At 44.8% G+C, this 144,179-nt stretch overlaps 1 protein-coding gene across 1 annotated transcript; it reads left to right on the top strand.

The window, feature by feature from the left end:
* Positions 1–58,952: 58,952 nt before the first annotated feature.
* Klu (zinc finger protein klumpfuss) lies at positions 58,953–120,997 on the top strand. Its single transcript, XM_076766744.1, has 2 exons — positions 58,953–60,026; positions 113,113–120,997. The coding sequence occupies exon 2, from the start codon at positions 113,197–113,199 to the stop codon at positions 114,766–114,768; it is 1,572 nt and encodes a 523-aa protein (XP_076622859.1). The 5' UTR covers positions 58,953–60,026; positions 113,113–113,196; the 3' UTR covers positions 114,769–120,997.
* Positions 120,998–144,179: the final 23,182 nt, after the last annotated feature.

Raw genomic sequence — 144,179 nt, 5'->3', positions numbered from 1 at the left:
AGTATCCATTTCGTTAGCGACTACCGTTCGGCTCGATTGGTTATCGAGAATCGATCAGGAAGGCTTCCGGTTGTCGGATGTTCGCAGTCATAGAAATATCTCTCCTTGCCTCTTCGCTGAAAGATACGACGTTGATTGCTCGTCGTAGAGGACCTCGCGGATGAACCGTGCGAGTCGACGACCTCGAGGGTGCTCGACCCTACGGAGGACGAGGAGCAAAAGGGAAAAAATGATGGAGAGGCGAGAAGAGGAGAGAAGGACTATCGAAGAAAAGTGGATTTCCAATGGATGACGCGATCCTTTACAGCGAACGTGTTTCTTTGTCATTTATTCCCTCTACAACAGAAGCGTAAAAGATACAAATTTCCCTAAATGCAAGGTCCACCGCGAAAAAGTAGGAAAGGGCTAACGGGAACGTTCGGAATCAGTGAAGGGAACGGAGGCGACGGAACGCACGGTCCTCGTGGTTCGTCGAACTATAAAAAATATAATTGAGGTGCGATCAACACCCGGTGTAAATCACCGTGGCGCGCACAAAGCGAAATTTTGTTCATCGCCGTGACTACGACCGAAAGGAATTTTAATTGCTCTTCAATTATCCTCCTTTCTTCGACCCGCCCCGTAACCAGCGAATAGAGATTCACCAGTTAACGTGCCCCTGAAAACGAGCAAAATCGTATCAGAAGGTATGCAAATACCGTCGTAACAACACCTTAACCCCTTGACATACGATTTAATTTCAAATAATTTTTCAAACGTGTACTATTTAATTTTGTTTAAATTTGTTTTACGAATGCCTCATGAATGTAAAAATATGTTGATTTTAATACATAAGACTTGATGACGAGTAAGTAGCCTCATGATTGTAAAACTTCATGAACTCACCAATAACTTGTAACGAGTCAGACTCGTCACTTGTATGGCAAGGGGTTCGATTAAACGCATAGGGTATGAATTAGCGCCAACTTTTTGTACATTCGTCGTGGTATCTAATGCAGAGAAAGCCCCAACTGTTAGAGAAAAATTTCAATAATAGATAAATGGATATTTCACTTCTTTTGGGTGTACCACGGTGTTTTATCGTCCACGACGAGACGTCGAAGTCGCGAGACAGCCATCGATGGACGTTCGCGTCGATTTTCACGCGAGGCAAGCCATCGGGGACGAAGGAATCCGGGAACACGTTGTCGTGCCTACTTCAGTGAGCAGAGAGGATCCTCTTGCCCTCTCCCCCCGCGTGTCACCCGGCCCAATAAAGTTCCCTCCTCGGGGCAGATAGGAGCGGACTTTTTAGATAGGAGGGACATCGTAAAAATTAGGAGGACCGCAAAGGCGCCGATCGGCCGGACGAATCAACTCTTCACGTTTTTATTTATTTACGAGCAGTCGAGAAGAGGAGAGAGACGAGACGCCAGCGCGTCAGATAAAACGCCGTGGCGAGGGCCGGTCAGTTTAGTGGCGTGTTCGACGAAGCCGAGGGAAGGCAGTTCGTTCCCCCAGTCAGTGCCTTTACTCAAGGTGAATTTGTCGATAACGTCCCACGCCTACCCGTCCGAATAATTAATCACCTGTTCCCGATGAACTGACGTACCGTTAGAGATGCCTGCCCTCGGGATACGTTGATCTTCTAGCGGGTGAAAAACAATTTTAGGAACATAATGATCGCGCAACATCAAAGAAACAATGAGGGCCCCGTAACCTGGAGATCGCTTATCGCGGATCGATGAACGCGAACGTAAGCCCGCCCCGCGTCTCGCGAAACAGCTAATTCACGTCGCGACTCGCGAATAAATTGCAATTATGATAAATGTCCCCGTTAGCGAAACGTTTCGGTTTCATTTATTAGAAAGTAATCGATGTTTACCGGAAGATGATTACACATTTATAGAATATTTCGTTTTGTGAGTTTTGGCCAGTTTTATTCGATTTCAGCCAACCGTGCGCCGATATTATTTACAGCTGTAATTAGCCGAATTGTGTTTCCAATAACAAGTAGCGCGTTTTAGGGTGCTTTAAAATCGAGCACAATGTAAAACCAGCCAGGCAATTTATGTGTCAAACGATTCCCTCTCCTTCGTTTTATTGGCCCGTAAAGGGTAGAAGTTTCGTCCGGCGCGTTTCAGAGGCTTCCCTTAGAATGCCAGGCTCGTAGGACCGCGTTCGAAAAATGAAGTAGGCGTGTGAACGAGAGAATCAGCTACGCGAAGAAGAAGAGGACAAAGAAGAAGATGAAGAGTAGGAGTAAAATAGGGATGAGGGGGGTGTGTCCGTGCGGCGGCTACCTGCAAAACCACTCTCGGACCAGCTATATATCGCGAGTCCCTCCCCCGCGCGGTATCGCTTTAATTTTAAATTAAAATTCATGAACGGGTTATTACCTTTTTACCGGATCGAGTTACGCGCTTCTTCTCTTCGGCGTCTATGCGCGCACCGCCTCAAGGACGTTCGTTTAACGCCACCTTCGTACGTACTCGTGAATACGCAAACACGCGTTATCCCTTTCCACGTATGGCCGAGCGAGACTGGTTTCGCTCTTTGCTCCAAAATTGAAAAATGTTTAATAATATGGTAATCGCTGGGAATGGGGCGCACCTTGATCGCAACGTCCTTCGAATATTTTGTCAAAGTCAACTTTCTGGACCTCCGTACGCGCGTGAAACCGGACAAATATTTTTGGACAGCTTTTTTTAATCTTTTTCATAACTTGAGATTTAATAATAGAATTTCTAAGATCGAAAGGACTTTTGCGGAAGCGACGACAATGCAGAACGTAGGCCACGAGTAATCCCGCGTAGGTTCGCGCAAAGCTGCTTACACCGAATTAGGGTAAACCCCTTTATTTTGTTTCCTATTGTACGCCGAGGACACAGAGACGATATCGCCTCTCGTTATCCCCGATTCTCGATCGTCGGCCGTGTTTACAGGCTCAGCCACGGTCGAGAGAGGTTCGCGTGTTGCTCGAGTTTCATTACGGGGCCCAAATGAATCTCTGAGACGCGGCCCTAATTAATGACGCGGTACGCCTCGTCCCGACGAACGCGAACCAACGGTCTTGCTCGTGAGTCATCGGGAATGAGATTTACGGTGGTTCGGCAGCGCTAATAGAAATCCCGAAAATTTTCTGCTCAGTCATCTTTCGTCCGTTGTACGCGGTGTTACCACGAACGTTGTGTGTTTTGTGTTTCGAACGGTAGTGTTTTCCTAAGTGGAAGACGCGATCCTTAACGGGGGTAGTTTACGATCCAAAGTCTCTTCGCGATAGAAGCTTTTAAAACTTTCCTACGTTTCCTTGCTACGAATAATTTGAATAATAAATATTTCAATCGATCGTTAATTTGCTGAGGAATTTTATGATCACAGTGTACATCCCGGGGACCGTTATAGTTTGCATCGCGTCGTGTGCCAGGAAGTCTGCGTGCAAAAACGGAGGGAACCGAGTGTTGGATGAATGAAAAGGAGGCTCGTTCAACGCCGGTGTTCGACCGGCACGTTCGACTCGTTCTCCTTTAGACTTTTCTGCTGGTAATTGCCGGCTAGTTCCAATAATATCCGCGATAATGCCGGGGTTTGCTAAACGCCAGTTAAGAGGGCCGGTGCTCGCGCTAGAAACGTCCTTGGTATTCGAAGAAGCACGGTTGCCACGGCAGGAATAATCATTTCGAAACAGAGACCAAGGCTGTCGCGGAAATGTCGTCGTTCGTTCGACGAAGGTGGCTGTTATCCTGAAAGAGAAAAGGAGTAATCGTTCCCTGCTTAGCCTTCGATTTGAAAATCGTGACCAACGATGGCTGACGTCCGTCAAACTCGATCTCGTTCCGTCGTTTCCATGCTTAAAGTGTAATTGGGATTAATTTCAGATTTTAATGCAAAGTTACCGAGCATATTTCCTACGCTGTAATATTTTTTAATTTTCGAAACACGATGTCCGTTTGCAATTGAGATTCTCGTTTAATGGGAGGGGTAAATAGTACGACAGTTTAATGGAAGCATAGATTTGCGTCGGAGAGACGTGGTAGTACTAAAACGATGTTGCAAAACCAGATTGAAAGTCAGGCAAAGCGTCGGAATTGCGACAGTGTCGTAGGAGTTGGTTATAGCACAGCCTTCTAAGAAGTTTGGATAGGGAAGGAGGTCGACCGATAGGACGAAAAGAATTAGGAGTTGGAAAAAACCGTATATGTTGGGAAACGAACCTGAGTTTGTAGATGTTTATACGTAACAAAGGATCCGAGGCAGTAGGTTCCAAACGTTTTGGAAAGCTAAAAGGACCCCTACAATAAAAATCTGTACGCCCAAGATGAGTGGCAGGTTTAGAATTGTGCGAGAAAAATAAACGTCAGACGGTAGACTTATATAAATTGAAAAATAAATTTTAATAAACACAAGCTTCCAAATTGTACGTACCCATCCTGATGTAAGAAACTGTGAACTAATAATTTCAAATGAAATTTAAAAAATGACAAAGCGTATGCGATTTCAGAGTTACGGATTTGTTATTGGCGTGCTTGTCGATAGTGGAGGGGCAACTGGACGAAACAAACAGCGTGCACGTCCATCGTGTCCGCATAATACGGATGCCAGAAAGTGAAACCGTCCGATCGCGAAGAAGGGAGAACGAGGGCCGCGAAAACTCGTTCTTGTATCGACGGTTAAGCGTGTCTAGGAGTGCGTGGGCGCGCGTAACGCGCGTACCAAGGGAGGCAAAACGCAGCCGGTCGTTTTCAGATATAATGAGTGCCACTTAGACGGCGTGGGTGGTTTGAAAATGCCTCGAACAGCCGATACGGCCGCCACGGACTGTAATTCGAGCCTCGGTCAGGTGCACCGGCTCGATTACCTTAATTCTCGAAACTCGTTCTCATCTCGATTTACGAGGCCTCCGCCGCGGAGGAAGGCATTACCTGCTCCTTTGAAACACGAGCAGAGTATCCCCTTCTTTTTGGCGCTACGTCGCGTTCAAAATTTGTCGCCAAAGGTCTTCGTGCGAAGGAGGTCACGAGAGTCTTACGTTGGATACAGGTTCTTTCGGTTTCCGGCGTTACAGGCTTAACAATGCGCACAAAATTGTGATTTATTCCATCGAGCGTTTCTTAAACTACCCCAAAACACCTAATACTTTGACAGCCGTTGTCGCGAGTACGTAAGTTCACTATTTTAATCACCGTAAATCAGCTCTTTAACTTATTAGCATCGACGTATGCTTCATTTTAGTCTACAATGTAAATATCAGAAGTTGTCTCAAGCTATTCAACAATTTTCTGCGGCCATCAAAGTGTTAAGTATTCAAGAGTTACTAGTGTTTTCTATAAAAAGGTAAAAGGGTGATCTTACTAACGGGATCAGAAAATAAAACGTCGCGGTTTTGTTACGCGAGGCAAAATCTCAAATTAAGTAGCCTATAGGAGCAGTAATTTTGAAACTTTTTACAACGTGGACCACTCGAACAACGCGTATAACTCACAGGGCCTAACTCCTCCCATAACCCCCACCCCTTTGACGACGGGTAATATTTTACCGTCAGGAGTAACAAATGCCTCCCCCTAATTGTAAAATTGTGAATTAGAGAACTTCGCGTTTACCGTCGTCCCATATAGATTCTAATTAAGAATCGAGTTTTTTATTTTACGCATAATATCGATAAAAAACGTTTGTCAAAAGTAAAACGAAACTAAAATTGAAAGCTCGTAAATGCATTTATTAATATTAATATTTCTCAGGTAGACAACATTATGCGTAACTCCAATCATCTAAATCAGTCCGAAGGTAATTACGTACGAAAGCATTAATTGCCATTCGGTTCGGAGCGACTTGAATTTCGGTAGGCGGTGTTGGACGGTTATATTTATATCTAGCCCTGCACGCCATATTTTATTCGATCCAACGATTCGTATTGTATACGACTACGCGCCATAAAAGTGCACTTTTATTATTTTTTCTCGACGGTTGTTATCGAAACGAATTTATTTCGTTTAACCGGCCATTAAATTAAATACGCCAACGTGTCGGATAAAACTTGTCGCAATATCGATCGCGAGGATACGCGAAAAACGGTCTCGCGAATAAGTCAACGTAGCGAGTACGAAAATGATTAACGAGAGAGGAAAAATTGCGACCGCGCGGTAACCTAACCCAGAAACTCGTTTCGCGGAGACACGCCCTAATTTACGGGAGGAAAAACGCGTAATAACGGTCGGCAAGAATCGAAAACTCTGCTGGAACCGTTTCAGCTAATTCTTTGGGAAGTCACGTAGGCGGGTCGAAAACAATTTTCCGATAGATTCGTTCCGATCGAGCGGCTCGCGAATTCGCGTAACAAGCCCTGAATAGAAACGAACGAAAGAAAAATGGCAGTCTCGTAACGACTCTCCCCTCGTTCCGCGTAGTGACATTAACTGCGTAGTAGATTAACCATGGGGAAATAAGCGCCGTACGCTTGGCTCCGGATTAATCCATACGTGCACGCTCCTACGAGCATGGTCGGGGGATCGTCCCGGTCCGGTGGAAGGCTAGGAGAGAGAGCTTGTTAAAACTTTAGTTAATCACGGCCTGGACATCGGTCACACGTTGTCGTACTTAATTCGCGATGCCCCGTTGCTCGTCCTCTCTCCTCTCCGGAGCTTCATCTCCGTCTCTATCGTCCACGGGAGCTCGCCTCGTACCCCTTTCCGTTCCATGGGCATCCTACATAGATGTATCTCGGTCTTCGTATCGCGGAGCTGAAAACTCAATTACAGCTTAATGAATTGGCGCGGACTGGACACGGGGAGAGGAACAGGGACCCCGAAGAAGGGTCCAGCGCGAGGCGAGTTCGACTCCGTCTCTTTCCCTCGGACGGCATCTCGTTCATCGCGACGGCATCGGCTGGTAACGAGCCTGGCCGCGCAACTTGCACGTACGTTGCATCGGAGATACCAGATACGAGATAGTAAGATCTCGAGAATCGATTTTCCCTTAGCGGCTCCAAGATCGGTCCGCGAGGGATCGACGCGCACGCGGTATCGATCGCGCGCGATCATCGCCTCACCGCATCGAACGATCCATCGGGGAATCTATCTCTGGACGCGAGAGACCATCCAGGGGGATCGAGAGGAGTCCAGGACGGCGAATCAAAGCAAGCACATTTCTTCTTTTACGAGATGGAAGTCATATGAAATCAATAATAAAAAAGCTATTTATAAATATCGACGTATAATAATTTTGGCTCGCACGACAGAGAAACGTCTACTTAATATGTGTATAATGGCAGCTGCACTGGTTGCATATTCTTTCGTTTTCATAGAGGAATATCGGAGGTTTCTTACAATTTGCAGATACATGCATTATTATTACATATTACGTTACAGTGCAATCGCGTCGCGTTTGCCTTTGTCGTAGATGCTTTTGGACGCGAATCACGGGCTTCGTGGCTTGCATGAAAAGAGGCGAAGATCAGATTACCGGGCATTGAGTACAAATGGGATTGTATGACCGAATGTAGTAAATCGTTTCATTAAATTATACGTGCGTAGCATTCGAGAGTCTGTGGGCGTGGTGAGTCTCAAGCGTGAATTTAGTGTGGCAGTCGAATTAAGTATTGCCAGCAGCATCGTTGACTGCGATTCTTGTCTTCCCTAATCGTATGCAAGGGAAATTCGGATAATTTTCTAATACCAAGAACTCTTTTTGAAATATTGTTCTATATAATTCTATCATGACTCATGTGTTGCGCAAACGTCTCAATTAATTACTCCTAGGACGAGGGAATAATTTGTGGTTCCGGCGCAAGAGGGGAGGCGATATTAATTACGCCGACGCGAGGAATATATTCAGTCGTGCACAGAATTGTAAGAACTAACAGTCAGTCATAAATAGTCGGTGAACGGTGAACCATAATTGATCAAGCATGTCACGGTACCTCCGTCATCGTTAACACGCTTATGACACACCGTGAATTGCACGGATTCAGACACTTATTCTTTACAATATTTACAACTAGTAATAAACGTATGTTGTCGAGTACGAAAATTAATTCAGTCGTCGAAGTGTAGACGCGCGTAACGAGTAGCTTCTAACGCGAGAATTATCGAAATTGTTCGAGCGTATAATTGAATAATAATAACGAACAGAGAACGTTCGTAGGACGCTTAATTCGATGGTCAGATTTCTCTATCGAAATCGATCGCATTGAAGATCTCTAAATCATCCGAACACAATCGATAAAAGCGACAGGCTGTAATATATGGTCGTCATGAAAGAACAAGTTTCTCAATTCGAGCTCACGGGCTGAAACTCGCGACGTTAGGGTATCTGGGATCAGGTTTAGCATTTCCCAGCGTTGACAGCGTGTTCACCCTCCCCGGTAGTTAAAAAAAAGGAACGGTAGTTCTATAAACCACCTCTGTTATCTTTATTGTTCGAAACATTGGCTCGAGATTAGCGTATAGCGTAACTTGGCAAGGCTCGTAGAATGAATTACAAAATAATAATTTAACGATCCGCAATAAACGAATTGTTATGGCCAGGATATTTATAGACGAACGATATCTCGACTGCATTGGATTCCAGAGTAAACTAGCGACATAAACACTATTTTTGCACCTCCCATTAACGTAATGGCCGATTAATCGTTTAGAAACTTCTTGGTGTCTCGCTAGAATGGATATTTCGATTAGTATCGACTGAAAGATTCGGTAACTTCGACGACGCGTAGAGCAGGCGTTCCGGCTGGTAACTTCAACGCCAGGCACGAAGTATAACCCGATCGTTGCTCCTTCAGTTACAAAATAGTCGCCATCTTGCAACGAAACGCATACGTTATCGGTAATAGTTTCGAATATATTCGATAGAATCGATTTAAACAGGACACGACAAACGTTCCCCACTTTTTCGCTGTACACACTAATATTAGAATTGATACTACATCTTTCCCCAAAACCTAGATCGACGCAAAGCCAATCGTTCCCATATTCGACAACAGTTTGAGGTCGTAAAAAGAAACTTTGGGCAAATATTTCACCTCGTATTACGGTTTCATTACAATTATTGCTTAAGTGGGCCGCCGTTACCCACGTTTACCCTAATTTGTACATCTGGTAAGTCGAGTCAGGCCCGTGAGAACATCGTCGAGCATGTTCATCGCGGTGTTCGTACGCCGGCTGACCCGGCTGCAGACTTTCGAACGTATCCGAACAAAAATACGAGATACCTGTGCGCCGAAAACCGACAAATTTCGGGGGATGGTGCCCGCGAAATTGCCGGTAACTACACTCCGCGAGGAACGATCGTGGAAAGAAAAGTTATGCGCGAGAGGATAAAAAAGAGGCGCAGCTGGTTTCCTCTGAGCTGGCACGAAGAAGCTTCCTGTTGCTTGCTCCCCCTACCCTCCTTCTACGTTCTCGACAACTCTCTCACCTGGGGATTTATTTTTCGGCGAAGTGAAATTAAGTTTTATATCCGGAGGCTGTAACGAGGCTGCCTCGTCGGTGGCCGCACGAACGGGTCGCGAAACTACCGTGCGATGATGATGACTCGCGCCGCGTAAACCGGCGATTTTCAGCTTCCTCGCGACGCGTAATCCGAGTGAACGAACCGGACGATAAAAACGCATTCGGGTTAAATTCACTCTCCGCGGTTAATTAATGAACGAATATAAATCCCGCGATAACACGACTTCTTCGACTGCTTTATCTCGGACGTTGCCCGGAGATATCGATGTAATTAACGTATCGACGCTATCATCGCGTCATCGTCACAAATTTCCGGTGTTACGTGAGCCCAAAAATTTTCTGATCTTTCGCGATAGACGGTCTCGAACGTCGCTTTAGAATTTTTACTACGTATCGTTTCGGACAAAAAGCGATCACCTTTACTAATTAATTTTTTATACACATGTTTCACTTGCTGCAAAACTATTATAAAAACTTATTGGAAATTTTATGCTGTTTTGACTAGTGACATATTGGTCTATTTATTAACCAACTGACCCTATAGCATATCGAGAGTGCCACTGTGAAAACTTCCATGAAAGTTCCAATGATCGTCGAATTTATTGGGCAAATGTTTCAGTGAAGCGAGAAACCAGTCTTTAAGGGATCAATTAAAGAAACTAATGACGAAGAAAATGTATACTTACTTCTTATCGCGGTTGTTCCAGTTGGACGCGGGCCGCGATAAAAGCTTGAATTTACAGGTCCGGCTGGACGAAAGGCTAGTCAAGGACGAGAGTGATTTCTAAGAGATTATAAGCTTGTCCAGGGAACTATAGGCGTTTATTGCAAGCGCGTTAAAGGTTCGTGGCCATCGCGTGGGCGGCCACCGATAGAGTCTACATGCTTCTCGGCATGTGCAAGCCAGACTTCGTGGTTGCTCGACTTTTTCGATTAGCCTCCTTCCTTCCCCCTTCTTCCTCTCCGTCTTTTTTACCTTCGTTCTCGTTGTTTTTTCTTCCTGCTCGCGGGGGAACGATGCCTGCTGCGCGTGGGAGGAACGTACGAGAGGGTCTGCTCCGGAGAGTCGAATTTTAATAGCCTCTGCACACCTTCGGAACCCTTCTCGAGGTCGATCATGGCCTCGCTTTCGTTCGACCGAGACTTTAATCCTGCTTGACCGCGAAAACGGAGCTTCTGGTTCATATCTGTCGCGGTCAGGCGAATTTTAATAAACTTAATTCCGTCTACGTTTCGTTCGTAAATTAATAAGTTTTATTTCGCCAGCATCGGAAGATTCCTTGCACTTTGCAATTTTTCGAGACGTCGTATTCCTAGCAATTAGAAAAACACGTTTTATAAATCTGAATCGTAAGTTACTTATCGTTGAAAGTTGGCGTACGATATCGGCGAAGCGAATCGCTGAAACGCATCAGATAAGGCTGATTTATAACGATGCCACGGATAGGTAATGCCAAATATTGAAATTGCTTCACTTAAATGCATTCACGACTCTACGCGAACGAACAGAGCCTGTCGTACACGGAGCCGCTCTATGAATATTGAAACAGCAATTTCGTGATTCTACCATGAAATTTATTTAAATGTCATTCTTGCCAGATCCGACCCCTGGTCTACGCCAAAGACCTTCGATCTAAATTCGTGAAACGATTGACAAAAATTTCTTCGACGACGATCGTATCGATTCGATCGAGCCGTCGAGTAGGAAAATATCGTAGGCGTATTCTTTCCAGAGTGGCTATTACAGTAGTTCCGCGTCGCTAGTAGCGAAACGCTCGCGAGCGGAATCGATTAACGTCGAGTTCAAGGCACTCGAAAAATTTATGCACGCCCGTCCTCCTACACCTCCCGAATGGCGAAGTGGAGCATCGACTGCGACCGACGTATGAATATGCAACACGCATCTATAGAGCCCGTCGAGGACCGTATAAAGGCGCGCTTACACGTGTGGTCCGGTGACGAATGCGTGCAGGTACATCGGTAAGCACATGTGTAAACCGTGCGTGCTTTACACGTGCGTGCCGAGGGTGGGGCACGTGGGTGACTTTCCGTTCCACCCACACGTCACGTTCGCTGCTCGCGTCGTGAATGGCAATAAATAACAGCGAACTCCTCGCGCGAGCGATCCCTCGACTGTCGTTCAAGAAATTGAAGCTTCTTAATTAGCTTGGGATCGTTGCGCCGACTCACGCGTTTCACGGCATAAGAATTCGATGAATATTTAAACGCCGCCGAGTCCCCCGGTGACATTATCGCGAACGAACGCCGGAGACTGGCAGAAATTTCATCTTGATTAACGTTTCGAATAATTATCCTCTATTCGATTCTACCTCCAGATAAATTGCTCGTCGAGATAGATGCACTTTCGACGATGTCGCCGTATTTCAACCTATTCGATTTCTCTGCTATACGACAACGATCAAGTGTGTGTTTTTCTAATAATTTCTCCAATAACACAAGAAAAAAAATTCTAATATTATCCACGTGTAACTCCTGCAAATTTCAACAAAATATATTAGTTACAAAAATACTTATCACGTGATATAGGAAAGTTTTAATAAAAATGCCTCGTCGTTAATGTGTTAATGGAATTTAAGCAAAATAACGAACAGATTTCAATCCAGTAAATTGATCGATGAGCTTCTTCGTGGTAATGGAGCAAGACAGAACGTATTACGAAATATTAAAAAGCAATATGGAGTAAGGGAACAATACGGGGCTAATAAGGAGTGCATCAGAGCAGAGAATGGTGGTTGATCAAAAACGGTCTTCGCAACGAAGATCGAAAGTCACGGAAGAAAGGAGAAGTTAGGGCGAAGAAAGGAGGAGAGGCATACGCGCCGGCTGACAATGGGACCGCAAGAATAAAGAGGATAGGGAGGGTATATCTGCTCGAACAACGACAATGCCCGTGCTCTTTTATGCGTCTTGCGTTGGCGATCCTCTTGTTCGCATAAACTGCATCGAACCAGATAGGCCCCGATGGCCGAACCCTCGATTAAAACTATCGATCGATACCTCGTCGCGCATTCTCTCTCTAAACCCCGTGATACTTGCGATACACGCAGTTTACGCACCATTTTAATATTCGGTGGGCATAGTCTTTTAGAAATTACTTTTTTCAAGAACTCTTCCATTCTTTAATCGTTTTTTAAATCCTTGATTGTAACTCTTTGTTATTGTGTCGTATGTATAATAGCTATGTTTTATTATACATATATTTACAATAGTATTTCATTCTAGGGACCCCTGTTACAAAACTTTTAGTTTTTTTTTAACCTTCTCAAATATAAATACTAGTGCAACGGGTTAATCTATGGTTCGTTTGATTTGTAACAAAATTTTCCATAGATAGAAAATTAATGTTTGCAGTGAGGGGGCGCAATGGCTGCCTTCTACCCTCCTCGACGATTTCCTCGATCCTAAACTATCGATACCACGTTTTCTAACCCTCGTTGATACCTGTCCTGTTTTGTGTATTTCGCAGAAGCGCTCGAAAGATCGTTGGATCGAAGCGGACGTGCCTCGTTCGCGAAATCACGAAACGAATCGACGGGCCCGGAGAAACGAGTTTTTACGGCCGCGAGTGAATCGTCGAACGAAACCGCGACATACCGTTAATTATTATTAATGAAATACGTCGAGTGGCGAGCACGAGGGGCCACGACGGAGAGTGAAATTGCAGCATTAAAGCCTCGCCTCGCGTCTGTAATTAAATTACGGGTTTTTGTCAGCGGGATGAGTCAGCCTTTACTCTCGCGAACGGTTCGTGATTCAACTGGCGACTCGCGTTATGTCACGCGAGGGAGCGCCGGATTTATACACGAATCGTCGTCGTCGTCGTCGGCGTCGTCGTTCGGTCGGTCGGTGCTTTTATCGCGGCGCGTTCAGGTTTTCAGGGTTGTTGAATCGCTTTCAGTTATCTAAATTGCATCGGAATCGATGTCGATGCCCACGGTTTCCACTACGCCGTCATAAACCAACACCTGTTGATACCGGACGCGTGTGCGGGGTGGTCTCTCGAGCGTTCTCGTTCCGCTCGCGAGCCAAAAACTTTTTTTTTTTACCACCGAACGGAACAACCTCGTAAGAGTAACGAGCCCTCCAATTTAGACAGGTTCTCTTTTATTGCACCGCGTAAATCAAAATACCGTGACTTATAAATTTACACCACCGAACGACATCCAGTATATTTAAAACGCTTCGACTCCGGTAGACTCGATAAAAGAAAGTTTATTTGCAAAATTTCGACTCGATTTTGAAGCTTCCTTCGGTACCGGAAAAGAAATAAACGTACACGGTATAAACGAGTTCTCTTGATACGTTATCGTACTTGGGTGCGATTCGACTCCCGATACACGGATATATTGGCAATCAAGGATCGTCTCAAGCAAAGCAACAAAACACGATTAATTAAATAAATTTCATTATTTAAATGTTTACAAAAAAAACTGGAACTTTCGAATAATCGTACTAACCGGTTGATCGAGTCGATGTTTCAACGTCAACTTGCTATCCGGCGCAACAAAAAGCAGGGGAGTAAAATATTGTCTCACGATTCGTTGTAATTTATCGTTTAAATTACGTTCGATGCAACTTGCATCGTCGTTTTTACAAAATTAATCCAATTTACGTTTAATCGCTATTTTCTAGGGTTATGACCAATGACGCGTAACACCTAATAACGACTTGCATTAGAGAAACGTAATAAAAAGTAACAATTAAAAAGCCTCGAAACGGTTCGCAGAACCTTTCACGACGGGCGTGTAGATTGCACACGTACATCGTGGATGTCGCATTATCGAACAGCTAGTCCATTGAGAATAATTTATCACACCCACACACGCCAGATATCTCTTCTCAATTATCAATCCGCAAGACCGCGCGTTGAAAAAGAGAATGACGCGACGCGCGGTTGATGAACGAGCCGCTTGAAATATCGTTCGTAAACGACGCTAAACGATCGACGATAATTAGCTAGCGCTTCAATGGCTCTAATTAAATCCAGAAGCTTTGCTCCGTCGCGTCACGAGCCCGATCAGGTTTACCTTGCGATCGATTCGTAAGTTACACTCCATTTGTATAAATCGTGAAAAATAGTTTCTCGCAATTAATCAACACGTTCTTCTTCGATCTAAAAAATAAATTGTGTGATTTTTTTCTGCAGATATTCATAACCCTAGAAAACATCCAACGTCTCTTCGAATCGCTATAACTTCGATAAAAAGGTCGTATATAGAACTGGAGACTTTTCCTTTCCGAGATATAAACACGTTTTATTTACGATGGAGCAATTTAGAAATGCTTGAGACGTCCTTAATGAGTTCTGGATTTTTCTCGACCTGTCTATGTATCTGCTTTTCAACTCCAGGGGGTCGAGCATGTCTGCTTCGGTTAATTGTACCAGATGGGAAAAATCCAGTTTCTCTAAGCCGACGATGCGCCGAAGAAAATGATACTTTTAGCGGGGCATCGTCTCTAAGAAAAGGTCTTTCGATAGAGACGTCGATCTTCCGCGGTGTTCCCGTTAGCTCTTCCATACACGAGGCGAATATCTGCCCACTCGATATTGAAATAAGCCATCTTAATAACACTCTTAATTATGAAACGGTTAAACACAGACTGATTTACTGCGATATACATTGTCTCGACTGTGAAACGTTTAGACATACATTGATTTATTACGATGTGAAACGTTTAAACATAGGCTTACTATTCTACCCCCGAGCAAGCCTTATAGATTCGTTTATCGCAAGTAAAAATTATAGTTCCTAATAATAAATCAGTTAATAAAAGCAGACATTAATAAATTTACGTAATTTTATTAGTAGAAATGAAGAGACACGTATCGTTTCGCTGTCACAAAGTTGAGTATAGATGCAACATATTTATGACAGATTGTAAACGCCTACGAATAGATTCAATTAATTTCTTAGCGATAGAACGCGAGATATTTCCACATAATTCCTTAATTATAATTTTGTGTGCTGAAAAATTATTTTGTCTCGAGGACGTGGCATATTTTCCACCATTCCTGCCAAATAGCATTGTAGAACGTCTTTATACATGTGCTGATTTATAGCACCATTAATATGATAAATCTCACCTGTTCCATAGGATGTCATACATCCTCGTATCACGATGGAGCCTCCGTCGTGTTTTAATGTTTGCTTTACACGCTGACGCTCGAGACCTTCCTCCCTTTTCCAATACCAGGTTTCGCCATCCATATGTACTCGATTGATTTTTATTTCGATCGATCGTATCGCGTCCAATCTCTCGTTTCGCAAAATGTCATCTATATTTCTTAATCGCGGGGAAAATTAACTACAACTTCTACCAAGTTATTTTTCTTACTTTCCCCTCGACGAACGATTCTTTGTCCTCCTTTGTCGCTGCTATCGCCGTAATTGCAATCGTTATATCGAAAGTCGTTTCACCGATATAAAAAAAGACGTACGATTGTCCACTTAACGAAAAATAATTGTCTATGACACGCTTCGAGCGGCGAGTAACGCCGTTCCCATCTTCTCCGAACCGGTCGAGTACGGTCGTTCGAGTTTTAGTACGTCCACTCGAGGTAGAAGGCACGCCATCTCGGATCCTTTGTGGAATATTTCATCGTCTGATTAACGCTCCGGCTCTAATCACTCACACGCGCGTTTCTTCTTAACGGGCTCCACGGCCGGTCGATGGTTAAGCCGCGTTCACAGACAGAGGCGAGTACGCGACGGCGCGCGCGCCTGGCACACGGGTGCCTCCGCTAGTCCGTCGTGCAACACTTGTCACGCCGCGATAATCTGACACTGAATAATGAACTGTGAATAATTACGCGAGGCGAAAGGCGCGCCACCGGCTCGTCTGGTCGTTCGATGGCCGGTTTCGATGCACTGGTACTCGTGGCCCCGCGGGGACCATCGGGGTTGTGGGTGAGCCTTCAAAGTCGAGGTCACTGGGCGGCCTTCCAAGGTAACGAAGAAACTCAAGACGCGAGCGTGGAAATAAATACCGGTTCGCGAAAACGAACATCTGGTTGAAGTCTTCGGCTTAGACGTACGTACGAAGACATGCGCCTCCCCGTTCTCCAACCGACGAGAACTCGAATACAGATTTCCCATAATCGATGGGGTTTCGTCGAGCTGGACAATAATTATCGATAGCAACTGGTGGAATAATTTCGTTTAACTTTAATTTCACCGTACTTTTATCGAAACCTCTTCAAGATGTATTATTCCTTGCAAACAAGGAATCCCGGCAATCTTTTTAACAAGATTTCTATTTTGTTATGCGTTTACCGTTATCATCGATGAGCAATATTATAAAATCTAAGGTACCTTGCATTGGCTTACGCGGTATCGCGTTAGACTAGCTTGCAAGTTATACGTCTGATCACACCCAAGTCGTAAAGATACGATAATATCTACTCTGGGCCTGGTGCAGTCAACCGAGGTGTTCTCCAAGGGTCACATCTTGGTCCGTTAGTCTTTTCCATATTTATTAACAACATTATTAAAATTTTCATGAACAGTTAGAGCTCACCGCTTGCGAATAACTTGAAAGTCTCTGGTAGAATAACCTCAGAATTTCCATTGTCTACGATCCAACGTTTGCAGACTTGAAACCTGACGACAGGTTATAGTCAATAGTTCAACACAGTTCGAGAATCCCACCCCCTAGAAATCATAAAGAAAAGTATTGAATTTTCGACGATCATTTAACATTGGTCAATTTGGTAGTTTGGTTTTCGTACCGTAATAAATACACATTTTTCCTGAAAATAGTGCAGGATAAACGTAGGAGATACTACGCCAATAAATCTGGCCACCGGTTCTCTTGGTCTTCCACGACCACGTGTCCCGGTGATGTGTTTTCTAAGGATTAACACCCTTGACGAAAGAAGAACTATGTTTGTCCTTACTCTTCTCTACAAAGTACTCGATGGTCGCATAGCGAGCTCACGATTCCCCGAGGAAATTAACATAAATGCGCCAGAAAGACGAGTCGGGCATTTTCTTTTGTTCGAACGTAAGTTTCGTACCTCTCGATAAGGACATACAAATTCTATTGCCGGATTATGCAATTTAAGAGAGAGTCTATTACACGCATACTTGGAGAAACAAGTAGATTTCACTTTTCGATAGGCAGCAGTTAGTCGTTGGGATTAAAACATTTTTTAAATAACATACATAGTTACGTATACTTATTCGATGCATCCTTTCTTTTTAAATAGGCAAAATGTGATCAGAGGGTATTTAAAAAAAAATGACTCGTTTGCCTTGATTTGGAATTCTTATTTATGATTTTCTGAAACAGTAATGGAAGTTATAACTCGCGTGCGTGGAAGGTAGCACCGAAAACGTTTTCAATTATTCCTGCAAATATTCCCACATGTATTTTCAACGACTTCAGCATCTCATTACTGTGACGACAATGGTCATTAAAATCGACGTAGAAGCTTATAAATACTGCAAGAACCAAGATGTCCACCGTGCGCGTATCGAAGGGGAACAGAGCGTCTGACGCACGTAAACGTAAAAAACTACAAGCAAAATAGGCAAATCTCGTCGCGACTCTGCACGTCGATGAATAGCTGACCAGAGACAAGTCATTCCGTATTAATAACGCGAACCGTAAGTCGAACGCGAAAGGGTAAAACCAGAGGAGAAAGGACCTCGAGCGAATTCGTTTCGTTTCGAGTGAAGGATCGGTGCGAGCACGTACGCCGATGATTTATTTGTGAATCAACAAGCGCGTCTAGGAGCGAGGCGGGTCGAAACGGCGCGGGACGAAGACGAAGCGAGTCGACTCCGCCGACTCATTAATTTTCTCTATTAATGACTACAATCAGCAGCTGCGAGTCTGCTTGGTGAGCGCTTAATTCCGTTCTCGATTACGAATGAACCACGGGACGCGATGTTGACGCTTGACGGCCATCGAAGCCAGGCAATCATCGAACGGTCTAAGATCTCTATATCAGCCGCGTAATACCGTCGATGAGCAACCCAGTCGAAGATTGATGCAGATTAATCAATCCCATCGAGTGTATCGCTTCCGAATAGCTGATCTGGATTAGAACTTCGAAAGACATTCTTTTTACGTTTTGGTCGAGTTTCTTAAAAGCGTTTTCTCCTGGTTATTCGAGATTATTAAGATTCCAGAAATTGGCACGGTTATGGGAATCGAAAGGCAAGAATATTGATTTTAAATTTTAACGAAAAATTATTGACTGGAGGCCCCTTAATGCAATTAGAAAATGTGCAAGGCTGACGTACAACGAGCAACCCTTAATAAAGCGGCGTTGTTCAAAGGCGGGACCACCTCGTGGTATTTTTAGCACTGGGCCAGCAGGAGGATAATCTTGGCACGGAGGGGTGGTAGAATGCATCACCCTGCTCCTCTCTTTCGCAAGCGGACTCGTCCTTCGTTGGTTCCTTCCTTCCTGTCCTCAGCTGTCCGCGTTTCCCACAGTACTTCTCGAAGGGGTGACCGTTGTTTTGGATACGGATAAATTTCGACCTCCTCTCGACCATGAAACTTTTCCCCTCCGAGAAACCATTGTCGGTTTCCACGACGCGCAATTTATCTGGGACATGTCGTAAAAGTCTTCGATTGTGTTTGCGTCCGGTTCCCTGAAGCGACCGGTGAAGTTTCAAGGGTAGACGGAAAACTCGTACCCCTTTTCTCCGCGGACACTCCGGTCCGGTACACGCTGGAACTGATTTTTTGATGCGTTGGAACGATACCACCCCTTCAGCCTCTTCGTACCCGCAGCGTCGCTTTCGATACACGCCAGTTTCATAGAGTTTCTATCGTTGTAATATGAATCATGTGTCCTTCTTTTATGGACTGTTTTTTTAGGGTGATAGAATCAATTTGTATCATAAACACTTGGACAAGAAGATCAGTTCTCACGATCGGATAGTACCATCGACCTTCCACTTTTCTTGTTTCCATATCGACGTCTTTCAATAAATTGTGTAGGGTCAGTTGCTCTAATATGGAATACTTTTTTTTATACACTTGTTTTATTTGCTTGCAGAACTTTTATGAAGTCTTAAATAGTATGAATTTATAGGAAATTTTATGCTCTTTTGACTGGTGACAGTCAAATTTAAAATATAATAACGTTTTAAGAAATGTTTACTTTTTTTACTGAAGTCCTCATTTTCCATATTAGACTCACAGTGCTCGTAATATGGAATAATGTGTTTATATTTAACACAAGGCTGATGCAATTACTTTATTATGTATAATACTAGATCAAAGAATCTCTAAAATATTTTGAAAATACGTAACTCGAGGATTTTTAAGTATACCAAAGTCCCGGTGTCCCCGAGATCGAAAGATTTAAATTTCTTTCGAATTAAAAAATATCTCCAGTAAAGACCAGGGGCGTTAGAGAAGAGGGAGCGTCTCGAGTGGTGAACATCTGTTCCGAAATTCCTTCACCCTTGCATCTGTCCCCCGTGACGTAATCTGACGTTACACTCGGGTAACGGGTCCCTTTTCCGTGACGTCAGAAGGGAGGAAAAGAGAACAACCCCCAGGTTTTACCGCGAGACGAGCGCGCGAGGGAAAATTGGCGCGGGCATACCAGAACACCGAAACTCTCGTCGTTCCATGAAAACGATTGCCGGTCTGGATCGTTCTTATTCTCGATAAAGTAGCGGGCAGAATTTTTGCCGCCTTTAAATCGCGGTAGTAAACGGTCGATCGGGGTTGGCTGCGCGTCGCGGCGGCCGCAAGAAAGCCGGCAAGTGTTTGCACGTTCGAGTGTTCGTACGAAGCGGAATGTCGTTCGGCGAAGCGACGGTACGCCGAAGAAATCGTCGAGGGAGAAGAGGAATCGAACGATTACCGAACGTGACTCCTCGAGACGGCTGTAGTAACTTATGTTAGAACTAACCGGCAATAAGAATAACACAGGAATTCTGTTTTTCCGTTCGACGCGAGAATTGAAGCGTCTCCCGCGTTCCATAATCGTCACTTTCGTTTCGATCGCGATCGATTGATCGCCACGATTCGAAACGCTCGCGCGAAAGCAACGCGATCGTGATCGAGGCATTCGCTTGTACTCCGGCTTAATCGTTAAATTTTTGTTCGAAACATGTTTTTATGCAATATGTAGTTTGCAAGAAAAATTACAGTCGACTGATTCGGTTATATTCAATTTGGATATTTGGGGGAACAGACAGGTTTTATAAAATTTTACCGTCTAATATAAAAATTACAATATTTGTGTTTACATTAAATACAGTAATAATAATAGGCCTTATTGCATATGCTTTTAAAAAGGATTCAAAATTTGACAAAACTACGATTTAAACTCTTCCTTGTTTCGCGCGAATTGTGACGTCTTTCGATGTCATCGATACTCGTGACACGAAGCACAAGAACAGATCGATTTACTCGCCTGTAATTGCTCATAATTGCTCGTCCTCTCTTACATTCTCGCAGCATATTCTCTAGTGTTGCTTTCACACCTGTTTCTTCGCTGTATATAAAACGTAAATAATTTCGCAATGAAGTTGTCTCTGGATATAAGTGTCGAATGATCAACTGTATCAAATGCGTTGCAGAAATCGGTATAAATAACATAAACTTGCAAACCTTTTTCAACTGAGTTTGTCAAGTGGTATTGATATTCAAGGAGATTGATTATAATATTTTTGCAGAGAAAAAACAGTTTACGGGAAAATTATATTTACAAAAATCGCGTGTCAATTGTTCGAATAGCCTGGTGCGTGAAAGAGAGGAGGGAGGAAGTTTTCTCGTGGGCGTTTACGAGGATCATTTATATTTTTTTGCGTTCGACGATATGAACCGGGAGCTCGTTAATGCGCGTGCACGCCGGAACATAATGCGCCATCAGGCACGCTAATAGTTGTTTCGTAGCGACGACAACTCGGTGAAATAGGTCCTGTCGCGGATCGTGAACACGCGGAGTCGTCGCGTCCGTGTAAGAGCCTGGACTGCCCACGCGTTCGGGATGATTCACGCGACGCCTCTTCGAGGAGCCCGCGGAATGGTAAAATTCCCCGCACTTTTCCCTCCCGGGGCCATCGGTTTCATAAATGGAAAACAGAAGCGCCGCGAGTGCCTCTCGTCTCTTGTTCCACGGTTAAGTGGAACGGGAACTCCGGGGCACGGCTCGACGTAAAGAAGGTTTACACGCGTCGTTGGGCAGTTTCAGCTACAGGCAGAAAAAAAAACCTTAATCGACGATACACGACGACGAACCAGTCGTGAAGTATTGGATGAAATCGCCGTCGCGATCATTTCGCTCGGCGTATACGCGCGGGAATATTTCTCGTGCCCCAATGAATTCCCGGCGTCTACAAATCTCAATTAACCGACCCGGTCGAAAGTATTATCAACATTAATCACGGACGCCCTACCGATAAGACGCGTACTCGCTCTAGATCGTAGTCGAGTTTCACGACCACCTAAACGATACCTCTGGTCGCAACGACGCTCGAGCCTTCCCTTCCAATTAACTTATCTCGGCAATTGAACGGAGCCTGGCACCTCGCTATCTTAATCCGCGCGATCGTTTCGCGCTATTCGACGATCGGTATATTCAAGGACGATATTCCACGACGACGACGCCTCGGGGCCCGAGATTACCCCGGGGGATCGGTCGCGCGAAGGTCCTCCCCGGTGCTCGTCGATTTGCGCACGGACGCGTGTAACTCTCGTTGTAACGAGCACCGTTACCACGTCGTAACGGCCAAGTAATGGGACCTCTTACTAGAACAATGGCGTTGGCGACACGCCGCGTACAACGTCGGTTAGACACCTTTGCTCGTGGGCAAACAGACTTCTTTTGCCTGGCGTCCTTTCGTAAGGAGACACCGATGCGTGGCAGACGCGCCATTGTGTCCCGAGCGTTGTCAACCACCCACGCGACCGAGATCCTTAAAACCGCGATCCGCGAAGCGCCTGTTCCCCTCGCGAGTTTAATCCGTCGCTTACATCGAATCGACGGCTCGCATAAACGGCCATTTTTTAACTCTTTGCACTCGTATATCGCCATCCTACATTTTATTATTATACGCATATTTACATTAGTGTTTCATTCTAGGGACCCTTGTTACGATGTTTTCTTTTAATTTCTGCTTAAATGTGCGTGTAAAAATAAAATTAAATAAATAAAAAAATACAATTTAGTACTAATCTTATCGATAGACTGTGTCTCCGGAAACAGGTGAGCAAACGTTTGAGACTTGGTTTCTGTTAAAATCATCGATACAAAATGTCTACTTCGACGAACGCTATGACTGTGTTCGTCCATAAATATCGATACACAATGCGTAGTTACGCGTCGAGAGCATAAAACAGCGAGCATTAAAAGGATATAATAAATCGATAAAAGTGATCTACGGCCACGCGATGAAAAGAATCGAACTTAATAAGCATTCTTCTGCCGTTGACATCGACGTACAATGTACGGTTCGGTATAAAGGCTCTTATAAAAGCGCAGGATTTAAACGCGTTAAATTTTTATATCTTCGCAAATCACTTTTATCGGCTGTTATTGTCGAAAACAGAGAGGCGCAGGTGTTTCGAAGAATCGTTAACGACGTTCGGATAGACGTTTGCGATTCGAGGCTGCGCCAGCCTTCGGATTTCCCAGCAGCCCCCCCTCTGTCGCAAGGTGGGGTAATGACGTACCCTGTGCAACGAGGGTGTGCCACGAAAAAAGCCCAGCCACCTCGGGTTCCGTCGTGGCATGCACCGCTAAAGCTGCTTACTTGCATTCCCACACGTGCTCGCCCTTCTGCGGGATACGTGGCTTGGGGGGGTAGCGACATACCCCACGTGGGAGTGCATGCTTGAAAAATTCCTTCACAATACTCGTTCCCCCACGGCCTGGATCCAAAGAAATATCATTGTCCTCCGCGTAACGCGTTCAGTTATGCATTGTTTGAGCGCGAAAACCTGAATTCCCATAAGAACCTTCCGGGCATCCTAGGATTACGAAACTATTTTTCGAATTCCCTCTAGCGCCCAGCTCTATTGTATTACGAACGTCGTTTCGCGAGTTTGCGTATTTGCAAACTTTTGGTTTCTCTCGAATCTCGAAGAAGATGTTTGCATGTGTAGAATATAGTCCTGAAATGTATCCCACATACTACGAGACACACTGTATAGTTAAACCATGAGACGATTTCTTTAAGTACAGCCTTCTACCTCTGATACGAGTGTTTCGACTTCGATTCGGCAGAATTTTGCAACAGCAAGGATTAATAAAACGATGAAACGACCCAGAACCATGCAAATGTAGCACAGTTTTAATATCTTCGTTTTAAATCCTGACGAACAGCTGTAAGCTTCGAAAAAGTATCTCGGGGATCTCCAAGATAGTCGAGCACGTCCCGGGGTCCCCAGGCGGTATTTTTAGCGGGAAGCAGCACCCTCGTGAACCCTCGTGCTCGATGTATCCTGCAGGACGGATCCCTCGTATTGTTCGAGCAAGGACGATGACGTGGCGCAAGTGTGTAACTAGTGACGTAAATGGGTCTCCACCGGCTTTTTGGCGGGAAGGAATAAGGTGTCCCGGTTCGGGGTACGCCTGCGCAGCTTGCGCGATTCCCACACGAGGAGGCTGCATGCTTCGAGATCCCCCTGGTCGTTCCTCGTTAATAACTCCCTCCGCGACAATAGACGGACCGCTTCTCGTGTTCTTGGGGAGGGGGATGGCGACTGGAAGGAGATTGCCAGTTACCACCTGGAGGCACCGTGCGCTTCAACGTGGGAGCCCCGCGCCTATACCACCCCAAACGAGAGCCCAAGCCTCTATGGCGCGCTCCGGAGATTCTCGTTCGTGGAATTTATGGTAAATGTCAGGTTGCGGAAGCCACCCGTGTCGGGTGAACGTTTCGTCGTCCAACGCGAAACCGCGTTCCCGCGAGATCTGCCCACCGGCTGACATTCTCGGGAATGAACGTTCCGGGAGACAAACGATAAACAAATCTCGATCGAAAAATAGCTGGGGAGGGGACCTTGGGTGGCGAACACGAAATACGCGTACTATGCATCGCCGAACGACAATCCGAGGTCACGAGGCTCTGACTCATCCCGATCCTTATCGATCCTGTCGACTCTCTCGTTGCACGAGAAAGGTATCCGAGACAGGTAACCCTCGGTTGCTCGGAGATAAGTCACTGCATGTCTAAGCGTCGGACGATTATCGTCCTCGTCGATCGTGCTTGATTATCTGCAATTCAAAATGCCACGAAGACGACGACGACGACGGCGCAATAGCCGAGCGAGAACCATCCGCCTTTATGGGGGAGTCCCGATGCCACCGGGGCGCAAACTTTCCACTTGCCAATCAACCGCTGTTACGACATCCTGACCAAACCGTATCCCCTTCAGGACGCGAGGCTGGGAACGCGCCATAGACTTTCTGTCGCGCGACGGCGAGATCGAGACGACGAGATCGCTCAACCACCAGAGGACACAGCGCGACGTTCGATCCCGAATACGATGAAGAAGTCGTATTTACTTTCAGGGAACACTCTTTCGACATAGCTATAACCCTCTGCTGAACATCTTTATTTATTTATGGGTAGAATCCCTTTGTATACAAAATGTAAAAAATACCAAACTACTTGATTAAACCGTTGAAATTAATTTAATAAAAATTCGATACGTTCCTAGCGTAAAAAGCTTCGTATAGAACGAGTCCCGAGTCGATTCCACGCGACGAACAACGGGGGATAGTTTGTTTCACGAGTCCAGCAACGAGTCCCAAGGAGGCCCGTTGTTAACGTGGTTCATTCTTAGATCGAGACCAATAGAATCACGTCTGAATCTTTTATAAGTAGGAACAATTACGACTCCGTAGTCGGGGCGGCTTACAATCGCATTGTTGGCCGCGGAAGAGCGACAATATTGGAACTTAATTAAAATACTCGACCGCGGGCGCGTAGAACAGACCCTACGGAGGGCGGTCGTGGGAACGGCGCGGAGAAGGAATTTTCGAAAAAGGATATCGAGAAACTTTTTTTCTCTTTTTTCGTTCCGCCTGGCTCGGTCCGCGACGGGACACGTAGCAACAGTTCTGAATGCCTCAGGGTCGCCGGGAACCCTTTACCCGGCAGCGACGACCCCTTCGAGACGCGAACGTCTCTAATTTGCATTCGCATGGCACAATCGTGGTCTCTTTTCTCGCACGTGTTCTCTCGTCGTCCTCCTCCGTCGTCGATGTACACGGAGCAAAACGTGACGTCACGAGGCTGGAAGGAACCACCCCGTGCCGGAGGAGAACAGCTGCTCGCGATTTCTCACGCGCCCCGAAAGCCACCGCGAGACAATTGAACTTGATTCCGGTTCGCCCGGGGTGGTTCCTTCAAAGCGTACGTGAGACGAGAAGGAGGAGAGGGAGAAGGTCCACCCATATGGGCACGCACCTTCCTTCCATGCTTCAACCAGTATTACTCTCTCTCATTCTTTTCCTCTCTGTCTCTAGCTTCCGGAAAAATCGATAGACAGGTGGAGCAGATGTAATCAGAATCTCGCCCCTCGCGGGAAGACCGATCGAACGGTTCTTCTAGATGGAGGACTTTATTGTCGCGGATTACTATCCAAACGATGTTCTCGCCTAGCGGTCATCTGTTCGTCGCGAAATATTCTTTCGGAGGGGAATGAAACGATCCACCGCTTTGATGTTTTCCACGAAACAACGAGTTTTGGGGGTTCCTTCGAGAAATGGGCGATACGAGGGATTTTTCTCTCCATAGGATGTACCTTGTGTTAAAAGGATGTTAGTGTACGGAGATCCACTTCAGCAATAGTAATTATTAGGGGTGTGCGAGATCGAGACGAGTCTTCGATAGTATCTTGTTAATCAAGAATATCGAAAATTTCGAAAATTCAAAGAGTTTAAATGAATGATAACAAGAATATAAAAAATAAATGCCAGGAATGTAATTAACTATATAATACTTTATTTAGAATTTAATAAAAATGTAATAGGTTACACGTTTATATGAACATTTTCATTATTTTAGATAATGAAAGATAAACATTAACATATACAGGGTGTTCGGCCACCCCTGGGAAAAATTTTAATAGGAGATTCTAGAGGCCAAAATAAGACGAAAATCAAGAATACCAATTTGTTAATGGAGGCTTCGTTAAAAAATTCTTAACAATTGAATTCGAAAATTTAAAATCATTCTGAAAAAATTATTTTTGGTTGCGGGGCTGAATTCCAATCATTTTTAGTGAATACACATACCCCCGAAATCCTACCCACTTTCTAGAAAAAAATTCGAGAAGGTGTGAAATTTTTCGACGACAAAAAAAATTTTCAAATCATTCTAAAAAAATTATATTTATTTACAGGGATCAATTACAAGCATTTTTGGTCATTACACATACCCCCGAAATCCTACTCAGTTTCGAGAAAAAAATTCCTTACCGAAAATATAATTTCTGGCCAGAAATGTTTGTCCGAATTTTCATGCGAATCTTTAAAACGTCATAACTTCTGAACGGATTGGACGATTTTAATGTTTAAAAAAGCAAACTACGCGTATTTTGGTGGAAAATACGTACAAATCGCAAAAATATTCGAAAAGTTGGTCCTTGACCCCGCAAAATGAGAAAAACCCCATAAAAATGGTCCAATTTTCAAACAGCCATAACTCCTACAATTGTGAATGTATTTCAATGAAACGTTTTTCTGAAGTAGAGCTCATGGGTACCTACAAAAAAGTATTAAACAACTTTTCTGTAGGGCGTCAAACAAAATTACTATAAATGAAAAAGGAATTTTCAAGAAAAATCGACAGGTAGGTGCCTAAATTTTTCGGCGAAAAGAAAATATTTCAAATCGTTCTGGAAAAATTATTTTCGGTTGCGGGGGTCAATTACAATAATTTTTGGTGAATAGACATATCCCCGAAATCCTACCTACTTTCTAGAAAAAAATTCGAGAAGGTGTGAAATTTTTCGGCGAAAAAAAAATATTTCAAATCGTTCTGGAAAAATTATTTTCGGTTGCGGGGCTCAATTGCAAGCATTTTTGGTTAATAGACATACCCCCGAAATCCTACTCACTTTCTAGAAAAAAATTCAGTACGGGCAGAACTTTAAACGTTAATAACTTTTTAACGAAGCCTCCATCAACAAATTAGTATTCTTGATTTTCGTCTTATTTTGACCTCTAGAATCTCCCATTAAAATGTTTCCCAGAGATGGCGGAACACCCTGTATATGGGTGATATGATTCTTCACTGAGGAGTTAAAACAATTAATTCTCAAGATTAGATGTTAGACAAAATAAATCCATATCTCTTGGATTTTAACAAGTCTCAGTTGTCTAACAACAAAGTTTCGTTTCCGTGGACAATTTGAGGGGTCTGGCAGTCAACGTGTTAAGATATCTTTGTGATAATACGTACCGCTAGATATTTAAAAAAATGGAAGTCCAAGAGAAAGGGTAGCACAGCGAACGCGGTGACATTCTAGGCGCTTTCGAAATTTTGTAAGAAATATTCTAAGCCCCTACTCCATAAATGTAACGCTCAATCGGCGTATTATTCGCGAGGCGAGCTCTCGGATTCAGGATTGCCGAGAACCTTGCGGAATATTCTGTCACGATTCTTTTTGTAGGCTACGCGCGCAGAAGCGCGTTCCTCCTCGATCCAGGATCTGGATCCTGATCAAGGTGGCCCGACGGCAACCCGGCGTTTATCGATACCGAACTATCTCCAGACGATTCGGCGGTTCGGTCTCATATTCAGAGCAGAGGTCCTTGCATCCTGATCCCGCTGTTTGGCTTGGCTAGATATCCTGAGGTAATATGCATTCGCCGGCCAACCGAATGAATTATGCAGAATCCGAGAGACTCGATCCGCAGTCTCTCTTTATGCATCGATCTCTCTTCCTTGTCTCGTTTTCCTTTCTTTTTTTTTTATCTCCGTGCGTCGCGCGCTCCTGCTGACCTAGAACCTAACGTCTAGGAGTCGGCTCTCGTCTTCGTTCCGTAGAAAAATATTTTTCGAAAAAGTCCGAAAACTGTACTCGTCTTCTTGCAAAAGAACATTAGACGATAGTTGATAAATACTTGTCTGATATTTAGGTGAATAAAGGATATTGGACACTACAGGATTAACGCCTTGCTGCACAATAACGTGTCTTCTCGTCATCGAGTCTCTGAATCTATTCTTTTTCGTGACCATTGTACGAACAAATTTAAACAAAATTAAACAGTATACGTTTTGAAAATGATATTAAATCGTACGTAAAGGGGTTAACGATGTATTTTATAATATAATAACAGAGAGTCTATGCTGTTGGTATTCGAGTACTCATCGCGATGGATTAAATGCGATCGCCAGAAAATGGATAGTCGTAACAGGTGAAGGTTAACGATACTGACGCAAGATGTGATTAGGTTATCACGTTAGAGTCGTGTCATACCTTTTCGTTAAACACGCCGGACACGTTGAACCACGCAAGATAGAAATCAGCCGCGAGATCTGACGGAAAATGAACGCCAATACACGGACGGCCGCCTGAAAGCAATTAATTTCCCTCGCGACGGGCGACAAGTCGGCGTCTCTTTTTTTCTAACAACGGTTACACGCATGTTTCTAAGCGAATCTAGGTCCTCCCCGACGGTTGAAACTGCACTCGATAGACTCGCGGTATCTAAATTCATTTATTCGGCCGCGTCGATCGACGCAGTCCGATTTCCGCAAACGATGCTAATGCCGGGCAAACCGGAGCATAACAATTCGTCGGTTTGCAATTGCCTCCCACCACGGCTTTCTACGCGTCCCGAGATCTCTGTCAAAACCATTCTATGCGTCGCCGAATATCCGTCTTACACGATTTCGATTTTGTTCGCCTCGACGTATATATTTGACCTCTTCGTATATACAAGGGGTCCGCTTCGACCATGGATCGGGGACACAAAATCAGCAAAAACAATTTTTCATATAAAAACATGCGTAGGAATACGTCATTCTTTGGGGAAATATTTTTTATCGCGTTTGGAAACCACCGTATTAAATTCGATAACTCGTTGAACCCCTTTGATATTATACACTGTATGTGATTTACTCGCGATGGTGTATCGTTACAGTTTAGCAGAGTCGCCAAATAGTTCGCGAAAGTTTACCTAGAAAATGGATAGGTTGTGCAGGTCCTACGCGTACCCTAAACTTACATCCACCGAATTTCCCCGATGTTTGAAAGATTGAGCAATTGTACGACACAATGACTCGCGTTCGGGCCGAAGGTGGCCATTCGAAACACTTTCTACAAAGGTAAGCAGCTGCACGAATTTAGAAAAATACATAGCTATAACACGAGAAGAAGATCAAATAGGGGACTTCTCTCGAGCAGAAATTTTCCTTTTTGTCTGAGAAAGTTACCCTCCAAAATGTTTGGAAATCTCTGTTTTATAGGTATTCGAATATTGTAATAGATTTGCTACAAAAATGGGTTTTATAAAATTGCAATTTTTTAATCATTTTCTCTAACGCTAACGATATATTTTAAGGAAACTGATTTGCATCGGCACCCTGTATCACGGTCGGAAAACAAAGCGTGAAATTATTCAGTTTACACCTGTAACATAAATTCTTTCGGGCTCATGCGTATGCATAACGCCTTGCAGAGATCGTTGCCGATAAAATTAATACAAACGAGTGCCAGTTAGCACACTTCTTTTTTTCCATGCCCCTCCGGCCCTTCGACCGCGTACGACTTTTCCGTAACTGTGTCGTCGAAATTTCTGTAATACGTTTCATTCTCTCTTGTTCTTATAAATTTATAATCGAGTGCCACATTTCGTGTGTCTTGTTTTATCAACGGTTTTTCTTTAGAGTCGTTGCGAATCGAACGTTTCGATCCTTTGTCAATATTATATTTCGAAACGGGGGCGTGACCCCTAAGGGTGGCGTTTTACAACCCAAAGGGGTGGGACAAAAAACTTTTAACGATCGTAGAAATATACGTTTCTCGTGCCATTTTAAACCCAACACACTTTGCAAATGGGAATTTGTTAACGAGAAGGAATTAAAAAAACAACCGATGTCTCTTTTGAATAAAATAAGTACGTAGTATCTTGTTGAATATGTAGACGCCGTTTTACGGACGTTTGGATTTAACGAAGAGCCCCTCCCCCAATTAGTCTTCTAAACCTCGGTTTTACGTTGTAAAATCAGTTCTCTTTTTCTGGGCCGCGTTACATCGAAACTGTGTAAAAAAAGACCGCGCAAAAAGAGAATCGAGTGTACGCGACACGGTCGAGTGGCCGGCTGCGATCGATCGATCTTGACCACAGCGCGTATAATGTCGCGAGAGAAGGTGCGGAGCCGCAATATTCATGCATATTAAGCCGCTCTCTAACCCGTGGCTGATTACCGCAACGCGAAAACGGTTAATTGCCAGAGCGCCGACAACGCTAGAAGGGCAATAATTATCGCAGGTGTCTGCAACTATGTTGCTTCTCCGATAATCATTTATCGGAGGAACGGTACTTTGGATTCTACAGTTCCTGTCCAATAAATCGCGTCGTCTCGATGCTATCTATCGGGCACCGTACATCTCGCTAGGTCCTGTTTTCCGCGAACAGACAACGCACGCGGTCGTTTATTTGCCCCGAAAAGACGACCAAAATCATTTCGTCGATCTGATAGCAATTAATTTATACGATATATTAGTTCTCGAATGATAACCCTTAAGTGGACTCTCAATCTCGACTGAATTATTTTACTTAATGTTGATTTAAAAACCATTTAAAAAATAATCAACTAATGGAGGATTACATAAATTTTTAAACTTGCAGAGAGCCGCAACAGCTCCAATAATCCACTTAAAGGTTAAATAATACGTATCAGTATCTTAAACGAGGGTGCAAGACGTTAGAAAACTCATCCTTTCGATCTCTTTTGGTTTTATTTGCCATTCTTTCGGAGTAAATGTTCGAGTGCTGAAAAAATGGCAAATCTCGAGATGGTCAAGGTTATCGAGGCGATTTGCACGGTCGCGCTGGTTCACACTTATCGTCTCATGAATTTCTTGTAGACTCTGGAAAGAGTCCATTGACTTTTAGATGCTCGAAATTAAAAGCGAGCGTCATCGAACGTCGTCAGGATTTTCGTCGATCCGTTTCTAACCCAGACGAATAGCATAAACGGTCAAGGACCTACTTTGACTGACAGATCGAGCAGACGTCTAGCGGACTCGTTCGCGACTTTCCGAAACATCTGGCGCGAGAGATTTCGAGATCATCGATCACTATCGCTCCACGAGCGATCGGTAGAATATCGACAATCATCGTGTAATGAATTTGCATCCCGTAACGATGGCATTTCGTATTCGTTATCGATCTGTAGAAAATTAAGTCCGGTAGACCGAGTCGTCGCGTTAGAACCGACACGAAAGAAAATCCTGGAGACATTCATTTTCCAACATCCTTGACTTTGTCCCCTTCCATTGTTTGAACGTTCGATTCCTTCGTTTTCCTTCCTATATTTCGTTTAGTATCGAATAACAGGGTTAACGAAGAAGAAGCGTCGATACGTTTGTCTCCGGTGCTGATGAAACGTCACAATTAACGAGACCATTAATGAATTTGCTCGACCGAGAGTCAGGTGGATACCGATGCCGAGAGATACTTCCAGCTTCTACTCCGGCCCGTTAATGAAACGTCCAATTGTCGCGATGCTGATTAATCGTCGGTCTATCGCCGGGGCGAGATCTCGCTTTAATTTAATTGCCATCATCGAGCAACTCGAGGAAGCGACCTCCTTCTCGCTCTCGGTCGTTCCTTTCTCCCGGTCGGGGAGAACTTCCCGGCCCCCTTGACGCCGGTGGTTAATTAACCGAAGAGCCCAGCAAACGAATGAGAAATAAACTTTCAGCCATGACGAAGGATCCCTCGAGCTTCGATCGCCGATACGACGCGCCGCGCGATTTAACACTTCGCCTACCGGTCTGTTTAGGTCCCGATACGCCGCACAGTGTTCCAAAAACGGCTATTTAGACGAGAAACAGTCCAATTTTTGGCCATCTTCAATCATTTTACTTTAGATGTTAAACGGGTGTTAAACTCCCAAAACGGGTGATTTTTCACGAATTTCTTTACAGAAAGATATCAACGGTATCCAATCAAACTCTTTTTAGCATCTATTCTTGAAATACTCCTTTTCAAGTTTTGTTTATTATCTACCGAGCAACACTCGACGAGCAACAGAATTTTATTTTCATTGTTCCTATTTTCTATTATTTTCTTCATTATTTACATAGATTATATAACTAAAAATGTCATGCAACAGTGAAACTTTCGTAATCAATACATTTATAATAAACAAAATTAATGTTAACAATGTTAATAATCGTTCATATACTTCTTTTCAAGCTGAAATATAATTTTTCGCGTGTAAATCGCCGTTTTCGAACACTGTGCGCCTCGACGATCGACAAGTATCCACGGTCGTTTCTAAAATTCTTCTCATTCGAAATTCTACGACCGTGGACGTTTAGTTTTCGAAACGGAAAATCGCCGGAGGGTTAAGGTCACCGGGACTTTCGAACGTCGAATTTCGCTCATCCATAATTCGTTGGGACGCGTCCGCGGAAAACGCTAGTCGCGCAGCGTGGCTCAGAGAACTCATAGAAATCCTCGCGGAGAAAAGCAAAAGGGAAACCTGTCCACGAAGAAGACTTCTATTCACGGTGTCGACGAGCGAAACGGCCGCGACCGAGTGACACGGCGGACAGGTTCGTTTGTTTATATCGGGCAAATTAGATTAATATTCCGCGAACGTACCGAGGACGATTCTATGGATTTCACGCGTGCCTGCCATGCAACGGTCGGTTCCGCGACTCTTGGTCTCTTTCTCTCTTCTAACAGACATCGTCGAGCGCAACAGGAGGATTACACAGTGTCGTTGGTCGCGGCTCGACAACGCGACAGCGACGGAAGATGAATGCTCCACGCTTTCGCGAACCCGCTCCCTGGGCGGGACGCGTGTTTCCTCGGCCCGCGAGCGCACGCATCTATGATGAATGCTCGATGTTAACTGAAACAATAATTCAGTTAAGACTACCGCTACTCTCGCCCCGACGCGGCTCTTTCCATTATATATTGCGCCAGCGCTTGCTTCGCTTATTGTTACGTCGATGTAATGGATTCCAAAGACCGTTCGAGTAATTCACGTACAACGTGATATTACTCGCGGAGCTACTCCAATTCGTTTTGTACGTCTAAAAGATAACGTTCCTGCTCGGTGCCAAATGTTCGCTATCTGGAATCTGCCTTAAGAAATATTACGGTGAATAGGAATTTTCAAACCGCTAGAAATTCTTAACCTGCTTTTTCTCGCGAATTTAGAATGTCTAATAAAAATTACTGATCACGAAAAATATTAAAACTAGTCTATGGATTCTAAGGAAAAGGTATTAATATCGTCTACGAAATAGTTGAAATTCCTATAGATTAGACGGAAATATCGGGAGGAAAGAAAAGGCTATTTTTTTTTTAGATTAATTTAAATCATCCTCGCGCGGGTAACGACTGTCGGGCGTCGCACTGGTCCATTAAACGGGGTCTACACGCACGGCTTCTCCCCGCATGCATACGCAGAGACATGGGTATTTCTAACATGATTGTCGCTTCTTTATTTGCACAAATATTTATCAATTTAGAAGACAGGCTAAACCGACGAGTAGAAACATTGAAACAATTTCATACGTTGGAAAAATAGAAATAAATGCGCGGACTCATTTGTATTGCTCATACTGTAGAGAAGGAATTCGACTCGCGTGCTGACAGTGCTGATGGCATGAAATTCAGAGTTGAAGCGTATTATTTGTATTATCTGTCCGCGGAAGGATTTTATGCACGAGACAACCAAGGTGTAAGATCTTGCGTTGTAATAAACCATTCCGATTCGCGTGGAAGCGTATCGGTGTGGTCGTATTTACGGGTTGGGGGAAGGGGGGGGGGGATACATCGAAGACACGAATTTTGTACGTACTGCACGCGAAATAAAATCAGATATCGTAGAGGTGAAACGCGTAGAGTAAAATGCTTGGAATAGTTGCGTATCATCAAGATAGGTATAGATAACGCAATGTCTAGCAATGTGGCAGTTCCACATTGTATGGATATGTTAAATAGAACTTGATCGGTAGAGAACCCTGTAAAACGCCACGGGAGATATAGTGCTTCGAAGAAAACGCCGGAGATGGATTTAATGCCGTAACTTGTTGCAACGGAGGTGGAAAATATGTGAGAAACCAGTTTAATGCGGTATCGATTATAACTTAACTACTGAGCTTTACCTGCAACAAGTTAAAGCAACACCTCGCTTAGTTGCTTTCAGAGGCGGACTTGTTGCAACCATAGCCAATTATCGCGCTCGTCCTATTTCAATAATCAACTCAAATACTATTTTGCAACGGAAAGTATCGATTACTTTTTTACAATCGTCAACATTGTCTTGGTATCTTTGGAGAAAAGATATTTTCTCCAGAAAAAAATTGAATAAACGAGGTTGTTTTAACAAGCTCGTAAGAACTTGGATCGATTTCGTTCGCCAAGAAGTAAAGTTTAGAGAAATTCTAGAGGTGTTAAGGACCAAAGTAATTTGTAGGATCAGGGGAACGAAAGTGGTTTCGGAGTATACGAAAATCATCGTTTCTACGTTTCGTCTGCGTGATCTTGACTCTCGCGGGAACGACGACGGAGCGTAGGAGACGAGGGTCCCTCAGCAAGTATAATTATTAGTCACGCTGTGGTCAGAGAATTGTATATACCTGGGTGCAGCCACAGCCTGGCTGAAACCAGCGTAGATTCCATGTTATTTCCACTGATTACATTCATTATCGGATTTAAACTTAGTAGACCCTTAGTTAGAAGGATTCCGAACGTCTCGTTGGTCCTAACCCACGAGTAGAACCGAGGACTTTGGGGCCCAGGCTAGGCAAGAGCCTCGTATTAGTTTCATCGAATCGATCGTTGCGTCTTCCCCTTAAAATTGGATCGACGTCCGTCGATCTTAATATTTTCCAAAGTCTCTTCTTTCAAAGCGTCTCTGCCTCGAGGCTCTCCGCTCCGACAGACTCGAGCGCGTTATTTACGAGTTTCGGTTGTTCTTATCGCGGGCAAATGTTACGCCCACGCACGATAATGCAAGGCGTCAGGCGTATCGCGGAGCAAAAATATTTCGCTCGCCCGAAAATCGGGACTTTCGTCGGTCGCGAGGAGATACCGAAGAGACCGCGGAGAGATCGTTCGAATCGGGTCGCCGCGGGTCATCGGATCAATGCAAAATATTTACTGAAACGATACGTGTTTACTCTGTGTCTCCGTCGGATCGTGCTCCATTTTTCAGAGAACATTTTTCCAGGAACCGTAGACGAAAGCTCGCGCCGCGACGACGACGTCGATCGAAATCAGTCACGGATCTAGATTTATCGGGTCCTGAAACTACTCGAACGATCCAGTTCCTTTTTTAAAATACTTTACGCGAGACAAATTTTATTACTGTGAAAACTTATATTTATTTATTTATTCACGTCATTAGTAAAAAAAGAGATACAAGTATAGAAGATAGTTACATAACAAAGATAAACAGAAAAACAAAATTGAATGTTATGAAGTATGAAACTGATTCTGAATAATTACAAGGAGATGCCAAGTAAAGAACATTTAAATGATAGAATTGAATGATTAAAAACGTCGATCAAACCATGTCCAGTAGAACATACGATTGTAAGAAGCCATAAAGTATGTTTGTTATTCTAGACGTGAAATTAAAATTGTATTATCTGCTCTTTGCATAATTGTATTATGCTCTTTAGACAGAATAACGATGAGACACGATTGTCGCGAGATACCATGATCTTGATGTTCGAAGTACATATTACGGAAACTTTCCGCGTCGTGTGGAACGACAGATTCCGACGTCGGTCGTGTCAAGGCGGTCGTTTTCGTCCAATTACCAGTCGTTCTTGACCGCGAGTGAGTGTTTTCGCGGCGGGTGGCTGACACGGAACAACAAATATCGTGACGATGCATCGCTGCGATCCGATCGATGATCGACGCGAGTGAGAAAACGCTCGAATCAGCGAGTCGTTCGACGAATTTTAACGTAGAATTAAAGACATATGGTACATTGAAAATAAAAATATCTTTTAGCATAAAAAGTCACAAATCATATGCAAGTGGTATCACCAAACCAAGTTTCTAAGGAATTGACAATGTGATTAAAAACCTATAATAAGGAGCGAAAGGTTAAAAATCGCAACAACGTTATTCTTGTTTACTCTTTCGTTCGTCGCTAATCATACACTATTGAATTTTATATTTGTGAACATTAACCTCTTGCCTTGCGATTTAATTCGTGATTGTGTGTGCCACGGTTAGGCGCTGAATTTCTCACGCATCGGAACGAACGTTCAATTTGCATTTGCCAATCAGCTATCAGCCAAAATAACCGTGACAAGAGGGTTACAGAAATTTTTTTTAACAGAGAGTATCTGACTTTTCTAGGTTTCTCAAAGTTTCGTAAAACAATGTTTAACCTCTTGCTTCGTTTATAATGTCTTGGATATTTTATTTTAAATTTTAGTTATGAACCATCGTGTGTTTACGAAAATCTTGCTTCCATTTTTCAATCTTATTCGAATACCACTAGATTAGTAGTATTAAAATATTTGTATTTAATGCATTCGTTACCAAAATCATTTTTCCACCGAACAACGCGAAGATTTCTTTCCTATTCCGATATCTGCTCGCGTCAGAGCCAGCTCGCGAGTACCGCGATCAGCGAACAACGTCTGAGACGCCCACACCGATAGTTACGCAAACAACGATAATCCCTGCTTATCGGCATTTATTTATAAATCGCTCGGACGACTCGTTTAAACCTTTCCTTTGATCGACGCGCACCGGTTTCCGCGACGAACAAAGAAACGACGCGTAAGCAGAGTCTTCGATCAAGAAACCAAATCCAACCATCTTCAAACTTCGGCATAGGGGTGAACTCGAGCCCAACGACTCTCAAAGCAGGTGATTTTTCACGAATTTCTTTACAGAAAGCTATCAGCGATATCCAATCAAACTTTTTTCAGCATCTATTCTTAAAATACTCCTTTTCAAGCTTTGTTTATCATCTACCGAGCAACACCTGTCTGTGTTCAAAAGTTTACATTGGAACAATTGATTAGAGTATTTAGTCTACTATTTCTGGACCATAAAAGAGGTTTTTCTTCTCCTCGAAAAGACTTGTTAGACTTTTTAATTAACTTTGAAGACTCAGTAGCTATTTTTTATTAAAATTTGCATCGTTGAAAGTCGAAAATAAACATGGTATGCTACCCAGAACGTAAGAGACTCGTTCGTAAAACGCGAATTACTGTCGAAACACAGCCTCTGAAATATGAAAAGTTGCCAGGACCGCAAAGGGTTGAACCGTGATGCACGATCCTTTTCGAAGCATAAGTTTGACTCGCCGGGACACCTCACGAGCCTAAATAAAACTCGTCGAATCAATATCGCGAATTCTCTCACGAACTCGTGGCGCGTCCAAGCAACGGGGACGACCCTTACACGAAATTCGACAACTCGTCGAGTGATCATCGCGTGCCGATCGCGTGCTACGCCGTAGCGTTTCGTTCAAACGACCGCTATCGACCAGTCAATTACCACCTGGAATATACATTCGATTAACATATTATATTTACTCTGGTATAATTAATCGAATTCGGGCCGACTGATCGCGGCGGCGATTCAGCGCGAGGGGATGGGATTTCGAGCAGGGGAAAACAATAAAGGCCGATTCGCACCTTGTAATTGCAATTATTTTAATATCGCTTCGTATCTACTAAAATTTTATTTTGTCTAACATTACAGTCGTGTCAAAATACGTCGTAATTTGCATGCTCCCTGCAAATTGTAGTCCTCGTTGCACCATCGATGCCTAATGTACAGTGCAGATCTGAAAAGATGTCGAGGCGAGATTATTCCTTTGTCGATCAGAGAGTAGTACTCGAGACGCTATGTTTTATACAATGACGAGTCTGACTCGTCAAGTTTCACAATCATGATACCACACATTTTTACATTCACGAGATATCGTAAAACAAATCTATTCTTTTTCGTGACCATTGTACGAATAAATATAAAACAACATTAAATAGTATACGTTTGAAAAATTACATTAAATCGTTCGTTAAGGGGTTAATTATTTTAAAAAGTTTAGTAGGATGTAAGTTTATAAAGTTTCAGGGTACGGGGTGTTTTCGAACGTGAAATTTAGCGTGACGTAATTTATGAATGTGCATCGCGTCGTCGAAGATACCGGTGCGAATCGACCTTAAGCGGAGAGCGTCGTTTGGAGAGGCTGCTGGTCGGAGGAAATCGCGGACGAAAGTTGCGTGGTTCCTAATTATTATCGGTGGTCCGTTGCGTGGGCTTGAACGTTGAATATATCGGCTCGGAAGAAGCTCGATATATCCGTGCTCGGCCGCTATCAATACATTAATTAAAACATCGTTGCACGGGCGCGGCTGACAGCGCGCTCACGCCCAGGACCGATCGGTCGAATATAACGCCTGGCGGTTTTATTTTTATCCTCCACCCTTCGAGTCATCTTATTTTCCCGATCAATTTTTATCCCTTCGGGCCCATCGAGTTCTCTTTCGCTCGGCTGCTCGCTCGCATTCCACCGCGGTCGCCTGTACGGCAATCGCGCGCGTCTTCCGCATGAATTAATCACGCGGCTCCGCGGGGCCGCGCATCATCGAGATACCGTCGTCCCGAGACGTGTAGATCGAAATTGCTCGCGTCTCTCTGCTTCCAGTTAAAAAATTGCCGAATCGACGAATCACTGCGCGAGTCGATCCACCGCGGAACCGTCGACGGCCAAGAAAAGCTCGATTTTTATACGAACTGTTCAAACCCCCTTAACACATTCCACGTCACCCACGTATGTGCTTAACTCCTAAGTATTAACCGATAGTTTTACCTTTGGCTGTACGCCCTATTACCTTGGTCCATTCAGACAAAGTATGAAAATAAGATAAGGTTAAATGCCTGAATGTAAACTTCTGAGTTAACAAATTGAACGTTTCAACGCGTACGTGTTCGAACTTCGATCGCATACTAAAATATTCGAATGTTTTTATTTATTTCGACCCAGTCTCAGTCCTCTTTGTGAATTTTCCAATACAGACGAGAGGGCGAAGGATTTTGTGCGTCACCCTCCGGTACCGAGTGCACGATAAAAAGGGAGATTGCGCAACATCGAGTGGAATTGCGACGCAACATGTGCTCGCCGCGTCGCAGAACCGAGGGTGCAACCAGTTGCATATCCATCGACTCGAGCGCCACGGAATAACGCGCTTCGATCAACCCTCGTTCGAACAGGGGTGGCGAAACCGTGACCGTGCCAAGGAGCGACAGAGACCGTGGAGGAGAGGGCGAGGGAAATGGGGGTCGTGGTTGCTCCTCGGGCCGAGTACCTTTTGCAAGGGAGGAGTCCGCGTCGGTGACGTCGATGAGGAAGCGGAGGAGGTGGAGAAGAAAAGGGGAGGAGAGGAATCACAACGCGGCGTGGGAATCAGAAGGGAGAGACCGCCTCGCCACCCCTCTTTCCCAGTCCCTTCAGAGGGCGAGTTTTGTAAATCCGAGACACAGTTCCCGTCGACGATAATCGTTGCTACTACGTAGTCTCGCGTGGGCCATCGGTGACGCGCGCCAATTCACCCCCCAAAAATTGCTGAAGGACAGTACTGCGTTTCGTGCGTCGCTTTCTACGAAAACGTGTTCTCCGATCGGATGGAAGTTACTTTCGAGACGCGTGTGAACATTTCACGGCGCTTTTGAGTGTTTATCGTGGTATACCACAGTGTGTCAGTTTAATAATTCGAGACCTGATTCCTGGTTTTCATCGAATCGAGAGTGAAATTTTTGGACGTTGACTCGCCGTAAGAATTCTACCAAGTTCACTGTCAGCAATATGGTATCGGAATGGTCGAAGTAACGTACCCCCTGGAAACTCAAGTGAAGAAAATCAAGGTGGTAAGTGGACTACTTCTTTTACTACATTACTTCTTCTGTCTATTAATTTCTGTTGCACTTAGAATTTCGTCTACGTTGTTTTGCAACGTTTCAGTGATATATCGACGCTCGTAGTACCATCACTTTTCGTTGCAATATAAAATCCAACTGTCTCGTTTCTCGTTTCTCGTTTCTTCGCTTTCTTCGCTTGCGACGTCGTCATAATTACTTTCACAATTTTAATTGTCAACGTCCGGAACATCTGGTTTGGAAGTCTCTTTGTAGACTGTCCATGAATTCCGACCATCTCGAATAGTGCTCTCCTACCACCGAGAATCCGTTTGTGAACACGATAAGAAAATTACTCGCGTACTATCACCTATGTTGACCCGAAGCGACCATATTATATAAATAGATAAGCAACCTTCCGAGCTCCTGGCAGTCCCAACGCGAGAGTGCTCAGACAAAGAAATACCTGGAGTGGGAGTCGTGAACTGCGATCGCTGAATTTTGTACCCTTTCTTTTCGAGAGACGTTAAAAATATGTATAAAAATCAAACACAGCTACGGTGTAAAGTAGATAGATTTCTCATTTTCTGCGAACCGACTAGCGTGCGTTTTTTTAATCGCGTTAGAAAGAACCACGTAAAAGTAGAAAGTAAAAACACAGCCATAGGGTCAGTTGCCTTAATATGAAATACTTTTCTTTATACAGATGTTTCACTTGCTTGCAGAACTTATATAAAAACTTAAATATTATGAATTTATAGGAAATTTTATGCTCCTTTGACTGGTAACAGTTTAGGAAATGTTTACATTTCTTATTGGGGTTCTCATTTTCATTATTGGAGATACATATCGATAAATAGGTTGCAATTTCAACAATTTCTGTCCCGCTGAATAATGTTCTTGGAGCAATTTTCCAGATTAAATTATTAAAGCTTTCGTTTGCATTCTATCAAAATCCTTATTTTTCACCGCAACGTCATGAAACTTTGTCATTTAATATCCGAATGGTATTACTCTCGAAAAAAAGTTCGATTTGTCTGGTCCCCTCGAACCGACCCTGAACCGCCCGGAAAATCGGGGGAAATTCGCGCAGGACTTATGACGGAGAAAACGTTCGTGCAGGAAAGCGCGCTGTGGAGAAGAGTCGCCCCGCGTGAACCGTGGCGGAGTAGGGGGCCCAGAGGAACGAGGGGAGGTCATCCCCTCTTCCGTTGACCCTCTCTATCCCCCCACCATACGGCTCGTGTCGCGTGTCCTACCTCCCACTCCACCTACCCCACGTACCGCACACCGACGCGAATCGGCGTAACGCACACATGCTTGGGCAGCCGTGAAACGAGTCAATGTGCATCTGCGAGCGGTTTGCAGTTGGTGCGCGGTGTTCCGCGGTCGGGAGAGACGAGGACGCAGCCGCTGGCGGGAAAGAAAGGAAAAAAAAGGGGAGGGTACTGTCGGTGGGTTAAGAACCGTCGAGCGGGGGGGAGGGAGGGGGCGAGGGAAGAGCCAGAAGAGTGGAGTGCAGAGCACCGGCAGAGGGTAACCAGGGACAGGGGAGGGGGCGAAGGAACGTCGTACGTGTTTCGAGGTGCACGCACGCACTCGTGTGTTGGCGGCCACACGTGCGGTGGAGAGAGAGACACGACAGGAGAGCGGTGCGAGAGAAGAGACGAAGGAGAGAGAGGTGACTCTCCTCGGGGCTTTAGTTGCCGACTGTCCGCTACTACGCGCGGTGTTACGCCATCGTCATCGTTCGCCCTTCTCCTTCTCTCCTCTGGCGGCGCTCCTTTCGTCTTCCTTTTCCGCTGAGCGTTCTCGCGTCGCGGCGCCGCGTCTCTCTCACCTGTTGCCGGCGCGTTTCTTTTAATACGCCGGTTTTCACGCGGCCCTCCTCGCTTTGGCGCGAAAAACTTGGACGCTACCACCCGGGGGTTGGTCCGCGCGCGGTTCCAGCGACCACCGGACAACCAGAACAGGGATACGGAAAGTGAGTGGCGAATGCTTTCGTGGCGAGACGGAAGAGGGTGCACGCGCGCGCCACAGAGGCACCGACGACGATTCATGAGAGAGGATTCGCGCGGAGACTCGAGAAGGTCGAGGATAACGACAACAGCGATCGACGAGGAACGTCGAAATCTCGGCTCCGGAAGGCGTCGCGTGCCGGTGACACGATAACCGACAATATTATGAAGACTTTGACAGGGACCGTGTGGGGGAATCCGAATTAGAAACTGGCGCACGACACCGGTATCGGCATTCGGGTTAAGAGGATCGTCGTCGAATGTCGTGACTTCGGAATTATTCGAGATTTTCTGGACGAATTCCGGGCGAGGAAATTGCCGAAGAGTGCTGGACGGAACAAAAAACGCGAACAAGTTTCATGAAACGAGTGAAGTGGTGTGCTAGAAGTGACGGGTGCCTGGTCGAGCGTGTCTTTCGTCGCCACGATTGAACGACCGTCGACAAACAGATCCACGCTGCCGTCTGCACGAGAGGTGAGGATTCTCTAGCGTCCATTTTCTATCGAACGTTTTCTAGTCCGATTTACTAGAAACCGCGCTTAAAATAATCGCGAGAAATCGTCGAAGTTGATTTCTTTGTACTGCTGCACGGAGGGTGTGTAAAAAATATTTTATTATCAACTAAATACCGAGTAACACCGTTCGAATCGCAAATAAATCGGTGACAAAATGGAGTGGCACCCCCTCCATCGTATTCCAGGGTTAACCCCTTTGAACTTGCTGACAACATATGTGCACAATAGTATTTTGGAGCGAATAATTTTGAGATATATATGTTGTGAACGTTTATTATATACATTTACAGTATACAAAGTATGCGATCACCTTTCTTTTAACATTTTATTTACAAAATAATTACTAGTTAGCAAAACATTGTGTCCAAATTCCAGTTTCGTAAATATTGAATCGACTATTGTCTATGTTATTTCTTTCGAGGAATGAACTTGTTGCTTCATTCCAAATTTTGATTGAAAAATATTACCAACGAGCAAAGTTTTAATGTTGCAAATATATGAAGAAACGATAGCCTACGATAAGATATAATCAACGATTTGAAAAATTGATCTTGTGTAATTACGTAAATAGTAGGTGGATATTTGTTCAACTTCGTTTGGCAATACAAACAATCTTCGGGGACTGTAATTTTCTGACGATGATCAAGATAAACAGCGAGGAACACTGTTTGAGGCACGTCCTTGTTTATTAAATACAAGTATATAATATTTAACCCTCCGGACGCAGGCAACGTGGAAACCATGTTCTGCACAGGAACATGCTACTATCGCGTTCATCTTAGTATTTTTATTGTTTTTATATTATCAAGTTTAAATAAGAAATATAATTTATTCCGGTGTTTACTCTGGTGCAAACTGAAGACAACAAAGATACGATTTCATATTTAATGAACAAGAAATCTCAAGAACCATCGGAGCTGAACGAATAATCCAACTGCTATTTATATGATTACTCATCAATCCCATGATCTGTAAGCGAATCACAGATTTCTTCCTACAACGTATTCGTTTAAACTTATTTTGTGTCACCAGTCCTCGATATAAAGTTATTATTATTCGAGTGTTCCAAGTATTTATATTTAAGAAATCTCTGGATCCCTCAGGAATTATTCAATTACATCCGACGATGATATCGCGTATCGTTTATGGTCGTAGGCACTTGTCCATAGACTTCTGTTTCTAATTTCCTAGCTAACATTATCTAGCTTTGGTTTTACTTGCATTTTGTATAAAACATCCACCGTTGGAACATAATCCGTCGGGATTCTGCTTGCACATTCTCCAATAGAATAGGCGAATCGGTCAAGAGGAAGTCAGATATTTTTGTACCATTTCCTGTAAATTATAACGAAGGTTTCCTTATTACTACAAATAATCGTAGTCTCCGATATCGACGAAATGTACGTCGTCTCGAGTATTCCGGAGTTTGTTGATAAACACGCCCAACGATTTCGACACTGTACCGAGCTATCGACCCTTGGAATGTTTGCAACATCAAACGTACAACGTGTACTCTAATACTTTTTACTCGGAATACAAATTCATTTATAATATTGTCGCTCGAAGAACTTGCGATAGTTTCGTTTAGCGACTTTTCAAATTCGTCCAAAATATTCGAGCTTTCGCTCGATGTAGATCCATCGGATCCCACGTCTTCTGAACTTCCTGTCTCTCGTCAATTAAGAAATTCTTTACCATAATATTGCATCGAACCTAACCCAACTTTTGGTAATGTTACATTTGGTTGTTTCGATACAAATTCTCAAGGTGTTATTTTTGTATTTCCGGTTGGAAGCCACTGGCGTCCCTAATAAACCACTCGGGGGTTGAATTCTATTTTGCGTGGATGGCGTAACGCGGCGCTGCCTCGTCTCGATTAACTCATTACAAAGTGAGCGCTGTAAAACAGTGGACGTCGTTTCGCCGTCGTGTCGAGACGTCGTAAACCGACGTGAAACGTTGTCGTTGACGTGTAAGCGTCGTTGAATGCGTCAGTCATTTATCTGGCCCGGGTATCGGAAGACTGTAGCGTACTAATTGCTTCGAGACGGGGGTGGAATGCTAGGCTTAACGAGTAAAGTCGTCATTAAGACGAACGGTTGTTTTGCTTATCGGGGATCGCTAATTACCGGCACGGTCGTCGCTGGTATCTAGCTTTCCATCGCCGATACTTATTCACTGTGCTCCTTTCCGCGTCGGTAATTAAATCACTCTTTGTTCTATTACATTCCTCGCAACCCCCCGCGGTACAGGGACCCGGCAAACGTAAAGCTGTCAGCGAGATAAGAGCGTTAACTTTACGGCGCGTTTTCGCAAAACGCATTCGGGCTGTAAGAGAGAATGCCTGTCGGGTGATATCATTTACGGGGAAACGTTCCACGGAGAGCAAGTTTAACGAGCGGCAATAAAAATATCTAATAAGCTACTGGGAAAATAATTAATACCGGCAATAGCATTAATCGTGGCCATCGGTGCGGTAATTATATTTGAAATACTACCGTTATGTCTATCGTAAAACTATATATCGCGGACGATTGTTCCTCCTTTTTGGGTCCCGGTTCGCGGTGCAGCCTGGCGGTGATATTTTCGAGATATTAACGGAAGAGAAAAAGATCACCGATGGACGAGGTCGATCGTTGGGGGGGAAAATCTGTAAACGGTTCGTCGAGTGCTCGACTGTAAAACAACGGGCGGCCGTGTAAATCGAGCGGTGTTCGGTACAGGGAGGGGAAAAAAACAAGGTAAAAGGCGAGACAGTGGCTCCACAATGCAGCTACGCGTGCCGCGGGTAACGCATAATAACGATACTTTCATAATTCACGTGTGCGCGCGATTCCAAGCTTTTACGTAACCGGCGAACACAGCAAATATCCGTGGAACGTCGCGCGACCGAACCGAGACAACGATTCCTATGATTTTCTTTCATAATCGACGCGATCCTCGCGATCCTAGTATCTTGGACACACGAAGAGATCATTTTAACGCTGGTCTATTGGATTATTAGTAACTTTACTAGCTTATTGTACGGTAAATAAAGGGGTTAAACGTGCAAACTCGAAGTCATTCTAAGCCTACCAGGGCAAGGATTGAGTAAATAAATAAATGTTAACGCTGGTCAAAATTTCGTGTTAGTTTCGAAAATATTAATAGGGGAAGAGAGGAATTTCAGGGGTAGATTCAACTTTCTCTGAATCAAACTTTTTCCTTTCGTCTGAGAATCTATAGAAATATTATATTACAAAGAGAACTTCCGTTGCTGGTTATTTTATAATCCCTGCAACATTGTAAAACATATTTCGTTACGCTGTTTCACGAAAGAGCTGAACAGCGAATAAAAATGGCGAGATCGTGGAAAATACACGCTCTACCTGAAACTACATAGCTAATCTATTAATTATATCAAAATTACTCGCGTCCACTCTACCTGAAACCGTACAGGCTTGCTAATCTGTTCGAGATATATCGAAATTAGTCGCGGTCGTTCTACTCGAAACAGTAGTCGATCGCAAGTGTATACAGATCATAGCACGCTTATTCCGAGCAACGCGTAATTCAGCTAGTAAATTACATAATAGATATAAATGTCATTTATAAATATATAAAAGTCAATTAATAAACGTTTTATGAATTCCAGTTCGTAATGAGGAATGGCTTATAGAATAGATAATAATTCGTGAATGGGCGTAGTCGGGGCAATGAAGTATAATATTTTCATGCGCGTTAAATGTAATAGGTATCCGGCAAAATAATAAAATTCTAGAACATGATTCTCATTGGCGTAAATATACAATTTTATTACAATGATCAGAACGTTCAATTAGTATTGTGGTGATGCATAAATAAACTACCTATGTTTTGCCCAAGAGTAAAATAGAAATTAAGGAAATAATTTCACCCAATATTTTTATTCCAGTATATATACACTGATCGATCGTGAGTGTATTCTTGGTCATCTTGTTGGCTATGTTGATTAAAATTTTCTTCCTCGCTACCAATAAAATAAACCGTACAAAATCTCATAATAAAACGAGAAGTGATATTTGACAATTTTTTTACAACATAAGGGTTTGATAAAACTTTTCGTCACTATCCACATATATTCTTCAACATTTCAAGATACAAATATGTTTCTTTCGTGACGTTTTTTCGACGTTGGGTGAAATAATAAATGTTATTCCTTGTGTCGACAGCGTTGATCGGCGTGCATTCTAAAAAATTATTATTTCATCCAAAGTCGATAAAACGTAACGAAAACATAAATATTTGTATCTTGAAATGTTAAAAGATATACGTGGACAGTGGCGAAAAGTTTCATCGAACCCTTATGCTGTAAAAAAATTGTCAAATATCGCTTCTCGTTTTACCACTTTACATGAGTCTCTCCCCTTAAGAGAGCACGGTTGGTAACCCTGTTCAGGGGCAGTCTTTACAGCCGTGTACATTACAATGCCGTGTGTTCAGCCAGGTCGCGGAAACGTTCTGTTCTTTCTCTCGTCCGACGCGTATCGCGGGTTTCTCCGTATGCGGTTGCCCCGACCCACGTGCTTTTATTTTGCGCGGGAACATAATTATTGCTTTCCATTAACGACCCCGTATTATTACCTGGCTATTAAAGACTCCGATTAATTGGCTATATAGTACTGTACGTGGAAGGTAAACGGCGGTAATAAGCCGTTCCGGCGATCACGGAACACAGTGGAGCACGTTAACCGAGTTAATTAATTTATTTTCGATCAATGAAGATGACACCGGCGAAGAGTTCGTACCGAACGTCGACGCTCCCTTTCGTTTCCTTCGACCCGGGGCCCCCGGAATGACCGAGTAATCCTCGAGGTTGATCCTTGGAGCGCAGCAGGACGTCCCCGCGACAGGACAGTTACAACGGCATTAAAATACATTCGTGAAGCGGTCAGCGTGTTAGCGTCGTAAAGAGATTCCAGGCGTCCTGACGTCGCGCGTTAACATTGTAACCCCTGGTTGGTATTCCGGTAGCATGGCAACCGTACCGACCGTACTTACCCCGTAGCATTTATTACGATCTTGCTATACATGTAACGCGTAGAATCGTCTCGCGTGCCCAAAGTCGTTCGCCGGGATCTAGCGTACGCACGCGCGTCTCCGATTTTGCATGCAACCCGGCTAAATTATGGCACGGCTGCCGGCCTTCCGAAGCGAATAATTACTTCGGGAAATTGCCGTTTTAAAAAATTGGTTAATAACAGCCCGTACGCGAGGAACACGCGGCTAGGATGCATCTCCGACGCCAGCTTCCTGTTTCGCCACGAAACCGAACGTATCGCCAAAAATATTTACACGTTACCTACGGGACACAAGTGATGGCACAGTATGGTTATGGTGGTACAAATGCTTATAAAGAAATTGATTCGAAGAAAAAACTTTTTGACGTATTCATTTATTATCTATTTTAGTTTATTACAGAACACAAGCAATAATATAAATACATCGATTCACAAAACAATAAAAATGCATTCTTTGAACATTTTATGGGTGGACAAAAGTATTGGCACATGATGCTAAATGTAGTATATTCGCATTTGTTTGAAAAATTTCCGATCGACATTTTAAAATGTAGATAGGAGACTCCCCGATTGTCATATTTAACAACGATCAACCTAAAGTTCTGTCGTATTCGCAACAGAGAAAGCAAGAAAAAATAATAATATTAAGAAAAGCGAAAGGAACCACAAGTAAAACCACAAGTAAAATGCAAAAATCTTATAGTGAAATATCAAAAATTGTTAACAGAAGTCAGAAGTCAGGAGATTTATAAATCAATCAGATCATCAGACCACAATAACCATGCTGTGCCCATACTTATATCCAGCATTGTATATTCGATAATAACGAGAGAATCGTCCGTTTATAGTTCGTAATAAATAACTTTGGTGGGTATTCGACAAAAGAAATGATCTTTTATCGAGAAATAGGGAGAACAATAAAGCGATAAACGAGTTTACGATACATTCCAAATTATTAAGTTTGCACAAATTATATAGTACCGTACGTTCAGACCTTGTCGGACATAGTTTGCCCCCGGTGCGGGCCATTAGATATTTTGTACGTAGTTAAGTTTTTTAAATGGCCACTAACGCACCTATACGACGCGTATGTGTTTTACAAGCCCAGGAATGCGAGGTACACATAACGAACATCGTGAAACGAAACTCGTTCGTAAACCGAGTTGCCTCTGCAACAAAAAGTGTGTAACATGTACCAAGTCTTATGACCGCACGTGAGCGAACCACGTCAGCACGTGACCGTCACGGGCTGGACACTGAGGGGGTATTCCCGTTTGGGGACGTCGAAATTATTATGCAATTATAGAACAAGGATCGTAAAATTTTTCATTATCTTTATTATTCCCACAGCCAACCTATTTTTATTTCGATTCGCTGCAAAGACGAGGTCCAAACGTTTACTAGACTACAAGGTTGCAAATTCATTTCTGAAGATCTCGTTCCTCTTCTATTCGGATAAAGTTCTGACGATCTTTGGCGCCAAATTGTACTAGCTCTGGAGAGCCAGATGTATAGCGCGAGCATTTACATCTCGACACGCGAGACCCCTCCGACTCTTTTCTCCAGAGCTGTTCGTGGCCTCTCGTCTGGCTCGATTCTACAATCAGCCTGGTCCATTGTTCCGCGTTCGAGGATCGTCTTGCGTGGGCCATCGAGCTTCTTCCCCAAGCTGATCAGCTTTTTTCGTACACACGGAACGCGAGATCTTCCTAACGCTCGACGACTGGTACAAGTGACAGCGCGCGGCTGGAAAATAATTAAATTTTAACAAAGATCGTATGCTAAAAAAACTTGATATTTTCATTTTTCGACGTCTACTGATATTTTTCATCGGATATTTATCGTCGAATGCAGCCACTTTAGTCTCGTTCTTTCCACGGAAGCGAGACAGCTGTCGGAGCATTAGATAAATCGCGTATCGTGACTTGGCCGGAAGTTCATCCTTGGTCGTGGAAATCTGTCCCCGGCGCAATCGGTTGTCCGGCGTTCGCAGCCGTGGCTAACGACGAGCGATAGAATCGCGATCGACGAGTGACTTTTTCGCTATCTCGAGGAATCTAGAGCCCGAAGAGGGACACGTACGAGGCACGTGCGATAGGGCAGACTTGCAAATTCGATCATCCTAGGAGCAGCTGCCGTCCAAAGAGCTCGTCGAGTATCGTAGACGGTTCGGAGGCCTAGATCCGCACGGGGAGACGGAAGATGGTCTGGGCAGACAGACAAACGGAGAGAGAGATTGACAGGCGGAAGGTCCTGGTTGTCCAAAAGATTACGACGTCGGTAGCACGTGCCCCATTCAAGCCAACGTGGAGGGGAACCACCCTCGTAACTTAACCTAACCTAATCCAACCTCCTTGCCGTGGCTATTCAGACCGTGACGATGCAGGCTTCTTTGTGACCCCGGGTTCAATCCGAGAAGCCAGCGATTCAACCGTCTATCCGTCTCCTTTCCTTTTCACCTTCTCCCCCTCCTCCATCGGGCTTTCTCACTTTTTTATCGCGCCACGCATCAGGAAGTTATAACGTCTGCCCTTCGAAGTTCTGGCTTTTGATTCTCGAATTCAGACGGCCAATTAGAGCGAAACGCGCCGCGAAAGAGGAAACCGGTAGAGGCTGGCCGCGACACGTCGTGTTCCTTTTGAACAATTTTTAATAATAAATTTACTTCGATCGTAACGTTTCTTCGTTGCTTAACACATTGACTGCCACGTCACTCATACATGGGTGACGGAACTTTTAGCGGTGGAATTGAAACAATTAATTCTCAAGTTGAAATGTTAAAGAATATAAATTTTACAGAAGCTACGAAAGTAAGTACTACAAGTCTCAAGTTTACGAAGGAAAGTGTATATTTCCAGGCCACGAAAAAGTTTGTCAACCCCTGCATCTGGTGGATGACAATAAAATCTTAAGCACGGTATATAAAATAATAATAAAAGCGCCGCGTACTAAGGAGGGTAATTTGTCAGCGACAAACGGTTCCAGGGCGCTTCGTGCACATAAATCACAGGAAGTTTCGGATAGTTAGGCCGTTTACACGCCCTTCGGAGTCCGCGGGATTCCATTTACGAGCGTCTCGTGAAAGAGTGCGCCGCCGAACATCGGTTTCGCAGCGACTCTGACTTTTCTTCGTAAGGGGGCGAGCAAGAGGGAGGCATTGTGAGCAAGCCCACCCGCCGATACTGTTTGGCCCATTTAAAATCGGCACAATGCTAACACGCCTCGAAATTGTAACGAACACCGATGGTACTGACCATTGTCCGGCCCAAGGAGGAGCACGAGCTCGTTCTCGCGCAAGGACGAGGCAGAAGAAAAGAATCGGGGGCTTCCCGAACCTCCTTAGAACCATGTTAAAGTCATTCTTGCGAACGTTTTGGCGACAGGATTCACCACTAAGGAAATTACAAAAATAAGTACCGGAACAAATCTTATATTACGTAGTTTACAGTGGTCTAAAATCAAAATTTTAGTGCCACGGAATATTATTCGATCTAGCAGCGAACTTAACCCCTTGACGTACGATTAACTATTTAATTTTATTTAAATTCGTGTAAGAAATGGCTACATAGAAGAATAGATTTCTTTCACGAATGCCTCGCGAACGTAAAAATGTAATGATTTTAACACATAAAGCTGGATGACGAGTATAGCCTCATGATGGCAGGAGGTTAAGGGGCTTAACGATCTTCCCATCTGAATGAGACTGTTCCGATGCTCGTTGCGATTTACAATATCGCGAAAATGAATGTTTCACGTGCCCCATGGTCGTTGAAAGAGTCCGCGAAGCGGTCAAAAGTATCCAGGAGGCAGTAACTTAATATAACTCCCGCTCCCATTATGTATCCGAGCGAAAGAGAACAAATAGAGACACCAGAGGGTTACATCGCACCCCCACGGCTTTGGTTATGCCCGTCGCCATTGTTTCGCGGATAACGCGGCCGGTCGAGTCTAAAAGAGCGCGTATAGGAGCGGAACACACACGCTCGGTTTACACGGCAAGCTGCAACAGCGTGCCTCGTCATAACGGTCGTCGACGAGGTTACGGGGAATACGGGCGACAGGACAGGCAGCCAGGCCATTATTGTGTACGGACGACGATCTTTATGTAAGATCTTACACGGGGACCCATGGGGTCCTGCGGCGCACGCCCATACCAGTGGAGGGTGGCTGCGGTTTCACTATTTCTCTCCCCCTCTTGCTTCCTCCTTCAGAAGCACCTTTAATCTTTCTTCTCGTTCCTTCTCTCCCTCCCTTTTGCCGCCTCGTAAATCTCTTTAGGTGTTGAAACATTCGAAGGTAGGACGGGTTTTGTGCCACGGGGTCGAACGCGTCGAAAAGAAACACGCTGCTACTACGGGGACGATAAGGACCTTCTATCGCTTCGCGAACGCTCTGGATATCCTTAATACTTGGAAGGAACGTTTCTTTAACTAGCATAATCGATAAGACCAGCAATTTATTCTATCGAGTGGCTAAATTTTTTTTATTAGTCTTTCAAGATAGACTTACGGTATCATCGTTTCGTTCTTACTCGAGAAGTTTGTTGAATATTTCACAAAACACCCTGCATAACCCTCGAGTAGACTCTCAAGTAGAATTACATAAATTTTCAAATAATTACGTTTAAACATATTAAGCAATTATTAAAGTTGCACTTAAGGGATAAATGAGTACGATACTCGTGAATCGTACTCGTTCATTCATACCCGAGGCACATAAATCAATATCACATCGCGATAGCACGTGACAACCAGAAGCAGCAGCATTCATAATTTCGCGCGTAACGAAACTGTCGCATTGCTTCGCCGCGTAACAATTAAGCCAAGTCACTGGCATGTCTTAATTATGCAAAAAATAAAATTAATGGTTCGGAAGTTGAACGCCTCGCGTCCACGGTGATGTATTGTTTAACAGATACGCCATAAACAAGATGATCGTAGCGAGATACGTTGAAAATTAATTTTAAAAAACTCTCGGAAGAGGTTCGAGGAATCGCGAGGAATTTTAAACGATAAAGTTAAGAGCAATTTGTTCGACGCGGTTAAAAAGTTGTTGGTTTACCATAATGGCAACTGTCTTGATTGATATAGTCGTACGGAAGCTTCACCGCTTCGTTTGGCTATATTGAATTATGCGCAACGAAAGACGATTAAGTTGAAAAAAAATTATTTAAACTCGTTACGGTCGATTTGCTCGGTTTCACGGAGAAATCGCGACGGCAGGGGTCCTGCGAGCGAAAGCAGCAACAGGTGGTAAAGAATAGGAGACATGAACGCGTGCGGAAACCAGTTGCGGAATCGAATCCTTTTCCTGCGCGTTTGTTGGTCGTCGGGACAATTGCGTTCGATTATTTCGATTCCCCCGTTGCGGGGAATTGGCAAATTTTTCTAAAAGGGCTCGAACAATAAGGGGCATTGTCAGCCAGAAAATAATGGCCAGGAAATTATCATACTTATATATAATGACAAAATTTATACAATTTTCATCTCAACAGCATGATGAATACAAATCACACGCGAAGACAAAGTTTGTAAAAATTTGAAAGATTTACTTTTTATGTGCTTTGCCTCCTCTACTTTTATTCCGATACTATTATTGGGGTTGTTTTTATTGTTCATCGTTGGATCAAGGAATGATTTCTGACTCGATGGAATGCAAGGTCGCTCGAACCAGGAATTCAAAGTGCACCCTGTACCCAACGTCGTTCGAAATTCTCGAAGTAACGGGGCGGCTCGTCGTAAAAGGCGAGATCAATCATGCCACGAGCGCCTTCGATCTTTACGGCCGACTCTCGCTCGCAATCTTCACGGTTGACAATTGACACAATCTTCGGTCATTAACGATCTTGTAGCTACACGGTCGCTCGTCCCAGATACTTGTGTCTTCTTTCGGAACGATACCGAGGTCTCTGGATCTCCGCGAAGGAGATTGATTTTTTCGTTTTGCTTCTCCTTCGAATTTTTCGGGTCTCGAAAATATTATAGAAAAATTAAAAAAATCTTGACATATTGTTAACCTGCAATTTTACACAGAATTCCAAACTGAAGGAACAGAGTTTTTGAAATATTCTATTGTGCCCTGGGTTTCATAAATTGTAATAGAGAATGCAAGTGACCGATCAAAGACGAAAAATATTTGTAAAAAGATCGACTTTGTCCTCTCGAGAGTAACGAAGGAAAATTCTGCGTTGTTTCGTAAGTGTCGCGCGTACGAACACGATCGGTTGGTAGTAGTGGTGGTAGATTGGTAGGGGCGAGCCCTAATGAGGATCCCCTACCACAGACTGTCGACCGACCGCCGCAAAGTAAATGAGCAGGTGCCTCTGGTATGCGCCCCGCCTACGCTTTCCACTTGCTCTTGTCCTCTGCACGAGTTGTCCGAGAACTTTTTCCTCTTTTTCGTGGCTGCCAGCAGATACCATCGCGGAAAAGTGGTTCTTGATATAGTACCAAAGACGGTCTGTCGCGACAAATTATTGGTATTCTTCCCCTCCTTTTTGGAGACTCGGATCGTATTAGGGCGTATTAAGCACGACTAGTATCATAATTCAGGATTAATATCTCGGTGAAATGACTCGGTGTCTTCGTTAGCGAGTCGGTACTTTTTACCTAATCGGGACGAGCAAAATTGTATTCCGAGTAATTGATAAGCAATAAGAAGGACGCGCAGCAATTTATTCGTTTACTCGATCGAGCAGCTTAATTCTTAAACGAATATTCCAGGAATTATCTTATTTCGGGTCCTCCTTAAGCATACAATGTTTACACGCTAAAACAAGAAAAGTGAATTGGAGGTAGATAGGGAAATTAAGGAAATTTAGAACAAATAGCGTTTCGACCAGGATCTTCGATCTATTTCGCGGGAAATTCGAAACCGCTAATAGTTCGAAAACAAATATTCGTACAAACACAAGATTTCTGTATCTTTTTACTTTCATCTCAAAGCAATCGTTCCAAACGATGTTAATTCTAATTAGTAAAGAGTACAATTTTTATCCAGATGAGAATCCCGGTGGCGTTGATCGTCAAACGGAAAGAGTACGCATGTTTCAACGATTAGACCTATGCGGAGTTTAAACACAGGAGGTTCAGGAAGACGTATTTGCACGATCGATGCTACTCGTCCATCGCGATGAGCGAGTTTACCTGCCCGTCGTCGGTCGTTAGACTTTTCAACCTTGAAGGAAGACCTTCTCAAGGCGAGTAGACGCCGCGACACGTCCGGCTAAATCGGGAGGAGAGTTCTCGGAGCTAGACTCCTCTTCTGGAGTATATACGTGGCCGTGAAGTGGTCTTCGAGACAGAGCAAACGCCCCGTGATTTTTTAAAATACGCGGCTTGTGCTGTTGCGTGTCCGCGAACGAACGTGCAGACGCGACCACGTGTTTGCTTAAAATCTTGACGCATGACCGGGACGATTTGTTTTTCCATTTCCAGGGACGCGGCTACTTGCCCGTACACCAAAATAGATCGGTAACATAGAAAATATAATAGAGATCCGATATTTTCACGATTCCGTGTTTGCAACAACCTCGAAAACGCGGCGAGTCGCGAAAATTTCAATTATTTTCTTAGATGACAGAGGTACACAGTTTTCCACGTGGAATTTATGCGAATACGTTTCAACCTTTACGAGTTGAATATTCTTTACGTAAACACTCGAGTCGATAACTCGGTCAGAATCGTATAAAACTTTATATCTCATTCGTACGAATGAGATCTTAGTTGTAACTTCCAGAACTCTATTTTAATCAGTATACTTCGACTCGCAGATCGCCCGATAAGTCGCGTTTTTGACCTAGTTGTTCCACCCCTTTGCTCAAAATTTCGTTGGTTTTTCCTCACTCGTAGCAATTATCGAACGATTAGGGCGAGATCCGATCCTGTTCGTTCGCCAGTAGAAGAGTCATCGTCCGTCCTTCGTCGATCTTGCGCTATTGGTGACACACCGTGTTCGTTTCCTCCTTCTCGATCCTCTTTCGTGGCCAGTCCCGGCTTCAGAGAAGGACAGACCTACGCGTCCTACGGACCTTCGTCGCGGTATGTACTTAAATACGTGGAACGAGAAGGCTCCTCATCTCGGACGACCGACCGCAGTGCATCGTATCGTATTCTGCCGCCATTTGTCTTCGCGATCCGGGATTACGTTACCACGATGATACACGATGACATTTATTTTGGGATTTGTACGGGTCGCCGTGGCCCTTTTCTCCGCGTTGTATCCCGCGTGAACGCGTCTTTCGTCGGACCTGCCTACGCGTACGTCGTGTAATGACCGAGGAATGTTCTCAAAATTCGCTCCCTTAATGCATATTAAGGGCAGCGATATCGATCGTGCATCGGCTGTGGCAGATCTAGCGAATATATCGCGAAAAAAATTCAGGGGATTTCGAGGATTCGAGCACCGCCGCCCCTGAAAATTGCAAACAGGAATAGAATTCTTAAATTGAATATTTATCTCCATTAACGATGTAGGGTGAATTTCAACCCTTAAGTGGGACTCTCAATCTCAACTGAATTATTTTACTTAACGTTGATTTCTACCAAATTGGTAAATGGAAATCAATTTTCCTTCAAAGCATTAAGGATTAAAAATACTGTATGAAACATTAGCAATTGGAAATGGTGTCTCTGCATTACCTCGAATAACTACTAAACGACCGTTAACACGCCTCTTATCTAAACACGTTGCGACAGAAGATCGATCGTGGTTCGCGATCCGAAATTTAACAATTCCGTAAAGATTGTGTAAACGCAGATGCAGTTAAGAAGCCAGCCCTACCCCCCGAGATACGGAATAAAAAGGGAGCGCGTGGCAAAGATCAAACAGCTGGATCATCTCGTGCGTGCGTGCCTTTGGGTAAGGATCTTTTTCTTGCGGAAAAGGTGGGTACGCGCTCGACCCAGGTGCAACCTCGGAAACCTTGGAAGGCGTGCGTGACAATGCTCGTACGCGCGTGTGGGATTCGTCGTGACGTGAAAGTCGTTCGGAAGAAAAGAAGTATACGGCTTCTTTTCCAACGGAAGATGACGTTCTGACCCCCTCCCCCCATCGGTACCGCAAGGAAAACAGAAAAACTAACCGCGGCTGATCGACGGGCAAGCTCATACGCTCGAACACAACTTGTTGACAAGTTAAAAACAAAAAATAGGAATGATTTTTTGGTACTAAGTAACCAACTGTGTGGTCGACTCGTTGCATTTATTGAACGTTCCCCAGGCAAGAGCATACAAAGTAACGACGAAAAAGACTGACCATTCGCCTACAATTTCAAGGCTTAATCTACAGCCTCGAAGGCGTTCTAAATAAAAATGCTAAATGCGTATATATATTCTAGACGTTTTTTAAAAATTCGACCGTGAACAGTTCGTACAAAAGAATGGAAACAATGTAATCAACTTTTTCAAACAGTGTAAAAACATCGAGTAAAAAGAGGATCGAGTTCGTCACATTTTGTCAGTTTCATTTAATTGTTACGTAAAATGTTTCATCGGATTTACATCCCGTATGGACAAGAGATTGTAAATGGCTTTTGATAATCGTTTCATTATTTAATACGCGTATGGGGGTATTGTATTAATGCCCGGTAAACGAGCTGCGTAACGTTTAAAAGGAAATAAGACGTGAATACATTCACGGCGCACGAGCTCCTAAAATAAATCGACTCGAGTATTCTGCACTTTACGGTTCTCCGTGTGGTATCGGACCGACGCGTCGGTTCTTCCGTTAAGAAAAAAAAAAAGAAGGTAAATACGAGTGTCTAGAAAAAATTCAAATGGTCGAGCGTCCACTTAGCGAGTACTCTCGACATAGTGGACACGTGTCTAAAGCGTGGCTAGAACCTTAACCACGTGTCAATATCTCAAGGGACGTTTGTTTACGAAAGTCATAGAGGAGGCGAGACGCGTTAGAGATTTTTATCGAAGATCGTCGGGAAAAAGTCGACGAGCACTCACTTACGCCTACCGCGCCTATTGGCCGTGAGTTCCTAAGCGCGTTTCGCGGTGCAAAAAGAACTGGAACTAAAAAAAAAGTAGCGAAAAAGAGTTGGTCGTGCGTGTCTCGTTCCTTTCGCGCGAAACGATCCGCGAAATCGGACTCCGTGGCGGGGGCCGTTCACCGGGTGTCATCGAATTCTGGTGTTTACGAAACGCGCTCGACGAGGGGGGGAAAAAAACCGCGGTCACGTGACTGGTACAGGCGTACACTTGTTGCGCACGCAGGGAAAACGTAGCGCGGGCAAAAATGGATGCCGCGGTTCGCGACTCATCGGTTCGCGACTCATCGGTTCGCCGTGACGCGCAAGAAACGGCAACGATCCCCGTTAATTCCTAGGATTCTCAGCGTCCAACGCGACGCGTTCCTTATCGAAGAGCTTTTGCGCGCGCAAGCACGCACCCTGGGCGCGTGGGCAGGCCCGAGCGGAGAAACCAGTAAAAGAGAGACTTCCCTCTCTGTCGTTTCGTTCCTTCTTCCACCGGCGACCGAATGCGCCGCGGTTTCCCGTCTCTGTTTATCCATCGGTTACCTTGCCGGTAAAAACAGCACGAGGTGGTCGGTCGCGCGAACGCGGGTAGGGGGATAGGCGTGGTTCCATTCTCGTAGGTGCACTCGGAAGCGATAGTGTTCGTGCGCCCACCTCGCGCCTACTGAACTCGGTTAGGCCGACTCGTACACGAAGAGGGGCGAGTCTTCCCGAAGATCGCGGGTGGTGGGGGTAGCTGGCACGGTGTCGCAGAGTGGGGAGAGAAGGGGAGTTAAGGTTCGCACACACGAAAATCAGTGGGGATGCTGCCTGTACACGTGTAGAGGAAGAGAGAGACGGAGCGCGAGAGAGGGGGCGAAGGGGGTCGAGCACGGCCGAAGGTGAAACCCGCGAGCCGTCGTAGCCTCGCAGTCGGCGCGAGACCGCGCTACTGGAAGGGTCGGTGTGTTGTCATATATGTGTATGTACGCAACGCCTCTCTCAGATTCTCTCTTTCCACCACTCTCGCTCGCAGTCGCCACGCTCAAGCGAGACAAGCAACAACGACCAAACAAAACCATTAGACGAGCCAGCGAGCTTAGAGAAAAGACGAGGAAAGAAGAGACGAAACCGTGGCCGCGTGTCGCGAACCACCCTTTCCCGCTCGTCGAGTCACCCGGACGAGAGAGAGAAAGAGAGAGAGAGAGATTTTTTTTGTCAGCTCGTGCGCAAAATCGCGAGTCGAGGCCTCGGCTCGCCGCGCGATCGAACACGAAAACGTCGCCGATCGCTCTAGGATAAACTCGCGGTGTTCGATATCGGGCGCGATCCGAAGAGACAACGCACGATCGGTCGTTGGATACCGACGGGACCGAAGAAGTCTGTGATTCCGATGTGCCTGGTTGTATATTATTTACGAAACGTATCGGTTCGCAGCGTGTTTGTGCGAACAGAACTGAGGAAGGAGTGCGTGCGCACGAACGTGTGTGTTCACCGAGCGAAGGATACGCTTTCCGGTGACGTTCGATCGACGATCGACGAGGAGAACCACCCCGTATCCTCCGTTGTTCGTAGTGCCATTTCTTCGACAGGAGTAAATAAATTAAGTAGTGAGAGACGGAAGACGAGTGACGTGCTGCCCGCCGCAGAGATAGGGAAAACGTAAACGAGAGATAACGGAGGCGCGGCCGCGTATTGTGTGTGATAATCGATCGCGATCGATCATCGGAGGATTCGTTGGTGTTAATTGTTGTTTAATGATAGTCGTATATTATCTCTCGGGTTGTGTTGCCGTCCGTGGAAGAAACTCGTTGCGACGGGCCGGAGACGATCGCTGGCTGTGATAACGAACGCTATTCGTTCGAGTAAGTTTTAGTGCCTGCCTCTGTGATTCGTGACATTATTGCCATCGGTAGTTACGTCCGTAAGCGGCCGTCGAGCCCTCTTAAGTGTCACACGCTGGAAGGAGTTGAATTTCGAGAGCATCGGATGCGCGGGAGCCTTTAACGACCACCGGGTAAGCCATTCAAAGGCGACTTTACTTTATCGAGTTGTATCGTAATTATTTGACGTTCTCCGATTAAATTCAACCTACAAATTTATTAAATTAAATAAAAGAAAAATAGAGTCCACACTGGTGAATCGATAAAATGCTAAATTGGTATCTGAACACGGTTCCAATTTTAGTTCTTTTGCTTTTTATCAATTACCACGTGGTACTACCAACACTCTATGGTTTCTGCTCTTTTTTTTTTATTTCTCACGACAAGTTTACGATCTTTGTTGGACAAACGATACAAAGATCCATCGATGTTTTAATTACCTAAAACTTTAAAGTTTACAAATATAATAATAAATTTGAAAAAAATACTATCATACTAATTAAAAGGAACGACAAATAATTATGGTAGAACACAGTAGTCCGTAACGTTGACATTGACGTCAAAGAGATACACGGTGTTATCTACGCGTGAAGTGCCCGTGCAAAGGGCCGTGCAACCGTAATTATCGATACGAATTATTATGTCCGTCGAATTAAAAATAAATCAGTGGCGCGTTCGATCCTATCGTTTTTACGCAACGAGATGCGCACGCGCGTTATGCGATTCTCAGGCCCTCGAATTACGCGATCCGCGGCAAGTGTTTCGCACAGAGATGGGCAGAATGTGATTCGAGTAATCGACGATGAATAATAACTCTGCATAGTGATTTCTTCGCAACTATATTTGCAAATGTATTTTCACCCCTGCACTGTGAAAATTCGATTACGTTAAATCAGACCGCAATTTTTATTTGTTTCGTGAATTTGTATACGACTTAATCGTAACAAAAGAATTTAAGTGAACGTAGCGAAAGAGGTCTATGTGATTAAGTAATTTTAACATCGAAATGGAGTACGTTATACATGGTGTTTCCCACGTTTCTAGTTATATCATAGGAGTGTAATTTATAAAAAAATATTATACGAAGTTTGTAAATGCTTTATTAGAAAATTATAGGCAAATATTCGTTGCAGTCTGAGACACGTCAAGCACAAACTGTCGATCGTGTTTATACTATTTGTATTTATACGATGTTTTTTAATTTAACGATGATCGCACGAAATGAAATTTTCATTTGAAAATTGCGACATCGATATACGTTGTATAGAATTTATTGTGCTCCGATATTTTTTACAATTTTACTGCACGTCAAAAACGGAACATTCGTTGCACGAGTTCTTCGTGTGTATTTACTCGTGAATTGTAAACTTCTTATTTTAGTACTTCCCATAAGTAAAAATTTGAGAAGCGCGAGTGACTTCAGGCCACGTTCAATATTTGCCCATAACTTTCTAATAAAATATTTGCGGACAAACTCCATATAACACCTTTTTTTTATTTTCGTTCGTAGATTATGCTCCTACGATTCGTCCAGAAGAAACGGAACCATTGAAATCGTTCAAATAATTCGCCAATATTTATTGACAAAAGAAACGATAAACTTAATCGGATCACGAGTTTAATCTATTCGTTAAATAATGAAAAATAGTTCTGTTAATCAAAATACTGTTACAGTCAAATATTTGAGTAGTTCAAGTACTCCGATCGTCAAACAGCCATTATATTTGCGGAACAAATAATTCGTCAAGAAGTTTCTATTCCTTGAACGATAATTTTTAATACAAAAATTAAGATAATCCGTCTGCCTTGAAATTGTCACGCTTGAAGATTATAATTAATCGAGACCTGTTTATCTTTTATTCTTTATTCGAAAGCTTCGTCTGGATGAGAATTGTGCCCGTCTCTGCGTCGTTCTGCGCGCCTGGATGCGTGCAAATTGCACGAAAATAAAGTTTCGCGTGTAAACAGTTTAGCGACGCGATCGCCAATAGTTGATATCAAAGCCGCTTTTTTTGTTCACCCTCTGTGGAGTGCGTTTATAATCCGTGTCAGCACAACTCGCCTCCCATCGTCGCGTGCGAGGGCGGTTTATCATCGTGCGCCCCGGGCTCGTTGGAGCGTCGCGGTGCTGAGCGTCGGAAGTAGAGCGGATGCGCGCGTTAGGGTGGACGCGTATGAACATCTCTTTTCACGCTCGACCTTTTCCCTTCTACGACGTCGTAACGAATTTATAAACTCGTTTAATTTTACCATCGACAGATCAAACTGTACGGTTTCTCTCTTCCCAGCGACGATTCTTTCCACGGAAATTCACGATCGCGCGATCATCGCCCATCTTGCTCGTCGTTTTTAAGGCAATATTTGCATTTCCTTGTTTCTTACAAAAAATAACTGTTATTATATGTTCTTAATTTGTTTGCCCTCGATTGGTCCCCATTTGTAAGACTCGTTAACGATATTTAGGAAGTGCGTGTAGATTTCGAATTAAAAATGGTCTTGTCCAGGATAAATTATAGAATTTAATTAAGATTTAATTAAACTGCTTCTTGTATGATTTATTAAAATGTTGCGAAAGTTTCCGTGAAAATTATTAATCGCTTCTGGGTTCGATAGCCTTGTGTACAAAAAGTAATTTATTCGTGACACATGTTTAAGGTTCGAAGCGAGTGTATCGTTGAATTAGTTCGAGTCGAGCGACGACAGATCGACAGGTGCACGACACGTCGTACGCTCGAATTCGAGAGGGTAGATCACCCCATTCGCGCACGGACACGCACGCATAGCAATAGAAATGATCTATAACTGTAATCAGCAGAAAAACTAATACGTCAGACAGAACGAAAGTGTGTTACAATCACAATAATTTCTACATACTGTTTGGACATTGTAGAATCTATAAAAAGATGAACCTTTTTTTCCATCGAATGCTGTAGTAACCGAGTCTTGAAACACAAAGTTTCAAACAAAAATGCGTACATAACCGTGCATGATTTAACAAAATATTTTCTGAAAACGATACGTTTAATTATAACGAACGTTCCGAACCCGGGGAAAGTTCGGAGCAGGGGAGTAAGCGGCACGTAAAGTGTTAAAAAATTTGAGTTGCACTCCGTTTGTTGGTTTGTCGGGAAACTCCGTGGGTCGTGCATCGTGTACCTGCCGCGTCACGTGCGAGGGTGGCTTAATGTCGGAAGTGGAGCGAACACGCGCGTCAGCCCAGCCACGTAGAACGATCTGCTACGACCAATCTCTTTTACGCGTGTCCCTTCACGGCTCGTGACTTTGATGCGCGTGCTAAGCGTGACGTGCGCGTGCTAATCCTTTGTGTCGATGTTGCCAGCGTACGAGCATCGCGCACGACCGTTCGACTAAAAATTCCCCTCGCGTAAATGAAATTCGCGCGCGTCGCAGAGCAGACCTGAATTTAGTCTACCCTTTTCCTTCCACTTCCGTTGTGGTGTCTCGATCGTTTCTTTGGTCCGTATCCACGCGCCGCGATATCGATCACCAAACAGACACCATTCGATTCCAACACAAATAACTTTGGACGATGACTTGGCTATTCGATTCGATTCTTTGCCTACCTCTGTTAGATTTCGAGAAACTTAACCCGATAGGTGTTTCATCCCCTATTCTAAGGGTGATTTTCACTCCTTAGAATGGGGCACCGTTCGTCTCTTTTCTAATTTTTGCGATGGGATAAACAGAAATTAAATTTGTTTCGAATACAAGAATTCCTGCAAAATATTTTAGATAATTTAACCCTTTGTACTCGGAGACTTTTCTTCGATCTACTACTAACTCAAGCAAACGTATTTTGTCCTATATAATCACTTCAAAACAATAATATCGTTGCCTTTCCTTAGAATGTACATCCAAATGGAGTTTGATATGGTTTGTTTTAAGATTCTATCATACCGCAAAGACAGCTCAAAAGCTAAAATTATAAAAATCGCACAGTCGAATAATAACCAGAAAAATGAAGGGAAAAAATTGTTTAAAATCGTTTGGTAGATAGTGGAACTAAAACACGATCACAACAGAAAACGGAGTATCGTGTCGCCCGTCGTGGATCGCGATCAGAGTTTATTGACGCTCGCTAGTGGTCAACGCAACGTTAATCGTGCGAACCGTAGCTCTATTGTCTTAATCGGCCCTCTCTACTGATAAGCGAATCAGTCGTCGGTGCTGTTTCGTCGCGTGAGAAAGAGACGAGGCGAGACGGTGCACCAGGTGTCAGGTGTCACGGCTGTCCGGTTTCGTTTGCAAACACGCCGAACAACAAAAACGTTTCTTGTCGATCCTTCTCGAGTGCTCTTCCAGGTGGTTGCCACCGCGTATGCTTCTGCGCGACGCGAGAAAATATTGTTTTTGCTCGTTGACTCCATAAAACGCTACTCGAACCCGATCATTTTTTTTATTTCCTTTTAGTCATCGGGAATCGTTAATACAGCAACGAAGGGTACTGTTACCGTACATTCTATCGGCCAATACGAGCGACAACGTTTTTTGCAGCGTTAACGCAACGTGGACGTTTGACCTGCGCGACAGGCGTGCCAACGTAATTCTGCGTTCCATTGGTCCGCGGTTCTCCATTCTATTTCATTCGGAAAAGTTCCAACGCGAAGCTCTTCGATCGGTACCTTGGAAAGTCGCGGTGGCCATTTTGGAGAACGTATGGGTATCCTGTCAAATTCCTGTAGAATAAAGTCTTTGAATATTAATTCCAAGGAAACTGCTGCAAAGGCTTTCTCTTTTATGTAATACTCATTTGTATCCTATAGAGCGAGAAATCTGTTTTTTCTAGTGTACGTGTTGTTAAAATAACGCACGGGGTTAATTGAAGGGCTATTTTTAAATTCCGTTGGCTAAGACTGATGTATGTGCTCTTAGAATTCGTTTTTTTTGTACGTAATAATTAAATTTGTAGTATTTATAGATTTTATAGAAAGGAGTTCTTAAAGAAACGGATTTAAGTAGCGCTGGTCTAAGGCTAGGCGCACATCGAGCGCGGAGCAACGCTTTGCATCGTATAAATTGAATGTCAATTTATTTACACGAATATTCATTTTAAAAAAGAAATAGATACATCGATGAAGTTCGACAAAGATTCGATCGGATCGGTTTCAACCGGTCGATACTGAAAAAAGAACGGTATGCAACGTGCAAAGGCCTCGGGCAATAATTAAGTTCGAATAAAGCCAAGATGCAAACACTGTTGATAAGGCTATTAATAACCTTGTACAGAAATATTAAATCGGCAAGGACAAAACGATCATGAATAGTCAGTAGCTTAAGACGATGCTGAATAGGAGCATAATCGTGATCGATTCCGTCCATATAGCCGACCCAACTTGTACGCAACGAACCACAAGAATTTATGCTGAAGCTGTTCGAGCGCAGTAATGTATTTCGCTCGATGGGGTGACCAAATTACCTTCGCACGCTCCAGCCAGAGTTGGTCAAATTTTATTTACGAATAACGAATACAAATTTCAGATTCGTTCGTAAACTGAATCGTTTCCGTTTACGTTTCATTCGCAAATTGTAATCCCTTAGTTTCTTTCTTAATTCGTTGATCGGAAATAGCTCGAGTATTAAATAAATTATGAGATTACCGATATTCTCCGGAGGAAAATTGCTTTTGTCAGTATCGACTGAATAGAACTGTGCTTGCAGTAGTGGAAACTGCACCCTAATAAGAGAAGTTCTGCCAGTTCCATCTACATACTTATTTCAATCGATTATAGGTCGATAATCGAATCGCCTGCTTCACTTTTCAAATTTTTAATATCTTCATCTATTTCTAAACTTATTACACTATAAAACAATTGGCATTTTAAAGAATCTGTTGCATGGTAAGTGGAAGAGAAGGATAACTTTATGAATTCACATGGGTCCAACAACTAAACTAAGATTGAGAGTCCACTTGAAGATTAAGGGTTCCATCAAACTTAATTTATGCGGTAGAGTTACATTTATCGGGACTAATGTCTCGGCAATCCCTGGTTTATTTCCGATCGAGATTCGGTGGGAGGAGTGCGTTGGGTGCTCGAACGAGGACGAGGAGGAGTACAAGTTTTCGCGAGCGTCCCTGTAGGTCGAGCATCGGTGCTCGGGAGACAAGAGTACGCGCGCGAACGACAAGCCGTGCGCGTAATCGTCTTCGGATCCGAGCCACGTATAATCTTATCGGCGGAGATAGCGCGCACTTTAATCCTCGCTTATTCTATTTCTGCACGGCGACTGTTCCGCCGCGATGGAAAGAGCGAGAGACGACCAATGGAAGAGGGGTGGGAGACAGGGGGAAGATTGCAGGGGCTGCGTCAGGGAGCGACCGAAAGGCCTTGGATCTGCATAGCAAATTGGCGATCGATATACGGTCACCGTACGGGGAATCGCGCGAGCCTCGAATTAAAGCTTATAACTTTCATGTCCGGCGCAATGTATCATTATGCGCAGGACGGCCCTGGTCTTGATGCAGCTGCCTGCATGCGGCGCGCAACCAACGCGCCAGCGACCGGCGGGCGCGAATATGTGCATAAAGCACGATAAATCGTCCACAGGAGATACCGATCGACGAATGACAAGTCGGGCCCCGATGGGCGGCGCTACGCGATCTTTTTCGCTTCCGACCTCTCTGATAGATCGGTCCCCGAGAAATCCTCAGAACGACACGTTCTATTAGACTAGCTTTGAAGCTGGGGGCACGATTTGTAGAACGGCACAGACGAGGTATACGAGTAGATTTTACGGACTTACGGACCTTACGAACTTTCGTGGTCCAATCTGACTGGCATGCTGACCGGAAAATTCAAATCGCTCTGAAAAAATTATTTTTGGCTGCGGGGGTCAATTACAATCGTTTATGGTCAATAAACATACCTCCGAAGTCCTACGCACTAGAAAAAAAAATTCTTTACCGAAAACACAATGTCTGACCAGAAATGATTCCCCTGATGTTTATCGTAACTTCTGATGTTTCTGATGTAATGGGGCTCTAGAACCCCAGAAAAATGGGCCGAAAAAATGCATTGGACGCAAGGTCTACAGACGAAACTTTAAACGTTAATAACTTTGTAACAAAGCCTCGATCAACAAATTGGTATTCTTGATTTTCGTTTTATTTTGTTGATAACGTCGTCCTAAACATCACTCGACGATCTCTAGAATCCAACATCTTTCGAATATCCTAGAGACACCCAGATCGAACGTCTTCTGAATCACAAATAGAGGTTCCTACGCCCCTTCCACGTTGCTTCCCCAGAACTCTTAGTTACTCTATGGAACCACGAGTCAGAATGGTATCGTCGATTGACGCATCCGAGAATCCAGAGGGCCAGTAGCACCGCGAATACGAATTCGTTCGCGTGGTGTCGATAAATCGATCCCAGGGGCTGATTGAACCGGATCCACGGATGAAATGAACGTCTTCCTCGGCGGCCGCAGACGCACGCTGCCCGCCAAGAAGAGAAAGAGAAAACGGTTGGGACCGGTATCGGGATCGTTGCCGATTCGTTCGTGCAGGGATGTTCGAACACGAGCAATCTCTTGTGGCGCGGCGCCGCAATTAGGAAATCCATTTGGCGTAATTGCGCGAACGAGCGTTGCTCGCCGGTAGCTCGCCGGCGCGCAGCTACCGCGCTTAATCAAACGCCCGTAGTCATCCACTTGGCCATTTACCTATACCTATAGACCGATATCGAGCTGCCAGGCGTACCTGTTCCCTGTTCGGTACGCGCCACGGATGCACACGGTTCGCGAGATACGCATCGGGCGAGGTCTCGCGAGCCGATTCCATCGAACGATTCGACGAGATCGGGTCCAGTATCCGCGCCGATCTCGCTAGCCAATCGACGATCCGCGCCGTGATCGACGGGGACGATAACAAAGATGACGGCGTTGATCGTTGACGATCGTAATGGCCTCCGATCAACGATTTAACGATCATCGTTTGGCACTACGCGAAACTGGTACCGTCGAAATGCCGGCTGTTCCAGATTTTAACGTTGGCCAATGTTAGTAAATAACACTTTATCCAAGAATATAGTGAAATAAATCGGTATATTAATTACGGACTCTATAGCTAAACTGTTAGTTAAACAAGACTGTTCTGTACACTGAAAGGTCCTGCAGATCCAAATGAAAGCCCACCAAAGTGTGTTCCCAGATGTCGAGGAGCTCGTAGAAAGCAGGACCTTATCGTCGATACCAACAGTCAGAGTCGCAAAAATTTAATATTGGAAACTGAGCTGAATCTTTAATATATCCATTGATACGAGTTAGGCCGCCTATCAAGGTTAATTTGCCGCGAGCCTTTTTACGGCATAATGCAAAGGAGACGGTTAGGAAACCGGTTGTTCAAATCGTACTCGACTGTTCCCAAATTTGTACCTCTTTGAACGCGTTCACTGTCCGTGACCCGTACATGGGTCGCGCCGCTGCACTATTGGATCGAGCGTCGTGTGACCGGACAGCGAACGCGTCGGAAGTGGTAAATTTGCGATTGAAAATAATACAAAAAATCAATTTAAACTCTTATTCGAAGTTTCGAAAGCGAGAACGGCAAAAAAGTAATAACGTTGCAAGAGAAAGTTCGCGGAAACACAAATTTCAATTTCGATCTACGAAGTGTGGGTTGAGCGTATTTATCAAATATCACTCTGGCGGAACGATGATTTAGAAAGACGTATTGTTCTGTCGAAGTTTCGGTGGAAAGGATGCGTCGGGAAGTAATGTAGGAACAGTACCATTTAAATTTCAAAATAGAAAGCTGGACTCTAACGAGATTGAAATTAAACGTTCGGTTGTTACGCGCAAAGAAACAGTGATTCATTAGACTATTCAGAGCATTAGAAGCATTCGACGAGTTCTAGGAAGCGTTTTGCGCCGCGGCAATTTTCGAATATTAGTCTTGGGGAAACGAGTTTCTTCTTTCGATCAACGACGTCTCGATCCCTCGCTTCCAGTTCCCCGGCTATAAACAGAGATTTACAGTTCGAACATCGAAACGATCTGTTGTTCTTTCAGTAACCACGACCGTTGCTCGTGCAATTTCGAGCGTACGCCCACGGAAATCGGATGACGTTGGCATAATGATCGGCCATTATGGTAATCGTATGCGAGGGCAAATCTCACGCGATGATACACGCCGTGAATTGTCACCTGCGTGTGCAAAGAGTGTACACGCATCGGAGATATGTCATGCAAATTGCAGCTTCGACGCGCTCGTAGATCGCGCTATAGGCTATTACGTTCGAAATGCAATCGACTGCATAAAGGACATTCTGCATTGTTAGTCTAATGATCTAATGAACTAAACAGACGTCGACGGAAGAAAAGCTCGAATGATACGTTTGAACCGCGCGAAACGAGGCTGCGACGGTGAAAAACCAGCGACAAAATTTAGGTTACGAACGGTACTCGAGGTCGATTAGGAATTAACACGTTCCAGGAACGTGTATCTTTCGCGCGTCGCGTGGGGATCATTTTTCGTGCGTCGTTTGTTCCACTCTATCTGTTCGTACATAATCAGCGTCGGTGTCCGGATAAAATATTCCGGGTTCGAAGCAGTGGTTTTCAAATTCTTTTCATCAAAATTCGTTGACATTTAACTCTTAAGCGGATTATTGGGACCGCTGCGACTCTCTGCAAATTCAAATTATTAATTGTTTAATACATTATATCTCCATTAGTTCGTTATTTCTTAAATGCTTTAAAGGAAAGTTGATTTCCATTTATCAAAATCAACATTAAGTAAAATAATTCATTTGAGATTGAGAGTCCAAGGGTTGATACAGTTAAAATACAGTCGTGAAAGTGTTTACTTCGGATCGAATTTTGATCAAATAAAATTGACGTTAGCCATTAATTGTTCTACCATCGAGAGATTACGAATGTTAAGAGCCACTGGCTCAATAAGATTTAAAACACCGGTACGATACCGGCGATAACAACAACTTTGTAGGAAATTATAAGCGAAAAAACAGCAATGGATGCAATGGAGCGAGGCGTGTGAATCCTCGCGCGTTTAATTCGTCGAGCGGACGGTAATGGTACCGAACGGACCGGCTGCGTGGGTGGCAGTCCATGGAGTTTCTTCATCGGCTCGCAGGTGTAACGCTGGTTAACATACGACCAATCCCATTTGACGATATTTTATCCGCGTTGTCCCTGAGTCGATCCTCGACGAGAATCACGTGGAAAGCACACGCTTGCGTAAATCCCGTCCGTTTCTCCCGGTTTCTTCTCTCCTCGTGTCCTCGGGCGTCGTGGATCGTCGAATTATTGTCCTCGTGAATCTGTCCCCACGGCGTCGCGGTATAAATTTTCATTTCGTGCGTCGAACACCGTCAACGTTCACCGTTATGCTAATTCCGCCTGTCTCCTACGCCGTCCCGAACGATTTCGTTTCCTCCATCGTTTCGAGGAAGTCCCGATTAATGTCTACGATCGAAACCGACGAACGGTGCTCCTTAAGGGGGTGGACGGCGAATCAGAATTTTAAATGTCGACCTTTCTTCGACCCATTGACCGCGGACGACTTCAAAGCAAGACGCTTTCGTTTAGCATATATTTATCTAATTTATTTATCGTCAAAAATAATACGGAAAAGAAATTTAAGTGGGTGGAATACGTTACGTGATATTCGTGGAAAATCTACGCATGCATAACTGATCGGTTGTGCAAAAAATATGAAAAATAGAAAGCGCAATGCGGGTTGCATAAACCTAATTGTAAACGATTCTCTTTATTTAGCGATACAATAGCGTTGGTATTCGTCTATTATTTTATAAACTTTCGCTTTATATCTAATATATACATCTAATGTCTTACGGAGCAATTACTCGTTCCGTGTAAAGAACCATTTCGGGTAATTTTTCGATGAATCGTAGCCGAGATTGCGTTGGAAAAATTTAAAGAACAGCTTTCGAGGGTCGCTCGGTCTCTTTAATTCGAGGCGATTAAACATTTTCATATTTTTTATCTGACCGTTCGGATCTGCGGATCCACTGGCGCGCGTATGTACGCATTACCGGTTCACGGTACGCGAAAGAGGTGGAGTTTCGAGAAGATAGAAGCCGCGATAACGCGGAGGCAAAGGATAGAGTTGTTAACCGTACCGTGAAGCGTTGTGCAGGCGTTTGCCTGGCAGCGTAACCGGTGGATGAAAGCGAGGGTTGGCACGAGAGAAAAGCTGCGGAGGGGTTGTTCCGTCGACCTTGACCGTGAATTCATCCCCGCGCGCCAGCCAGCCAGTCAGCAGGTTGGTCGGGTTTGCACGCCAGGATGCACACCGGGGACTATCTCGTCTCGCCGTTGCTCCCCTCTAGAAATCAATATCGCATTCTCCTGTGCCGGTAGAAACTGTGCCAGCCTCCGATCTCGTCCGGGATACGCGCTTACGCAGCCCCCGTCTCCTCCACCGCGACTGTCCAACTCTAAAATACTCAATACTACTGTCCATTCGCGAGAAGTTGGCAAGTAGAATGGCATAAGGGACAGAGAGGAGTAGCTTATTCTACTTATCCCAATTTTGTCGTTTCACCAATCGAACTCACATTCCTTTCACTTGCCATCTTCTCGTGGACGCACAGTACATCGACTTGCTTCTATACATTCGTAGAAACGATCAGATCCCGTGTCCACGTGCTCAGTTATTATATTTTATAATTATACGATCGTTCACAGTGAACAAGTGTACAAGAATTGCTGCGTGGGATAAGCAACTTCGTCGATAAAAAATTATTATTCTACAGGCTGATAGTGCGTAATTAAAAAAGTAAAAAAGTAAATATTGATCTTTACAAAAGAAAATGATTTCTTATCGCAACAACACCTTTCGATAGTCATTTTTATAATCTACGAATATCCTACCAATTTGTCCAACACGTGATGTACACATTAAGTAATAAGGTTCGAAAACATTTTGAAATTAGTTCCACCTATTTGTAGCCACGATACGTTGTTGCGGTTCAACGTCTGCGGAGTCCGTTACAAATATTGCACGGAACGGTTACGCTCGATTCTCACTATAGCGCTCGAGGAACGCGACGTTTACGATCGACCGAAGAAATTGTAACACACGCTGCTGCTGAGAAGTATTTAATTGCTCTTTATGCACAGAGGAGGCCGGAAACGAAAGTAACAAATTTTCATGGTGATTTTTTTCTGACTCGTTTTTCCATTGAGCGTAACTCAGTGCACTAAAACGTGGGTAACTTTTATTCGATCGTACCGTTTATGACTAGTCGTTATAATAAAGTAACAATTTTTTGTATAAATATTTCTGCTAAGAAGCCATTACTTTGTGTTCTATCGTTGGGGTTATTTGTAACATACGTATTACGTTTTAATTACCAACAAATTTTCATCTCTATTGCAACATACATCAGCCCTGAATAGGTTAATGTGTGCAACGAATGGGAAAGTGGGATTTTCTTATAAAACTTTTTATTCGACGTATCGTAGAATGATTACAGGTGGATGACTCCTTTTTCTTTCCCAAATTACGTCGTGTCCCTTGAGTGTAGGTGAGAATCAAGCTTTACGAAGCACGTTCCAGTGTAAACCACGTTCTCCGACGAGAAACGAGTATGTTATTATGTAGATTTTACGGCAAGCATTGTTTCGAGTTAATGAATAGCTGTTTTTAACGAGAGCAGCTGAGATAGTTTGGGTCGGTCAGCGCGTCGATTTAATTAATCGTCCTATCGATGAACCGTTTCTTTCCGGTTACGAATTTTATCCTAAATCCGTCTTGAACTTTGTTTATTTCATCCTCTTTGTGCTAGTAGATTTCGAGAACCGAATGTTTCTAAAGCCTTTCCCGCTTAACGAACAGAACGAATTCAATCTCTTACATTGTTGACTAGAATTCAACAGTCCATTGTTGCAAGAATCAGGTCGCTACGAAACACGTTGAGCAGAACAGACGTCTACGAGTTCTCCTACCGAGCATAATAGTTCAGGAAAATAATTCTTATTCACAACTTTTTCGTTTTAGACGTGTAGTACTGTTTAGTATAGTATTATTAGATATTCAAACTGAACTTCCTTCTATATTTTTCCTCTTTGAAACTGTACATTTGTTGTGGAAAATATTTCTCGATCGTCGAGTTCGGAGGGTTAATCGCGTAATTATGCTATGTTAATTTTATATCCAGTATTACTGAATTTGAACAAACGTTGACAATATTCCCAGAACACCTCTGTGGCGTTACGATATTGTTACGTTGGTCCCAGCTGAACACGAGACTTAATTTTCGTCCGAGATTTACGATCGAACCGATGTAAATTTCAATTTTGCAACGTGTCGGGTAACAACCGCGCAGATATTATGTATTGCTCGCTATCGATTGGCCGGACCGTGATTTTGCGTCGATCGAGAAGCAAAAAAAAAAAAAAAAACGATAAAAAAAAATTGTAGAACCGTGTCTATCGCTGGATATAGCGATGTAATATACTTACAACGAGTCGGACCGATAGTCGCTCGTATCTGTCGACGTTCCGTGCCCACGTCTCGTGTCATACTCCCACTAACGCAAGCTGGTTTTAACGGAGTAATTAACGCCCACGCGACCGCGCTTAGCTGCCAAGCGCGATTGACTTTGCTCTCTCGGGGACAGGAAGATTTGTCTGCACGACGATTTTCGCGAAAATCTCTCTCGCGGGCGCGCCAGAAGCTATTTCGCGAAGAATCGCGCCCTCCTACGAGCGATCAATCCCGAAATATTAATAACAACGACCACAAAATCTTATACGAACGTACTACTTGTCTGGAGTAAAATGTTTCTAAAATTATCAGATTGAAAGAGGGTCCAAGAACATATTGTATTCCTCGTTAGCGTTTCAAAGCAATTTGTATGAAAGAAGTGGCTGGAGGGAGCCTAATACAAATGTGTAAATCGAAGGTGGTGTCTGTCGATGTTTTATACATTGGTAGATATTGTTGCCGCGAATGCATATACTTGGTAACAGCTCGTTCAGATCGGAATGTTTCTAAGAAATTGACAGGTGAAGGATAATTTCATAGGTGTTGGCCAATGAATTAATTAAAAAGCGAATTGAACGAAGATTGGACTTGGCCGGATTGCAAAAGCACGCCACCAATGCCATATGGAATATAAAAGTTTTTCGAAACTAAATACGAATCTATCGAAGCGGAATAAAAGATTGAAACGTTACTTCTTGCTCGAAATAAAATTTACTACGTTTAAGAGGGTCTTCTAGCAAAGTTGAAGACAAAAGTCGCGATTGGCTAAGGGTAGGTGGGACCTTAAAGTCGATCTTTAAACGACGGTGGCTTTAAATTTCGCTGCGAGAAGGTGCTTCTTTAACGTTTGGTATCGAACGGACGTTTCATCCCGGTCGTGTATCGCGAGAACCGCGTTCAGCGTGGTGAGCCACGAGTTGTCCCGACGACGCCGCTCTCTCCCGGAATTCCTGGTGTTTATATAGGTCAGGAGAGGCGCGTGGCGCCTATCGATCGACCCTGGAGTTGGAGTTCAAGGTCACGCATCTCGTTTCAAAGGCTGCGCCGCGCGCGACTCGCACACGTGCGATCCTGTGAATCCCTCGTCGCTGGCTCCGTTTCGATTCCACGCGTATATCGGCGAAAAATGTATAGTTCGACCAGCCTAAGTCGGTACTCGACGCAATGGCTACGACCTAGACACTGGAACGATAGCGTGGAATCGCGAAACACGTTGGAATTCGACAATACAGGATAGTCCAGTTCCAATAATAAATTTTCTTGTCTATTCGAACATTCTGCAAATTTCAAAAAATATAACAGTCGCAGGTTGAGTGTATAGCTAAAGTGTAATGAGATTCTCGAGTGCTTTGAGCCGTGGAGCAGCAATAAAGATGAGACCAGGCATTGAAACTATCGCTCAGACTGGCTATCAGCTGTTATGTGATACCGTTTAAAAGAACTAAGCCCATGAAAGGAGATGTTTATTTAACTTGTCGACTCGTACACGGCATCGTTAAATAGAAAGCATGTTACGTCGCGTTGTTTGGTTTTTTGCATCGATTTTTAGGAACGTCCTATCTTATTAAAGTAAAATACCTCGATTAAAAGTCACGTACATCGTGTCAAAAACCAGTCTTGGAAAAACCTGCGCTTCCAGTTATTAGGACCCGTATTAGACATTGTAACAAAATCTTTTTTCTTTTTATTGTTTTGTCATTCACGAAGAGACGCGTCTGCTATCGACGCGAGCTTCGGGAACGTCGTTTTATAAATAGCAAAAATAATAACGGACCAAGGTGGGAGCCCCGTGGCGTGCCCCAGAGGAAACGGCAACCGGTTTCGAGTAGTTACCGTGAATCTTAATTATCTGTAGACGACCTAATACATAGTTAGGTACCTGTCCACCGCAGTACGTTATCGCGATTACCTAAAAGCGGACAATTTGCAGAACAGAATATCGTGGTCAACCATATCGAAAGCCTTATTACACCGCGTATAAATTACATAAACTTTGCTCATTGAGTGCAGATACGGAGTTGGAAAGTAACGCAAGATTAGTCTCGGCGAAACCACGTTATTTCTCGCATATACAATAATGCTGGATACTAAGAACCAGAGTTTCCACGCTGCTATAGATTACAGGAGTTTATTAAAATTTTCGCCTAGACGTTGGATAAGGAGATTGAAGGTAATTCTTTGTATCGGTTCAATTTACAAGATATAAAATAGAACTAAATTTTTTTTAACGTAAAAGCTTTTGTTGCCATCGAGGTTGTTAATAGTATCCGAAATAATATGAAATACTTTTTTTTATACACATTTTTCACTTGCAGAACTTTTATAAAAACTTAAATATTATGAATTTATAGAAAATTGTATACTATTTTGGCTGGTAAAACACGTTTTATGTAATCAAAATGGAATCAGAAGTGTATGGTCACTAATATGAAATATTGCATGTTAAATCCGTTCAGGTATTCCATATTAGACACATCATTGTTCCTTGAGTTTTTATAAATATTAGGTTTACGAGATAGAAATTTATAATTTTGATTATTGTTGCGAAAATTTGATCATATTTGAAGAAATAAATGACAATCACGATTCTTTAATATTGCGGTGTCCCAAATTACGTATTCCATATTAGGGCAACTGACTCTGGTACAACCGGCGATCAGCATAAGTAGAAACAGCAAGTAATGAACAGACGCGCCAGCCAAATCGTACGCGTGTACGAGAAATATTAAAACTGAATTATCTTTGGAACAAAGTGTTACGAGAAGAAATTTTATTCTACGTTTTCGACTTATTTTAGCACGAGGAATCGCTCGTGCTATACTTTTTTTTAACCAGACACAGTTCACGTAATTGTTATTATTTTTCGTTTACAAAAATAATTTGTATACTTTAAATGTTACTAAACAAGTGTGTCACAATTGATGCACAAAAAGTTTTATAGTTTCTTTCTAAAAAAAATTCCGAAAAAGCTGTAAATCTCACATTCTAGACAAGAGTACCTCCTTAAAGCGTCGATGAAACCTAGGAGATCTGGTTGCAAAATTAAAATAGACAAGCGCGTGGATAAATAATTAGAGTTTAAAATTAATCCTGGAGAAAATGAACGAGATTGCGTTTACAGGGAAAATTAATACCAAAAGGAAAGGAACGGGGGAATAATCGCGGATGGTCGTGGTCGTGGTCGATTTACAATGATCGCTGGCGATCGAGAGTTCATTCCCGGGGTCCGGTTCATCCCTCGATCCGGTTATTGGCATCGGTTATTTCGCCCGTGGTTTCTCTAGCGACGTTACTCGCTTCCGTAACGGCCGCTGAACGATCGCCGGCGCTAGAACGATCGTTCTCTATAGTCGAACAGGTAGCTGGGTTGGGCCAGGTCGTTAAGTAGGTGTACATACCTGGCGCGATCGCGAAGTCGCCAAAGAGCCTCGGCTACCGGAGTTAACGAGTCTCGGCGATGCCTGAACGACATGGTCTCCTCTTCGTCGTTCTCGTCCGCGCTCTCTCGTCATCGCCGTTGTCTTCGTGATGTTCCCTTTTCCCTTTTATTCGATCCGCGCCAACAGGTATTTGGCCTCGACCGCGCGTGGGTAGACAGATACGGCCCGGGACGTGGCGGGGGAGGCTGGGAGGCGAGGGGAAGAAACGCATCGAGATATCGATGACCAACCACGCGCCTTCGGCCGAAAATGAGGAACGACCACCTTACCCTTCTCGTATGCTCCCAGAGAGAAAGAGCGTGAGAGAGAAACCAGGAGAGTTATCGACGATCGGATCTTCGGTTCCTCTGGTTCTCGAGGTGGGCTCACGCTTGACGTTCCCCGCTCAGTCGGCCAGTGGTTCCCAAAAAAGAAGTTGGTCGTTGCCCTTGCCGGCCGGAGCAGGGGTATCTCTACGTGAGAACGATCCCCGACGCGTCCTTTTCGAACGCGATAATACCGTTAATACGCGTTTTTCGTTACTTCATTAATCGGCGGCGACACCTGCCCCGCGAGAGACCCGCTAACCGGCCAAAACACGAAATCGACGACGGTCCTCAGCTGCGGGCATACTTTGTAATAAATTATTTCGCATTAAAGTCAACGAGGCATTTTAAGGCCCCGGGTATATCGAAAGCACGCGAATCGACGATCCCGCGGTGCGCCGTGATCGTCGCCGAGAGCAAACGCTTCCCATCGTTACGCGCTACTTTTAATTAATCCTCACCGTCACCTGGCCGACGAAAAAATTATGCCATTAACTGTCAAGACTGCAAATCCGAGTTTCACGTGGACGCTCAGGTGCAGAGGGCACCGTCCACGGGATGCTCGCGGTCCGTGTACACCTGTTACGAGCTGGACCTCTCGCTTGCCCCTCATTTGTAGGTATCCTGGCCCTCCCACCTCTCCCGTTATTTGTTCGTGCAGGTACCCTAACTGCTTATGCTCGCTCTTCTCCTCTCTTCGGGGACCCGCGGCCTCGCGCGGTCATAAATTCTCTTCGCTGCTACTTCTTCGCCTTGTTCTTTCCTCCTCCTCTGCCTCCTGCTTCGCATGCGGGGCCACCATATTCTACCGACAGTTTTTCTTCGCCTTATATCCCGTCTACGCGACTCTCCATTGTGCTGCGCCGCCTTTAAAAGGCACTTTCGTGCGTCCTCGCAGCACCGACCAAAGGGTATCGATGTTCGACAGTTTTCCTTACGATCGTCCACGGTGTTTACCTCCGAGCGCGGACTCAGGCAAATTTTATTTCCGTATAACGGATATAAACGTTACGACCCTCTCCTTTACGCTTCTACGGTCGCAAAATTTCATGCGTAGAACGGATAAAAATTTTCGATTCACTCGTCCTGAATCATACATTGTGCACGTTTTTCGAACGTTCCAAAATTATCAATAAAAACGAGAACTTTTACTGCGTTTGCTACGATTAAAATTAATTAATAACTTCGTTGCTCGTTATTGTAAAATAGACACGTAATGGTCGAGAAGGTTCGGTGCACAGTATTTCGTATCTCTTCGTGTATCATGTTTCAGGATTAGAATATAAACGTGGAAAGTACACGGACGACCACCTTTAGAGGCTCTATATGTTTAATAAATAATAGCACCGATAGCAGGAACAATAATTTCAATTAATTCCGGAAGTATTTACATTCCTTTCCGATAGCGTGGCGATAGTTTCGTTTCGATCCCGGGCTGTCTACCGTAATTTATTCGGCATGAAACTTCCACGATCCGGTCGCTGCTTAGCACGTCTAAATCGACGATGAATACTTATAACTGTAACGAGATAACCGATAATTATCAGTTGAGACTTTCCAGAGTCGATACCAGACCGGCGTTATCGATAGATAGGCGTTAAATATCGTAATCGCGGGAAAATAATCGGCATTCAGGTGTAATCAGCGTGTACCAGCTGCACCGATAAGAATTAATTGGCGTACATTTTCATTTTCTTTTATATTTTTCTTCGTTTTCCCAGCTTCCCTTCGTCACTCTTCGACGGTAGCCTGCGGTGGATCGCGATTATCGCTTCGATCGATCTCGAATCGATATTTCGCGCCATTGTATACGATCGAGGCACGGAATCGTGCTATCGATCTCGCGACTCGACGAAATTTCAACGCGACAACGAGTTTCGATGGTTGGAAGGCGACGCTGTCGAGCGTGGACTAAGTTCATTCGTACGACTTTAATGACGCTAATTGCAACCGGTTATTATAAAGGGCGAGTCGCGTGAAAATTTGTGTCGTCGCCAGTAGTGAATCTAGACACGGACTTGGGGCAAATTTTACTCGCGATTATAAATTTTTTTAATACCTGTTTAAAAATTCCGTGAATAGATTTTAGTTTGGAAATGAAATGAGTTGAAATGTTTGATTCTTGGAAAAGACTCGAAATCTGGGGTGTTACAAACGCTCGTGAGCCTTCTATTTCCGTTAATATTTATTCGTTTATTTATTTCTATAAACGGAGATGACCAATTAGTGTACATTAAGTTATGAATATTACAATGATGTTCGAACGTGACGTAACGAGTTTGCACAATGAGAACAATCCGGTAGTTGAATCTGTGGGAACGATTTCATGAACAGTAAATCCGAAGGAGATACGGGATCCGTCAAAGAAATCTAATTTGCTATTTATATTCGCGAGATTACGTATTTCGCTGATAGGATCGGTATTGTATAGTCTAGAGTCAAAAAACAACGAGAAATCTGCCAATGACTATCATTTTGTAATTATACCTCGAGTATCATAGATGGAAACAATGATAAACTTTTATACAATTAAAGCGATATAATTTGATTTTGTAATTCAGCAAATTTTCCGAACAAATAACGTATCGAATGTTGTTATTCAAAATGCTTGTCTAGATAAGAATTTTGCCCATCTTTGGCGCCAATTGCGCGCTATCGTAACTCGCGTAATTGGTGCTAATCATTAAAGACACGTTCCGTTGGAATTTTTATACTGTGCGTTCGTCACGAATGTTAATTGTTTCCGAGGCACGTTCGCAAATAATTACGCGTAGGGTGTGATTAAAATAAAAAAGGTATCGTTTCTCGCGAGACTTTTTATTTGAGATCGCTCAGCCTGTCGGATAACTTAGAATATTTTTAGGGGCAATTGAAAATACTCGGCGACACTTTCGACTTTACAAGAGCCGAAAGAAGAAAACAAATCCCAGGATCGTTGTAGAAAAATAAAGGAAACGCCCGATGTTTCTGAATGCGTGCGAGCTTCAACGATGGAACATGTCGAATTATACATTCAAATGGGCGGAAGACATATGTTGAACATTTCTTACGATGAATAAAAATATTCCCGTAACGTGAATGTGTGACCGCTTTATACAGACGAGGTACATCGACGATAAATTAAGCGTTAAAACCGCAGAGATAGATGGTTTTTACATAACCGTACTCTTTCTCGTTGTACTCTTTCTAAACTTGTACGATGCGAGCCGCAATGTAATATTCGCAACTGTTTTTATCGTTTGCGTGACTAACGACGATTTTCAGTGTTCACCATTTAATCAATTTAATCCTTAGTAAGCAGTATACAGGACGTTACACGTAATTGCAATTTTATTTTGTTCAATTAACATTGCTGATATACCGAAACTAACAAATTTAAATCACCCAACTCGACGATTTATTTTCAAAGATACAGAAAACGGTTATGAGATGATAATTTTTCAGGAACAACGTCTCTAACGAAGGTAATTTTTTTCCCAAGACTGACCACCAACGACGCGTCCGTCGATCGTTAATTACCTTCCTGGAAAGCCCCGGCGAGAAAAAGATTCGGTTTCTCGTAGCTTTAGCCTCGGAATATCCTCTTAATTCGGTTCCATTCGTTAGGCGCGCTTCTCGCGAGTAATGTCGATCGTCGGCGTCCAAGTGGCTCGGTAACGGGTCTATAAATTCGCGGGAGAATTAGTCGTCGAAATAGGAAGGAACAGGATTACCGTGGCCAAGGAAGGAAGGAGGAAATCCCCGGGGATCGATACTCTGCAAATTCGAGCAACGCCGATTAATTTTAATTGGACCGTTCGTCCCGTCCGTCGCGTTTATTTTTTCTCCTTTTCGAATATCCGCCTCGCGGAATATCTTTATCGATCGTGATTTACGTACCGCGATCGTTCCATTAATCGGATCTGCGTACGTGAGGCCGCGTACACGGCCCGTAGATTATCCGCGACGAGATGACGGATAACGCGTGTCTCTTTCGTCAGCGATCGACGATTCCCCACCGTCTCGATTCTTTTTTCGCCCTCGAAGTACGGAGTTCCCCGTCGAAGGTCGAGATTGAGATTTCAAGCGACACACGGCGTTACGCGGGGTGTCCGTTGGGTCGTGGTCGATTTTCGATGGCTCGTTCCCACCCGATTTCTTCTTTTTTTCCCCTCCCGGTTCCCCGGGAACTCGTTCGCCCCGCGAAATAAGAAAAGTCGCGTGTTACACCGGCCTCCTTGGCTGGGACTTTGCCCTTTGCAACGATTGGCCCGTTGCATTACGTCATCTCTCGGCTACCTGCAGTCTTGAAGGGAACGAGAAAACGAAGAAAAAGGTAGCGCCTCGGGTCTGATGCAAACGAGCGAAGTAGGTCGTCTTCCTAAAGCCTCGGCGTCATCGGAATCCTCGGAGACCCTTCTTAGGGGTTCTCAATCTGGTTCACGGGTCTCGTTCTCCCTTTTCTTTTTAGCGGCATTGCGGGTTCCGCCGCGTTGCATCGTTAACGAGTCGCGTGGCGTGCGACGGTGCCTCGATTTTTCAAAGATCGTTACCCTCGATGACGAAATAAACGGACCAGAAACCGTCTTTCGCGTTTCCGGGCGCCTCTCGACCACGTCCTTTATCGATAAGGGCGCTTTTACGCCTGAAATTGAGCGCAATCTTCAAGGGAAGCGGCTAACCAAATACGGAAGTAGGTCGACGTATGATAGTTGGAAATCGTAGGTGTGTTTCGGAACTCAAAATGTCTGCTCGTACTTCCGTTAAAATTTTCAACGTACGGAGCGAGCAACACGTTTTGTCTCGTGATTACTATTTATTAAACGGTTCTATTCTTCGCGAAGTTGCTTAAATATTTTTATTAGCGGAGAATACTTTGATATTTCTGCTCCTCGGTTGCGAGTCCTCTTCGAAACACCCATCGACGCTTTAATTAAATTTACAAAATTGTATAAAGATTCTCAAACAAAATGCTGTACTATCAAAAATTTATTTCTAAAGTACAAATAATGCTAATTTGGTAACCGTTGAATATACATACTTTTCGACGAACCTCGTGTTCTTCTAATACTTGTAAAATTATAATAACATCGAACTATCGAATATTTCTACGTTTCATGCAATAATTTGATACCAGTGTAGAAAATGAGTTTATTTGCTACTGTTTCCCGGGTATCCCATTGAGTCAGAGCAGGATGAGTCAGCTTGAGAACCATCGTTCGGTTTCACCTGCTCCATAGAATCGTTGGTCGGTTAATTACGCGAGTTAGGAGGCGGCGGTCGGCGGTAGCATCGCGCTATCATCTCCGGTGGTTCTACCTTTCAATCCCAACCCCCTGTGCCCCTTGTTTTCTCCACGGGCGTCTCTCAGCTCCGAATTCCTGAATTCCTGGACTCTCCGTTTACGACGAAAGTCCATCTAGGAGGCCCGTGGAGCCCGTGTCCCATTCGTTATTGGCAGATAAGGCAGCTTCTCGTCCCACGATACGTTTTTAGTCGCGACGAAACGGCCGACCGGAGAGATTCGCGTCCACGTTCCTCTCGTTACGATCCTACGTTGCCTCGCGACCGCTTTCACCGTTCCTCGGACCGTTTAACATTGTGCCAAAACTTTGTTCTCCAGCGAACGTTTCCGCATTCGCTCGCGCAGGGTGCATTCTGGCGCGCGGAATTCGCTTCTGGGGTCGATTTGGACGCAAAAAGATTCTTAATCTCGAGCAATTTATTATTGTATCGTGTCAAACAGATACGACGAACTTGACAACCTTACACGAATAATTACATATGGTTTTAGCATCAGATTATACCATTAAAACAAATTTAAACGAGACTTTGTTCCAAGTGGGTTTTTAATCACACGGTTGTTCGCCATTAGAATCAATGGACGAAGATATGATTCTGTCGCAAGTATCCCTAACGCGGATCGATGCAACAAGCGAGGCAGTAATACGTGACCGTGTGCCTCGTTTCACGTTGTTTTTTCAGGTATTGGAGATTTCTTTTAGGGGTTAGCATTGTAAATATCGTAAACAAAGAGCAAACAAGATATACGAATAAAAACGAGTAAAAAATTTTAGAATAGAAATTAGGATTAATTTCGAATAAGAGTTTTTTAAACGGATACCTTTTGAGCAATTTGGAGTTGGCAACCGTCGAGTAAGATAACCTGTTACAGAGGACAGTATTTCAAGTAGCGTTGTTTGAAATATTTCCAGGTCTGGTGTACAGAATGCCGCGGGTTCGCGACCAGGAGTTTATTCCCTCCGCATTCTCGGGTTTGCGTCGCTGTCGGCGGAACGCGCTAGCGATAGAAGTCAGTCGGGTGGCTTGTACCTGTTCTGGGTTTAATGGATACGTTTTGACGCTTTTACGATTCGCCGTGAGGTCGACGTCTCCACTCGAAAATAGATCGTCATTTGGGACATTGTCGCGCGAGTATCTTCCATGCGTTTGCACGGTGGCGAGTGACGAAGACGAGAGATGGAAAAAGAGAGAAAGTCGCCACGGAGTGGCAGTGAGTGATTTAGAAAGCGACGTGTCCGCCAACGCGCGAAAACGCGCGGACGATCCTCGAGATAAAGCTCGTCCTACGCGTCGAGCCTCTGCACCTTCGTTCCGATCTTCCGCCGAAACGAGGGTCGCGTCTCTGCGACGAAGTTGCATTAGATTGCAGCAAAATGACCCAGAGAACCTTATCAGGACAGTTACGAGATCGGATCGAAGAGTTCGAGACGAAGAGATTCGTTATTAATCTTGAAAATAATTGCAAGCGATTTCTTTTCTTCCAAATTTGTTTCCTATTTTTTCTTCAAATTGATTACCAAACAAAAGCATCGGAAAGAAGGTATCACAGCGGATGGAAACAGTTGAGTATTCACCAGTTCGTGATTACAGCGTCATGAGTTCTGAGTTTCGAGTGCCTCAAGACGGGTTCACAATACGTACTGTCCCGTGAATATTTTCCTGCGTCGATCAACGAACCGCGATAAGATAGCGACGATGATTATTCAATCGCTAGCACTAACGGAATCCGGTAAACGGTATCTAGATCTACCAAGAAATTCAACGACGGTTCTGAAATATTTGAACCAAATTTGGCGATCTGTCGCTAGACAGAGAAACTTCGATCGACGCGACGAAAAATTGACTCTGATTGACTCATGTTGTAAAGAGTCTTGAAAGTAAAATGTATTGGGTATCGTGGACATTAAAAAATGCCAAAGTACAGCGAATATACACCACAAATTTCCATTAAAATTTCAGATATTCGATCTTATAGTTTTCGAACAAAAAATTTAAAGAACACTCGCTCGCGAGGATACGCCCTTAGAACCGGGCTGGTCGTCCCGGCGGTCTAGCCGAAAATTTACGAACTTGTCACGCATGCCGCAGATAATTCCTCGCGATGATTAGCCGTAAATTATCCAAAGATTATCGGGCCAGAAGGGGTCCCTGGAGGCACGAACGATCCGCCACGGACGTGTTCTAAGCCGCCCCTCTCGCGTTTCTTCCGTCTCGTGCGCGTTTATTTCTGCCAATTTAGAGAGGCACCGATGGAACGGAGTCCGGTGCCACGGAATTCTTTCGGGGAACGACGGGGACGACGTCGCGTGGGGCCACCATTACGTGGCCCCGTCGAACAGCCGTAATATCGCGCGATACGCCGCGGAAACCTATAACGCAATAATGTGCCGACTTTATGCGACGATTATCGCAACGGCTCGTGGTGCAGAAAGACGGCGAGATCCCATTAACCGGGTATGGTGGGCGCCCCAGCGTGTGGCACCTGTCCGGAATTGCGTGTCCGCCGCGCGCTTGCCTGACCGCCCTCTCATCCTTGTGCCGTACTGTTTTAAAAGTCTGACCACGGCCCCATCCTTCGAACGACGTTCCTTTTTGCCAGGCGACAACCTCCGTCGAAACACCGGCGATTTAACCCCGCAAAACTAAATCGACAGCTCTTTTTCCGTAACTTTTGTCTCTGAACACTGGAACGAGTGGCTTTTTTTTAAGAAATTTTTAAATCGAATTTGTAAATTTGTAAATTGAACATTACTGCCTTTGTCCTCGCCTTTGTCGTAGCGACTCATTTTACGAATCATTACTGTATACAGTAAAGTTAACCATTAAGTAGACTCTCAATCTCATTATTTAACATTTTAAAGTATTTAAAAAATAATGAACTAATGGAGGATTACATAAATTTTTAAATAATTACATTGACATATATTACATAATTGTTAGTTTAAACTTGCAGGGTAATAATCCACTTAAGGGTTAATCTCGTCCTGGTAAATATTCTTCGGTAAGCGTGAAATCATTGTACCTTGTAAATGGGATTCGAGACCACGAAGTTTAATTTCTTACGTTTCTAAAATGATCTACCGATAATGTTTTGCAAGCCAGCAACCGAGACCCGCAATCCCTGATGTACGGTAAAAGTAAATTAAAATCGAAGGGGGACTGTTGCGGTGGTTGGATCGTCAGCTCCCTTGGCTACTTTCGCGCTACTAATTCAGCCGACACGCGAATCGGTCGGCGTCGTTCGATCCTAACGATAGAGCGTATCAAAGCGATAATTACCCTGGTCGATAACAGCCGAGCCGGTAATTGACCGGGAGGCTTCCCGCCGTGTAGCGTTGCAACTTATTGTGGCCCCCGACACACGGTGCCACTTTAATTCCGCAATATTCATCCCGTGGCGGCGTAGATACGCCCGCGTAGCAACAGCGGGCTTAATGAGACGGTCGGTGTTTAATTTGTTGCGGCGAGTGTGCGTGTAACGAGACGGGAGTCGCGCGGGACCAGGGTCCAAGGAAGGTTCCGCCGGAATTCTCGCGGCGATCTCAGCCCGGATGAAAGCGGTTACGTTTCGTCGAGCGATAAATCCTCGGTATTAACGAAGTCACCGGGATGCACGCGAGATGAAAGTCGATGAATGGAGATCGTTAACTCTCCGTCTCTCGTTTTAGCAAAAACGTATCCTCGGCGAGGGTGGCCGCGAGGAGGGATCGTTTCTCGGAAAAAAGCCGGGGGTCTCCAGGTTGATACGCGACCGGCGTACTCAACGATCGTCGTTAAGTTATCTTAAAAATCGCAATTCCTCCCGTATCCTCTTCCCTTCATTTCTTCGTCCCGGCATTAGAACTAGCGGTCAACGGGGGGATTGCAACCGGTGAATTTTCAAGTAATTACTGGAATCATCTGAAAGTAAAATTTGTAAAAAATTCAAGAAAGATTTTATAAGCATTTTTCCATTGTAAACGAGTTCGAAGTGCCGGCCACCGGTGACCACCGTGGCAGCGAGCGCGTTAATCGCGGCGATTCGATGCCTCGTCGAGCTTGCGACGCGGTGGAGGGAGGAAATTTAAAAATACACGACGCAAAGTAATGACGAAGTCCGAGACAGCCGTTAGTTAAAAATAATAACGTTCTCAGGATCGATCGATATGTATGCTGCTCGCGAAAAGGGGTGGCGGAAGGGGGCGAAATAAAATCGACGACGCGAAGAGGAAGCGGCCGAGGGGGAGACGACGTGTAATTAAAACACGTTAATTCGAGTCAATTAAACCGGACGCTTACGAAATCACGGCCCGCCGGAGCACGCTGCCCGTATTCTTAATTACCTACGCCCACGAACGTGTTTCTTCTTCCTCGTCCGCCCTCCCTTTCTTCTTTCACCGCGCGCCACGATCGAATACTCCAGCGCGATAATTAAGGGCTCCGCGCAAAAGAAGCGATTTTTAACTAGATATTAGGCGAATCTGATAACAAACATCCTCACAATTTTTATTTCCTTTTCGAAGGAACGACGACTTTCTTTCTTTTTATTTGAAACAGTACTTCATAGCAATCGTTTGTATCGTATAACGTGAACATTACTGTAAATTAAGTCGCGGTTAAAATTTAAAAAAATTTATAATTTCGACTCTGACTCGTTGTAAGTTCTGGATATCAAGTTTTACGATCGTAAGTGAGGCTACTCACTCGTCATCGAGTCTTATCTATTAAAATCAACACATTTTTATATTTACGAAGGATTCATAAAACAAATCTATTCTTTTTCGTGGTCCATTCCACGTACGAACAAATTTAAACAAAATTAAATAGTATACCTTTGCCAAATAATTTGAAATGAAATCGCACGTCAAGGGGTGGGTTGATCGAAATATAATAAAAGCGTGTGATTTTCGTGGGGGAACAAGGATAAATCTACCGATCTTTAAGGGTCGAAACTAGAGCGTTCGGCGATGTTTTGGTCGTTCGCGGCGCGAATAAACGCGGCTCGATTGCCGCAATAAAAGCGTTTCGCGTGGTTTCCTTTCGCGCTCGGTACACGACGCGGTCGGACGGGGGGAAAAAAGGTCGTACAAGAACGGAGGAATCGAATGCTCGCGATTCCCCGTCAAGGATCGGTTGGCCAACTCCGAGAGAGGCTGCACGGAATTCTGGGCTGCGCCCACGACGATACAATGTAGCGGGGAAAAACGCGATCGACCGCGGTGCGCTGCGGTGCGCGAAATTTTTGCGACGATAAAAATGAATGGAACAAGAGGCTTCCGCGGACCTTTCAGCCCGGGGAAACCGCAAAGCGAGATACAGAAGCGGATCTTGCTTCGAATGCGTCTCGTATCTGAAAGCGCGTTTGTTCTTTGATCGCTGCCCGTCGCTTTCTACCACGGAAGCCTCTCTTGTAATTCCGCCGCCTTTGAGCCCCGGTGGGATTTCTACCTTAAACCTTACACGATAATAAGAGACGATCAACGTTAGTACTCCCCGTTGTTAGGAATATTTATTTAGATAGAAAAACGTTCGATCGACACAATGAAATGCAAGGTAAATATATGGGGAAAGCTACTGTTCGCGAGCACAAAATATTTGAGATCTTTTTATGACATTACATTATCTAAATGCACATCAATCTCTGAGAATCTCGATAAACGCTTCCTCGATCAGCTGTAGGTTTGGTTGAATATTACCTCTCTTCTAAAACTTATAAAACAATATCCCTATGACCACCAACGTGTCGATTCTCTTAGATTAGAATTTTTTAATATCATTCTATTATTATTTAGTCACAGGTACATGTGAAAAAGGAAGTTGTTGCCGCGTATCCTGTTCTCTGATCAGATTTCGAACCAGCAACTTTGCGTACGCTCCTTCTAGCTGTAAATTTCTTTTTCCCCCGCGCGAATAATCGCGAGTCAAGATTGATCGTTTGGTCCCGATTCGTTGTAAAAACGTTAAGGATAAGTTTATCGGGCGAGGGACGCTCGGAAATCTCGTTGCTAGGCCGCTCGCGGTGATTTTCTGACATTCCATTCCCATTCAGCTACACCAGATGCGATCCTAGCGAAGCGTTTAATCGTTCCGCGTGGTGAGTCGACGGCTGACCAACGACCGGAAAAGACTCTCGTGGGCGGACAAGGAACTTTAATAATGAATTTTCTCTCCTGCGTAATCCCGATCGAGCACAGCCACTGTGCGTGCCCCTTTTTTGCGCGGGTTAATAACACCGCGCTGGCAACTCGGTCGCGTCTGGCGCGCGGCTCACAAACACTGGGGAACATTGTGACGGAAAAGGAATACGGATCGACGCGATCGATCTTCCGTCGATTTTTATTCCGACCGCGTAAATGTTTTCTTTTTTGTCGCGCGATATAAATTCTCCGAAAGGAGGCGAGGCGGCTAGTTTTTCGAGACAACGGACAGACGGTAGTAAACGAATAGGCTTAATAAGAAGAACAAAAACGTTCGTGATAAAATGAATTTTTTCTTTTTTGCGTTAAACTCATTCATCGTCCTCTGCTATGGTAATGGGATATATTTTTTCTTATACTTGTTTGTTAATAGGAACGTTTCTTCCTTATCCCGCGAGTAGCAATAAATCTAGATAGGACTTATGGATCGCGACGAGGTTGCCAAACTTCTGTAAAAACAAAATGTTGAACGTTGGCCTTGTAGGAACGTTTTACAAAACAGAGGAACTCCAAAAAATAATAAAAATAAAGGAAGCGGAATTACGGGTTTCGGCTAACGAGGCGTCGAGATCGCGTCGGGGAAAGCTCGTTTCGGCGATGGTTGCGTTTCCGTCTCATAAATCGCGATGGATCGCGACACACCTCTGGATATCTCGTGAAGCGTAGGCATCGGGCAAGAACGAATCGACGCGTTTAGCCGCGAAAAAATGGAGGATACGCGTTCATAACGAGGTGCAGTGGCGCGGCCGTAGCATGCTTCTGGCGTGGCACATACAATCGTACGAAGGATTACTTAGCGCGGTAATGACGATCGGTCGGCAGATGGCGGCCACGATAAAAACTCGCCTCACCGCGACCGTACTCGCCATATAATACCTTCTCCATCCGTCCATCCATCCTTACGTGTCTTCCTCCTCCTGTCCCCTTCCCGCGTTCGTCTTCGCCGGTCTTTCTCGCTCCACTTCGTTTGTCTGTTTAACGGAGGCCTCTGCGTCACGACTGGTCCTCCATTTATCATGTTCCAATAATTCCGTGGGTAATAAGATTGATTTGTTCGGGCCTCAACGATCTCCCTTATCCAACGGGACTAGATTTTCAATAATCATCCGTGTGCTCGACACTCCCAGAAATTTGGAGGACACGCGATATTCGTATTACCCCTTTGACTACGGTCAATTTTAACGCAGGCACAAGTTGTGTGCGGAAATCTTTTTTCACGCTTTTAGTAGCCAAAGGGTTAAAGAACCCTTGAAGTCCTGTATCTGCCAACCTCTTTTTGTAAACGGTGTATTGGAAAACTGTGCGTAAAAGTAGAGTTTAAATCGAACCAATAGTTTCATCGAAGGTTTTATCGAAATGGGCGACTGACAGTTCGCGGTGTTCCCACGTTAGTAACGGCATTGAAGTCACCGGTTTTCGAGGTCTTGGGACGTTTACCGAAGTGGTGCGCGAAATCGACAGATGGTCACGCAACGGGGTACCAATTTTGTCGAAACTTTTTGCGGAATCTGGCGCCAAGCAATCTCGCGACACAACATTGTCTCGGGGATATCGGTTTCGCGGTGAAACGATCGTCGAACGAGCTTCGAAGTGCCGCAACGACGCTGCACATTGGTCGACAGTCACAAGAATGTAGTCGAAATACCCTTTCGCGATCTTAAAAATCCCATACTTCCAAATAATCGATTATAAATCCTCTTCTCTGTTACTCGTAAAAAGTATTTGTTCAGTCGATGTTTTGACCTTTGTGTTTTGGATCCTCTCCAGAAATATATTTTAACTTACACTACCTTGATTCTTCTACTAGAGTATTTTTAACCCTTAAGTGGATTATTTTTTAAATGCTTTGGAGGAAAGTTGATTTCCATTTACCAGTTTGGTAAAAATCAACATTAAGTAGAATAATTCCACTTAAATACAATCGAAGGAGTAAAATTTTAAAAGGCTTGCCCTCGTATGCCAATCGTGCAAATCTGTAAAATCTTTGGGGACGGTCAGGTAACTTTTCGGAGTTCCGTGGCGTTTCGACAGAGCAGGGTTTGAGAAACACTGTCACGCGGTTAATCAACACTCCATTCGAAGAGAAGGTTTTTGTCGTTGCCGCGGCCCAGTGGCAATTTCTTGTCCCGCCGTGAGATTTAATTTCGTAATTTTATGAGCGCAACAAGAAGCGCACGTCCTCCTCGGGACCGCGGCGATGTGTATCGGCGCACGGTGTTGTTTTCATAGAGGTAGGAGATGCTTGACGACGCAGTGAACGCCCACGCCGCGCGTATTAAATGTCGAGTAAAGATAATCTCGTATTGATTTACGCGTTTCTCTCGTCGTTTCTAGCTAGATGTTTGTTTCTGCGCTGCTCGCCTCGATACGCGTACGTAACGGTCGACACATTAACGAGAGGAAATACAAAATGCTCAAAACTGCGGATAACTCTGTCGATTAAAAGAAAATAAAGTGTTCCGTTCCCAACGAAATTAATTAAAACCATTTTTATGGAATTGACGTTTCATTCCCTATCAAACTCAAAGGAAATGGTCTGTGTAAAGAAAATTTTGCAAGACGCTTTCTCGTCCGCAACATCTAACAGTTGTACAAGTAGAGCAACTCATTATTAAGCCTGAGTATTAATTGTTTTACGAATGCCTAAACGGTCATGAGATAATTTCTGTTTCGAAAGGTGAAATAAAATTCATGCGATGAAGGGTTACGGGAAATGGAACAAATCGAAAGTAAAGCGAGCAGTACTCTCTTATTGAAATTACGCTGAAAGACATTTGCTGCTATGAAATTACGTGGGGGAAAAAGCTAAATGGAGCTCGACATTATTTAAAATCCGTTCGATCAGTGGGTAGATGTACTTAAAACTCTTTTTATTTCTTAATTGCTTCCTTCTTTTTTCTTTATTTCTGTGCCATTATAGGCTGGATAGCGCAGCTCTCGCCTATTACACCGCTCTGTGCGTGTACCTTTTTATGCTCCAATAAAGATGTTATTATTATTATTTGTTGTTATTACGAAAAGCGATCTGTAACACCAGTGCGTTATAATCTGATGCATTTTAAGAGTTTAGTCTACTTATAATAATAAAAATAATTATTATTATCTGTAATAAGAATTTATGTGTGGTCACCCGGTTAAAATATGTAAAGAATTAATTCTCGAGTAGAAACGTTAAAGAAATTAGGAAATAAATTTGAATAGAATTCGTGAATTTTCAGATTATGAAAATAAGTAACAAGTCTTTTAGGTTTGTAGTTTCTCAAAGTTTTGGTCTAGTGAACCATTATACGGTTTTGATCTGGCAGTAAACGTGTTAACGATACATGAATATGCAGTAAAGTAACGTCTGTTGCCACGATAATAAAGAATGGGGTATCCGGTGGAGTCGATAGTCACAGTCGACGTCTACGGTTCGATTCGATATCTCGATAAGGCGGTATCGCTCGGAGGAAGTTTGAAAATCCGCGGGCAGACTCTGTTGGGTCTCGGGAGCCATATAATTTCAAAAGGCTCTTTCGACGTCCGTCGGTGATTTATGTAGGACGCGTCGCGTGTTGCGGTGTACAGAAACTGCCGCAGTCGACGGGCAAGCGTACTCTGCTCGCCGATTCCGTCGCGGATAATCCTATAAACTCTAGTATATTTCACGTTTACGGTCCTCGACGCCGCGCCGTTGCGTTTTAACGGATCGACAAATATTTATCGTTAGTGTTTAAAAATGTCCTTCCAAGCAATTTCTTCGAATTTATTTCAAACGTTTCCACCGCTAGTTTTATGGTCCTCCTCGAGCCTCTCCTTTCACTATTTAACGTCGTAGACTTGATTTTTTGTAATGACGAGTTGCAAACATGTTCTCATTGGTCGCGAACCTAGTCAAACAATTAAAAACAAGCTTCGAACGCTTACTTTGAGAAGGCAGATCTTTTTCTCTAATAATATCATTTAAAAAACCGTACACACCGTCACCGTAACCTCGAACCAAATGTTTCTAAAGAAGGCCTAAAAATAGAGGTCGAAACGTCGGAGGGAAATTTAAATCAGGTCTTACGAAATATAAATGCACAACGTGCTCTGAAAGTCCAAATATTACTTTGAACAATTTTATAAACTACAATCGCAGAGTACCGAAGAATTTTTATATTTCTTATAAACTTGCACCCATATTATTTATGATTGTTATTCGAAAGCTAGATCCAGAAAATTAGCAATTTATTCTTGATTATAATTGAAACTATTATTTATTTATTCTTTTATCCTATATTCTAAATTTCTGTCTAGACAAGAGTTTCACTCGTTTCTCCATTTTCTCGGATTCGTTTACTCAAGATCTAGGGGTTCAGCTATCTCAAAAAGAGCGTTGCGTAAAAATGCAACAATTCGATAGAAATCCAGGGAATCCAAACGATGGTTGCCATCGCGTTTAACGTCGTTAAGCCTGCATAACGGTGACTGTCCCTTGTCTTGTCCAGTGTTTTGCGCGAGACCGCACTGCTGAAGTTCCTTTCCGGTCGTTCTTTTCCAGCCTCGCTTTCTTGGCTCTCCGTTTTTTCCCGATACAAATACAAACGAACCTGTACACGGATTCGCAGCCTTCTACCGCATTGTTTGCTAGATAAAATCTAATACATGCATCTGCCTCTACGAAGGATAACTTGTTCCATTCAAACTTTTTTACTGCGTTTTTCGGAACAGGTTTGTCGTTTCCTTGCAGTTAATCGACTCCCTTTTCCTGTATCTTTCCGGGACGTTCGTATTCGCTTAATCGCGTATCGTTAAAAATAAACAGAACATTTTGTTTCTAAATGTCTGGCACAGAAATTGCTTCTGCTTTAGCAAAAGCGTAATACGAATCTGTTATTTTCAGTTACAGGAAGATCGTAAATTCAATATTTGTAATTTATTCGTGGAAATACATCCAATTAAAAATGATTTAATCTAAATTTCCGTGGTTCCTCGATCTTTTAGACGCCGATTTGCGGATCGCGAAGATCGTCGTCTCGCAGGTGCATCGCGAAAAGCCGTGGACTGTTAAATGAATCGTTTTGTTTCACGAAATCCTCGCGATGCACGCGCGCGAGATCTGTCATTTGCATCTCTAATGCGAGAAGAAGCGCCGGGAACCAGTCATGGAAATTGGTCGTATTTCGATGTTGCAACGCGAATAAAGTATCTCGTTATTAGCGTCGTATTTGTTATTTATACGCGAGATGTCGACCGTTAAACATTTCACGCGGAGAGCTCGGCCGATTACGAACGACTTTACCGCCTATGTTCGAGACGTTGAATGTGTTTCTCGTGTTCTACGTCGTTTTTATTCGTTCCCGAATTACGCGCTTCCTTTCGACCTGTGCAACGCGATTTATACGCAATAACGGAGACAGAAACGCACCCGTGGATGGTCGATTTCGAACGCGCGTTCGCCAGAAACAATTACGATCGCGATTTTTTTCTGTCGCTGATAAGCAAGTTTCACGGCGAAACGAAAACGGCCGTGAAATTCGTCGTCGAAAGAAAAAAAATATGATTATTCGACGTTTCCGTCGAGAGCGTGCTCGATCGCCGGAATGCAACAATAACAAAATTCCAAAAATGCGTACGAACGGCACGCACATTCACGCACGCGTGTTCGCGCGAGTAGGCCATCGTTTGTAATATTATTCCCAACACGGAACAAAGGATAACGAGCCCCAAAGATTTAATTGTGAATTTTATTGGAATAATATTGTACTCTTCCTTTTAACACGTTGACTCCTCAAATATATTTTTACAGAATTAGGAATTAGCACTCTTTGGAAAATATTTGTTATTTTAAATTTGTATCTAGCTAACGATTTTTGATAAGCGACGAGACTTAATTTGGTACGGGGAAGTGAAATCGATCGTTCGAACGTGGAATCCCCATTTGTTAGTGATATCTGCTCGTAAATGAGGACCCGTAAATAAGAAACGAACGAAAGAGATCAAAAGAACCCGACCGAAGTTTGAAATATACGGCAGACCGGTGGCTTAAACGCGCGAGTTAAATTTCTTGCGCGAAACGTGTAATTTGGTGGTCGGTTGTTCAGTTTCTATTCTGAGCCCGGTTCGTTACATTTCGTCTCTTTTTCCATGGGGGGAAAAAGGAACGCTCGAAGTCCAAGTCCGTTAAAAAGGTCAGATCGCCGGTGTACCGTCGCGTTAATTAATCGGCCCCGTTTAGAGCGCCTCTAATTGGAAATTTCCATTTTCCTTCGAGCCTGTGCACTTGACTCTGCGATTCCCGACGCGTTTAGCATCGACGGGATTGGCAACCAGCGGGACGTGATCGCGATTTAAACGTTCGGCTAAATTGGCGGGAGAGGCGTGTAACCCCCGGTGCAGCTGGCATTTTTCTACTCCTCAGCCTTGACGGAGTTTACAAACTCGCGCCCGTCGCCAATATTTGCATCACAGACCCGGAATCGCCGAGAAAAACACGAGGATCCTTCGATGAACAAAGAGACGAACGTCTGTTTTGGACGTTCCTTCTTTTCTTCGTGGCCGTCAAACTTGGCCAGAAACAAGAGAAAATCGGACGAGACAGAACTAAATTATTTATACTGTACGATTTTTTTATTTTTCCGTTCGTTTTTCTCGAAACTGCGGTTACTTGAACACAAGCGTGTTAGCTCGATGAGGGAATTGGGACGAAGACGAATGTTTTAATTCACATCCGGGGGCCAGAAAATTAAGTTTACCCTCGAGAAACTGACAGTTGACCCGCATGCAATTTCGCGTGAAATTAGAATTTTTCAACGTCGAAATTGAGCGTACTTAGTTTAGATCTGCGACAGGGCACGCGACGTTCATTAAGTTTTTCGAGGTCAACCGACGAGGTGGGCCGTTTTTACTCGAGGCTCGAACGGTGTCCCGTGTAATATTGCGTCCCTGCCCTCTTGTTTCTGACCGCCATTCAGCGCCGTCCCGTCGGGGGTGGTTACTTTACGTGCTGGCTAATTTGCACCGGCCACTCATCAACGCCCGCCGGCTTATTACTCGGCTTCTTCTCCTCGTTCTCGTTCCATCGTCCTCTCCTGCTCCAACGTTCTTCGCTCACGATTTCCATCTTTACATTTCCGACGCGCAAACGATGCAAAGTGGAAATAATAGTAATATTTCCAACGAAACTTGTGTTTCTTCTTCAAAGACTCCACATGGTTGTCATTTTTATAAGACTCGTTTTAAGTCTACAATAGTGGAGTTTAAAAATTCGAGTGTCGGCTTGGACATCGGCACAAGTGGAAACAGCGAGTAATACACAGACGCGTAGCAGAGAAATTTTGTTCTATTCGACAGGTGTTTCTATACGAAATTCACTAGTGTTCCGTGACACCGTGTATATTTCAGGTGATAAGTTGTCGAAGAGGGCCCTCGACGTGGGTCGAAACGTCGCGCAATAAATCACCCAATAATCGTTTCTGTGTTTCGCTCTGCCAAACATCAAGCAGTTCTTCGTTCCTTGTTCATTACTAATTTGAGAATTTACGAGCAAAAGAACGTGGTCTTTTTTATGACATAAATTAGTATTACAGCTCGAATGATAGGCCTGTCGAGCAGCGTAGTTATTGAAACTTCTCGGCGACGTGGTGTCTCCGATGAGCATCTCGGTCAGGAGTGCTTCAAAGGGTTAAATTTGAATAAACCTTAAAGGTGGTTCAACCCCTTGACGTACGATTTAACTTTAAATAATTTTTCAAACGTATACTATTTAATTTTGTTTAAAATTGTTCGTACGAGGAATGGTCACGAAAAAGAATAAGACTTGATGGCGTGTGAGTAGCCACACGATTTGGAAACTTGACATCAAGAACTCGTAACAAGTCATACTCGTCATTGTACGGCAAGGGGTTAACATAGGTAGCAATAACTAATTTGTAGACTCAACAGTAATATTCTTGCTATTTTAAGTAATTGAACAATTCCTAATAGTGTCGACTGCCCAGACCAAACCTCTCAAATTGTCCACGAAAACGAATCTTTGTCTTTAGACAGCCGTTAAACTACCCACAATTTCTCATGGAATTTATTTTCACAGCCACGTTAGAATTCCAACAGTTTCGATTAGATTTACTTTTTTTTAACGTCTAATCTCGAGAATTTTTTGTAACAACGCGATAGTCGATGCGTTAAGGTGCGTGCACGCGTCTGTCTATCAGTCTTAGCTCGTCATAGCTTGAACACGTTCGTACGCGACAACGATTACGCTGCAGATGCTGTTAAATCGTCGAGATAGCGGGTACGGGGTCCCTAATCGCGACGAACCCGTTCCGTCGACGGAACGTCTCACCGTCCGCGACACTAAATAACGCGTAATGGGCTTGCAAAGGCGCCGGCCCCGCGGACACGATGGATATTAAATGAGCAGGATTAGACGGGACATCGGATGCTCGTTCTCCAACGGCGGGTAATTAAGTTTCGAGTGGACTGGATTCGAGCTGGTCGCGCGCTTCGCGCAGTTTTGCATTTAGCGGCTCGCGCGGTCGGGATAACCGTGGCTCGATGTTCATTTTCACTTAATCGTCGATAATAACAGGTGCACCGCGCGTAAAGTTGCATCGCGACGCCAATTACCGGACGTCTTCTAGTTTGTAACCGCCTAACCGCTCGTCGCGATCGAACGTCTCTTCACGCCTGACTGTCCATCGAGTTTTTTGCGTTCAATGAATCAGACGCGTTTCTATTCCTTTTTTTTTTTTCGTTCGCGTCGTCGCTTAATTCTCCGCGGCAGCCGTGGTTTGTATTTTCTTGCGAACCGCGATCGTACATCAACGTTTCTGAAATATTAGTCGCGAGTTAGGCGATAAGGCTGATTTATGTTCGCTGCTCCCGGGCGCTTGATTGCTCTCGGCCTGTCAGTGCCGCGCGATACTTTTGCAAAATCCTGATGCACCGTGAAGTTCTTTACTTTGTATTAGCGACGCGCATCCGCGATGCGTCCCCCTTACGAGAAATCGTACAGATTTTATTGTGGAACATCTCCGCGTAACAGTTTCGAAGACTGATGATCGAAACTTTGGAAAGTGGTTTCTCGGTTAACGAATAGGAATTTGTTTATTTTCGAGTATTTGGACAAGCTTTTTTTATTAATTTCGTTCGCCTTTGTTCGGTATTCGAGATAATAATCGCGCCCTTTGATGCGGGACGCTGGGTAAGTACCTTCGAAGCCCGCCAGAAATTACGAGTCTCTGGCTTGGGAGCAGCCAACGCCAACCGACGCAAAAAACGAAAGAAAATTACGATCGAGAAGTGTTCTAGAACGAGAGAAGAATTCGTAGCGCATCAACCGTCATCAATCTCGACTTACCGCTCCTGCATCCGTTCCCTTGAACCGTACGACTACCGTCGTGTCGCGGGAAACCGATTTATAAATCTGCTCCCTAATCGTTCCGCAATTAGGTTTACGTATCCAGTGGCCCGTAATTCATCCGCACGGTAGCAACTCGTTTCGCGATCGCGAAACGATTGCTCGTTGGTTCGTTTCGAGGATCGCGGCTGCACGATTATTGGGTCATTCCGAACGTGCGTAGGGGTTTTTTTTTTTTTTTAATTTCGTTCGAGCTCCACAAATAAAATTATCGTACTTCGCTTGTAACTTCGCCTCGACGATGGAAAATATCGTTTCGTTTAACGACTCTCGCCGTCTGCCGGCTACTTTCGTAATTGCGTTTTCAAGAGACTTCTAATTGCTTCGCCGTCGTCTCGTATGCTTCCATTCTATTCAAAATTAGACTTCGATGCGAGGCTTCCACAAATCAGAATTTTAGTTATTTATCCGTTATCTTTATTACACCGCGTATAATAAACATCAGTAGCCGACTTACTCTTCGTTAACAGGGTACATAATGGTCTGATCTCGTGTCCGAATATCGTTGAAATGTTTAGACTTAATGTTCATTCACGCGAATACTGCACATGGTTTGATCGATGTTTTCAACCGTTCAATTTTATCATTTAAACGTTTCTTACTTGTTATCTTGTAATTATTCACAGTCAGTCTCATGCTTCGTGTGATTCAATTTTGTATTTCTGTTCTACACTTGTGTCTCTTTCTGTATTAATGGATATTTAATCCCGTGAATAAATAAATAAATCAGTACAGAAACTTGAAGTAAGATAAATATCTTCTATTCTATACTGGATATGAAAATATTTAATGCATAATTTCTCTTCGTATGAAAACTAGCTTCTGGATCTTAAAGGGTCAAGTGATCTCAATTTTATGTCACTGTCCCGAGACAAAAGATTTCCCCTGGGTTTTCCAAAGACATAGACCATCGTACGAGCTAGAAATTTTTCTCGGTATTCGATCGGGTCGGTGAACGGGCGCATAATAGAGGCAGAGGGTTAAGTGCGGGAGCTAACATCGAAGGGAGGGGGGTGCATAGAGCCACTAAAGTGCGCCAGACTGCGTTGCTATTTAATCTCTGCTCGAGCGACTACCGACATACACACACCGAACGCGGGACTGCTTTACGCGATGGCGTGCAAACTGCTCCACCGCTGCGAGGGAAACAGGGAAATAGAGAGGCGGGAGGGTGAGGATTTGCATACGAGAGATCGGTGCTCCGCATATGAGGGGAATGTTTACGATATCCGCATAATGAGGGCGTGGGTGTTTCTATTAAGGCGCGCGGTCAGACCCTGCACCGGGCAATCGTGCCCTATCCGAGCCACCGATCTCTCAGTTTCTCTTTCCCTCCGACGCCCTGCCCTCCGTCCCCTTCTTCGTTCGCGTTCCTGTTTTCCATCTTTTCTGTTCTCTGCTTCGTTTTCTGCCTTCCCCTCTTTCCCAGCTTTTCCCTCTCGGCGTCCTCTTAGTTCTTTACTTCCTGTGATACGACTGCGCCACTGCATGCGTCTCCGCTGTACGCAGGGTGGCCTAACAAGGGAGTCGCGGGATTTCTCGGCACAATGGTCGATCGGCGATTTAATTCGTTTAAAATGGAATCAACGTTTTCTTCTTTACTGAATGTATGAGAAAATCAAGTAGACTGGATTTTATAATCCTTTCTCAACGATTAAATGGAGAAAAGGCAATACTATAAGCAATAAAAATGATCAGCAAAGTATTGTATAATATTTCACAGGAACCTCCTATTCGCGTGTAACAATTTTTTTCCGCTTCCCTCTCGTTTCAGCGGCAATTGTTATTATTTTGGACGGTCAGGAGTGGTATCTGATTGGCGCGTACGTCGTGGATAAATTATTAGGTTAATGCTTCGCTGGAATCAACTTAAATCAGTCATTAATCGGTAACGGCCGAGGAAATTACGCTGCAACCGCTGGCCTAGACGAACGGAAAGAGACGGAGCAGTCGGGTAATAAATGACGTTGTCTAACGGTATGGTAGCTAAATGGTTAACCGCACCGGGTTAGTTTTTATCGTTATTAGCGATTTTCATGCACGGATCGGATACTTTCTCGCGTTTCTAGCGTGCGACCCGGACTTTTCCGTGTTCCGGTGAAACACGGTCGAAGAAACGATCGCCCCGTTGGAAGGACACCCTTCTCGACTGTCGTTACGATCTTCGAACTATATGTAACTGTAATAAAATTCTCCTCTCGTTCAGAGTTTGCACCACGATGTTTGGTATTTGAAAATGTCTGTTCCGTATCGCGTTTAGATCGAATCGAAGATATCGGGACTGCGTAAATCATCTACGACGGATAGTCGTGTGTAACCAGCTCGAGGAATCGCCCACGCACGCGACAACGTCGCTAGCCAGCCTCGAATTAACCCGCAATTACGCGATAACGATCCTCGTGCGAACGCTGTAAAACTGATACAATGAATGTTATCCGTCTGCAAAATTGAATATAAGCGTTCTTCATTAATCATATATCGGATTGAATTTTATTCTGAGTCTATAGGGCCACACCTTAGGTCCTCTTACACCCACTTTTCCAGGTTTACATGGTTTTTATAATTGTTTTCTATCGCTAGTCAACGTCTGTGAATGTTCCTTGTACGCTAAACTTTAGTTTCTCTTGCACTGTTTTGTATAAAAATAGCGTAAGCATATACTCGGTATTCCACGATGTCTCGAACGCCAGTTACAGGAGAATATGATTGCGAAATACGAGTGAACGTGGATGTTCGATCACCACGGAATAGAATACCTCGGGCTGTTCTTCGTCTGTTCTGAGATCTGAATACATATATTCAGCGTTTCAGATGTATCTTAATTACAAAATCATTCGAATGTGCCCATCCCTGCCTCGGGACTGCAACAACATTCTACGTTGAGGGTCAGCCGCGTCATCTATCGCTTCATGGTCGATCTCGAACAGACTTGGCAACGAGAAAAATAGATGATACTCGGAACGTACAGAAATACAGAAAGGTTCGAAATCTCATATTTCTTTGTGGTATTTAAATATTAATTAACTGCCGCTGGCGTGCACTAAAAATTTCAAAATCTTCGATAATTTTTCAGACATTCGTCGCGTTTAAAGTTCTGCTGTTCGAGGGCCACGCGATATCCTTTTCGAATCTTCGTAAAGCTCGTGCAACGTTCCAGATAGAGAATCGATCGCTGTGTATCGCTTCGACGGTCGATCTCGACTTACATCGCCGACTTGGCCGCTCTTCTCCGAGCAAATACTTTATTCTCGACCCTGTCGAACATCGACCGTTGAAGTAGGTTATTTACTTCGTCACGGTTTGGACGAGTTATTCGCGGCGCGTTCGATTCCCATTGACGTTCGCCGCGGGCCGATTTTCTTGTTCGATTCGTCGGCGATCCGAGATGCTCTCGCGATCGATGCCAAGCTTTCTCCCAGATTTTTCTCCAATTTCCCGACCGTTCCGTTCGTCCTGCGCGCAAAGTCCAACGTCTACCAGGTCTACGCGTCCCCGTACTCACGTGCTATTCCCCTGTCTGCAGTTCTGCTGCACTGCGGTGCCATGATTCTCCCGATGCGGCTCGGGGACAGCTTTGCGCAGCGTGCTGCTGCATTACTGGCAACCGTTTCGAAGCGCAGCGAAAAAAAAAATCTTTATTTCCACGAGGAATCCCACGGCCACCCTACCTGGGCTCAAAATTACCGCGGTCGTTGCGATAACGTAGCCTTCCGCTAGACTTTAATGTGCGCGCTCGACTCGGGAATTTTAACAAACTCGCAATTTTGTTCGACCAATAGATAATCGATGAGACCGACGTACCATACAAAAAAAATGTATTCTTCTGATCTTAGTGTTTTCAATACAGATGACAGTTAGCAATTAGCAAGTACCTCTCTCGATTAACGGGGAATCGGTGTATTTGTACGAAACATTGTTTTACGTAAAGTTTCCCCCGTTGGTGACAAGAGCGACGGTTTCTCGAGTCGAGTCCAATTAAGACGACTTTCGCGCTTTCGATTGTCCTCTTTCGAGCGTTCACCTCTCTATAATCAACGAACTCGTCGTTTCCATGGGACGCGCGGCGCCTTTTCCGCGATTCAGGACTCTTTTTTCCCGCGGATCCGGACTTCTGGTAATCGAGGCGCGGCCGAGTTTCACGTTCCAGTTGTTATTACGGGTCCGCGTTATCTGCTCTCCGGAGAGGATTTTACGAGAGTCGTTGCATTATCAGACGTCGTTGCACGAACCACACGCTCCGCAAACGACGTTGCTTCTTGCGCGGTCAATGTTATTAGTTCGTGGAATGCTCTAGCCTGGTGACGCAAAGAATCGGGAGCAAATAGGCAAGCAGGAGCAAATGTTAAACGAACGAGCTATTTATTTACAGCGCACGCGCGTCACTGCGCCCGTCTAGTTAAGGAAGCCGACCGTGTTCTGCCATGCTTGTTGTCACGCTCATTTTCATTTCATTAGAAATTCAGGCAAATAAGCGTCTCGATCGATGCATGCAATATCTCGAATTATCGAAACGTCACCTCTTCCGTGTCTCTGAATCCGTGAACACGGACGCTCAGGAATTTCTCGATCGGCCTCGCCGCGACTCCCAACGATCCAAGAAGTCTCGTAGATCGGTAATTTTGCAATGTTATCGTTCTTAATATAACCATTTCGAATTTAAATTCGCGCGACAGGTAAATCGTCGATGTATTTAATTTTGAATTTGTATCGATCGAAATTCAAACGACCAGCAAGTTATGTACTTTACGGTTATTCGATTACGAGATATTTGCTTTTGCTTTTCGTACGAGTGCTTTATTAACTCGGTATATTCTATCGATTCCTTTGAGATGCTTTTAACGAGATCCTTCGAAATGTCTCTTAGGAAATCAAGTTCCCCGGTGATTAGGACGTTTGCTGGCATTCCTTTGATAAGCAGTATTTCAATGTAATTCAATTAGTAACGCAGGTCGAGGTAGCGAAAGTTGTAGAATAAAATTTGCCCTGAATTATTTCCAGAATTTATACAGGGTGTTCGGCCACCCCTGGGAAAAATTTTAATGGGGGATTCTAGAGGTCAAAATAAGACGAAAATCAAGAATACCAATTTGTTGATGGAGGCTTCGTTAAAAAGTTATTAACAATTAAATTCAAACATTTCAAATCGTTCTGGAAAAATTATTTTCGGTTGCGGGGGTCAATTACAATAACTTTTGGTGAATAGACCTACCCACGAAATCCTATTCATTTCCTAGAAAAAAATTCGAGAATGTGTGAAATTTTTCGACAAAATTAAAAAATTTCAAATCGTTCTAGAAAAATTATTTTCGGTTGCGGGAGTCAATTACAATAATTTTTGGTGAATAGACCTACCCCTGAAATCCTACCCACTTTCTAGAAAAAAATTCAGTACGGGCGGAACTTTAAACGTTAATAACTTTTTAACGAAGCCTCCATCGACAAATTGATATTCTTGATTTTCGTCTTATTTTGGCCTCCAGAATCTCCCATTAAAATTTTTCCCAGGGGTGGCCGAACACCCTGTATACGGACTACCAGGTGTCTTAGAGGTAAAATTTATTGATTCCAAGAGCTTTTTACTGGCTTAGAACAGTCGTTTGGCCCACTGTGCCGGGTCTCGAGAGCGTTAAACCCGTCCCTGGCGAGTTGTACTTTGATCCCAAAAGCGGATCGTGGACGGTGAGCGATTAGGAGCGAAGATGTCGGAAGGTCTGTACGCGCGAGCGATCACGGAAACGAAGAATCCACCCGCATTAATCACTCCCAGCAGCCGGTACAGGTGATTCCCTGGACGAAAGGGCTGGGGGCAGAGGCGTTTCTACGGATTCTCAGCTGCTGGCAGCCGGCTCCTTTTTAGATTCCGGTCTAGTGACGGATCGCTAATGATTTTCCCCGCGCTGTCGCGTACTGCGTCGGTAGAACGAGTCGACGGAGGGTGGATCGGCGCGAGTCGTAAAAAGCCCCGCGGCTACGACGACGGGGGAATCGCGAGAGTTTAATTACCAGCGGCCTGCTCGCGTCACGGAGGATGTCAACCGTGGCCGACCGACTAACGACTCCTCGGCTATCCACCAGAGAGGTGGAGATTCGCCTACCGATAACGATCGTTTCAGGAGCGTTTTCAATGGCGCCGCGCGGCTCGAGGCTGACGCGCGCGCCTTCCTCCCATCCTTCGTTTCTCTAATGGCAGAGGGAGCGCCGGTTAAATAATTACGCCGCGGTTCACCGTCCCCGGCATTTAAATAAGAACGTCGTATCGAGGCTCGTCCATCTTGCATGGCGGCGAGCGAAATGACGCGTTAAATATTAACGCGAGAGCCGTAGCGCACGCGCGTCTACGCCACCGCAGAGACAAGGAAGGGAACGGAAAATGAGAAACGGAAATGGAAATGAGTTAAGTAACGTCTACGGAGAGAACGAATCGATTTAGGAACGGATCGAGATACAACGATTCCAGCCGGTAGAAAACATTCGAGGGAATCTATTGGATCCTCCTCGCGATTGAATATAATTCGCTTGAAATATGCTAGCGATAGCGTCTTTCTTCTTTTATTTATAATATAACCAACGTAGAAGACGGGAAAGGCAAACACGACTCGAGTTCCGAGAACCATCGAAGGGGAAATAATCATACATAAGTTAATTAACATAGCAAAAGCTTTCTTCTTATTGCCTTTAAGTTTCCTTCAAATTTTTAAATAGTCAAGTTTAAATTGATTCGTACTAAATTAATATAAATCTTAAGGATTTTAAATGTAAAGTGTGATTCCCGAAAGCTCGATTTCGCAACCGACGAGAAGTTGACGCTCGATCAGAACGAACGGACGAGAATCGACGTCTTATTAAGCGACGGATTACGTCGGCCAGGCCGGTCGTTGGGGGCATCAACAAGTGGAGGCGAAGGGCATCGGCCGTTATCATGGCGTAGTGATTCAGCGAATTCCCAGCGTCCCTTTACAGCGGCACCGACCAATCGATTACACGCCAATCGGATCGACGGATCGCGCTAACTAGATCGTAAGAGGAGACCGGTGCTATACCAACTTGTAATCGCGGTTCGTTCGCTACCGCCGGAGCCCTCGACCTGTCGTCGGGTTGCTCGTCGAGTCATCGGAGATCGGCGACGTCGTAGCGATCGTTCGATCGTAAAAAAGAAAAGAAGTGGTCGCGAGGCATCTTTCAGTGGGACCCGGAGGAGTTTATAATACCTAGTGGGTCGTTTTCCAGCCGCTTTATATGGGGGCGGAAACGGAGAGTAGAAACCGCGGAGAGTACAGATTTATGGAGCTCCGATCTTCGGTTGATCGTCGCTACAAGAACCCGTGCTGCAGGAGTTACCGTGTACTTGGACGTTTAACGTTTGTTCGTACGAGTTCTCTTCGGATTTTGGTTTCGTTTCATTTATTTACACGAGACGAATCCTTTTAATAACACAGGCAATTTTACTATTTTTCTTCTAAAATGCAGCTATGTACAATCTGTATTACGAGTTGCATATATCAAGCGCATAAACGTCGTACGTTCTTTGCATAAACATCCCCAGTCCAATCGCGAGGCAAGGAATCGAAAGTCTCGCTCTCGTTTGAACTATCGATCCTCCCAGTTCGGTCAGCCTTCGATACCGAGGAGTATCTTCCCTTCTGACCTATTTTTCTCTTTTTCTTCCTTTCGTGATAACCCAGAATTATATCCAAACTATCTGCTCTTTCGTTTGTTCACAAAAATTCATACATTGTTGAAACTACAATAATTGTCGTTCGAATAATATTCGAATGAATCTCGAGATTTAGCGATTGTATCTTTGTGGTGTGTCGAGAAACGATGGCTGAACCCCGCGGGCAAGCCTCCGGTGAACCGTTAACGAAGGGACGTAGGAGGAATCCGCGTGGAAGCAACAGGACTTCCTCCTCGGCGTGTACCTTTTGGGACAGTTTTAAGGAGGCGATGGCGGCGAGGCGAGTGTCGCGCGACAGATTTTATCGTTGCTGGAAAATTACGGGTTATCGACGCGGTGATTAATGGCCCCCCTCTAGATATCGGACGGTAATTAAACGCGCCGTAATTTGTGCGCCGCGAAAGGGAACGCGCGCCGTTCGGCTGACAAGCCAACTAGGGTTGATTTAAGGAGCTATACGACGCGAACCTGCGTTCCTCTTTTCTCTCTTCGTCTCGTCGGACGTTTTCCTTTTCTCCTCTCGTTGGTTACTGGCAACGCGCGATCCACGGGGGTTGCAAGTACGAAAACTTCGTCGGTCGACGTTGCAACGATGCTTTCGCCGTTCATTTTATTTATTTTTTCTTTTTTTAAATCGCGACTCATCGGCCAATAAATAACGCTCGGCCGTCGCCGTTCCCGGGAGACGCAAAAAGCAACTATCATACTTAACGTCAACCGGGAATGGTTGCAAGTATTTTATTATATAAGCTTCCTTCCCTGGACGTCTCTCGTTCTTTTCGCGACGCCGATATCTCCCCCGTGAGGCCACGAGCCGGGCTTCTTTTCCACGAAAACACGTCCTGGTTCTTTTTTCCCGCCGCGTTGGCACCGGAGTGACGACTTAGACGACAGGCCTGCGCCCCGCGGTTCGATCCAGAAAATCTCTGCGCAGATCCTACGCGCACGCGCAAACCTCTCTCGCACGCCACGATCCTCCGATGCGTTCCGCTTCGATTCCACGCGCGCGACACGTCGTCACGCCGCACGACGATTATTAATTATCCGCCCTGGCGTGTTCGATCCCGCCGATAACGAAATCAATTTATCCGACTTGGTCTCCCTTTCCGTCCGACGGACGCCCAACAATTGATTTACCCAGGCGCTGCGATGGATCACCATCGACGAGAACGATCTCTCCTTGCTTCGTTGACCCTTTCGCTGAATCAGAGTCGACTGATTGCGAACAGACGCGTCGGTTCAAATTACTTCTACGCCAGATTTTAGGCTTCGGTAGTATCAATGTTTCTGTTTAATTGAGTATCTAATATTCTGTACGTATGATTTCTCTCGATGTTCCAAACCTGACATTGGTCCCAATTCCCGATCTCGTTCCTGTGGAAGAGACACGTCCGGACGGTTTCTCTACCCGTGGTCTATGTAGATACCAACGATCAGCTTCTCTTCGGTAGCCCGTCTGGTTTTTTGGTAGCAGTTTGCCGGAGACCCGCCGCCACCGAGTCGAGCCTGCCTGCCCTAAGGCCACCTCTTTCCTTCCGAAGGTGGAATGGTGAATGGACGCTCTAGCGACGGCTTCGAACCGTTCTCGGTCTAATCTACCACGCGATCCAAAATTAGATCCTAACAGAGTCGACCAATATTTTATTCGAATATTAGATAACCAACGAGTCTCGGTTTTTGCTCGAAAAAGATCTTAGTTCTATTCTTGGAGGAGTTACACCAACCTTGTAAAGTAATGACTAGATGTAGGAAATGAATCTTGTAGATAATTAAAATTTATTAACGTCGAATATTTTAACGTGCCACGCTCTATTCGCAAAATCTGACCGCCTCGATCTCTTATTTTATTATATTACAAACTTAAGCAGCAAACTGGATCCAAGAGAAGACTTTCCTACGCCAATTAGAGCCTGGTGGGACTTCTAGACTCGTTCTTTTATGACTCGGATAACGACGAGGGGGTTAATTATTTCGAATCCCTGGTAGCGCTTCGCCAGGGGGTGGAATATGTTCGCGATCTTCGGATTAGGAAGGTTATAGACAAGCCTGTGCATTACTAAATGTCTCTGCGTTGAATCCACGCTCGTTTTACGCAAGAACATATCGAAAATATTGAATATAATTTTACTTTAGAAAACACTGGTTCGTGGAAAGTTAGATGGTATCGAATTAGTAATTAACTCGTAAACAGTATGTTGGATCGTCTTTGCGATCGTCAATCTGTTGGCTCGTAAACTGCGATGCGGGCGACCGGTGGACTCGGGAAAGAAACAGTTTACAGCTGTTCGAGATAAGTTCGCGGATATACAATGGCAAATTGCACGAAAGAATTTCTTTCCCCGGGACGACGAACGAGTCTCTCGATGCGGGCGATGGATCGAGTGGCTTTGAAGTTTTCTGCCGATCGAAGGAAGGCGACAGAGGCTCCGTCACATGACCAAACGATTCTCGCAGGTGATGTAACGCGACGCAAAGAAATTCGGGAAGTAAAGGGGAGAGGTCTGCGAGGCCTTTAATAAATCTCGCTTCTTCGCCATTCGGTTTCGAGAAGACTTCGTCGACCTTCTGGCGAATAAAATAAATTTTTACGCGGTTTCGAAAGAACGATTACTGAACCGAACGTGGACATGGCGATCATGTCCATCGAATTTGCAACTGTTTAAATCGATGGAAGGCAAAAGACATTCGAGACTCGAGACTTTATATTTTACGAATTTTCACGCCACGATTTTGGAGTTGTTTAGTTGACTCTGTAAATGCTAACGTTTCGAGTCTTGGGTGAGATTGAAACCGTTTAAAAATGATTCGCGAGCGGGTCGCGTCCATCGCCAGAGCGACGAAGCACCCGGTATACGGACGGATCGCGCAGGAGAGAAAGATCAAGCGCTCCACCCACGCCCACGTCTCAACCTGTTCTGTTTCTCCCGTCGAGCCGCGGTTACAGGTGCCTCCCCGAGGGCATTCCTGCTGGAATTCTTCACCGATGATCCTTCGCTCGACCCTTCTGCAAATTCTCCTCAGAGTCGCATCGCGGTTCAAACGGCCCATGCGCGATCCAGGTTTATCGAAGGTTTGCCCGCAGGCTTGATACAGTGTCCTCGTGAAACGCAGCGCCAAGATGGTCCACAAATCCCGCGGGTAAGCCTCCGATAGCACGTGGAAAATGACCCGTGCACAAGCTCGAGGTTCACTGGGAGGTTGTCTCGATAGTTCGATAGACTTTCAAAGCAGAAAGTGAAATGATAATAAGAAAATGAAGACAATTTCGATTATTTTATTTGACGAGGTATATCTCTCTTTCAAAGCATCTATGCAGCGACTGACTTCTTGTGTAAACATTCACTCTTTCCGAGAACATTTTATACTCAAGATTTTTGTTTCAAACTAAAATTATTTTTCAAATGGCTCGTGCACAAGATCGAGATCTGTCGTTCTTTACCTACTCCAATGAATTTCTGTGTCTTTGGGGTGGTCCATCGACGAAACTGGTGGAAACCACACGAGGTCTCGAGCTTTTTCTAAAAGTTCATCCCCTTACGAAAGAGATCGATTTTTCGAAATTTCAAGTAAACCTAGATCATGTGAAAAATGGAGAATGATGCTCTTCCTGGGTGAAAGATGGTGAGGCTCCGGTTGGGAGCTTGATCCGCGACGAAAACTGAGAAAAGACTCGAAGCGTCCACGGGACATCGACGCGGAGGAATCTAACCAGTCGATTAAGTTTCTCCTCTCTAATGAAACACGGTAATCGGGTTACATAATCGGTGACGCAAAGCGACGACCGTCGCCGGGATTGATTTCTACGAACGGTCGACGCCGCGTCCAGGCGAATCAGCCTCAAAACGTGACCAGCCGACCATTAAGCTTTCCCGAATGCCCTTCGACAGAGTGTCGGGGAATAAAGTCCCCCCGGGTGGCGGAGAAAGGGAAGTCGGACGAGTAGAAGCACCGGCCTCTCGAGTTTCACGTGAAACTCTCTCGGTCGGGTCTCGATCTCTCGAAGCGTGCGAGCGGACTGCTTGAAATAATCGTTCCGATGGTAGAAGAGGGGGAGTTCTCGATGTCGCGAAGGAACGAGGGGCAAAAAGGAACAGCGCGGGGAACACCGAGTGGAAGCAGACGATGCCTGAGAAGGGAGGTGGGATGATGTAGAAGGGGAAAGCGGAGAGGATGGCAGCAACCGTACGCCCACACATCCTCGTCGGGGACCTGTTCTCGGCTTTTACGTTCTGACATCTTTTCACTCCGTTTACGAGTCCCCTTTACGTTTTACGACCGATCATCGGGGGCCCTTTCTCTCTGCGAGATTCTACCGACCGCGCGGACGGCCAACGGCAGAAGGGAAAAGAGAGAAACGAAGGAAACAAGAAAACGATCATCGCCGCGGTAGGAAGAACAGGGACGCCCGGGGACCGCCGTGAGACTCGCTATCCGCCGCGGATCTTTCGATGCCAGATACGAATATTGCGTCGAATGGCCACGAGTATCTTGCCACGGAAAATGGAAGTCCATCGACGGTCGGATACAAAGGAGATCGCATCGATAGCGAGACGGTTGTTGAGCTCTCGGAACCGGCGGATGTTCGGCCGGTTCGAAATGAATGTTCATCGGTGGCGAACGATACAATGTACGGTCTCTATCGTGGCTCTCGATGCGCTATGAATATTACCCGCCAGCTCCTTGACGCGTTTGCGCTCGGTGGATCGATGAATTCCAAAGCTGATTCTCTTAGCAAGCCTGGGGCAATCTTGTTCCATATTCAATTACACCCCCTTACGATTTTTTACTACAAATTAAATAACTCGATGTTGTAAGAACTATTATCGTTGGTGTTCGACGAAAAGAAAAGCGTTCGATGACCTCATTTGTTTACGATACGTAGATAGGAATCGAAAGGGTTCGACTACGAGAGCAGAGAAATACACTGCATCGAACTTTGGTCGAGAGTAATATTAAATAGTATAGTTGCGTTTAAAGCGTCCAGAATCATTGAATCTGATCACACTCCTGTAACCATCCCTGACGTCCTTACAATGTTACCTCGATTCGAAAAATAGAAGCCACAATATTTGAGAGAAATAAATTCGAGATCGAGGCGATCTATTAATCTGTGTCCTCCCTCTGACGAGATTTTGCGGAGGTGTAAAGTTGAACATTATGGATCGATGTCGCCATAGACTTCCTCGCCGAATAATTAATACTTAATTTTCCAATTCGTACCAAAATGTACGTAGTTACGTATTTTAGAAATAAACGTGTCGAAAGGCTTGTCCGTGATTAATCTTTTTCACAAAGAAGACAATCGATCCGCACCTGTGGGCAAATCTCCGGGTAAACCTCGACCGTGTATGGGCCATTTAACTCGACGGTCGTTGCCGCGAGCTTCCGCGCGCTTTTCTGCGTTAATGCCGGTCAGGCATTCGGCTGTTTCGCCATGAAAGGATCCGTCGGCGCGAGGAACTCGGGATCAAATCGATTTCAAAGAGCGGTGACTGCGCGCGTACGCAGAGGAATGCGATAGGTTCGAATCGCTGGAAAGTCTTCGTCGGGACATCTGTGTCGCGGCCGCGCCTTCCGGGAACGCGAATTTCTATTCCGCGGATGCGATTAATTGTCGCGCTGGAAAAGTCGTCGTTGGGGATACTGGACGGAATTCCGGATACGCGGGATGCTTCGAAAATAGGGCGTCAAACTTCGAGCACAGATCTTGGAAACCTTCCTTCTCAAGATTCCTTCAAGTAGATTTAATATTAAGGACAATTTATATTTACATAATCAAATACGATTTTCAATCTTCTAAAATTACGTCGTTCGTTTCCGTTTGCTCAGATATACGATGCTTTCTGATTTGTACTATACGTTCTTTTTTGGACTCTGTAGAGAAGATTTCCAATTACGAATAGTAATTTGAAACTATTTTAAAGTTTGGTTGCACGCCTACGACGCGATTACGAATTCCCTGCGTTCGATTACTTGGGTGGAGGGGACAGCATCGAAGAGACAGGCAATATCGCAAGTTTTATGGCGTCCCCAGACAAGTCCGGCGACTTCTCCTCGGAACGGAAACTCGCCTACACCGAAAAACGAGGATTCAGCTCGATTCATCGTTCGTACACGTTGATTCATGCGCTCGGTGTGCGCCGCGCGCGATTTAAATTTCAAATAGTCGCCGGATACACCTCTCGGACTTACACGTGGTTTTATGACAAAGTGCCGTTGTCGCGTCGAACAAGACGAGCCGTGTGGTCCGCGGCCGCATTAAAATAAACAGACAGAAAAGGTTTAAGCGACTACGCGAGCGAATTTCTGCTCAATCGTGGCTCGTTCCGTACCGAATCTAAAAGTCTATATGACAGATTTTTGTGTAATTTGGGTGTCGTGTAGCCTGCGTAAAATTAGGGGAGTTTTAAGTCATCGTTTGTCTCGTTTCGAACTTGTTTAAATAGTACAAGAAGAAGGTATAGAAAAGAAGTATAGAAAACTCAGCGCATTGTTCAAAGGCAATCTACTACTATTTTTCAACGTGTCTTCTTCAAAATAATTTTCCTATTACCACTGCACATCCATTAATCTAAAAATTTCACGAAAAATGTAATAAAACCAACGTATACGTAGGAATGAAAAAAACTTGAAAATCGCGTCGCATTGTGAGACTCAAAGACAATCGAAATTGCGCGCGCATTCAACGATACACAGCGACACGCGTAGCAGATTCCGCAACTTTGCGCGTCACCGATGCCATCTCGGAAGCGCATTCGTTCGCGCGATCGTTTACCTTTTGTTTAATTGCTACGCGAGGCTCGATGACAGATGGTCGGCCGACACCGTTCCAATACAAAAAATCAAGCGGATGCTCTAATGGTGATTTACTACGACCGCGATTCGAGTTTTCCCTTTCGTTCGACGTCGCATCCAATCTCCCGTTGCCTCGATCGATATCCCTGCGGGTCGAAGGTCCATCCCTCTTCCTGTTTCTTCGTCGCGCCTCTGGCGCGCTGCATCCATTCGGTGAGCAACAATAATCCGTATGGATTTTTTGAAAAATTGAAAAGAATAGAAATTCTATGCCTTAAATACCACTACGATACGTATTTGTACAAAGATCGAAGTCTTCATCGAAGTAAAATGCAACATAACCTAATTCATTGACAAGGATAAAACTAATTATGGCGTAAGCACGCTCGATCGAAATTAGTATTTTAACCCCGTTTTTTCCGGAACTTCCAACTTTCGGTTCGCGTAATGGCGGCCGTGGAGCGGACGACGCGAGATAAGCTCGTGGGCGTACCGCGTGCACGGAGGTGTTCCGCGTGTCCGGCACTAAAAGGATGATTCATAATATTACGCGTAGCCAGCGATTTCATAAGCAATCGGAAATGAGCGCGCGGGTAGAGGCTGTAATTTAACAATATCCGAGATTACAGGGGATCAAAGAGAAGTAAGAGCGGCGTTTGGCTGTTTCAGGACGAGGTGGGAGGCAGTACGGTGGTAGCCGAGGGTGTAGTAGGCGGCATAAGGGGCCCAGGCGGCGGGTGCCGCGCATCCTCGATGACGATGGCCGAGAGCGCCGTGGAGGACGCTGCAGCCGCGCCCCCGGGTCCGGCCAAGCCGCCACCGCCCTCCTGCACCAACAACAACACCCTGGCGGCGACCGCGAACCGGAACCATCGAAACCTGCGGAGACGGAAGCGTCTCGATCAGGTGCTGGACATCCTCCAACATCGAAGTTCGCCCAGCGAGGGCGAGGTGCTGAGATTCGAGGGCAGCGGTCCAGTGTCCGAGGAGGAGGAGGACGCGTTCGGTTCACCGAGGTCGTCCTCGAGATCGGCCGTGGACGCGCCGTCAGGCATAAGTTTGCTGCCCCTCAGGCTGAAGAGCGAGGAACCCGTGACGCCCACCGAGGAGGAGGGCACCCCGAACGACGCCGATCAGCAACAGCAGCAGCAGCAGCAACAGCAGCAGCAGAATCATCATCCTCATCATCCGCACCATCACCCTCATCATCATCGTCATCGGCACAGGCATCATCACAGGAACAACGCGAATCACGCGTACGATCACCTGCACCCGTCTCATCAGAGATCCTCGGCGCCCAAGTACGCGGGCTGCACCTGCGTCCAGTGCTCCCAGTCCGTCACCCCGCCGATGGTGCTGCCCTCTCCGATCTCTCCCCTGACGCCCCTGACGCCGCTGACGCCGCTTACACCGCTAACATTGCCGCCCCTCACTCCCGGATCCCTCTCGTCGTACAGCTTCGAGCACTACATGCACACCAAGTACCTGCCGGACATCTTCCGTGGACGCAGCCACTCAGACTCTGACCTGGTGCCGGGATGGGACCAGAAACCTCTGCCCTCGTCCGTGTTCGTCAACCATCCGCTGAGGAGCGGCTCCCTCGAGAGCGACACCACCAGCCCCCAGGAGTCCCCGTTGGATCTTTCGATGAAGAACCTGATGGCGACGGCCGCGGCGGCGGTTGCCGGGAGACCGCCGGCCCTCCAGCTGCTGCCGCCCGGGATCGTGTCGAGGAGCTCGGTGAGCGTACCCGTGGTGAAGGGCGACGTCGCGTCCCCGACGACCAAGGAGAGTGTCGCCGTCCGCTACAACCTCGAGGTCTCGCCCGTGGTCGAGGAGATGCCGCCGGGCGTCGACGTGGCTTACGTCTGTCCCGTGTGCGGCCAGATGTTCAGCCTCCACGATCGTTTAGCGAAGCACATGGCCTCGAGGCATCGCAGACAAGGGCCCCAGGACGCGTCCGCGAAGGCGTACCTCTGCGACGTATGCAAGAGAAGCTTCGCCAGGTCCGACATGCTCACCAGACACATGAGGCTCCACACGGGCGTAAAACCGTACACGTGCAAGGTCTGCGGCCAGGTATTTAGCAGGTCGGATCACCTGAGCACGCACCAGAGAACGCACACCGGCGAGAAACCGTACAAGTGCCCTCAGTGTGCGTACGCGGCCTGCCGCAGAGACATGATCACCAGGCACCTCAGGACCCATGCCAGATTCCCCGACGTTCAGACGCCTAAGAGCGAACCCGGCCTCCTTGCCGGCGAGGACAGCCCCACGTTTGCGCAGGAGATGGTCTCTCCGTCCGCCACGATCAAGGCCGAATGACGACGGTCCGCTGGATGACCACGTTTCTCTGCCGCGGTCCACCGCGGATCTCGAGGAAGGGGACGTCCGGCATCGACGGAGAGGCCCTTGGCCGCCGTCCCGAGGTCTCAGCGACGTCGACGACAGGACAGGGGTTGAAGAGGTCAACGGCGGAAGGCAAGGGACGATCGATCCTCTCTGGACCGGGTCGCCACACAGGGCTCACTGAGTTTAGAGTTCAGAGGGCAGTCTGGTACTTTTCTGATTCTTCGTGATTTAATTATTTTTTCTTGTAGAAGGCACGAATCAGAGATATAACTCTTTTAAACCCTTCGTGCGTGGACATCTAAACGCAGCTTCGATATTTTTTCTTGGTAAGTTTAATGGGATTGCGATGGGGTTGATTGTAGTTTAGTACGGGATATTTTTTGCTCTTTCCAAACAACGTTTTAGTTGGTTTGAACCGGAATAAAGAAATTATTAATATTGATTTCCTCTATCGAGTCAACCACCGTAAAGTCAAGATTTAAAAAATCGTATATACAGTTTCTTGGTTTTTCTTCCTTTTCTTAAAAGAGTTAAAAAAAATTCGATTTCGTAGTTCTAGATGATTGTCAGTTTGTCGAATTTCACCACACAATTTTGAAAACTTCAATTTCCTCGTTCATTCGAGAGGATCTTGGAGAGAACGAGACAAAATCGATCCTTTGATCCGAAGGTACCAGACTGCGTTTTTAAAGGAATTCTTCGCCGTGGCGGAATTCCGATAATTTCGGAAAGAAATTTGCCCCGCGCGTTAAAGTCGATCCGTCGGTCTTCGAATTTTACGCGAGTCGTTTTAAGGCGTGTTTAAGGCTTTTGACAGTATTATCGTATTTCCTCGTCTTCCCCGTTGCTTCCTCTGAACTTGCGCGTCGCGCATCTTCCGAGGTTCTCTGTCGCACGTCAAAGTCGCGGTTGCTCGTGGATTTCTCCAGCAGTGCTCGACGTTTCGTTGAAAAATGCGTTTCGTTTTACACGCATCAATTTCGTTTTTTTTTCCTTTTTTTTATTTTATTCGCAAAGAAGAAGGTTCCCAATTTCTTTTCATTTTAGTTGAGTCTCTTGCCCGAAAGGAGCATTCTTTTTCTTGCGTGCATTCTGTAGCTTTTAACGCTTTCGATGTTCGGCCATGACTTCGAACGAAATCGCGATCGTTGCTGGAATCTCTTCGACTGCCCAATTTCCGTTAACACGTTGACTGCCAGTTTGTGAAATTATAGAGCGAACATTAGACGTGTCAAATATTTAAATGGTTTACTTGCTATTTTACGGCAAGAAGTTACAAGCATTAGGATTCATTGAGAGATAAGTAAAATTCTTGTTTATACGTTACTCGTTATATAAAAATTCGTGTTACTCGTAGTTTATAAAAATTTACCCGTCTCTGGTTCCAATCGGTGCGAGCGTTTCAACCCCTAACTGGTATTTTAACGCTCTAATGTATACTATTGAAAAATAAAAAATAGCAATTTCCTTGTACAACTGTTATTTTTTGCAGTTGGGTAATACGATGTTAATTTTAAATACGAAAGTTATCGATGTCGGTTAAGGGTTGAAGAAATTTCGAAAGTTTGAAGCTGGTTCACCAGGGGCCACCATGGCAGTCAAAGCGTTAAACGATCTCTTCCTCGATCGATACTCGTAGACTCGAAACCCAAGCGATCTGAAAGCATTCCCACTGAAGCGCGCGCCACGAAGATCCACGGTGAAAACGGTGCTCGAAGGCTGGGCATCGATATCGATTCGCTGGTATCCGACCCGCGATCGTATCGCTGTGCCTGAAAACGCTCGTGAATCTCGCCTTCCGTCGAAGCGTTCCGTCGATTCGCGAACGAAGTTAAACTTGTGCCAAATTTTGTCGGTCGAGAAATCGTTGGCGATGCGAATCTGTTAGCGATGTTCCTTTAGCCCAGCGTGGTTGGCGTTGGAAAGAAGCGAACGATTTCCAAACGAGAGACATTCGTTTATCGGCGCGGGTCCTCTCGACTCGCCGTGTAAAAATTCGCTCTAGACGTTGACGCGCTGACCCTCGAGACGATTGTTTGAATGTTTAGACCGGTTACCGAGGTTGCGTCGGTAGAGTTAGTTGTTAACGATCGAACAGGAGAGAATGTTTTTTTATTGTGCGTTGCGAAATTCCTCTTGAACGGCGTCGTGATATAATATTTATCGAAAATTCGTTGTTACGCGCGACTGAGAAAACGGTTGGGAAAACGCGAACGAGGAAAATCCAAGCCCGATGACGAAGAACTAGGAACGACGAGAGGGCTGGGAGTTCTTCCTAGCGAACGGATGAAAGTAAAACGAACGTTAACCGTACCTGCAGAAAAGAAAGAAACTTAAAGCATAATAAAGCGTCTAGACGTAACGTTAATTAGTGGGTAATATTGATATTATTATTGCGTTTTTATTATTATTATGAATATTAATATTATTATTATTAATATTATTCGCATTGTAACTGTCGGCGTGAGATTGTTTCGACACGCGCGCGCGCACGCGGAGGAGCAGAGAAGATATTTTTTTATACACCGCGAAAGGATCCGCGAAAAATGTAGGTGGAAAACCAGCGGAGGGGGGGAAATAAAATCGTTCGTAACGTTTCACCGAGCGCGGTGCGCGAGTTGTTTCGTTGATAAAAAATTTTGTTAAATCGAAAAACCGCGACGGAAATGGCTCCGTCGCAGCTTCTCCTCCGGGTATTCGCCATTTTCCCCCGATGGAACGTGCTCTCGCGATCTATTGGCGTTTTTCGATCGACAGATCGATCCGACGAATTGCGGAATCTCGTCGACCCGGAGTATCGAATCACGACCGTTATTGGACGATTCGTGCTGCAACGAGCTGCAAAGAATGCCTCTATGATGTTCGCGATGCGAGAGAAATCCGTCTTGTCGCGCATAAATTTCGTTTCTACGACGGTAATGCTATTAGTTGTTAGTTGGCGCGACGAGACATCCTGACCAATGACGAAGTAACCGTTTTCAAAAGTTCCGATCGCTGAATCTGAATCGTAAGGGGCATTCTCTCTGGCTCTCCGGTAGAAATACTCACAACTTCGTAAGGCGATTACGGAGTTTCACGGTTCGATTCGATCCACAGGACAGCTCTCTGCCTCGAACGCTTTGTCAACGGATGTTTAAAGTGGCCTTATTAGCGAAACGGAATTAATTGGCTGCTCAAGGTCACCGAACCGTTACCCCCACAATTTGGTTTCTGATGAAAACAGCGGCCATACCTTGTCAAGATAATAAGAGCCTTGTATTAACCATCAGAAATATAATTAAAACATTATATTCGATACATATCACTGTTACATTAGGTTACGAATGCATTCGTTTGGATAGGGATGCAAAGAAAAGTCAATCTCAAAAAAATAATTTTTTTTTTACGTGAATACATATCAGTATTTTTCTTTATATTAATTATTTGAAATTTGGTACATATTCTCTGTATTAGAATATGAACCAGGCTTCTAGCGAAGTTTGGCGAATAGAAATTTCGTTTGTTTGTTAAAAGGCGCCTCTTAAAAAAGCGGAGGGAATGGGAGAAATCTCCTCGAGCGACCAATTGATTCCGTCTCGACTATAGTGGCGGTGTTCGCGAGAATCGGTGATCTTGTTAGAAATTGGGTCACGTGGGAGAATTTCGTTTAGTCAATTTAGATGTAATGTCGCGAAAATCCTGGGACAAACACTGTTTCGTCGACAAAGCGCGTCGGGCGTAATTTTGCGCGCGTATGCGAATTGGCTGGAGACCACGCGTGGTATCTACCACTTCAACCTTGCTCAACCTCGACCGTTTGCCTTTTTCCTTGCCATAACTCGGCCGTTGTCCAGTGGGTCTCCCGTTCGTGGCCGCGGTAAGAGGCATAATGACGAATATCGCGAGTCACTCCCGTTTGTAAAACACTTACGACGCTCGTTCGTATGGACACGCAACGCATACGCATACACACACGCGCGCGTGTACACACGTACACAAATACACAGTGAGAGGGAAAGAGAGAGAAAACACACAGGTGCGTTGTAAACGAAACACGGTGGTGAGGTGTGCGTGCCGTTTGAACGCGCACACGGGTATGTATATCTGTATTTTTGTATACCGAGATTTTTTTCTAATTAGTCTACCGTTTAAGCGTTTCGAGGAGGAACGGAACGAGTAATTAGCCATTAAGGAGAAAACTGTCGCTCTCTGCTTGCCATTTTAGCTTGCCTCTGCCGATCGAACGATTACTCGGAAGGCGGCTTGTCGGAGGGACAAAAGAAGGACACGCGAGGGGGAGACCGCGAGACGCGGAAGGCCTCGTTCTTTTTTTTCTTTTTTTAAATAGACACGGGCAAAATTCGTATCCGAGTAGAAAATTTTTAAACGATAAACAACCGTTACGATTCGTACGACGCAAGTAAATTTATTTGCCAATTATTATCGTAGCAAAAATTTTGCGTGTTTCCGATTTCGTATATTTCGAGCTTTTCTCGCAGTTTTGAGAATCGCGCGACGATGTTCGTCAAGATCGTCTTTTATCGCGTCGCGATAATCTCTTCATTTTGTTTTTTTTTTTTTAGTTTTTCTTCTTTTTGTTTTGTTTTTTTACTACCGCGCTCAGCGGAAGTTTCTTTTCGCCTCAGAAGCGAAGAAAGCACGTTTTGTTTCGATGTTTGCCAAATACATATTTGAGTTTCGTTCGGTACTGAGACTTCCGACTCGACGCGCCGTCCTTCCCGCGATTCAGCCTTAAAACTGAGAGAATCTCTTGCGCAAGAAGCCCGTTTAACTAAACACACGAACAGAAGAATGAAATGGAGAGAAAGGGAAACGATGTGTAAAACACGTTCAACGTGTCTTCAGGCAATTAAGCGATCGCCGTGCCAGACAACCTGTTCTTGTAATTATTAACACTCACTTAGCCATTCGTACGATTATAATTATTTCTATTATTATTATTATATTATTATTATTAATTATTACGCCTAGTTACGTTGTTAAGTGATTAATCATGTTTAATGCTTCTATTATTTATTTTGTTATCCTATTCGCAAGTCAAGCTTCCTATTTTTTGCCCTGTTCACACATTCACCCCCCATCCTCCAGCCCCTTGTTCCTCGTTTCATCGAAACAGCCCTTGCCCGTTTTCATCGTCGTAAGGACGGAGAAGAATGCTCCCGCTATCGTGTGCACCAATGGCGCACCTGCATTTATAAATTCATATCGTTCGTGCAGTTCGTTTCCGACGTCCACGACGGTGCAGCCGAATTTCGGGCTTCTTCTCCACCCACCTGTGATCGTTCCGCTTTGCATCGAATAATCGATGAACAAATAAAAAGAGGGAAAAAAAACAAAAAATAAATAAATACGAAGGAACGAACGATGAACGAAAAGGGCTTCCCCTCCGGGACACGTTGCGATCACGTGACTCTCGAGCGAACACGCGTTCTGTTTTGTTTTTTCTATTTTTTTTTTTTTTTTTATTTTTTTTTTTATTTTTTTTGTAATAACGACGAACGAGTAGGAAACGATTAAACGCTCACGAGGGTTTCTGTAAATTATTGATGACGACGATTGTGTATGTTAATTTATAAATTATGTTGTGTTTACGAATCGTGCCAGAATGGAACAAAAATATAATTTTTCAACGAACCCGCCCCGCGCCTTTTCTCATTCTACGACCTCCACGATCCATCCAGCGTTGCTCCTGGTTTTAGTTCGGTCTTTTTATTCTTCTCCTTTTTGCATTTCTACCAACGACGATTCAGAATTAGAACCACCGTTCCTCTACGTGTATTATAACACGCGTGTATTGTGTACGGATCGTCGGTTGTAGTCGAATCAAATTTTCTATGCCACCACCATTATTGGTCGCATCTATAAATGTATTGGAACAAATCTAAAACGGGGGATTTCTGGAGGGGATTAAGAGATTTTAACCCATCCTCTTGTTTCCGAGTACTCGACAACTTACGATCTTTGCGCAGTACGTGCCGCCATCGCGGAGAACACGGATAAATGGCAGTGCCTCTTATTTTACGTGTATTTAACTCTTGCGGATCAGACGGTAAGATATGTATATACGTTATTTCCAAGTAAATAATTTGTGATGTATAATATACAGGGTGATTAACAGGTGAATAATCTTTTAGAGGGTGATTTTATAATACCCTCGTCGCAAATGAAATAAAAGTAAGATTGTATGTTATCGTATAAAATTTAACCTCCATTATAAGCTACCTTGTCTGATGAGTCTCCCAGATATAAATTCAATTTAACACGTTTACTGTTCGTTGACCTGCATGCCGGGCAGGACGAGTTTGACTTGACAAATATCATCTCTTTCTTTTTTTAAACTGATCGTTTTCGCTGAAGCAATCGTTCAAATTGGTGTAATAAAAACCATAATTAATATTGCGTCAGCGGCAAGTTGAACGAGTGGAATTCGTAACAATGTGCTCGAGTAAACTGAAACTATTGGAAATAAACGTTGGATACGATAAAGACAACGTTGGAAAGCCAAACGTAGATATTATTGTAAGTGAGTATTGAATGTATCGTAGGCTTTTACAGAGATTTACGGGAGTTAAATCGCTGCGCATTCTTAATCGTAAAATCGGACAGGAATAGATTTTCAAAAGAATATTTATCGCCGCTCATCCTTTTATAGTTATGGCGCTGTCATATTTTATACCACTGCTATAACCATAATCCTTAGCACTGCTAGCAAAGGTTAATATTACCACTCAGGTAAACGCGACACCGTTAATTAAGTACGAGTTCGTAGTATAGTCGGGCTCCTTGATAAAGCGAATCGTGATCTTTATCAAGCGTTTACGTTAACTTCTCGTAAACGTTCGACTAATTGCTAAAATCAACATATTTCTCAACGATCTTAACGGGAATTTAAGTAACGTTCATCGGGGACCACGAATTCTTTCCTCGTCGGAGCTAGACATACTAGAATTAACAAATTTTTTAGCAAGTGACCTAAGCAGAAACAGCTCGCACGAGTAGCGGAGCGAACAAAATAAAATCAATTTCTAATTTCGTATTAAGGAAGTTCCATAACTGTTTCGACCCTTGACTTTTACCACTTCCATCGAACCAGTCGCTCGTCGGTGAATCGATAAAATGTTCCTAGCTCCGTTTTGCTGTCATTTTTTGGCCAGCACCTGTTCAAAGGGCCCGAAAATGTGGCGCGAAGCGCAGCCAATCGGAACGAAACGAGGCCTCTCTTTTGGTCCGGTTGACGAATTGTAACACGGACGATATTTCGTTCGACAACGTGCTGACTCGATACATAGTCCTCGGCCTCGTCGCCCGATGGAAATAAAACGACGGCGCTGGATGTTCTCGGATCGAAAATATTATTCCGGGGCGTTCTCCGTATGATTAATTTTCGCGGTGCACGCGATCGGCAGGTCGAGCGTTTTCTGTCCGCCGCGAACATCCGTGGACGTGATTCGCGTGTATGCGCCACGGGACCATGAGTATCACGTGATTACGACGGGGGCCGTTTATTTCGTTCGCGTCCGGCTCGACTGACCCGAAATTGAAAGCGAGAGAAAGGCAGCGCGCGAGTATCGACGTTGAAATTCGTTAAAGGGTCGTTTTCTTTCGCTGCTTCTTTTTACCGGTCTCTCGTAATCGCGTGACGAAATCCACGCTAATAATCCCCCGTGTATCTTCGTGAGCGAATCCCTTTTCGCGACGAATTCAATTTACGCTCCTTCTCGGAACCGTAGAGTCTCGAACGAATTCGAGAGACATCTTTCTTTTTCCAAAAATGCGGTATTCGTTAGATGAGACGACGTTCTGTCGAAAGAATTCAAGCCTAAAGCATGAAAGAAATTTTCTATTTCTGGCAAAGCTGGTTCTTAGGCGATCGATGAAAGGATCTTTCCATATTGCAAAATTGATTTTATCGCTAATAATGAGAAAGTTGTGCGTAAAAAATTAATCGCGAGTGAATCTTCGTTGCACTTTGCCTGTAAATAATCGCGAGCTATCTGCTAGCATCGATAAAAATTAAATCGAACCCGGGAAAGAGGAAGATCGTCCGAAACATCTCGAGAAATTCGGCGAATTTATCTCCGCCCAATTACGGCGCGCACTTCCTTCACCTTTCGACCCTCGTCCTTAAATCTCGCCGGTAGATTACACGTTTAATTATGGGATCGATTACGCCGCCAGAAGATATCTCGATCGATACCCCGGCTCCGACTTCTCGTTCATCAAAGCGGCTTTCTGTTCTCGTTAAATCAAGATCATGACTTCCGACTTAAACTGCATGCGCTCTATTTGATCGATATCACTATTGAACGGCCATCCGAATCTCGTTTAAAAACACCGTGATGGACGTCTGACGGCAAACAAAACTAAACGGACAACAAAAAATGGTAGGAAGAGTGACCGTGATTTTCCCGTTTGAAATTCTGCTGTCTCACTTATCGCGATCCGTTTGATCGACGCGGCTACTTAACATTCGTGTCGAGTCTCCGTCGAAAAATATCATTTTCCCGCTGTTTCGAACAACGATCGAAGCAAAGACGAACCAGAACTATTTATACGATCGATTTTATAATATACGGCGAGTCGATTTGTCACGGACTATCAGAGATAGCGGTAAAATTCTTTCTCGATCCGTAGAACCATTATGTAAAAGATGTTTTGTTATTTTGCCTCTTGGCTATTACGTACAGTAATGTTTCGTATCGTTCGAGGAACTACTAATTATATTCTTTGGGCATAGTTTTCACAACAAAAGAATCAAAAGTCAGCTTTGACATATTTTCGTTTCTTTAACGTGTAATTTACGTAGAAAATTCTTGGCTAACGACGCGAACACTCTGCGTAGAAAAGGAAAAAAATTCCCTCGAATTTTGTACGATGAAGAAATGACTTGCAGTGTAGTCCGAGGCGAGGGACGACGGCGGATAATAAGATGAAAAAAGAAGGTAGAAAAGTAAGAGAAAGGGCCGGTGGTGTATCGAGTGTGCGAATGCAATACCGTGACACCCGCGACGCTCGAATTTTACGAAAAGCAATGCAGGTGACGGTGCATTAAAGGGTGTACAAGGTCGTTATCGCGCGAACGCATAATAACGTTCGGGTTGATTTACGCTACGCCCGGGATTTCAGGTATATGTCTCATTATACGAGTATTATATGCATATAGATAGGTGTGTACATGCATATCGACGCGGTCGTATCCTGTTCGCCGCGATCGATACCCCGGATAAGTGGTAATGGAATAATCGACGTTTCGTGTAAGGGATATTCGGATAATCAGCCATCCGATGCGCGATATCTCCATAACAATATCCGGTGACACAGTTTTTCAAATATTCACCATTATCGTCGAGTATCTAGACGGCAAGACGTCGTGAGCAGATAATCGGAGAAAGGGAAAGTTATAACTGGATTAACGGACCATTGTCAAGCTTATCTTAATCGTCGTTTATAAGCTACCGTTGTTCGTCGCTCGAAATTGCAAATCGGTGTTCGACGTCCTCCCGTCGCGAATGTCAAAACACGCTTCCGTTGACGTTTCGGATCGATGCTACGTGGGTGGATCGAATTCTTTGGAGATTGTTGAATAAACAATGAAAGAAACTAGTGTTAACAAGTGTCATTTTCAATTTTGCTCTTTCGACCAGCGCGGTGTTCGACGTTTACAACGATCGAGTTACGCGGATTGCGTGTTTATTTTCGCTTTCAGTATTTTGATATCGTTCTCAGATGCAGGGAGAAAGAAGACGATCTAGTTATCTTAGAAAGAACGTGACGATACTACGGTATCCTGAGGACTACGAGCCACGGAGCCTTGGAAAAGTGCTGACGAACCAAGAAGGTCATCCACCTCTAATCTTTCCTCGGCAGAATCTTGCGATTCGTAAGTATATCTCTTTGCACAATAAGAAAACACGGGCATCTTAACCGCATCACGAACCAGTTGAATCGATCTAATTGATTGGCCTCAAATTTCTAGCGAATATTCAACTCGTGTGTTTGTATCAACGACACCAAAATAAAAGAAAATAGATACACCGACTCTAAAATACTTTCAATATTTTAGACTAGCAGAGCAGTCCAGAATATTATCATGATTTTTAAAATAAACCCCAGACGTGATTCGCAAATTGAATATTCTGTCCCCCACCACCACTCAACGATATGGGTATATTTAAATATCTGGTATTGAATTTCGCCTCGACTGTACGAAAGATGAACGTGTCAACCCCGAAACGACGTTCATTTTACGAATCGTTGCTGTATCTTCAGCAATTTTAAATATTTTCACGCGAAAAAAATATTGTACACGCTTGTTGAATACAAGCGGACGATCGCGCGACGAAATTTTAACTCGGATAAAAATGTCGTCCGTCTTTGGGGCGCAGACTTTGTTGGCGCGGAGTGGCGCGATTCTCGCGAGCCGTCCGCGTCGTTTTTACGCTTTTTCTCGCATGCACGCCGACGCACGCGCTACGCTGTCCTCGCAGATATAAATTATGGCGGGTCCGCGTCGGCCCGTTCCGGGCTGGGGCAAAAAATCCGCCGTTGCCCATTAGAAATTATAAGTGCTGCCGGTCGACGCGGCTTCGAGCGACTCCGTCGACTTCTATCTCTCCTCTCCTTTTTTCCCTCCCCCGCGCCCACTGTTCCCCTCGCCGGCTAGGCTCTTTTTCTTCCTCTTCTTCCCTCGATCAGCCTGGTGAACCGGCTGATCGTACTTGTCACTGGTCCTCGTTCCACCCACGCCGCGCCACGCTCGCCTTTCTACGCCGTGGACCGGTCCGACTTTTTGTCGAGACCACCTTTCCCCTCCCTCGACCCCCCTCCTCATCCGGATCTTTCTCCTTTTACTCTATTTCTATCTAGTTCAAAGCTTTCGACCATCCAATTTTGGTTCTGTCGATAGCCTATCGAACGAACGATACCAATTTCTTAAATGCTATCTTCTCGTTGCAAAATTCAGCAGCCACCGCGGCACGGGGGGTCCTAAATTCTGCCGTTCGAAATTATGTAGCAAACGGACCTTCCAAAAACGTTTGACGACCAGATATAACACGGTCAGTTTTGCCCCGTTGGTTCCGCTAGCTTTTTCGCCCGTTCGTGCCACGTCGCAAACAATAGGGCTAACAAGGAGAGGATCCCAACTGCTCCACTTCGATTTCATCGAGTTTTTGTAAGACGATTGCATGCCCGATGATACGTGCGAAACGTTTGGCACAGCTATTTCATAGTATCAAAGATGCAAACAACTAAATTTACGTAGCTCTTCGTCTACTGTACATTTTTTAATGTTTCTTCATATTCTGTGCTTTTCACTGTACAATTCTCCTCCTATCGGAGAATATTGGTATTCTAGAATATAAAGAAATATTAAATCACGTTGCATTATGCGGAGAAACGAAGAAAAAGCCCAGAATAAAGGGAACGTGGTGCTATAAGTAGAATGAGGATAGCGTTGAGTTGCTTTGTCTGACTGTAACGTCTGACCCAATACGACTCTCGCGGATCTACCAGAAAGGGTACATCATTTGAAAAGACATCATTGTCAGTGTACACTTCGTAATTATTATTAATTCGCGATAAAATACATACCACAAATTTCGTACACTGATTACAGAATATTAACGTACTTAGAAATTTTATACCTGTATCGAAGTAAATGCAGTCAAAATAATAAGATGGATTTTTGCGAACGTTTTATAAACGTAACTATGGATCCTCGTCAGGGTAAATAAAAATGAAACAATCGTAACGTTTAAACTGACTACAGACTTGTTTGTACCCGCTAATAGCGTATCTAATTTTTATCGACGAACGAGCATTTCTATTTCCAATTTATACACTTCCTCTATCCTGCCCCCTTTCTCTTTGTCTTCGAGCTATGCCTCGTGCCACTCTCGCGGAGAAAAATATCGATCTTGTATCGAGATACGCTCCGACCTGAAATGTGTTGTCGCGCCTGCAAATCGGCACCGTCATCCGGTCGTTACACCTCGCGATAACAAGCTTCGACGTTTTCGATTATTCCAGCAGCGTTCTTCCTGGCCCGAAGACATATCCGATCGCGAGCTACGCAGCCCGTTCCTTTCGTTCGTTTCCTCCGGGCGATTCTACTAGCGTCGAGCATATCTTTCCGCGTTTCGTGCTCGTGGAAGTCTACTTTAATCCTTTATTAACCCTATTTCTCTTCGAAACAACCCAAAAAAGCTTTGTACTCGTTGATAAAATTCTTCTCCGAGACCCTGATTACAGGGATTATTTAAGTACAGTTAAAACTTTAGGTACGGACAAGCTGTATTAAAGATATCTAGGAATTCTCGAGCGAATATAAATTGAATAACTCTGAGCTCTATTCCTAACATGCGATCCGGACGGAATGGAGCGTGTGAAAGTACTCGAGTACGTTTTATCATCCACCGTAGTACACAAAAATCAGATTCAATTCCCGGTTCAGCTACTGCACAAGCCGTTTCAGAACTCCGGCTGACACTTAACGGATGTAATAGAACTCACTCGGAAGAGGCGAAATTCATTTACGGAACATAAACTTGTTTACTGTATATCGCAGCGTTTGCGGAGGTTTAAATGCCGCGGTTTATAGAGGTCGACGCTATTTCAAACAAAGTAATTCAAATCTACAGAGGGTCTTTGATCCGAAGATTCATAAAAATCGTATTATTGAGAAGAACTTCGATTCGCATATCAAGTTCGAGTAACTTGGTGATCGCAAATATGCTAAAACGTAATTGACATTTTACGCATTATTAAGTTTTAAAATTGATTTATCACCAAGAAAATAAACAGAACGTTACTGTGTATACTTGGAGTTATTCAAACTTTGTAGTCGCGTCTCGGTAGGATTAGAATTAAGATTAGGGGTTAATGGAGCTCGTAAAAATGCAAAATTCTTTTATGGAACATAAACTTCTTAAGATTCGCCGGGTTGTAAATATCGCTGTTTATAGAAGTCGAAGCAGCGTAACGTGCTTATCAGCGTAATCACCGTAAAACGACCGATGTTCGTATCGCCGTAAAACGACCAAACCGATCGGGCATCCGATTCTAAACTTTCAATAGCAGTTTCAAGGAAACCCGTGGCCGAGCCAAGTCCCAGATGCTCGGTGCGTGGAGCATCGATTCCATACAAGTCGACTCCGATCGCCGGTCCGGGATCCCATTCAAAGCGCGGACCCAATAAATTGTCATTCATGACAAACTGAGGACAAAGTAAAGGCGCTGCAGCATCGACGTGGTATCCAGGATTCACGACGGACGCTCCGCCGTGCCGTGGTGGCCGCGACGTCGCGGCGTTATGCCGTATCTCCGTGCAATAGATCACCCGGTTGGCGTAATCGACGAGCACCCACCGTACCGGCTGTCGACGTCCCGACGTTCCCACGACACTAATTTCTCCACCGTCCCTTCCGACGGATTCTCCCCTCGCGCGGCATATACTAATTGTGGCGCCACAACCGAGTCACACTCTGTCACACAACCAACCGCGAACCTGGATATCATCCACAGTAGACGTGCCAAATTTATTTCAGCACCGATTTCTACTCTGCACCATGGGACGCGGATATATCATTGGATACATTGGAGAAATATAGATACATGGAAAGTTAAAGATTTGATCATATGGTAAGGTTGCATGGAGAACAGGGTGATTTATGGACGAATAATGAAACTATCGTTTGGTGTTGTAGATCGTTATCGATAGCCATTTTCCAGTGTTGAGAAGAGCTAAAACCATTAAGAAAAGTTGAGATAAAGTACGAGGAACAAATTATACAATTAATCAAAACTCGATAGAATAGGAAAAATATAACGTAATAAGAACAGTTTGCAATATTAATATTATTGCAAGTAGCCTCAGAGCCTCGTAATCTTCTGTTCTGCAAAGTAGATCGAAATTGGAGGATGACAGGTCAGAGACCTTTTCTCGTTAGTTTTTCCATTAACCGAGTCGTCCTCTTGCAAGAAGTTCCCCGACTTCTGCGGCTACGATTGGACACGTTTAACGAAGCTCAAATAACAATCAATTCCTGACCGTTCAATTATCAACGAACGTCGGAAATTTGTGGAAGAATTCGTTTTTCAACTGTTGATTCGACGCGGAGTGACGGACACGAACGAACGCTAGTTTCTTGCCGCAGGTTCGTTATGTCCGGCCTCGCGCGCGCAAGGATTCGCTCGTCCTGGCCGTTTCTGCGCGGATGCCCGCGACCCGCGGAATGCGTTCTTTCCGTGTCGAGATTTACTGCGTCATCTGGCACGGACGGCAGCCAGAGATGCCAGAAAGGCACCGAAGGTGCTCTCTCACGCATGCCAGATCACGCGTACGTGAGCTCGTGGAGTTTCGGAAAGTCGACAAAGGCAAACTGACGTATGCCCTCTTTCTCGATTCTCCGAAGTTGCCCAAAGTAATTTCGGACCGTCTCGTGGGAGTCGAGAGAGAAAGGCTCACACTTCCCTTCTCGCTCTTGAACAACTAATATCCGACCTCCCGTCAACAGGTCCCCACTGGCCTCTGCTGACCGCTGCTGACCACTCCTGGAATTTCTGACAACGTATAACGATTACGACTGGCTACTGTTAGTCTCTCCCAGCCTCTGTTGACCGCTGCTGACCACTCCTGGAATTTCTGACAACGTATAACGATTACTACTTGCTACTGGCAGCCTCTGCTGACCTCTGCCAGCATCTCTTGGCCTTAGCTGGCCTTTGCGAACATCTTCCGACGTCAGCTGACCATTGCTGACCACTGCTGACCGTTGCAGACAACTTGTGACATGATATAATATAATATAATATGTTTATATGTATTAAAGTTTTGTATAATGTAAATCTGTGGCAATAAAAGTAATCGGTATAGGTTGTCAGAAATATAAGCGATGGTCAGTAGAGTCCAGCAGAGGCAAGCAGTAATCAGGAGCAATCAGTAACAGTCGCTGTATGGTGTTAAAAGTTGTCGAGAGTTCTGTACTTTTGTCAGCACTGGTCATCAGAGTTCATCAGAGGCAAATAGAAACCAGGAGTAATTTGCAGAGTTCAGTAATGAACTCTAAGAAAGGCAAGTAAAAGTACCTGGGCAGTCGAGATTCTGAATCGTATGCCGTTGACGTGAGGTCGGATTTCAGTTGTTAAGAGTGAGAAGGCAAATGTGAGCCTTTCTCTCTCGACTCCCACGAGGCGGTCCGAAATTACTTCGGGCAGCTTCGGAATAATCGAGAAAGAGGACATGTGTCAGTTTGCCTTTGTCGACTTTCCGAAATTCTACGAGCTCACGTACGCGTGATCTGGTATGTGTGAGTGGGGCACCGGGTGCTGAATCTGGCATCTCTGACGGCAGCACGCCGTGGAATGTCGACTGCTCGTTGCCGCCCCGTACGTAGATATCGATCGAACGTACTTCTCTTTACTTCTCTTTTTACGTGACAAATACGCTCGAAAAAACATCCTATAAAAAGAAAATACGCATTAAAAACGGATGTACTCCTCGTGGCAAAACACGGGATTTCTTCCGTAACTTGGAAAAACCAGGTATCGTGGACAAAAATATTTACGAAGGAGAACGTTCGAATGAATCGGGCAAACATGTTTTGATAAAAAGCTAAATATATTTAATTCTAAAGAATATAAAATTCTCTCTGAAATTTATAGTATTTTACTATCCCACGAAAGCTTACGAATAACGCGTTTCATCGTTTCTGTTCAGAAACTGTTCGAGAGCGGGTCCTCGATAGAGTTTCGCCAAAGTCCTTTGTCAACGAGCAAACATCAAAGACCAGCGTAATCTAGTAAAGTCAATCGCATTCCTTCGACGTGGTCGCCAAACAACACGCCACGCACGCGAAACGAATCCCACACGTCCTTACCATGCCAATCTCGATTCAACGCCCCGAAAGGAAACTTCGCGACGCTAACGCGTTCCGTGGCCGCGTGGGCGACTCGTGATCTTATCGGGGATCGCAATGATCGCGAGTTACCCGTGTCTGTCCCGGTTGTTTCCTGTGCTACGCGCGACCGGTGACGAAAAACTCGCGTGTATCTGTCCGGCTAGGAAGAGATCGGGATTAAACGATCGTTCGCTATCTGCCTACAAACCTTTTCGCATTTCGGTGCTTGTAGAGCAACGATTTTATCGAGTCATGGCGGACTCGCGTGGCGTGCGCTGGGCGAAACCGGACGACCGGATCGGCTCGGCGGCCAGAAACTTTTCCAAAACGGGAACCACCGGTTGCGTGGCACGGTTTCGTCCGGCCGGTGGTTTTCCGTCGCGTGGGTGTCGCAGATACAATCTGAACAGTAGTCACATCATGCTCGTACGAGCGTCTGTCTCTATTAACCGATTAATTTCTCGCGACACGGCACCGGAATGCACTTAAGAGATTACGCCAGGTGGTACATGAATATTAAATTATTCGACAATATTCTTTTTATCAATAATAATCACAGGATCGCAAAGCCGCGGCCGATCTTGTAGCTTTTGCCTGCCAGCTCCGTTCGCCGAGGACGTCGGAGTATCTAGTAAAATTAAATCTACTCTACGTTATAGATAACAAGATGTCGATGGAAACGTTTTAAAAAAAAATCGGATACCCGAATATTGGTTGGATTTGCACAATTGTATCTTTAAACGAAGGTCTCACTGTGTAAATATAATTCCGTAAACTGCAAATATTAACTATAATCTTATCTTATATTAGTTTCTGAAATGATTCTTAAAATGAACACGTGATTCGTGAATTGAACATTTGTTTATTTTCTGATTAATATCCGAATTATCCGGATACCGTAAAGGGCCTGAATTATTTTACTACTATTTCGAGTATTGGAATGTCGCGATTATCCGTCAAATGCCTTGTTAATCTTGTAAATGTTGATAAGAGTCGCGGTAGAAGGTGGGATTGAGACGCGCGACCACGGGGCGCCTGAAACTACGCGTGGAACTCGTTCACCGATGGTGCGTCGCTTTAATTATAAAAAATGTATAACGCTCGATAATTTTAAATATTGCCAGCGACAGGTGCGATGCGCCTCGCGTGAAACCGAACGGCTTAAAGCTGGCCGCCGTTTATCGAACGGTGTGCGTGGACCGATCGCACTATCGCGCACTTTCCTATGCGAGTAATTGGCTCGATTTCATTCGACGCACGCCGCCGCGAAAGATCGTGTGATAATCCGCTTCCGTTCGCTCCGAGGGAACCTGTTCCGTTCGGTGCGATCGTTCCGTGCGAGAAGAACCGTGAAAATTGCCCGTGAATTGTGGCTGACGTTCTGTTTGCCATACTCTCGCTATCGTTTACTATATCTTACGCGTTTGTTGCAAAATACATCAACTCGGAAATCGTCGTGCTAATCTTCGCGCGACTCCACCGAAAATCTGTTACGAAAGAGACGGTGGAAAATTCGTTGTTTCTTCTCTGAGATGTAAGGTGAAATCCATTGCTACCTCCGACTTTGCGTATAAATAAATAAAACTGAAAAATTGCAGAACGATATTATTACACCGGAGCCTCACCGATAAGACACTCTGCAGCGCGAAAGAGAACGATCGCTCGTTACCTGCTCGCAAACTATTATTAATTTTACCTTGTCGATCGATTCGCAGAGATACGGATCGAGAAACGCAACGATGCGCGCTAGATGGTATTCCGTGGCGGCGCTAATTGGTAATACATACAGGGTAAGTACCTCTTCGTTTCCGTAAAGATGGATAAGAAACAGCGGAGGAGCGTGCAGGAATGATACTAGTGTTATTTTACTGTGTCCTTTTTGGAAGTTCTCGGTTTCTAACCAATACAATCAACAACATTGTCAACTAATATTACTACACCATAGTCGTATCCTACCTTCGATCGAACAAAAGACAGAAGTTGACAAGTTTTATTTTTAATTTAAACGTTATGGTGTACGAAGACGGGTGGGAGTAACCGTGTATCGTACAATAATTCCCCGACCAAGCGGTTCTTCGACTCGATTATTAACCATTCGAATCGTTTATCTAACGCGATCCTTCCGATTAAGCTTCGATCGGAGGATCGGTTGAGTTATGGGGCACCTCGTGCGTTTCGACTCGTTGCAACCGAACGTGTCCGGGCGGCACGTCGATTCCGTCCCGGTGAAATTCTTGCCGCGAGAGTCATAATTATTCCTTACAGTCATTAGTCGCAAATATATCAACCGGTTGACACGTGAAAACCGCTGGGTAACGTTCACCCGTGCGCGCGCCCTCGCTCGCTCTCGCAGATATTTATCAGCGATATCTCACGCGCACCTTTCTTCGTCGTTGCGAGAGCCGCAGGTGAGTACGCGTTCCTTCGCAGCCTGGCCAATCGGCGCTTTTCAACGCGGTGATACTTATTTATCGACGCGAAGTCTCCTCGCAGCCGACTTTCAGCGGCGGCGGCGGCGGCGGCGGAATGGAGGAAGAGACTTCGACGGCGGATCGGCGACCGCGAGGGGACGGAGGGCGCAGGATCGGATGAAAAGGATAAGTGTTGGGAGTCTTCGAGCGTACTCCGTCCGTGAGGATAGCCAGATTCGTGCCTTGAACGCCAGAGCACTTTGTATTAGTAACGGCGATCCATTTGAACGAGTTATCGAGCTCGGTACCTGTGGGAAACGGGGATTCTGCGCCGACGGCGCGTTATAGATCAGATCCTCTTAACCCTTTGAACTCGCAACGATTTTCATTTCCCGTCTACAAGGAAGGAAAATTTGGAAAAACTTGCCTTAAGGGGGGAGACTCGTGTAAATTGCTAGACTTAACGTAAAACGTAACGAAAAAAGAATATTTGTATCTTGAAATGTTAAAGAATAGATGTGGAAAGTGGCGAAAAGTTTCATCAAATCCTTATGCTGTAAAAAAATTGTCAAATATCACTTTTCGTTTTACTATTTTACGTGAGTCTGCCCCTTTAAAAGTTCTTGCCCACATGTTGACTATTTATGTCAAGGAAATTATTATGTATTATGTCGCAGGAAATGTTGAAAGAATATAAAACTTGGTTATTATTACTTTCTATATAAAAAATGTAATTATACAGTGACTGTTATTATACCAATATATCGGTTCTTGGAAAACGCGTGTCTTTTAATGATTTTATGTGCGTGGCACGTAATTCTGTCGGTTGCTTGTGGTTTGAACAACAGTAGCACCGAACGGAAATGTTTTAAAGCTGAAGAGCGTTAAGATAATTGAAACGATAATCGTCGACAAGATCAACACCTTTTAAATGTATGGAATAAGGTTGCCATTGGACGGGTACCCGCTTTCTACGAGCAGCAGATGCAACAAGATGGGTTGAAACGTGACGATATCGATTAAAAGAAATTTCAAGCTTGCAAAGTTTTATTAAAATCGGAAGGGAACGGTTCGCGAGTGTACCTCGCCAGTCACGCAAGTTTCTTCGCGTACTTAACTGCTTGAAATTAAACTTTTTCTCGTTCTCGGACTACCTACATAATTCCTATTTGTAATGGCACGAATCCTTTAAACATTCCACGCGGAGATGTTTTTAATGCCATTAACCGTAGTTTTCCTAATCTTACGGTACTTTTCAATTTAGAAATTATTACGCGTCCTGTTTTCTTGTTTGCCCCACGCGGTTCTACTTTCCTACAAGGTATTATTAAATGCGAACACATACGTTGCAATTTTCTTGCTGAATTGTGCCGATCGAAGGTAGTTGTAACAGCAGAAGAATGTTTCGATAGTAGGAGGGATACCCTGTGAAAACGTGTTGACGTAAATGTTGCAATTATCGACATATTTTGCGCCGGACGGAAGTTCGCATTTGAATCGCGATCTAGAATTACATCATGGCTTTTATATTCTCCGTTAACCTGGCGTACCCATTCGATAAGTTGTACGTAGGTTTTTGTTACGCTAAACCAGAGTTAGGTTTTATGTTTCTTTTTTTTAGAAAAATCAGAATATTGTACGTATCCCTAGGTACAGGTAGCCCTCGTACAAGACGACATCCTATAACACGGTTTCGCTCTTTATACAACACTGTACTTCTACAGCATTGATTAACATGATTGTTGCTTAACATATTTAAAAACTAACTTGTTTTATTTAGAAATATTAAATAAAATATTTAAATTTAAATTCTATACTAATGGACAGTCTTGCTTCCTCCTGTAATCGTGTTTACCGATTTCTCTGTCCAAATAACAGAAACCAAGATGGCAGGAGCGCTCGAGTGGCAGGAGTTCGGTTAATGGTTCTACTGTAATCGATAAAGTGCCTACGATACGAGCCACTCCGGCCCGAAACACGCAACAGAGTCACCGAAAGCGATCGGCGTTCTCGCGCAGCTTCCACGCCGGACTCTAATTAGTATCGACGTCCCTTTTAACGGTGCCGGCGTCCCAAATCAATAAGGAATCATCGAAAACAGGGAGCGTAGGCGGTTGGTCGTTACTGTCGTACATATAAACGGTACTTTAAAGACTACGCTCGTGGCTGTTTCGATCGGTTCCCGGGGACCACACAGAGTCACCGAATCTGGCGGCCTTAATTAATCGGCGTTAATTCTTTCCGGCTCTGTGGCGAGGATCCAGCGATCGTCGGAATCGAAGGCGGATGGGAACTCACGGGGAATCGGTGGAAGATGGTCACGGGCCGCGGCAACACGAAGAGAGAAGGATGAAGAAGGGCGACAGGAAAGGCAGGGTGCAAAGGGAGGACCGTAAATTTCCGTTATGGGACTCCTCGTAAAGCCGGCTCCGGCCGGCGCGATAAAAAGGCCAGTCCACAGGTTGCTGCTCCCGAGAATGATTCTTCCTGCCTCTTTTTTCCCTATTTTTTCTCCTTTTTCGATGCCCTCCCCCTCCATCGCGGGAAAACCGTGGGGCGAGGAGAGGCGGCTGTCGTGCGCTCAAAGGTGTCCCTTAAAATTCGTGGGACACCTCGATCGGTAATGGAGACGAAGAGAGAATGGGCCCGAGGGGGCAGAGACGGGACAAGGGAACCGCTCGTTAAGGCGGCTTCGCTCATCGGCTCGTCGCCAAGGCCCGTAATTGCCGCTGCCGCTCGCCCACGCAAAATCGCGTCAGGCGTAAATACGGCTTAATGCCCTACTCCGCCCATTCCTCTTGTTCCGTGTCCCTTTTTCTTGCTTGTTTTAGCCGATGGAATTTTTGTACGCCCGATGAGAGTCATTTGGCTACGGATCCTCGCGCGACGAGGCCAATTCAGTCGGTTTAGCATGTTCGTTTCGAGGTTTCTCAACCGGTGTTATATGAATTAAGTACATTGTTCGAGCGTCGTCTTTCGCAAGCATCCTCGAGGCAGACTTCGTCGATCGTTTGTCGAGACGATGATTGTCGTGGAAACGAATTGAATGTCCTGTACGTGTATTCTCTCGGTTATAGTTGTCGATTTTCGATGCTGTTTCGCAGCAACATCCGGCATGTTCTTACAAGGGTGATAATATTCGAAGATGGCCGCTCGTATAACTCGATGGTTATAGAATTTAACGAATGCAAATGCGTTAAAGGAGGTGTTTTAAAACGGTACCTATGGAACATTGAACGCTACGGTTACCAAATTGTAACACGAATTGGATCCCCGTGCGAATTTAATGATGTTCTAAAGCAATTACACAAAACGTGTCTAAGCTCGTCCCTAAGCAAATTTGCCAATGGTTCGTCCATCGCGAAGTCAGTGAACGGGATTCAGAACCAGCTTCTCTCTGTCGGAAATTAATCCGATTCCGGCGATCCCGGAAATATCCTGTTCCCGATTCCGCGCCGGCACGGCTGACGGATTCGGTTATTCAGATTCTGCACGGAGATCGTCCTCAATAATAAATCAGCTCGCTCAATTAGATTACCGCGAGTGTCAGTTATCGAGGACGCGGCTATATCTTGACAGCGTGTCAGACTCACGCAAATAACTTGACACCGTTGATAAGTTAAGCCGCGTATATAGACCTCCCGCGATATGAAAAATATAGAACGATCCCTGCCGTCTCGAATTTGCCTTCGAGTTTCCACCACCTGGGGCGATATTCTTGACGAAAACGGTTCTGAAAATTTACTTACGTCAAACGGTGCGACGTTTATCGGTTCTAAAAATAATTAAAACTTCTTTATTTCCTATTAATCTAAGAATTCTAGTAAATTTAAGCTTATCAGATAGGTTCCAACAGAATAGAAATTTGCTCAAACGTGCTATTATTCTACAAATTATTGTTCTTCTTTCTTTTAAACGATATGTACGTTTCTGTACGTTGTATTTAAACTTTATTAAACAGCATTCAGCACGATAGATACAAAAGATACAAACTTTGCAATAATAGCGACCCATATTTTGTACACGAAATATCAGTTTAAATATCATTAATGTAGGTTGATAAACTGCCTCGGATCCCGGCGACGTCTCAAAGTACGTTGGCTAATAGAACCTGATTCCTCCCTTTGTTTTCCCGATTAAGCAACGACTCGTTCGTATTGGCGAACCGGGTATAAATAATGTAGAGGCATCGGTCGTTAGTTCTAAAAGAGCTACCTGGTTGCTCGCGTTTCTTCGGATCGTGGTTTGCTTTTCATTCAGGGACAGATTGCCGGGAAGAGCGACGTCGACGTCACTCAACGAACCGGTGACGGTGGTCCAAGATCACTTGTCGTCGAACGAACGAGATTAACCAACCGGAGAGAACGTTTCCCAGATAGATCTGTTGTTTCAACTTGTTTTAGATGGAACGGGGCATTCTTTGATGGAAATCGCGCGTCACGATTATTTTGTATGGCACTTGTATCTAAGTTGCGCCCGCTTCGAGACGATCCGTTGTTTGTTGAAACTGGTTAAAAGGACATTTGAGTGACAAGAATGCTCGTGGCTCGAGCCGCGGAAATAAATACACTTCGTTGCGAAGGACAGATGGCGTGAAATTGGCGGAAATTCGTGTGTTCCCTCACGGACAAGAATAGCTAATTTATCGACGACAGAAATATATTAATTAACACGGCGATTCCAAGGGTCTAATTTATTTTCATTTTACGTTTCGACTATCCCCAATCCTTTGAAACAACAATGGATTCGAATATCCTGTTCGACACGATAATTATCGAGCTTCTATGAATTTTTCATCGATTCCTAAAGTTCAACGACCTCCCACTCCTCCGGTTCCCTAGGAGTCCTATGGACGAGGAATCGAGGAAAGTAACGTGTTCGCGAGGCCGTGGTGTCGTAAACTTGAAAAAAAAGCTAAAATGATAAATTAAAATAAGAATACGCCGTCGACAATACACGCGAACGTTCGTCGCGTACACGGCGTCGTTTCCACAAATAACGACCGACTAAAGGCGACTCGGCGCCGCGTGGAAAGCGACATGAACGATCACGGCGTGACCGTCGCAAACTGGAAACGACGCGATTGGTCGGGAAGATAATTCAACCGGCCGTCGATCCGCGCGACATCTTAGCACCCCGACAGTCCTGCTGACGCGGAACACGATCCCGCGCTCGATCGGTTTAAATAATTCCCCGGTCGGCGATATTAATCGACGGATTCCGTGATTTTTCGCGCGGGGAGCGGGCGTAACAGGTTGTTCTGGTGCGCTCGCGCGGAGGTCGGTGACTTCCACGGGGAACGGAACGACACCCGCGACAGAGCGGTTCCACGCGAGCCGGCGAGGGCTTTTCGATGTCCCAGGCGGCGGCTTTCGTCGACAGATACGTCGCACGAACCTCTACGGGCGAGTCGATCGATCATCCGTGGCACGAATGTAAATCGATCGTTCCTGACCGATGTTCGAACGACGGGGACGTCCGACACGAGGACGACGCCGAGTACGACCCGACGACGATCGTTCCTCCCGCGCAGACCGTCGACCGTCAACGGCGGTACCTCGAGAAGACCGCCTACGTCGAGACCGGATTCTCTATTTGGCAACTTGGCTGTCCCTCCCCCTCCTCACGCGCGGCTGTACGCTTCGATTAGGTTTACTTACGACCGATCTGCTAAGGGCACGCCGGGTTCCACGTCCGCGGGGTACCTGTCAGCGCTTCCGTTTACCACGGTCGATCTTTAGTTCGCCCCGTGGGGACACTGATAGGCGCTGTATACGCTTTTCTGCTTCTGCCCCGACAATTCGATGCAGTGGCGTCGCACAGTGTTCGAAGACGGCGATTTAGATGCGAAAAAGTCCAATTTTGAACCCTCTACAATCAGTTTACTTAGTAGATGTCATTAAGTTTGTAAATCTTTGAGGATCTTCATTTGAAACATTATTTATCTCTAAAAATTGTTTAAATAGGTTAATTTTTATTCTTCTTGGAAATCTGTTTTTGCAGTTCATATTTCTTCTTCTAGAAAATAATGGCATTACAATGATTTCATTTTGTACTGTACGAATCTTGCACAGGAAGGTGCACACTTTATTTTAGAATAAAAACAATTGATCAAAATTTATTATTTAACAGTGTTAATAATCGTTCATAAACTTGTTCTTATGGATTTATGCACTTTTAAGGTGAAATATAATTTTTCGCGTCTAAATCGCCGTTTTCGAACACTGTGCGTCGCGAGCACGGACGCCAATGTTGGCATCGTGCGTACAACGTGGTGGAACCGACGCTCTTAACGCGTCTTTGATGCTTCCGGGTACTAGGTGCCACAAATTTCGTACACGTTCCACTGTCAGACCAAAACTTTGATTTTAAACAATCGTAAACTAGATACATTAAAATATGTCGCAGTACTTATTTTTGTTATCACGCTAAAGTTCGTTGATATTATTCAAATTTATTTGCTTTAACGATTTAGCTTGAGAATTATTTGTTTTAGTTCCAGCGTGAAAAGTCTCGTGGAGTACGTACGGATATCCTTATCTTGAATTAATTCTTTTAATTAAGGTCGAACACAGATTTAGCGAGTGCGAAATATCGGTCCTGGATAAGGAAATGCGGACCGTATTGGGACAGACGCGTCAGTCAGCCTTCGTGACTCCCGCGACTAATTGTAAAATCGACACTGTTTGCGTTCATTTACTTGTGATGCAATATTTTTAAACCAGGATTGTGATCTTGAGTATTCGTATTTCGATTTGATATTTTAAAAGTTAGATTTTTGTGAATCTCATCTATTAATCTTTTTGGATTTTTACTCCACTGCTCGATCGTATCGGAATCTTGTAACATTTACCGTTCTTCAACATTGATTTAAAAAACCTAATCATCGAGGTTAGTCAATAGAAGAATAACTTTTTCCAAGTCATACTCTTACTATTTAAATAGTTCCACCAAAGATATACTTAAATAACAGAACAAAATGGCGCCTAGATCGTCGAACGAGGTTTCTCCTGCAAAAACTCGCTGGTAATTGAGTTCTACTTAAAAAGACTGAAACGAACGTTGCGGGAGATCTAATACTCGCCTCGATACACCGAAGTCGCGAATCATCGTTTGAAATGAGCAAAATTCTCCTCTGGATAACAATTTCTAACGAATAGGAGATAAACGATTTACCCGTTATGTCTCAAGCAAGAGTAAAAATTTCAATAACAAAGCGAACTATTTCCCAACGAGCGATCGACGAATTAATTGTTCGAATGAATTGCTATATACGTTGGTCCGGTCGACGATCTGTCGTTCGAATAAAATTTTTCTGGATTCCGGTCTTCTAGATACGCTCCTGCGAAGAACGATCGTTGCACAGGGATACGTACGTGCACGCACACTAAGCGCCGTCCGGTTGGCTATCCCATTAGGAGTGTGTCAAACCCCGCGACATTTATTGAGCACCGGCGGAATGTCCCGAGCCCGAGCGGTCTCCGCTCGACGCAGCTTGCCTGCCTGCTGATTTTGTCCAGATGTGGAGCTGAACGCCTGGCGTCGCGCGGCGGTTCACCTAAAATGGCCAGGCCTTGGCCAATCTATAAAACATCGGTCGCTCTATCAACGGCCCTAAACGCTTTTGCGTTCGAACGCGCCCGCTTCTTGCCAGTCCTGTCCGTAAACCGCCGCCACCGATGACACCGGCCGCTCGAGAAAAACGGAACAAGAAAAACCCGCGTCTACCGGGAATACCGCGGTCGGGAACGGCCGTTCACGACAATATTCGTAATAACCCTTTAGGGAAACCGTATTGCTCGGCGTCGGAGCACGAGCTTCCGACGGGCGTAGCGTTCAGCGTGCGTGGCGCGGTTTAACTCTGCCTTTACAACCGCGGGAATCCGCAAGAAACGACCACCGCGCGGCAAAGAACCACTAAGCGTTTTTATCAACCGTGTTTCGAGGAGGCGGTTGGCGAACGTTTACGGCGACCGATCGATCGGTACCGCTGTCCCGATCCGCCGCAACGTGAATCTCGTTATCGTTCGCCGTCGTTTCCGGAAGCCTGTTTCGAACGCACCGACCAGGCGATAAATTCGAACGAACCTTACGATGCCGAACGGGAACGTCGTGAATATCTCGATCCCTATCGCGCTTAATTTTTTCCCTTTGTCAGTCGATTGGGAAAATGCGTCTCTCGTTGACGATTTTAACCGATATGCGTCTTGGTAGCGGCCTTTATCGTTGTTTGGAGCTTTCTATAACGCGTAGTGGCAGTGGTGGACGAAGAACATAGAATGGTGCTTACACAGGGTGGGTTGCTAAACAGGGAGTTTGGCTGCTCTAGAGCCCCATTGATACGCGTTGTTTGCACGTTGAAATATTAAAATCCTCCAATCCGTTCAGAAGTTACGATGTTTTAAACATACGCATGAAATTTCAGGGGAATCAGAATTTCAGAGTCAGACATTGTATTTTCGGTAATGATTTTTTTTCTCGAAAGTGCGTAGGATTTCGAGGATACATCTATTGATCAAAAATGATTGTAATTAGTCTCCCGAGCTATAAATAATTTTTTTAGGCCGATTTGAAATTTTTTTTTTTTCGCCGAAAAATTCTTCAATCGGTATGGCAGTCAGATTGGGCCATGAAAGTCCATAAGGTGTAAGGTCTACTCGTATATCTCGTCTGTGTTTAGAACTACTATCACGCACACGCAGCTGTCCGCAGATTGCCGTTCTATAAAAAATCGTTAGTTAAGGAGATATTTTAATGCCTTCGATCACTTCGGTTCTATAAAATACATAGAGGCAACGGTACGCGGACAATTAATTTTTGAAAGAGTCGCGTAACGGTTCTGTCGACTTCCCCGTCGATTCACGATTGTTCGTAAGAACAGAACGCGGCTGGTCAATTGGTCGGAGCGGTCGACAGGTAAGAGGAAGGCACCAGAGTGCAGTCTCGGTCCAGTAAACCGTATCCTCTGTTTGAGAAAGTTCACCGTATCCTGGCGAAAGCATTTGTACTTTGTTTCGACAGACGTCGGCGCTGCTAACAATAAGACGAAGTGCTCTACGGTCGATTTCCTAGTTTCTATCTCGTTTCCAATAACCGCAACGATTACCGACCGACGTACGATCGCTTTTCGAGCTAAGAACGTCGAATATGGATGGCACGGACGAGAGAACGAAAGGTGTTCCGTGGAATGCGAAGATCCATCGGGGATCCAGACGTCTCGGCGCGGTGGTACGCGAGTTTCCAGCCACGCTGTTCCGCGAAACGAGCAATTCGAAGTCGAGCTTAGGGTAGAGAGAAAAAGCGCCTATGCCCGCGCTCGTAACTCCGTCCGAGAGACAGAAAGGATAGGCCTCGCTCTATCGCCTGGGATTTTCCCATTAATTACTGTCCGCGCCGGTGAGAAGCAGACTGAGAGGAGCGTGCAGCTCTCGGTCGCGCAAAAACCACGATGGTGCGAGCGGGACGGCAGATCGGTACGATTTATTGCTAAATCGTGCAAAACTAATAACGCTCCCCTCGTCCGTCCGTTCCAATCGACCTGTTACACGCTTCTGGACTGACTCCATTTTTTCCCTCCCTCCTCCCCCCTCCCCCGCTCGTCTTTCTCTATCTTTCTCTGTTTGCCGTCCGAACCGGAGACGTTCACCGTGTGCTCGTCACCGATACGATACGTCCAGCCTGCTTGTTGTTCCCGATTGATCATGATAATTACCGGCCCGAAGCGGGGCTCTTATTTACAAATAAAGACGGAGGCCTGTTACGCGGTTTTGTCGCGGTTTCGCAACGCGTGCTTCGCGTTGCGGTCGCGTTTCTGCTCCTCGACGGAAACAGGAAGCCGCTCGGCGATACCTTCTTCGGTCAGATACAGATTGGGTACAGTTACCGGCGTTTTCATCCCGCGGACTAACGCCCCGCGGAAACGGTCTCCGTACCGTTTGGCGGTTTCTTCGTTTCGGGGCAACGATCCAGTTCAATTACGAGGAAACTTGTTCTGTTCTGGAAACGAAGCTGCACGACGACGATCCAATCTTCCGTCTCTGGCTAGCTGCTTCGAATCAATGAAAAACAATGCGTTTTTTCCTCGTCTCCTCTCGCTAGCTATCCTTTTCTTCGATGTAGCTGCGTATAAATATTTACCGATGTCGAATTTCGCCCCCGCCGATCTCGGAGCGACGGTCGTCTCGAGAATTATTACTGTAACCCGCGTTTCAGGATGTTTACAGAGTGCGATTTCCGCGCGATCGTTCGCCTTGGCAGGACTATTCTCCAGAAAGTTTAGCCAACACCTTTCGTTCGACAATCCCGCCCGCATTCTCGGAACGTACGTGCGTTCTGGTGGGTCGGTCGTTCCTTGGGTCTCGAACGACGATGGTCCCTGTTTTATTCATCACACCGCGAAACCTTTTTCCCGGGAACGCAGGATCCCAGGACGAGGATCGAATGTCCAACCTCCTCGTCCGCGATCCTTGGACGTTTCTCCCGCTCCGTGGTCTGGAATACGCGCAAACGAACGCGCGACGCAGCGACCGTAAATACGCGCGTAGAAGGGAGGAACAGGAGGAGGACGAGGGAGATTCGCGGTTACGTTCGCGTAGCTCAAACGTATTTCTCGTGGATCGTCGGCGTTCGTCCCGCTGAAGGGAGGATTTATTCTTCGTCGATTTACAATGCTTTATGGTGTCGGTCTCGCTGCTTCAACAAATAATTGCCAATTAAACGTCCCGCGCATCGATCGTTGAAGGCTGCCGGTTGCGAAAGCACGGATATCCTTCCTGTCGACGTGGCCCCGAGCTCCTTGTTCTCCGTATTTCTTCGTGTCGATTCGTAATTTTGCGTGGGTACCATTCAAGACGAGCCCATGGCTCTCTTTCGTCCCTGATGAACATTGCGTTTCACCGCCAACGATGCTCGTTCGATTAAGCATCGCGGAGCGAATATTTGTGGACTGTGAAAATGGCACTCCGGGGATCCGGTGACTTCTCCGCTTTGATATTCGATCGTTTACTGAATTCTGTTTTGTACGAAAAGCTAGTATTTACACGTTTGCATCTATTTAAAATAGCGTTTGAAAGGG

The sequence above is a fragment of the Colletes latitarsis genome, chromosome 6 (assembly GCF_051014445.1).
Source record: "Colletes latitarsis isolate SP2378_abdomen chromosome 6, iyColLati1, whole genome shotgun sequence".
Classification (NCBI taxonomy): domain Eukaryota; kingdom Metazoa; phylum Arthropoda; class Insecta; order Hymenoptera; family Colletidae; genus Colletes; species Colletes latitarsis.
Note: the sequence above shows the minus strand (reverse complement) of the source record. Positions and strands in the feature narration are given on the sequence as shown.

Excerpts from the sequence above, each read along its gene's own strand:
- Klu (XM_076766744.1), top strand. The coding sequence starts at position 113,197 with ATGACGATGGCCGAGAGCGCCGTGGAGGACGCTGCAGCCGCGCCCCCG.